General features: G+C 39.7%; 2 protein-coding genes and 1 long non-coding RNA gene across 7 annotated transcripts in view; 1 reads left to right on the top strand and 2 right to left on the bottom strand.

Annotated features, from left to right (window-relative positions):
* Nucleotides 1–26,549: 26,549 nt before the first annotated feature.
* Nucleotides 26,550–121,067, top strand: LOC124272998. 5 transcript variants are annotated; one of them, XM_046708231.1, is made up of 3 exons: nt 26,614–26,828; nt 72,611–72,820; nt 118,687–121,067. In XM_046708231.1, exon 3 carries the CDS (start codon nt 119,040–119,042, stop codon nt 120,291–120,293), a length of 1,254 nt encoding a protein of 417 aa, XP_046564187.1. In that variant the 5' UTR covers nt 26,614–26,828; nt 72,611–72,820; nt 118,687–119,039; the 3' UTR covers nt 120,294–121,067. The 5 variants fall into 5 exon arrangements, with proteins under 5 accessions (XP_046564188.1, XP_046564187.1, XP_046564189.1 ...); XM_046708232.1 differs by lacking the exon at nt 72,611–72,820 and having other exon boundaries at nt 26,550–26,828; XM_046708233.1 differs by lacking the exons at nt 26,614–26,828; nt 72,611–72,820 and adding an exon at nt 98,698–98,876.
* Nucleotides 31,258–72,347, bottom strand: LOC124272961 (extensin-3-like). The gene is made up of 3 exons (XM_046708203.1): nt 72,274–72,347; nt 63,417–64,478; nt 31,258–31,432 (listed from the first exon to the last, which is right to left on the bottom strand). The coding sequence occupies exons 1-3, from the start codon at nt 72,345–72,347 to the stop codon at nt 31,258–31,260; spliced, it is 1,311 nt and encodes a 436-aa protein (XP_046564159.1).
* Nucleotides 121,068–142,085: 21,018 nt separating the features above from the next.
* LOC124272971 overlaps nt 142,086–142,477 on the bottom strand; it is a 9,557-nt gene continuing 9,165 nt past the window's right edge. The window contains exon 3 of the long non-coding RNA XR_006897508.1: nt 142,086–142,096. This is a non-coding gene — a long non-coding RNA (uncharacterized LOC124272971). The remainder of the gene's footprint in view (nt 142,097–142,477) is intronic.

Here is a 142,477-nt window from a genome sequence, read left to right on the forward strand (position 1 = left end):
TGCTTCCAAAATCTAGATAATAATGAGATCGTGGACGCTTTGGTAGAGCAACATCCATCTTTGATAGAATGGTTTAGTTTCACTGGGAAAATATTCTAAAACATGTAACACTATTTCGATTTGCGTAGCGATCCTTTGTTTACATAGGTTGTACGGCTCCACGTGCTGTCATCGAAGCCGACGGAAAGCTAACGATGCAGCCACTTTGAGATCGAAATATGTACTGTAATAAACCTTACTGTCGTAGTTGTGGAAGAACATATATCTAACAATGTAAAACATTGTGAAGAGCGCGCCGAAAAGCTTGCGTAAAGCCAATCTCTTCTTATTATGAATATGCGCGTTTGTTTACAAACAAGAGAAACGTCCAGTGATGCAAATTACTGTGGCAGTGATGTAAATGATATCACTGCGCAAATTAGCCTGTGGCATTGTGCATCTGTAATGCTAAGTCATCGGACTGCGTCCAATATGATTTTAGACGTTTCGACAATACAATGGTGTCTAAGAAATGTAGCATCATGAACTGCTCATTTTGACGACGTCATTCGGACTTAACGTCACAATATGATTAATTTAATGACGTCATCTCACCTGATTAAGAATCCTCGCACAGGGCTAACTGGCGCGCTGTTCTATTGATGTCTACTGCCCCCTACGTTAAGACGAACTTTTACCAGAAAAAACCCAATAGATAACAGTTTGATGACGGTTTACGTTCGGATTATAATATCTTCTCTGAATTATTTTAACTACATCTGTCATTAACGTAAACCATATGGGGCAATATGAACGTTGCATTTCTACTACCAGCGTAAGTTTAGATCAGTACATCCAGAGGAAGTTGAGTAGTCAAGCGACATTCCACAATTGCATTGTGGGAATGTAAACATTACGAACGTTACCGTGTCGCTGAAAACTTGTGAGTCGAAATGACACATTTTAACCGTCGTAAAACATAAACGTAATGTTTCCACCAGTGATGTTAGCTGCGTGAAGCAACAGCAAACCAAGAAACTGGATGCAACGGTGTAGTTTACTGTAGGAGGCCGTACGAGGCGATGACAACTGACATGCATCGTGACGTCGCTTACATTGTGACGTAATGTAAAATGGTTCGATTACGAGGGGGCAGACTAGAATGGCGCAGTGACGGGAAAACGTCATTCAATTGTTACGTCATCAAAAAACTATACCTTTATTGTCTGATAATGTTTGTTTTTTTCGATTGTTCTAACCGCTAGGCATCTTAGAAGTATTAATACGCAGCGAATATCCGGGAATCGAATACCATTTGATCACGTTTTTCAACCAATCAGATTAAAGAACACAGTGACTTTTGGTTTACAATCGTAAATGACCCAAACCATGTCAAATGCAAATTCTTTTTGTAACTTGCACGCCATTTCCCGTGTTAATGAAGTTGAACAATTGACTTGCATTTGCGTGTGTTTGTGACTGGTGCCACCATTGGAACAGGATCCGCTCATCGTGTTATAATGTCATAACTCAGTGATTCATGAACATCCTTTGTGACATGTAGATGCTTTGCGTAGATATATCTTACGCTTATTGATATATACTACCCATCAAAAGTTTAGACTCACTTAAAGCACTCACTATATGTTATGTATATATATGTGGTTACATCAACGATGAATCACTCCACTAACTTGGTGGAACCAACTGCAAACCTTATGCAGATGAACTGCACGAGGATCATGCATCAAATTGCTGAAAAGCATGTGCAAATATCGGGCATGTGAACAGCTGTGTTTTGGTGTAAAGTTTTGTTAAGGATTCACCAGTTTTCACTCAGTTTCATCATTTATTGAGCTCATGACAACAATCTTTTTAACGTTACGAATTTGTTTCACAATACATCAGTTCATTTGTAAACAGTACCCTTAAACTGTACAGAATATTTTGCAAAATTTAGTTTAGATCAGTTGACTGAAGTAAGTGGCTACATTTACACTAGTGAGTCTAAACTTTTGATGGGGAGTATAGAATTGCAGCTTTATACATATCTAAGTATTTACATTGCGTAATAATCTAATCTACCTTCAACGACACTCTTAAAAACAGAAACACCATTTATAAGCCTTTTTAGAAGAATTTGTCGCGTTAGTTTAAGAGCAATTATTATAATTAATTTCAATAACAAAAAAGTGATAATTCACATGTCTATAGACAAAGAGTTCACCAACACGACAGCAGCCTTTATTCTTTCTGTTTATTTGAAGTCTCAAGATGGCGTCAAAGTCAATACTTTGTATGGCCACCATTGGCAGCAATTACTGCTCGGCGCCGTCTCGGCACAGACTGGATAAGTCGACGAAGTCACTGTTGCGGAATTCTTCCTCACTCTTCCTACAATGCGATGGCCAGTTGTGGAAGTGCCTGAGGCTTGTTTTGACGTTGACGTACACGTCGATCGAGTTCATCCCATAGGTATTCTATCGGGTTTAGATCTGGTGATCGGGTAGGCCATGGCAAGATATTGACGTTAGAATTGGCAAGGTAGTGGACTTTGACGCGTGCTGTATGTCAAGTAGCGCTGTCATCATGGAACAGCTTCCTCTGGCGGTCCATAATTGGAGGCATGTGACGTGCATGGACTTCGTTGATGTACCGATTGCTGTCCAGTCTAAGTAAACTTAGGCTCAGTATTATTCGTTACACTGCTATACTGAGTCTAACGAAACCTAGTAGGCCGCGTCAGCTAACCTTTGAGCGACCTATGATCGTCCAATCAAATGCGAGACGGCCGAACGGATTTAACCAATGAGACAACGGCTAGTGTTTAGGTTTCGGCGGGACTTACAAAATTCCCCGGTCACTGACACAGATCTCTTAACAAACAAAAATCTGCATAAAACACAGATATTTGACCTGAAGTATATACGCTTAGGGCTTTCTGATGACATGGTTACCATTAGCTAAGATTTCCGCAAGCTGACACCCTTGAATATTGACAAAAACGTTGTTTTCAGCGACTGTTTACTCACTGTTGTGGCGTGCTCCATGAACATCACTTGGAAGCGATCATGTGGGAAATAGCACTCGGAATCGTTCGGGTACTAAATTTTTCGAGGTAAAAGTTCAAAAGGTATGTGCGAATGTCAACTTTCGCGATTTCGTAAGCTGTGTTCTGATTGGTCAATTGTAAAGGTTAGCTGACGCGACCTTCTACTAGGTTTTGTTAGACTCAGTATAGCAGTGTAACGAATAATACTGAGCCGAAGTTTAGTTAAACTGGATTGCTGTCAAATTCCCCTGAACCACCACTAAATCAGATCTCTAAAATTGCCGCGTTTTGGCGCTGCAGCTGTTTACAATCACACAAAAATGATGTTTTGGAAAGAAAAAGCATATTTGTATTGTTTTTGTCGCAGCTACATGAATCCAATTCTTTTTGAAGAGTGTATATCTTTTGCAAAACAGCGAGGACCAGGATCATGTAATGGTTCCGGAACTTTGAGAAAGACTATGTCAATGTGTAAACTGTGACTTGATTAGCTGACTAAAAAAACACAGACTTTCGTTTCCTCATCATCATATCTTTTTCTTTTGTTTGGTGAAGAAATTCAGCGTCAAGATGTTTTCAGCTCTTCTTCATATTAAAATAAGCTCAAATATTTTTTATCAAATTGTAAAATAGCTGAAATATTTCTGTGTTTTGTAGATAAAGTTCATACATCAGTTACACAGTGACTGTAGAATGTGCCTGGCAGTCTGACTGTGTTCCGCCTTGGGGGTGACGTGGAATGCTTTGTAGAAGTCGAGACTTGACCCTGGGCCAGTGGCTGGACGTGTCAACGTGATGTGGCAGTGACCCCCAAACGATGCCAGGTTTAACACTATCGAACTAGCAAGCACGAGTGTGGTGCTGGCAACCCAATAGTAACATTGTGGACAAAATCTTGATTTCGATTGAACAAGGAAGATAATGGTACAAAAATCTTACACGTACGGGTGACCACGCCTTCGTGTGTTTACGTTGATCTCAGACCAGCGGCCTATCACCTGATCTAACGTACCTTGACTTTTAAGTCAATGCCAGCGCACAAATTACTATCCTTGACAAGCCAAATATAAAACACTGGGCAATGACTCACATCTGTAATAAAAGTTCCGTCTCATGTATCCACTGCAAAGTTATCAATATGACCACGCTCTAATCACGACACAATTTGAGATACCACTGACATTTAACAAAGGTAGATAACGCCCATTCTACTCCTTCACGTCTACATTTCTTATTAGTCATCAGAATTCTGCTCTTGAAGTACACAAGCGGTCTTGAAATCCCAAGGATATATGTCTTTTCCTTTAGTCCTGTGCAAAACTCAAATGACTCCTAGTAAACGATATTGTCGTTTACCTAATTAATTAACAAACCCATTAAATATATTTGGAGAGTTAAACACCGCTGTGTCGAACCTTCATATGTCTAATTCACGATTGCAAGTTCGAAGTAAAAGTTGGCCCTTATGTAGTCGTAATCTAATCATTATGTGGTTGTGTCAATCCTTGGATAACTCGAAGTATTTACGCGTGGTACTTCGGCTTCGATACAACGGTGGTTGACTGTATCTCTCCAGACAAAGTTTTGTGTCTGTTTTGTCAATGGACAAAATAACCAATATTACAGGGTATAACACAGACAGATACAGAATACAAAGCGGTGGAATAAGAGTGAGTGAGTATGGTTTTATGCCACTTTAAGCAATATTCCAGCTATATCACAGCACCAGAAACGGGCTTCACACGCTGTACCCATGGAGGGGAATCGAACCCGGGTTTTCGGCTTGACGAGCGAACGGTGTAACCACTGGGCTACCCCCTCGCCCCAGTTTAATAAGAATGACGCAACTTTTATACTGGTTATCGTTCAGTTCGTTCAGCTCCTATATATATATAGGTTATCACGCGAGTGTTCTTTGAAATGCTCATCATCCTGCATTAAGAATATGCATTGTATTTAGCGAACCTTAAATACATAGTGTTAAGTCCTAATGCAGGATATTAACCATCCCAAAACACACAAGTGTGATAACCTATGTATCATGCAATGCCATTTTCACTTTTATTTAAAAAAAATGCGATTTCAATTGCCACAAATCATGAAACTGAACTTCGTGGAATATCCACAGATATCTATGACGTCACAAATATGCGCGTAGTAATATGTTACGTCACAAGCTCGGTGACACAACTTTCTTCTTATCACTCTGTATAAGCTGAATACAAAAACTCTATCTATCTTGTGATCACTCAACTCACTGCGTTAGGTCATCTAGTTCCCAATAAGCATTTATGTTAAAGCACGTATTGTTGTCAACGAATCTTAGCTTACGTTTGAAAAATAACAACAAACTTGTGTGGAAGGTCAGAAACCTTCATTTACGTTTTGAACAACAAATACGCTTTAGACAGACAGATCTTATTCAATAAAGAGGCCTTAGGCCCATGATACATACTTTCTTGGTGATATCATATAATACCTGAGTGAGAATATAGCTGCTGAGCAGGCACAGGTATGAAACTTTGTAGTACAATATTATATAAACAACAAATTGCATTTATAAATTGTTGGTTTTAAATGATGAGCCTTATGTGTACCAGTGATAACTAAAGGGCTAAGTGATTTCGGTTGATAGTGTTGGGTCTCAATGTCCATACTTTATATAAATACAGACGTATACTATGCAGGATAGAGACATTACAGTGTACCAGCAATAACTGTAGGGCTAAGTGCTTTGGGTTGATAGTGTTGGGTCTCAATGTCCATACTTTATATGAATACAGACATGTACTATGCAGGATAGAGACATCACTGTGTACCGGCAATAACTGTAGGGCCAAAGTGCTTTCGTTGGGTTGATAGTGTTGGGTCTCAATGTCCATACTTTATATGAATACAGACATGTACTATGCAGGATAGAGACATCACTGTGTACCGGCAATAACTGTAGGGCTAAGTGCTTGTGTACCGGTTGATAGTGTTGGGTCTCAATGTCCATACTTTATATGAATACAGACATGTACTATGCAGGATAGAGACATCACTGTGTACCGGGCAATAACTGTAGGCTAAGTGCTTTGGGTTGATAGTGTTGGGTCTCAATGTCCATACTTTATATGAATACAGACATGTACTATGCAGGATAGAGACATCACTGTGTACCAGCAATAACTGTAGGGCTAAGTGCTTCGTGGGTTGATAGTGTTGGGTCTCAATGTCCATACTTTATATGAATACAGACATGTACTATGCAGGATAGAGACATCACAGTGTACCGGCAATAACTGTAGGGCTAAGTGCTTTGGGTTGGGTTGTCCATACTTTATATGAATAGTGTTGCAGGATAGAGACATCATTGTGTACCGGCAATAACTGTCCTTTGGGTTGATATCAATGTCCTACTTTATATAAATACAGACATGTACTCATGCAGGATAGAGACATCACTGTGTAGCAATAACTGTAGGGCTAAGTGCTTTGGGTTGATAGTGTTGGGTCCCAATGTCCATACTTTATATGAATACAGACATGTACCATGCAGGATAGAGACATCACTGTGTACCAGCAATAACTGTAGGGCTAAGTGCTTTGGGTTGATAGTGTTGGGTCTCAATGTCCATACTTTATATAAATACAGACATGTACTATGCAGGATAGAGACATCACTGTGTACCAGTAATAAGCAATAACTGTAGGGCTAAGTGCTTTGGGTTAGTAGTGTTGGGTCTCAATGTCCATACTTTATATAAATACAGACGTATACTATGCAGGATAGAGACATTACAGTGTACCAGCAATAACTGTAGGGCTAAGTGCTTTGGGTTGATAGTGTTGGGTCTCAATGCCCATACTTTATATGAATACAGACGTATACTATGCAGGATAGAGACATTACAGTGTACCAGCAATAACTGTAGGGCTAAGTGCTTTGGGTTGATAGTGTTGGGTCTCAATGCCCATACTTTATATGAATACAGACGTATACTATGCAGGATAGAGACATTACAGTGTACCAGTAATAACTGAAGGGCTAAGTGCTTTGGGTTAGTAGTGTTGGGTCTCAATGTCCATACTTTATATAAATACAGACGTATACTATGCAGGATAGAGACATTACAGTGTACCAGCAATAACTGTAGGGCTAAGTGCTTTGGGTTAGTAGTGTTGGGTCTCAATGTCCATACTTTATATAAATACAGACGTATACTATGCAGGATAGAGACATTACAGTGTACCAGCAATAACTGTAGGGCTAAGTGCTTTGGGTTGATAGTGTTGGGTCTCAATGTCCATACTTTATATAAATACAGACGTATACTATGCAGGATAGAGACATTACAGTGTACCAGCAATAACTGCAAGTCAAAGTGCTCGTTGGTTAGTAGTGTTAGGTCTTAATGGGTTAGATAGTGTTAGGTCTCAATGTCCATACTTTATATAAATACAGACGTATACTATGCAGGATAGAGACATTACAGTGTACCAGCAATAACTGTAGGGCTAAGTGCTTTGGGTTGATAGTGTTGGGTCTCAATGTCCATACTTTATATAAATACAGACGTATACTATGCAGGATAGAGACATCACTGTGTACCGGCAATAACTGTAGTTGGGTCTCAATGCTAAGTGCTTTGGGTTGATAGTGTTGGGTCTCAATGTCCATACTTTATATAAATACAGACGTATACTATGCAGGATAGAGACATTACAGTGTACCAGCAATAACTGTAGGGCTAAGTGCTTTGGGTTAGTAGTGTTGGGTCTCAATGTCCATACTTTATATAAATACAGACGTATACTATGCAGGATAGAGACATTACAGTGTACCAGTAATAACTGCAAGTCTAAGTGCTCGTGGGTTAGTAGTGTTGGGTCTCAATGTCCATACTTTATATAAATACAGACGTATACTATGCAGGATAGAGACATTACAGTGTACCAGTAATAACTGCAAATCTAAGTGCTCGTGGGTTAGTAGTATTGGCTCTCAATTTCCATACTTTATATTAATACTAAACGTATACTATGCAAGGTAGAGACATTGCGTGATGTCAGTAAATTCACCATATCTTGCGACACATAATGAGATTTAACTTAAGGTATAAGCGGGTATATATGTTTCTTTCTAAGAATATCATAGGTTTCACAGACAAACAGTATGTGTAGCTCATCTTCAATAAAATACTTTTTCTTAAATTTACAAAATAAGCAAACCCTATCCTTAAATTCTGTCTTATTGTATCTACCAGTTTCTATAGCAAGACCGTAATTTTGGCATCTAAATCTAGCCACTGAAGATCTTAAGTAGTAAGGAATATCACCTGACAAATATGATTCTACGTTTAACAATGATTTCAACTGTCTATAGTAGTTACACTTGGAGGAGGTGTTTAAGCTTGAAATCCATGACTGTTGCAAATTATCTGATAATCTTTGTCTGAATAAAGAGATGAAAGAATTTATGCAACCAACCTGCTGGGAAACCCAGACAAAACCAAACCAAAATCTAAATACGATATCTCGGATGTATGTGACCCAAGTAGTACGGCCTACATTATCAAGGGACATAAGCATCTGATAACACTGGTTTTGTAACCTGCTAGGAGGTAGAGTAATGAGTCGACACCAGTATTTAACTGCTCTGGTCAGGTATACCAGCTGTAGAGGCAAACACCCACATTCCCCCAATACCATATTATCTGATGTAGATATATCAACTCTAAGAATCTACTTACGGAATTTCAACTGTGCTCTTTCTACTTCGTTACTATAGTATATACCCCATAATTTTGAGTCATAACACACAATTGGCACGACCATACTATCAAATATATTTAGTAAATCCTTACATGGCATACCTCCAATCCTCTTAGAATACCCGTAAATTGATATCATAGCTTTGTTTGCCTGTGAGCGAAGACAAAATTGAGCCTTGCTCCAAGATAATTTTGGAGTGAATACAAGTCTTAAATATGTAGATGAGGAAACAACATATATTTGTTTTCTTTGGAAATACCATTTTTCATATGATCGAAGTGGACCACCATTGCGGAATACCATTATTTTAGTTTTATCCAAATGTTTGTGAATCGTTTGCAAGAACAACTGGTGACCTCATTAACTTTCTTGATGGATTTCAACTGTACAGCAGTGTGCGACCCAAACAAACATTTCGGACGCTATAGTGGTGGTGTCAGTGTTTTTAAAAAAAGAAATGGCCTGTTACCGCCGGTTTTGTTAAAAGAATTTATGGACAGTTCCAAAATACAGTTGTTATTTTGCTCGCAACATCGAAGGTGGCATACGATTTTGATATTATTATGATATTCACGTATCTGTCTCCGGAAACTTCGTCTATAAATACTGACTCTGATAACGATGGTATGATAGATCGTGAACAATATTGACTGTGATAAAGATGGTATGATAGATCGTGAACAATACTGACTCTGATAAAGATGGCATGATAGATCGTGAACAATATTGACTCTGATAACGATGGTATGATAGATCATGAACAATATTGATTCTGATAACGATGGTATGATAGATCGTGAACTATACTGACTCTGATAACGATGGTATGATAGATCGTGAACAATATTGACTCTGATAGCGATGGTATGATAGATCGTGAACAATATTGACTCTGATAACGATGGTATGATAGATCGTGAACAATATTGACTCTGATAACGATAGGTCATGATAGATCGATGAACAATATTGACTCTGATAACGATGGTATGATAGATGATAGATCGTCGTGAACAATACTGACTCTGATAACGATGGTATGATAGATCGTGAACAATATTGACTCTGATAACGATGGTATGATAGATCGTGAACAATATTGACTCTGAATCGTGAACAATATTGACTCTGATAACGATGGCATGATAGATCGTGAACAATATTTAACAACAAAACAGACTATCCGGATCAGAGAATATTTCTTTTGCCGGTGATCTCAATGCAAGAGTAATGGATTTCCAAGATTATATTCCCGCTGATAATATAAGCTTTATTAGTAGAGAAATTGAGGATTATCCTTCTGATTTGTTTAACCTGCCTCGAAATAGTAAAGATACTGTTTATGATAATTATGGTAAGCAGTTAGTTGATATTTGTCGTTCCCCTGGAATTCATTTATTAAATGGAAGGTTGCATAATATGAAACAGGGAGAATTCACATGTTTCACATATATTGGTCGAAGTGTCGTAGACTATATGATTGCATCTACTGATCTGTTTCCATATATCTCTGATTTTAGAGTTTCTATGAGGGATGAAACTAACCACTTTCCATTGTATTGCTCACTTAAATTGCCAGCATCAGGACCTATTCCTAATTCAACAAGGACTGCCAATAACCTTTACCCTACGTACCAGAGTGCTGAGGATACAAATTTGGCTATAAATGGGTTAAGTATAGGTGGAATAAAGAAAATAGTGAACTGTTTAAACAGAAATTTGTCTCGTGTCTATCACATACTCATGATGCACTTTTGTGCTATTATTGCCGATAATGTTGATGATGCAGTATGTAGTATAACGAACCTTTACCAGTCAGCTGCTGACCATGCTAAAGTAATCTATAGAACTCCAAGTTCTGTCTCAAAACAGTAACCACCCTGGTGGAATGATGAGCTGGAAAATCTTAAACGTCAAAAATATAAAGCATTGAGGGCTCACAGAGATCATAGAGTAGATATAGAAATTTTCAAAACTTTGAGATCGTCTTTTAAAATTAATTTTGCTAAAGAGAAACATATGTATCAAACAAATTGCAGAAACAAACTCTTGGAATCAACTACATGTATATGCTAAGTTATTTTGGAAAACACTTAAAATTGGACATGTCTTCAACTACATGTATATCCAATAGAATAAGAAATGAACACTGGGTAAATCATTTTTCGTGTCTTTTGAAAGTGGATGAGTTAAGTTCCTTAGCTGTAATATTTTTGATTTGAGCAACAACTCGGTTGATGTATGGCCCGTTTTGAATGTACCTATAACAGAGGTTGAACTCTCCTCCCATATTGATACGCTTGGTAAAAATAAATCACCAGGACCAGATGGTTTAGCCGCAGAGTTCTTACAAGCTAGCAAGAGTTCCATCTTACCAATATTGATACAGTTGTTTAATAAAATCTTTGATACTGGGGATTTTCCAGCAGAGTGGGGGAAAGTGTTATTTGTCCATTGCATAAATCGGGTGACAAAGATAACCCAAATAAATAATTACCGGGGTATATCCTTAATAGGTGCATTATGTAAAACGTTCTGTTCAGTTATGAATTCTAGACTTAAACAGTGGTGTGATGACCAAAACTGTATAAGTGAAGTGCAGGCAGGATTTAGGGAAAATTATTCAACCACTGATAACATTTTTGCTTTATAGTCAATATGTCAGAAATATTCATCAAGGAAAGGTGGTAGGTTTTATTGTCTTTTTGTTGATTTTTTCCAAAGCGTTTGATTCAATAAGACATTTTGTACTTCTTAACAGTCTTTTCGAAGTTGGTATTGGTGGCAAGTTTCTCCAAATAATTTTGTCAATGTATTCAAAACTTTGTGCATGTGTGAGAATGTAATATGGTATTTCAGTTGTAATATAGGCACCCGTCAAGGCTGTATTCTGAGTCCACAGATCTTCATAATCTTTATAAACAAACTAGAAAAAATAATTCTAGAATGCGGTGGTAGAGGTGTGTTTATTTCCCAAACATTTGATAACCTATGTCTTCTCATGTTTGCTGATGATGTGTCTTCCGTAGCCAGCTCTTGCCTAGAATTGCAACGTAAGATCTATACTTTGGAAAATACTGTGATCCAACAAATACACTCTAATGTTCGCATGACGTTCTGCACCTGGATTCCTGCGCCGTCAGCTCGCTAACACTGACAGTCGGTCGGAGAACTGTTGTTGGTATCTTCGTAAGCCTATAAATTTCTATCTTCGCTTCGTAATCCACTCTATCTGTCATAACCAGAGATGAATTTTCTTGGCTCAAAACATTGACAGTACCGTAACCACGACCGTCAGTCCGGACACGATCGCCGACACGTGACGCCATGTTTGTTTACCCTGTGAAAGTAGTCCCTAAAATTTGCATATGACCTCTCTTATTTGCATCGATATCCGTATATGATCCCAACGGACACCGAAAATATCCGTCGGCTTTATCCTGCCTGGAACGCTATCCATTGCATGATAAATTACATTATGTATCTATGATGGAATACGTGTACAGGCGGATGTTACGTCGAGGTGTTATAAAACATATGTATCTATCATGTCCCAGATGTTACCTCTGTGTTTCCTGTCTGTATTTATTACCATGATTACCATGTGGTCTTCCTGTGTTTTGTCACTGAAATCGACTATCAATGAGTCCTATCCTGCCTTGGGCAACGCACCTGTTCTGCTCAAGGGCACATGTATGCATGTTCACTGTTGTGTAAAAATGCATGACCATATTAGACCATAACGTTGTTTGTTGGCCTTTAAAGTCAAAGAAAAGAACTGGCGACGCTTTTAAAAATTGAAATTAAAAAATAAAGTTTTTTTAAAATAAACCCTTTGAAATTCCAATTGTTTCATTTTTTTGCCTAAACGACAACAAAAATATATTATTGAAATTGCATTATAATTCTACAGTAGGTTTCATGGCATGTTTGACGGGAATGGGTCATCACTAAAAGTTACTAGTATGACTTGAATATAGATTCCGAAAAGGGGAACGGGATTATATATCATGTTTGTACAAAAATCTGTACAGTGGTTTGAAAATATTTAAAGCGCGGGTAACCTGATCTTGAAACGCACTGCAATTCGCTGTGATCGTAAACTCCTGTGAATTAGGGTTCAAGAGTTGATTTTTCAGTTCAATACAGATGCTTGTGGAGGAACAACATGGAAATTTGAAAGACTGAAATACTAATATGCAAAGTTGCGTTTAGATCAGATCAGACAAGTTTGTTCAGGTTCGGTATTGTGAGATTCACAAATGTGGTTCAGATGAACTAGGCCTTTGTCATAAAGAAGGGATATACATTCCGTGTCTGATACAAATAGAAGTGTTCGTGCATTAACGTGAATAATTCTCGGTTCTATCGCTTCATGAAATGTGTTGATTTAATGTATATATTATGAACACAAGTTGAGAAAAGTTTAAATATCAAACTAAGTTTTAGATTCGAATATAAACACTTGTTTGATACTAAACCTCGCAGTCCTCTTCTAATGATCCTGCAGTTAAGCAAGTAATCCAATGCTAGTTGATTCGGAATGAAACCTAAGTATCAGTTTAACGTCATTTTGAAGACGGAATATAGCGCCGTGTGGATATTACACGTAGACGGGGGAATATGAAACATTCATGTAAACGCCAGCTGCATCACAGAGTACGACGGATAACTAGTATCGCATAACATCATCACAGTTTAAGGCCGCATTTAATTAATATTTGGTGTTTGTTTTTACAGCCGCAATCAGAAATATTTCCATCTCTATGGCGGCTGTTTGGAAATATTCGTGTCTGGATCAGACAATGTAGTGACTGGTACCACGAGCATCGACCTACGAAACTTTGATAATAAGCCCACTGGGATAAAAAGCCCTATGACAAAAAAAACCTAGGCTAAATACCCCGAGGACAAAAAGCCCTTGCAAATTTCAACCCATAGGATAAAACACCCTCGGTGTATATTTTGAGTTGACAGGTGATAACATGATGTTTTCTAAGCAATTCCTCCCACTGCTGATAGTTGTTACAGGCTCCTCGGTGACGATGTTGTTATTTTAACAATGGAATGAAGTCTGCTAAATGTTGTTTCAGAGAACTGGCTTAAATTGGTCACTTCCTCTTATGTTTGATTTCGTTGGGCAGGTACTCATTGTGGTATGTCATTCGCTTTTGACTGGTATAGGACACAATATTAGACTGGTAAGAACTGTAGTACAAGTATCAACTGCACAACTGCATTATGTGCTTGGTGATTTACATTTGTGAAGTATGTGCTATTACAGATGCTATTTTATGTTATATTATATTGTATTCATGTGGGAATGAAAAAAAGATTTGTTTGTATTCTATTACATCTCTTCATTGAGGACCTTTTGTCCTACCCATTGAGGGCTTTTTGTCATGGGGTCATTTAGCCTAGGGGTGTTTTGTCTGAGGGTGTTATGTCCTTGTGGGCCTATTGTCCTACCACCAATATTTCCATCTCTATGGCGGCTGTTTGTAAATATTCGTGTCTGGGATCAGACAATGTAGTGACTGGTACCACGAGCATCGATCTACGAAACTTTGATACGACTACATGGAATCCAGGACAAAATCCACCTGGACAAAATCCACCCGGACAAAATCCACCCCAAAATTGCAACCTAGGACATGTAATGACAACGATCGAGGTCCTCTACCTTATTACGTTGAGAAAAACTTTGATGAACATCAAACTGTGGATCTAAACACAACGTTTTACAATGTTCCAACATTGCTGAGTTACGGTCTGAACCAAATAAAATAAAAATGTTTACTCAAAGAGTCATCGATTGTGCGAATCCAAACTGGCATTCTGAATTATTAGAAAAAAAATATTTATGTTTTTAATTTATCCATTAAAACTGTATTTAATCAAGAGTTGTATGTTAATGCTGTGAAGAACCAAAAATACAGACGGTAATTACGTCTATTTAGAACAAATTTTAATCGTTTAAGTGTACAAAATGTTAGAAAAGTTTTGTAATGCTGAAAATGATGATGCTAAATGCCCCCTGTGTAATGTATTAGAAGATGGGAAACATATTTTATCAGTTTCCATTATATAATAGTCTCCCCATGGAATTATCTGTCTCTTTACAATGTAACATACGTCCGGATAACTTTAAACATTTATTGAATTCAAATGATACAAATAATTTGTTTATATTAGGTAAATACTTATATACTTATATAAATGGTCAGTCCACACAGTCGACCCAGCTGTGAATGGGAACCTCGTTAGGATGAGAAGGCCACAATAACTCGGTGCGCCTAGTGGCTTCAAGAGTTGTATGCTCCCCAGGGAGTTGAGATTGATAACACGATGTGCCGTTGAGACTGACATCCAGTGATCGAGGTAAAAAATACCAGCGCCTTGAGCAAGCACTAGCTGCCTGGATATGTGCGCTATATAAATATCATATAATCATAATATAATAATATAATATCTTTAAGATTCATCTACAACAAATGTAACGCGCATATGCAAGTCTTTCTGTATATACTTGTATGAATAATGGGTAATTTGGCCTTGACAACAATAAAGATAAAGATGAAATAAAATACTTGTTTGAGAGCTTATTTTCTGCCGGTATGAGAGGATAACGACTTTGGCAAAACACCACGAACACAGGAATGGTGCCTGCAAACCTGGAAGCATATGCTGGACAAATCCGGAACCAAAACAAATGGTAAGTTTCAATCGTGCCCTTGACAACTCAACACTGCCTACTGAACAAACCCACATTTCGTAGCATATGTCTGTATACATTTATGACTGAAGTACATAATATATATGGCCTTGCCTGTTATAACCCTAAACGCTGGCGATAGATCCGTTTAACTGTTTATGAAACCGATTCCATCTACAACTTGGTTCTCTGATATTGTCGACAGTATCAATAATGATACAGTTACCAGCGTTCATCAGATTATCGTCATTACTTTGCCTCATCAATATGTCTGAACGAAGAGGGGTCTTGGAATTCTATATTGCTTGCGATAAAAATGTATTTCAATATCTTAAAATATATATTGATTCGAAATGTGAGTTATCGTAATTTCTGACTGATGGCCTGTCTGACCTGTGACCTTTGTTATCTGGTCTCTGGATACACTCGGTAGTGGAGACGTCTATGTTTCAGACAGGTCTCTGATAGGTCACAGGGCTGTAGTATACAAACGTGAGCTGGATACTAAATTAAAATACAATATACTTCATGTCAAAAGTTTAGACTCACTAGTGTAAATATAGCCACTTATTTCAGGCAACTGTTCTAAACTAAATTTTGCAACATATTCCATACTGTTTAAAAGTGCTGCTTACACATGAACTGATGTTCTGTTAAACAAATTCGTAACGTTGAAAAGATCATTGTCAGGAGTTTAATAAATGATACAAATCAGTGAAAATATGCGAATTCTTAACACAACATTACACCAAAACGCAGCTGTTCACATGCACGATATTTGCACGTTTTTCAGCAATTTGATGCATGATCCTCGCGCAATTCATCTGCATAAGGTTTGCAGTTGGTTCCCCCCAAGTTAGTGGAGAAATCAATCTTCGATACACACACACGCACACACACGCACGCACACGCACACACACGCACGCATACGCACATACACGCACGCACACGCACACACACACAACATATAGTGTTTTAAGTGTATCTAAAGTTTTGAAAGGAAGTATATTATAACAACGTCTTGTGTAGTGACAGCTGGTGAGTTGCTAAAATATTTACTGACCAGGGCCTCCTTTCACAAAGCACTAAGGTGATCGTATGTCATTAAGGTAACCTTAGTGCAATGTTAAGGAATGGGAGTTAAGGTTAACCTTAGTAAAGGTTGCTTCGTGAAAGGAGCCCCAGCTGCATTAATGGTGAGTCGTCAGTGTTTTAGCAGCTGTTGAGTCGCTCGAGTATTGTATGAGTGAATGAGTGAGTTTTGTTTTACGCCGCTTTTAGCAATGTTCCAGCAATATCACGACGGGGGACACCAGAAATAGGCTTCACACATTGAACCCATGCGGGGAATCGAAAACGGGTCTTAGGCATGACTAGCGGACGCTTTAACCACTAGGCTACCCACCGCCCACATATTTGTTGAAATTTCGGTGATTGGCAACGAACGAACAAACGTCCGAACGGACGGACGGACGGACAGACAAGAAGTCTGTGTGATGTAAAGGTTTCTGATCAACGAACGAACGAACTAATGAACGAACGAATGATCGGACGAACGTAGATCGCAGCAGCGATTCTGATGGACGAACGAAGGAATTAATTAATGAACGGACGGACGGACGGACGGACAGACAAAAAGTCTGTGTACTGTAAAGGTTTCATTTCTCCTGTAGCTCGCAGCAGCGATTCTTCCATCCGCGCTACCAGGCAATATTTATGTTCCCTGTTATACAGCAGATGGCGTTTGCTGAGGTGGCGCTGATTAAACACCTTGTCGTAACCTACTTACAAGCTGAGCAAAGACAAAACAAAAACCCTCCCAAACCCCATAGATGACGTCAAGTGAGGGCCGCTTCTCAGCAGTTTTTCCAGCTATTTTTATGCCCACGAGTTCTCTAAATGAGTTGAGGCGGTAAACTTGCACTGGCGCGTTGTGCACGTGCAGCACGTCATGTTCCCGGCTATCAACTACCTGCTATCTGCTGTAAGTTTATCGGGGCATTGTACTCTACGAGGATAAAAAATATTATCTCACGTTCGACAAACATAATAGGCCGTACTATATCTTGACATGGCCTAAAACTGTGACACTCTGTGCTCCAAGTGATCGAGTCATGTTTGTTGACTAGTGTGTAGATAACAACAAAACTATCATAAATATAATAACAGTAATGATACTACTACTACTACTGCTGCTACTGCTACTACTACTACTACTACTGCTGCTACTACTACTACTGCTACTACTACTACTGGTACTACTACTACTATTACTACTACTGCTGCTACTACTACTACTGCTACTACTGCTGCTACTACTACTACTGCTACTGCTGCCGCACTACTGCTGCTACTACTGCTGCTGCTGCTACTACTACTACTACTACTGCTGCAGCAATACTGCTACTGCTGCTACTACTACTACTACTACTACTGCTGCTGCTACTACTATTACTACTGGTTCTACTACTACTGCAACTACTACTGCTGCTGCTACTAATACTACTACTACTGCTACTACTACTACTACTACTACTACTACTGCTGCTGCTGCTGCTGCTACTACTACTACTGCAACTACCACTACTACCACTGCTACTTCTACTACCTCTACTTCTACTACAGACTCGTGAAAGTCCGGGTTAGAGTTGGTGTTCAGCAACCCATGCTTGTCGTAAGAGGCGACTTACGGGATCGGGTGGTCAGGCTTGTTGACTTCGTAACATATAGCTTGAATATTGCTGAGTGCGGTGTTAAACAACAAACCAACCTACCTACTTCTACTGTAATGCGCCAGAATCCTTCACCAAGTGGAAAGCTCATGGATCCACAATATCATGTAAATCAAAATTCGTTCTCAGCTCCCTGGGGAGCCTGCAACCCGAGCTTCAGACTGAAATAAGCCTTGTCCGTATTATCCGGCGCTCGTTGCACCCAGCGTTTGTTTCTCTCGAGAAGTTTTGGACTTGTATATGAAGCAGACTATTTTCACGCATTTAATACAGAGCTGGGAGATTCGATGATGATGGTGATTTGGAGATTTCACGTGCGCTTTCCGATACTCTGGGATATTCTGAATCACAGCAATTTTGTGTAGACTTTGTACAAATCACGTGATGTGAATGTTGCTGCTGATTCGTTGTCATTAGCCAGCACTCAACATACACTTGTTGAGATTAAGTGAGTGAGTGAGTTTAATTTTACACCACTTTTAGCAATATTCCAGCAATATCACGGCGGGATACACCAGAAATAGGCATCACACATTGTACCCATGTGGGGATTCGAACTCGGGTCTTCGGGGTGACGATCGAACGCCTTATCCACTGGACTACCCCACCGTCCGTTATTAACTGTGAGTGATAGAGTGATTGTATTTCAGGCTGACAATTTACACTTCGTGGAAATATTTGTCATCAGTTGTAGTGCTGTTGTTGACAAACCCATGCTTTTAACTTTGATTAAATGTGTACTGAATATTCGTCGAATGTCGTCCCTGTCGACCGCCTCCATGGTGTAGTTGTTAGAGCGTCAACTTGGAGAACAGAAGATCGCAGGTTCGATCCCGGTCGCGTCATACCAAAAGACGTTAAAATATGGTACTTGTTGGTCCCTGCCTGGCGCTCGGCATTAATGGGTTCAACAAGGACTGTTCAGAATTTACCATCTCATTTAGGCTCCTTTACAATTTATGTGCCAGTTGCTCATGTTCGGACACTCCGTTAGTTAGTTTGTCGCACAGTTCCCGAACAGCATCATTTCCCCTTCCGCGCGCGCTCAACCCTTTCTGCAATGCTAAAGCCCCAAGTGAAGCAAGTCTGATTTCCCCAGGTTTCTAAACCTCCCATCTCACTTGGGATTCTTTTCAATTTAAAAGGAATTTTTTTTTTTTTTCAAAATTCTGATATGTATTTGGAGACTAAACTCTAGCCTTCGCGTAAGTCTAATTTGCAGCTGGACAATCTATTTCATCGAATGAAACTACAGATGATGATGATGATGATGATGATGATGATGATGATGATGATTTGGAGATTTAACGTTCGCTTTCCGACATAATGCGTATTTCGCACAGGGGCCATTAAATGTTGATCGAAAAAGGGGTGATTTGAGCGAAAGATATCGCAGCATGGAGGCGTAAATTTGGGTTGCATAAATAAACTTGGATTAAAATTTTGAATTTAGAATTTTGCCACAAGGGGTAGAGGGAGCTGAATGAAAATACATCCACGACCGAGGGTTATTAATTATGTGTTTCTTGTTTCTTGAAGCACTGGTCATTCTGACCCATCGTGTTGACAGGAGAACCTAAAGACCGCGTTAAAGGTCACTTGACCAGGAAGTCAACATATATTCTTATGCAGTAAAACAAACACCACCGACTTTGGCGTTGAACCTTTGAACCTTTGCCTCGCGTCAGTCTGGAGCCGGCCAGGGTTGGTCTGCGGTCAGTCATTATGTAACGGGCTTTCGGACACTTGTTTGACGGTTTATAGCCGGGGAAGCGACATTATAAGTTGTATGCTTCTCTCGAGGGTAATACGGTCTGATGTACGCCTCTTTGTAGCAGTGTCACCCGAGCTGGTAAACAAAATGGCATCTGCCTCTCGACTGGATTTTTAAATTCAGTGAAACATATTCTGATAAGCTTAAACTGCTATAAAAATGGTTTATTATGTTTCAGTTGCGTGTGAAAACGTATAAAATAGTTTAAATAAAGCAGTGAAAGTCGGTAAAATAAATGTGTACATGGTGAACTCAAAAACAGGTGATCGAACGGTTTTCGAACTCCGTGCACTGCATGCGTCATATTATAACGTCATACGATTGTTAGCGATACAGCTTCTCGGCGGAGAGTCTTACGGTTACCGTGGCAGCGGGTAATAGTTTTCCAGTTGTCACCCTCCCCGGTGACCAGTGAAATTAAGTGAATGAAAGTATTTTACATGGAGGTAGGATAATTCAAATTATATAGGCTGAATACAACAACAAATTCATTGGAAGTTAAAGCAGAGAGTATAATAATAATAATAATATATAGAAATTTATATAGCGCCAATATCCAGATGAGTCCTGCTCAAAGGCGCTTTCGTATGAGTCTGACAAGGAAAGAGTCACTCGGAACTGTAACATGATCTGAAAAAGAATGTTTTCAACATTCTCTTAAATGCACAGATTTTCTCTGCACTTTTAATGCCCAATGGGATGTTGTTCCAAAGCATAGGACCTGCTTTTGAGAAACATCTGTCTCCAAATGTCTTTGTCCTCGTACGTGGCACAACTAGTAACTGGGCACTACTAGAGCGTGGGGAACGGGAGGGTTGATGGCACTGGATCAGTTCGTTGATGTATGATGGGCCAATACCGTGAAAAGCTTTGTATACAAGCACAAGAATCTTAAATTCTATCCGTTTGACTACTGAGAGCCAATGCAGATGCATCAGAACTGGAGTTATGTGTTCATATTTGCCGGTTCGAGAGATAACTCTAGCAGCTAAATTTTGTACCCGCTGCAACTTTGCAATTCGTTGTTTTGGTAACCCAACCAAGAGAGCATTGCAATAATCCAGACGGGATAACACATATGCCTGGATGAGTGATGCAGCCACACGTGTGTTTATATACTTCCCTATTAGAGCAATGTTCCTGATATGGAAGTATGCTTGTTTGCAGATTTGGCTGATATGGTCTTCAATTGAAAAAAAAGAGTCCTCAATTACTCCCAGATTGCGAGCCTTTTTACTTGGTTCTATGATACTGTCACCAATTTTGAAAGCCGGCAGTGAGAGATGTCTTAAATTGGATTTTTGACTGAAAATGAGGAGCTCTGTCTTTTGTCATCATTAAGCTTCGAAAAGTTGATAGCCATCCATTCACGGATATCAGAAACACATTTAGATATGACAGCAAAGGAGAATTCAACTGATGGTTTACTTTGTGGTCTAAACGATGTACAACAGTATCGCCAACAGTTACACTACTATTCAATTTGACATATAACCATGATATATCCATTCTACTATTACTTAAATTAGTCTTATAACTTTTGTTTCGGACATTGAAGGGAGAAAATATTTTGTATTTTGTACAAGTTAATATTTGGTCTATTTTAGGACGTCATGTAGATTACACACACAAGTATTTATACGTTTAATTCCAGAAAGTGTGACAATAACAAGCAAGAATAGATTTTGTAAAAGAATTGTTTTGAAAAGAAGAAATATCGAAACAAACTTAAGTCTGAGTTTGAGAATTTGAGAAAACGCAGATAAATGCATTTCCCAGAATGAACTGAAATCGATATTAAACTCAAATTTAGTAGCCAATTTGAGTTTGGTGGATAAATTTCTTAAGTTGTTTGGGCTTTTTTATTGCAAAATGCAGTTGAGTTAAAAATTCAGCTGTTTCAAATTGTCAAACTCAGTTTGAAATTTGAGTAAAAACTTGTTTCGAGAAATCGAGACATGCACTCATCTTTTATTATATCTATATCTGAAAACCACTTGTAGATATATAAATAGGCTACCTACACATCCCGTATCATTAGGGTTCTCTCATCAATTTGAATAATCAAGGGAAGGTTGTTTTTGCGAATAGTATTTACTTGCAATTTTTGAATTCATGTAATTAATAATTGAATAATCAATTCTTGGAAAGGTGTTTTCAATGACTTGCGGTAACACAAACTTGTATTCCTTACACAGCCAGATCGGAGGTTCGAACCAGATTGGCCCTAGTTGTTATTATTAGTATGCTACCACAATACCAACGCTCGTGGGGGTCACAAAAAGACATCGTCTGATGTTTCATTTTTGCCTTCGTATGTCACTGAAGACGATACTCTCTAACTCAACCACACAATTCAATACTCTCTTGAATAGATACAATGCAACTTGAATACAAATCTTGTAATCTACGTTACCGTAACATTACCATACCATTTAGAAAAATTGCTGGTGAAGTAATGCTATTCTGTTATAAAGAGTTACATTAAAAGATACCAAAGAGATTAACTGTTTCTCTTTTCGTTCATTATTTAAAGTACAGACAGTACATAAGCACAGTGAAAATTCATCCACACTGTAATCACGTTACCAGTTTAGTTTGATGTAGAATATCAACAATGATAAGCCAGTTTAATGTAAATAATCATTTAATGTTTAGAAGAGTTCATGCCATAACTTTAGATCCATAAACTGTCTTGAGTAGCCCTGATAGTGTGTGATCAGTTCTACTGAGGTAAGACAGTCACTGGACAATCGTGCACATTTCAGTTATTAAACATAAATTAAAAACAATTAAACCACATGAAGATATGTTCTGGATATGGACGAAAGGGACAATATCTTATGTCGAAAATGTAATCTGTTTTGTTCACAGTAGATGGCTATTTACTTTGAAATATTCACGTGCACATTTTGGTGATTTTCACTAACTCTTTACCCTGAGTCACGCACACGAATAACAGATCATTAACAGTGTCTATGTATCGGATACCCACCGAGCCTGTCGCCTAATATAAACATCAGTAAAACAAGGTGTTTTTTTTAATGCGGCAAAAACATTTACAAATGGTGCACATGTCGTTGGTATAGGTGTAGCGTATGTGTGTGTTATTGATTGGACCATAGAATTAATTAGTTACATACTATGACTGATACGCTGCATTGTGTAATGGACCCGTGAAGGTCTTCAGCAACCCATGCATGTCGTAAGAGGCGACTGACGGGATCGGTTGGTCACGCTCGCTGACTTGGTTGACACATGTCATCGGTCCCCAAATGCGCAGATCGATGCTCATACTGTTGATCACTGGATTGTCTGGTCCATACTCAATTATTTACAGACCACCGCCATATAGCTGGAATATTGCTGAGTGCGCCGTAAAACTGAACTCACTCACTGTGTAATGCAGAATTTGCACCATACAGCAAGTAATACTTACTATAGCTAACACCCTGCACTATGTAAATTATAGTTGTAAGGTTCAGCGTATATATAACAAACTAGTTGAAATTACACATTACAACTGCCATGATGCAATCCCGTGTGGAGGTGACACACTGGGGTACAATTCAATACTCTCTAACTCAACCATCGTTGCACAATTCAATACCCTCTAACTCAACCATCATTGCACAATTCAATAATCTCTAACACAATCAAATCCCCGATTGAGTTGACACACTGGGGTACAATTCAATACTCTCTAACCCAAGCCATCGTTGCACAATTCAATACCCTTTAACCCAAGCATCGTTGCACAATTCAATACTCTCTAACTCAGCCATCGTTGCACAATTCAGTACTCTCTAACTCAACCATCGTTGCACAATTCAATACCCTGTAACTCAACCATCGTTGCACAATTCAATACCCTCTAACTCAGCCATCGTTGCACAATTCAATACCCTCTAACTCAGCCATCGTTGCACAATTCAATACCCTTTAACTCAACCATCGTTGCACAATTCAATACTCTCTAGCTCAGCCATCGTTGCACAAGTCAATACCCTTTAACTCAACCATCGTTGCACAATTCAATACTCTCTAACTCAACCATCGTTGCACAACGGTACTCAATGCTCTCTAACACAATCAAATCCTCCGTTCATCTGACAAACCTGCACACAATGCAATACTCTCTAACTCAACGCACTCACACTCACACTTCAATGCTTTCAAAAACCCAGCAACAAATCCAACCAGCCGCCTACTCATTAGCCCAGGTTTATTAAGTCGTCCATTTGTTATTCGGTTATCTCGCCTTTCAAGCATCCACTCGTATTTCATCAACGGATAAACCATAGCCCATGTATTCGTGAGTTTATTCATCCTTCATTCTCAATTGCGTTCATCATTGTCATGTAACATGAAATTTGATGTTTCCTCTAGTGTTCATTATACATTATTGTACACCTGATTAAGAACTATTTTGAAGGATTCCTATGCTGGGGCAATTCTCCCACATGATATATCTGTCTAGTCTATATTAGGAGAACACAAGGCTTAAGTTGTGATGGACGAAATAATTACAGTTGTTTGTTTTCAATGCCTGAAAATATGTCCGTTCAACCTCTGTTAAATGATCGTATGGTATACTGTGTAACTTGTCAATTATACGCCGAACCTTATGAATATAATTTACATAGTGCAGGGTATCAGTTATAGTAAGTATTACGTATTTGCTGTATGGTGCTATATATGCATTGCACCAGTGTTTGCCCATAACCCCGAATAAGAACCCAGAACAATAAAAAGTTGTGGGTCCTGATCAGAATGTGTAGGCCATATACTTCAGCTACAATATAAGTAATTCCCAGCAAACAAAATAAATAATAAATAAGTTAAATAATAATAATAATAGGGATATTTATAAAGCGCCAGTGTCCACCCACGAATGCATGTTCATGGCGCTTAATTTAACTCTAGAGACTGACTAGTCTTCATTTACAACAAAGTCAACATCCATGTCAAGATCCAAGTTTTCTTAAAAGTCTGAATCAGAATGTTCTCACAGGGATATGTCAGTTATTGGGGGAAAAAAAGCTGTCGGCCATAAAGACCGAAAGACAAAAGCTGTTGGTCCGAGTGGCTTTTAGTCTGCTTCGGGCCTAAGGACCGATGCATTACACAATACAGCGTGTCATAGTGTGTAGCTTAACAGTTACATGGTGTAACTTATGTATTACAATGTGCCGTACATCAGTGATACAGTGAGTGAGTGACTTGCTTGTTTGTTGTTTAACGCCGCACTCAGCAATATTCCAGCTATATGGCGGCGGTTTGTAAATAATCGAGTCTGGATCAGACAATCCAGTGATCAACAGCATGAGCATCGATCTACGCAATTGGGAACCAATGACACGTGTCAACCAAGTCAGCAAGCCTGACCACCAGATCCCGTCAGTCGCCTCTTACAAACATGGGTTGCTGAACACCAACTCTAACCCGGACTTTCACGGGTCTGTAGTAGAAGTAGAGGTAGCAGAAGTAGCAGTGGTAGTAGTAGTAGTTGCAGTAGTAGTAGTACTAGTAGTAGTACGCAATTGGGATGAGATTTCATATCTCAACCAAGTCAGCGAGCCTGAACACCTTAGTCGTCTCATACGACAAGCATGAGCAGCTGGAGACCAATTCTTCACGGGTCCAGTCATACAATTCGTTTCGTTGTCGTTTAGTTTAGCCACGCGAGTCTCAGCTGGGAAACAGCGAGATCACGTCACTTTGACGAGACAGATATCGGCGCCGTTGGGTGGGAGATCTAAACCCTTGGTTCCTAGACTGGATTTCCTTCTGTCATCTGCAAAACCCGGGAGTACACCTCGATCGAGTACATCCGAGATCAAGTGGACCCGATATTCATTATGTTACAATCTCACACCAGTCAACACATCTACCGAGTACATCCGAGATCAAGTGGACCCGATATTCATTATGTTACAATCTCACACCAGTCAAAACATCTACCGAGTACATACGAGATCAAGTGGACCCGATATTCATTATGTTACAATCTCACACCAGTCAAAACATCTACCGAGTACATCCGAATGCAAGTGGACCCGATAATCATTACGTTACAATCTTACACCAGTCAAAACATCCACCGAGTACATCCGAATGCAAGTGGACCCGATATTCATTATGTTACAATCTTACACCAGTCAAAACATCTACCGAGTACATCCAAATGCAAGTGGACCCGATATCCATTACGTTACAATCTAGGATCTCACACCAGTCAAAACATCTACCGAGTACATCCGAATGCAAGTGGACACAATATTCATTACGTTACAATCTCACACCAGTCAAAACATCTACCGAGTACATCCGAATGCAAGTGGACACAATATTCATTACGTTACAATCTCACACCACTCAAAACATCTACCGAGTACATCCGAATGCAAGTGGACACACTATTCATTACGTTACCATCTCACACCAGTCAAAGCATCTACCGAGTACATCCGAATGCAAGTGGACACAATATTCATTACGTTACAATCTTACACTAGTCAAAACATCTACCGAGTACATCCGAGATCAAGTGGACACGATATCCATTATGTTACAATCTTACACCATCGATATTAGTTATTATCACAAACAGTATCTCACATGAAGCGTGTATCGAGGCAATCGCCAGCTGCAGCCACGCGAGACCCAGCTGGGAAACAGCGAGATTACGTCACTTTGACGAGACAGACATCAGCGCCGTCGGGTGGGAGATCTAAGTCCTTGATTCCTAGACTGGATATCGTTCTGTCAACTGCACAACCCGGAGTATTTAGCTTCATGTGGACGGATTATTTTGAGGTAAGTTAACAAGCGGAAACAAATATGTATCATTGCTTCTGTAGCTACATATTTCGAGAAAGGGATGGATATTTGCGTTTTATCTGTATTTGCGAAATAATGCAATCTATACGGGATAAATAAAGGTATCCGAATATGTCGACTTGTGACATTTGACGATTGGGTCCTGATCTATTGTTTCGACGTAGTTATTTCATCCCCTTACTTGAAGGAACTTCTTTGCCGACAACGACGGACAAGCATGCAAATACACTCAAGCGTGACAATCCGTAGCATAGACGTGTAGGCCCACTGCTGTACTATCGGTGTGACAAGTATATATCGCCACACCCACACACATGAGGCGATATTTGCATGGAGCATATAGAAGCTGGTATGGTGAACAACGGGGAAGGTCTATGGAGATACACTAGAGATGTTGTATATATATGTTACAGGGAATGTGTGAAACCAGGGATTTCACGTAATCCCTGAAAGAGTCAGTGATTTCATGAAATCCCTGTGACCCCCAGGGATTTCATGTATTCCCTAAAATTTCCAGGGATTTCATGAAATTACTGAAATATTAGCTCAGGGATTTCATGAAATCCCTGTAATCCCTTATTGAAATAGAGAACACCAATGGGAGTACAGAGTATATCCTGATAAAATTTATTTGTTGGGACAAGATAGCCTGTTATCATACAAGCTATTACACTTCAGTAGCACATTAAAACATTTACAAGGTATCGATTTACAATGGTTAGGACAACGGTTACATTTCCGGAAACCCTGACCACCACAATTCGACTCGAAACTCACAGCTGTGTGGAGAAACAGTCCATTGTCACATTATTCGTAGAAAGAAGACGCTGAGGACATACATGAAATATGTGCTATGAAAAATACCTTTTCCTTCTAAAACCCATATCCCAAAGCTCTTCTTCAACAGCGGGATGATGTATATTCCAAGTTATTTCTATGAATGGCCTAGTCTGTTTAAACTTAAACGTCTATTTTCAATAAAGAAAACGAATGATGCTATATCACTGTAAAATGTTGAGCCATTCCGTACGGAATTATGAGAGACATTTGTGCACAATATACAGAGTACAATATATGAATATTAAAAATGCAATAATAAGGGTACAAGTTACATTAAGAAGCTATATACAAATTTGCAGTACGCTTTTTAAGAATATTAAGGCAGGTTTTGACAGATAAAAACGACACACCTGGACAAGCTAGAAGAAAACTAACTTTTTCAACATACCCAGATTTTTAAAAACATCTAAAAGACTTGTACATTTAGATAAAAGTTGCAATCGCTCATCAGCATACAAAGGACAATGCAATAAAACATCTCATCTTCAATAAAATCTTTACAGTTTCGATTCTAAGCTGCGCTACCGCACATCTAAACAAATCTAGTGCTTTTCTCATAGAGCGAGACATTACAATTAACATAAAAATCACTGCAAAAATCCACCTTTAAAGTACAGTACGTGTGTAACTTATTACCTCCCCTACCAGTTAAACTACCAACTTGTAAAAGGTGCTGTTTCCATTTATAAACGAAATCGCTAAAAAAACCTCTGTAACTTTTGAAACTACAAAAGGAATATTGATACACAACGTTGGTATCGTTATATCAACACCCAACGACAAATTATTAATCATAACAATTAGATGAGTCCAGATATTTCTCCATGTCAAAACTCCTTTATCTGAACAAGATCTGTTCTGTTTGTTATTTTCTTTTGATTACAAGATCTGTTCTTGTTTGTTATTTTACATACATGGCTTTTACATACATACATACATACATACATACATACATACATACATACATACATACATACATACATACATACATACATACATACATACATACATACATACATACATACATACATACATACATACATACATACATACATACATACACACATACATACATACATACATACATACATACATACATACATACATACATACATACATACATACATACATACATACATACATACATACATACATACATACATACATACATACATACATACATACATACATACATACATTTCAATTGTCCTACGTCAGCCACAGCCCACCTCAATTGTCCCACTGTTCAGCCACAGCCTACTTCAGTCCTCCCACCTTTGTCCTACTTCAGTCTCATCCCCTCAGCTTCAGCAACAGCCCACCTCCTACAGCCCACCTCACCTTTAACCTGTCCTACTTCAGCCACAGCCCACCTCAACTGTCCTACTTCAGTCACATCCCACCTCAACTGTCCTACTTCAGTCACAGCCCACCTCAATTGTCCTACTTCAGTCACATCCCACCTCAATTGTCCTACTTCAGTCACATCCCACCTCAATTGTCCTACTTCAGTCTCATCCCACCTCAATTGTCCTACTTCAGCCACAGCCCACCTCAATTGTCCTACTTCAGTCACATCCCACCTCAATTGTCCTACTTCAGTCACAGCCCACCTCAACTGTCCTACTTTCAGTCCCACAGCCCACCTCAATTGTCCTACTTCAGTCACATCCCACCACTGTCCCTCAATTGTCCCTACTGTCAGCTAGCCCACCTCAATTTCAGTCACAGCCCACAGCCCACCTCAATTGTCCCACTTCAGTCCTACTTCAGTCACATCCCACCTCAACTGTCCTACTTCAGTCACTTCAGCCCACCTCAACTGTCCTACTTCAGTCTCAACAGCCCACCTCAACTCAACTGTCCTACTTGTCCTACTTCAGTCACATCCCACCTCAACTGTCCTACTTCAGTCACATCCCACCTCAATTGTCCTACTTCAGTCACATCCCACCTCAACTGTCCTACTTCAGTCACAGCCCACCTCAATTGTCCTACTTCAGTCACAGCCCACCTCAATTGTCCTACTTCAGTCACAGCCCACCTGAACTGTCCTACGTCAGCCATAGTTACTTTAATTGTCCAATTGAAACTAACTGAACAATGGCTTACATTAATTATCCCACCTGCACCATAGTTTATCCTCATTATCTTACCTAACTCACAGCTCAATTTAATTACCATAAGTGATCCCTGTGCTTACCTTGATATTCCTGCCGATACCTTACTTCTCCTGCGTAAGTTGGTCTATCTGAACCTTAGCTTGCCTTAATTAACGTACATACGTGTACCCTACCTTGCCTTTATTATCATACTTATGCCCTGGGTTTCCATCATTCCTACCTGTACCTCTCCGTGGTGTCGTGGTTAGAGCGTCCGCCCGGAGAGCGGAAGGTCGCGGGTTCGATCCCCGACCGCGTCATACCAAAAGACGTTAAAATATGGTACTTGTTGGTCTCTGCCTGGCGCTCGGCATTAATGGGTACAACAAGGACTGGTCGGCTCGGAGTCAGTATAATGTGTCTGAGTTGGGTATTCATGCTTCACTGCGGCATGGTATCGCAGTCACACATACACACACGTGCACGTCGTCATATTTATCGAAATATTCTGAATTACGACCCCATTTCACCTCACCTCACCTCACCTCACCTCACCTCACCTCACCTCCTAACAGTGCCCCAGGTTACCTTCATTATCCCACCTGGGTCCCGATCCACAAAGCCTTCGTAACATTACGACCTATCGTAACTCTATACTTTATCATTGGCTTACGAATGGCATAGTGCTACTTCATTTATTAAGTTCTATGTCTTACCTGAATAGTAGCTTACCTTACTTAACGTTCATGAACCCGAACCAACCCAAGCTTACCTTGATTATCTTCCATGCCCACTAGCTTTCCTTGATTATGTTACCTGATCCACAGCTTACCTTGACTATCCTACCTGTTTCGAAAGTAGCATGAATTATTATGCCTGTACAGTAGCTCACCTTAAATATTCTGTCATACCTGAACTTACTTAATAATCATCGACCTTTACCCAAAGCTTACTAAAATTACATCTTTCCTGCTCTCTTCGCTGTTAGATGTATTACCCTACCTTTACATAAGTGTATCCATATACAGCTATCTGTATCCATGCTTACTTATCATTGTGCCCACGTACAACTTCCATCCTGTATGTTGACATATTTCTATCTTCCAGACATATTGAATTAGTCTGTCTGAATATCTTTTTGTGCATCGCTCAAATGTTTGAAGAAAATAGCAAGATTCTCCTTACACTTGCAAGATTTGGTTTCGTGGATATTGGCCTCTTTCCACGCTCTTTGTACCGATGTTTTAACAGTGGATCTAGTCGAAATATGCTGGCTCCATGCCAGAGCGGAGAATGTGAATGAGTAAGGTGAATTGTACATTCAGTAAAGTCAAGGGAGACGCACTCCCCCTTCATCGGCATGAGGTGAACTGGTGTCTGGGGGTGGTCTAGATGGCCGCATTCCCGGTGCAAGGGGAACGGGGATCAAAGACTAGTGTTGTGGTGGGGTAAAGGGTGGGGGTCTAGGGGGACCCACTCCCTCGGTTTAAAGGGGGTAGGGACACTTGTGTCTCGACTAGATTGGAAGACTGGAGGAAGTCTTGATGGACGAGCTCCCCTCGGTTCATGTGGATAGAGACTGGCGTCTGGGGGATTGTGTATGTGTGTGGTGGTGTTGATGGAGAGGGTGGGGGAGAGCTAGGGACATTGGAACTGGGCAGTAGGGAGACTATTTTGTGGGAAAGAGGAGACTGATATTCGGGGCCAGGGAGATTGGTATGTGGGGTAGGCAGACTGGTATGTGGGGTAGGGATACTGGTATGTGGGGTAGGGAGACTGGTATGTGGGGTAGGTAGACTGGTATGTTGGATGGGAGTCTGGTATGTGGGGTAGGGAGACTGGTATGTGGGGTAGGAGACTGGTATGTGGGTAGGGAGACTGGGGTGACTGGTATGTGGGTAGGGAGACTGGTATGTGGGGTAGGGGTGGTAATTGGTATGTGGGGTAGGGAGACTGGTATGTGGGGGTAGGAGACTGGTATGTGGGGAAGGAGACTGCATGTGGGGTAGGGAGACTGGTATGTGGGTAGGGAGACTGGTATGTGGGGTAGGAGACTGGTATGTGGGGTAGGGAGACTGGCATGTGGGGTAGGGAGACTGGTATGTGGGGTAGGAGTCTGGTATGTGGGGTAGGGAGACTGGTATGTGGGGAAGGGAGACTGGCATGTGGGGTAGGGAGACTGGTATGTGGGGTAGACAGACTGGTATGTGGGGTAGGGAGAGTGGTATGTGGAGTAGGCAGACTGGTATGTGGGGTAGGAGTCTGGTATGTGGGTAGGTAGACTGGTATGTGGGTAGGGAGACTGGTATGTGGGGAAGGGAGACTGGTATGTGGGGTAGGAGATTGGTATGTGGGGTAGGAGACTGTAATGTTGGGTAGGCAGACTGGTATGTGGGGTAGGGGACTGGTATGTGGGTTATAAGAGACTGGTATGTGGGGTGGGAGACTGTAATGTTGGGAAGGGAGACTGGTATGTGGGGTAGGGAGACTGGTATGTGGGTAAGGAGACTGGTATGTGGGGTAGGGAGACTGGTATGTGGGTAGGAGAGTGTGGTATGTTGCAGGGAGACTGGTATGTGGGGTAGGAGACTGGTATGTGGGTGGGGAGACTGGTATGTGGGGTAGGGAGACTGGTATGTGGGGTAGGAGACTGGGCATGTGGGGTGAGGGAGACTGGGGTGAGACAGACTGGTATGGTAGGGAGACTGGTATGTGGGGTAGGGAGACTGGTATGTGGGGTAGGGAGACTGGTATGTGGGGAGGGGAGACTGGTATGTGGGTAGGAGACTGGTATGTGGGGAAGGAGACTGGTATGTGGGGTAGGGAGACTGGTATGTGGGGTAGGCAGACTGGTATGTGGGGTAGGGAGACTGGTATGTGGGGTAGGAGACTGGTATGTGGGGTAGGGAGACTGGTATGTGGGTAGGAGACTGGTATGTGGGGTAGGCAGACTGGTATGTGGGGTAGGAGATTGGTATGTGGGGTAAGGGAGACTGGTATGTGGGGGTAGGGTGGAAGCAGCATGTGGGGGTAGGAGACTGGTATGTGGGGTAGGCAGACTGGTATGTGGGGTAGGGAGACTGGTATGTGGGGTAGGCAGACTGGTATGTGGGGTAGGGAGACTGGTATGTGGGCAGCCCTGGTATGTGGGGTAGGGAGTGGTATGTGGGGTAGGAGACTGGTATGTGGATGTAGGGAGACTGGTATGTGGGGTAGAGACTGGTATGTGGGAATGAGCAGACTGGTATGTAGGAGACTGGATGTGGGGTAGGCACTGGTATGTGGGGGAAGGAGACTGGTATGTGGGGAAGGGAGAGACTGCATGTGGGGTAGGAGACTGGTATGTGGGGTAGAGGCAGACTGGTATGTGGGGTAGTAGAGGAGACTGGTATGTGGGGTCTAGAGATTGGTATGTTGGGTAGGGAGACTGGTATATGTGGGTAGGAAACTGGTATGTGGGGTAGGCAGACTGGTATGTTGGGGTAGGATATTGGTATGTGGGGTATGGAGACTGGTATGTGGGGTAGGTAGACTGGTAAGTGGGGTAGGGAGACTGGTATGTGTTGTAGGCAGACTGGTATGTGGGGTAGGGAGACTGGTATGTGGGGTAGGAGACTGGTATGTGGGGTAGGGAGACTGGTATGTGGGGAAGGCAGACTGGTATGTGGGGGAGTCTAGGAGACTGGTATGTGGGGGTAAGGAGACTGGTATGTGGGGTAGGAGACTGGTATGTGGGTGAGGAGACTGGTATGTGGGGTATAGGAGACTGGTATGTGGGGTAGGAGACTGGTATGTGGGGTAGGAGACTGGTATGTGGGGTAGGAGTCTGGTATGTGGAGCTGGAGTGGTGTAGGGTAGAAGGAGACTAGTATGTGGGGTAGGAGACTGGTATGTGTGGAGTAGGGAGACTGAGTATGTGGGGTAGGAGACTGGTATGTGGGGTAGTATGTGGTATGTTAAAGGAGACTGGTATGTGGGGTATGCAGACTGGCATGTAAGGAGGGTAGGCAGACTGGTATGTGGGGTAGGGAGACTGGTATGTGGGCTAGGAGTCTAGGAGACTGGTATGTGGGGTAGGGAGAGACTGGTATGTGGGGTAGGGAGACTGGTATGTGGGGTAGGGAGAACTGGTATGTGGGAGTAGGAGACTGGTATGTGGAGCTAGGAGACTAGTATGTGGGGTAGGGAGACTAAGTATGGGGAGAGACTGGTATGTTGGGTAGGAGAGAGACTGGTATGTGGGGTAGGGAGACTGGTATGTGGGGTAGGAGACTGGTATGTGGGGTGGGAGACTGAGTATGGAGTCTGAGGAGACTGGTATGTGGGGTAGGGAGACTGGTATGTGGAGGTATGTAAGGGCAGGAGACTGGTATGTGGGGTAGGGAGACTGGTATGTGCTAGGAGTCTGAGAGACTGGTATGTGGGGTAGGGAGACTGGTATGTTGGGGTAGGGAGACTGGTATGTGGGGTAGGGAGACTGGCATGTGGGGTAGGGAGACTGGTATGTGGGCTAGGAGTCTGGTAGACTGGTATGTGGGGTAGGGAGACTGGTATGTGGGGTAGGGAGACTGGTATGTGGGGTAGGGAGACTGGTATGTGGGGAGTAGGAGTCTGGTAGACTGGTATGTATGTAGGAGACTGGTATGTGGTGGAGACTGGTATGTGGGGTAGGGAGACTGGTATGTGGGGTGGGAGACTGGTATGTGTGGGGAGTCTGGGTAGACTGGTATGTGGGGTAGGAGACTGGTATGTGGCTAGGAGTAGGAGACTGGATGTGGGGTAGGAGACTGGTATGTGGGGCTAGGGAGACTGGTATGTAGACTGGTACTGTGGTATGTGTAGGGAGACTGGTATGTGGGGTAGGGAGACTGGTATGTGGGGAGTAGGGAGACTGGTATGTGTGGGGTAGGGAGACTGGCATATGTGGAGACTAGGATGTGGGGTAGGCAGACTGGTATGTGGGGGTAGGGAGACTGGCATGTGGGAGACTGGTATGGAGAGGGAGGTATGTGGGGTAGGGAGACTGGGAGTCTGGTAGACTGGCATGTGGGGTAGGGAGACTGGCATGTGGGGTAGGGAGACTGGTATGTGGGCTAGGAGTCTGGTAGACTGGTATGTGGGGTAGGGAGACTGGTTTGTGGGTAATTAGTGTTGTATGTGGGGAGGGAGACTGGCATGTGGGGTAGGGAGACTGGCATGTGGGGTAGGGAGACTGGTATGTGGGCTAGGAGTCTGGTAGACTGGTATGTGGGGTAGGGAGACTGGTTTGTGGGTAATTAGTGTTGTATGTTGGGAGGGAGACTGGTATGTGGGGTAGGAGACTGGTATGTGAGTAGAAAGAGTGGTATGTGGGGTAGGAAGAGTGGTATTTGGGGTAAGAGACTGGTATGTCGGGTAGGAAATCTGGTAAATATGGTAGGGTGATCGATATGTGGGCTAAGAGACTGGTATGTGGGGTCGGAAGACTGTAATGTGGGGTAGGGAGACTGGTATGTCTATGGAGTAGGAGGTGGTATGTGGGGTAGGAAGATGTTATGTGGTATGTTGGGTAGGTTTGAGAGACTATGGTATGTTAGGGTGGGGAGACTGGTATGTGGGGTAGAGAGACTATAGTGTATGTTATGTAGGGAGACTGGTTTGTGGGGTCAGGGAGACTAGTTATGTTATGTAGGGAGAGATTGGTATGTGGGGTAGGTAGAGAGATAGGTATTATGGGGGGGAGATGGGTATGTAGGGTAGGAGACTAGTTATGTCTATGTAAGGGGGAGATGGGTATGTGGGGTTGAGAGACTATAGTTATGTTATGTGGGAGATGGGTATGTGGGGTTGAGAGACTATAGTTAGGTTATGTTGGGAGATTTGTATGTGGGGTTGAGAGAATAGTTATGTTATGTGGGGGATGGGTATGTGGGGTTGAGAGACTAGTTATGTTATGTGGGGAGATGGGTATGTGGGGTTTGAGAGACTATAGTTATGTTATGTGGGGAGATGGGTATGTGGGGTTGAGAGACTATAGTTATGTTATGTGGGGAGATGGGTATGTGGGGTTGAGAGACTATAGTTATGTTATGTGGGGAGATTGGTATGTGGGGTTGAGAGACTATAGTTTATGTTATGTGGGAGATTGGTATGTGGGGTTGAGAGACTATAGTTATATGTATGTATGTGGGGTTGAGAGAATAGTTGGTATGTGGGGAGATGGGGGGTTGAGAGACTATAGTTATGGTATGTTTTGAAATTGGTATGTGGGGTTGAGAGACTATAGTTATGGTATGTTTTGAAATTGGTATGTGGGGTTGAGAGACTATAGTTATGGTATGTTGGGAAATTGGTATGTGGGGTTGAGAGACTATAGTTATGTTATGTGGGAGATTGGTATGTGGGGTTGAGAGACTATAGTTATGGTATGCTTTGAAATTGGTATGTGGGGTTGAGAGACTATAGATATGTTATGTTGGGAAATTGGTATGTGGGGTTGAGAGACCGTAGTTATTTTATGTGGGGAGATAGGTATGGTATCGGTAATAACGAGACTGTGTCTGGACGAAGGTCTAGACAGGCACACTCCACTGGCTCACGATGATATTAACATTTGTGTCTGGAATAAAACTATCGTATCTAAAAATATGTATCAAGAAAAACAGAATCCATAAGGCTCCATAAACATCTCTCCTACAGCTGAGGTAATGTAAACCCGCTATGCTTGAGTTGGACTCCTTTCTAAGTAGGGCCTTTCTAATTCGGTGCATTCATTTCAAAGTTACACTCTGTCTTCCTCGCAATACAACCCTACACATATACATACCCTCACATCTTCCTCAAAGTACACCCTTACACATATATCTACCATGTCATCTTCCTCAAAGTACACCCCTACACATATGCTTAAGCTTACCATCTCATCTTCCTCAAAGTACACCCATACACATATATCTACCATCAAATCTTCCTCAAAGTACACCTTACACATATATCTACCCTCAAATCTTCCTCAAAGTACACCTTTACACATATATCTACCCTCTCATCTTCCTCAAAGTACACCTTACACATATATCTACCCATCTCATCTTCCTCAAAGTACACCCTACACATATATCTACCCTCACATCTTCCCTCAAAGTACACCCTACATATATCTACCCTCTCATCTTCCTCAAAGTACACCCCTACACATATATCTACCTTCTCATCTTCCTCAAAGTACACAGCTACACATATATCCTACACATACATCTTCCCTCAAAGTACACCATCACATATTCCTCCTCACATCTTCCTCAAAGTACACCATCTACACATAGATCTACCCTCTCATCTTCCTCAAAGTACACCTTACACATATATCTACCCTCACATCTTCCTCAAAGTACACCCTACACATATGTTTACCATCTCATCTTCCTCAAAGTACACCCTCCTACACATATGTTTACCTTCACATCTTCCTCAAAGTACACCTCACATTTCACACATATGTTTACCATCTCATCTTCCCTCAAAGTACACCTTACACACATATCCCTCAAAGTACATCCCATTACCATCATCTCTTCCCCTCAAAGTACACCTCTACACATATGTTTACCATCTCATCTTTCCTCAAAGTACACCTTACACACATATGTTTACTCATCTCATCTTCCCTCAAAGTACACATCCCCTACACATATATCTACCCTCTCATCTTCCTCAAAGTACACCCCTACACATACATCTACCCTCACATCTTCCTCAAAGTACACCCCTACACATATATCTACCCTCTCATCTCCTCAAAGTACACCCCTACACATATGTTTACCTTCTAATCTTCCTCAAAGTGCACCTTACACATATGTTTACCATCTCATCTTCGTCAAAGTACACATAACACATATGTTTACCATCTCATCTTCCTCAAAGTACACCCCTATACATATGTTTACAATTTCATCTTCCTCAAAGTACACCCCTATACATATGTTTACCATCTCATCTTCCTCAAAGTACACCTAACACATATGTTTCATCTCATCTTCCTCAAAGTACACCCTTACACATATGTTTACCATCTCATCTTCCTCAAAGTACACCCTACACATATGTTTACCATCTCATCTTCCTCAAAGTACACCCCTACACATATGTTTACCATCTCATCTTCCTCAAAGTACACCCCTACACATATGTTTACCATCTCATCTTCCTCAAAGTACACCTTACACATATATCTACCCTCACATCTTCCTCAAAGTACACCCTTACACATATGTTTACCATCTCATCTTCCTCAAAGTACACCTTACACATATATCTACCCTCACATCTTCCTCAAAGTACACCCTTACACATATGTTTACCATCTCATCTTCCTCAAAGTACACTTTACACATGTATCTACCCTCACATCTTCCTCAAAGTACACCCCTACACATATGTTTACCATCTCATCTTCCTCAAAGAACACCCTTACACATATGTTTACCATCTCATCTTCCTCAAAGTACACCCTTACACATATGTTTACCATCTCATCTTCCTCAAAGTACACCTTACACATATATCTGCCCTCACATCTTCCTCAAAGTACACCCTTACACATATGTTTACCATCTCATCTTCCTCAAAGTACACCTTACACATGTATCTACCCTCACATCTTCCTCAAAGTACACCCCTCTACACATATGTTTACCATCATCTCATCTTCCTCAAAGTACACCTTACACATATATCTACCCTCACATCTTCCCTCAAAGTACACCCCTACACATATATTTACACATCTCATCTTCCCCAAAGTACACCCCTACACATATATCTACCATCACATCTTTCCTCAAAGTACACCCCTATATATATGTTTACTCATCTCATCTTCCTCAAAGTACACTAACACATATATCTACCATCTCATCTTCCTCAAAGTACACCCCTACACATATGTTTACATCTCATCTTCCTCAAAAAGCCTACCCTCCAATCTTCCATATGTTTACCATCCCATCTCTCACCTCAAAGTACACCCCTACACATATGTTTATCTTCACATCTCATCTTCCTCAAAGTACACCCTACACATATGTCTACCTATATCTACACATCTCTTCCTCAAAGTACACCTTACACATATATCTACCCTCACATCTTCCCTCAAAGTACACCCTTACACATATATGTTTACTCATCTCATCTTCCTCAAAGTACACCTTACACATGTATCTACTCCCTCACATCTTCCTCAAAGTACACCCTTACACATATGTTTACCATCTCATCTTCCTCAAAGTACACCTTACACATGTATCTACCCTCACATCTTCCTCAAAGTACACCCCTATACATATGTTTACCATCTCATCTTCCTCAAAGTACACCTTACACATATATATTACCATCTCATCTTCCTCAAAGTACACACCCTTACACATATATTTACTCTCTCATCTTCCCTCAAAGTACACACCTACACATATATCTACCTCTCACATCTTCCCTCAAAGTACACCCTACACATATGTTTACCATCTCATCTTCCTCAAAGTACACTTTACACATGTATCTACCCTCACATCTTCCTCAAAGTACACCCTTACACATATGTTTACCATATCATCTTCCTCAAAGTACACCTTACACATATATCTACCCTCACATCTTCCTCAAAGTACACCTAACACATATGTTTACCATCTCATCTTCCTCAAAGTACACCCCTACACATATGTTTACCATCTCATCTTTCCCTCAAAGTACACCCCTACACATATGTTTACTCATCTCATCTTCCTCAAAGTAGTACAACTAACACACATATGTTTACCATCTCATCTTCCCTCAAAGTACACCCCCTACACATATATCAAGCTTACCATCTCATCTTCTACTCAATCCTCAATCTCCTCAAAGTACACATACACATATATCCACTCCTCATCTTTCCTCAAAGTACACCCTATACACATATATGTTTACCCTCATATCTTCCTCAAAGTACACCCCTACACATATGTTTACCATCTCATCTTTCCTCAAAGTACACCCTACACATATATCTACCCTCACATCTTCCCTCAAAGTACACAGCTACACATATGTTTTACCATCTCATCTTCCCTAAAAGTACACCTTACACATGTATCTACCCTCACATCTTCCCTCAAAGTACACACCTCACACACATATGTTTACTCATCTCATCTTCCCTCAAAGTACACCTCTACACATGTATCTACACCCTCACATCTTCCTCAAAGTACACACCTATACACATATTTCTACTCATCTCATCTTCCTCAAAGTACACCCTTACACATATGTTTACTCCATCACATCTTCCTCAAAGTACACCCTACACATATGTCTACTCATCTCATCTTCCTCAAAGTACACCTACACATATACATATATCTTCCCTACACATCTACACATCTCTCCTCAAAGTACACCTTACACATATGTTTACTACATCACATCTTCCTCAAAGTACACCTTTTACACATATATCTACACCTCACATCTTCCAAAGTAAAGTACACCCTACACATATGTCTACCATCTCATCTTTCCTCAAAGTACACCTTACACATATATATCTACACCCTCACATCTTCCTCAAAGTACACACCCTACACATATATCTACTTTCATCTCATCTTCCTCAAAGTACACCCTCACACATATATATGTTTACTCATCTCATCTTTCCCTCAAAGTACACCCTTACACATATATCTACTCATCTCTCATCTTCCTCAAAGTACACCTAACATATATATACTACCATCTCATCTTCTCTAAAAGTACACCCTTACACATATATCTGCCCCCTCACATCTTCCCTCAAAGTACACCCTACACATATATGTTTACCATCTCATCTTCTTCCCTCAAAGTACACCTTACACATATATCTACTTACCTCTCATCTTCCTCAAAGTACACCCCTACACATATATTTACTCATCTCATCTTCCCCTCAAAGTACACCTTACACATATATCTACCCTCACATCTTCCCTAAAAGTACACCCCTATACATATATCTACTCATCTCATCTTCCTCAAAGTACACCCTGTTTACACATATATTTACACATCACATCTTCCTCAAAGTACACCCTACACATATATCTACCATCTCATCTTCCCTCAAAGTACACCTTACACATATATCTACTCCTCACATCTCTCCCTCAAAAGTACACCCTTACACATATGTTTACCATCTCATCTTCCCCAAAGTACACCTTACACATATATCTACCCTCACATCTTTCCTCAAAGTACACCCTTACACATATATGTTTACTCTCATCTTCCCTCAAAGTACACCTTACACATATATCTACCCTCAGTATCTTCCTCCTCAAAGTACACCCTCCTACACATATATTTACTCATCTCACATCTTCCCTCAAAGTACACCTTACACATATATCTACTCTCACATCTTCCCTCAAAGTACACCTAACACATATGTTTACTACATCTCATCTTCCTCAAAGTACACCCCTACACATATATCTACCATCTCATCTTTCCTCAAAGTACACACATTACACATATATCTACTTATCTCATCTTCCTCTCAAAGTACACCCTATACATATATCTCTACACCTCACATCTTCCTCAAAGTACACCTTACACATATGTTCCACTACTCATCTCATCTTCCCTCAAAGTACACACCCTACACATATATCTACACTCCTCACATCTTCCCTCAAAGTACACCTTACACATATATATTTACCATCTCATCTTCCCTCAAAGTACACAGCTACACATATATTTACCCTCTCATCTTCCCTCAAAGTACACCTTACACATATATCTACCCTCTCATCTTCCTCAAAGTACACCCTACACATATATCTACATTACCCTCACATCTTCCCTCAAAGTACACCCTACATATATATCTACCATCACATCTTCCCTCAAAGTACACACCTTACACATATATCTACTACCATCTCATCTTCCCTCAAAGTACACCCCTACACATATATATCTACCCTCACATCTTTCCTCAAAGTACACCCATACACATATATCTACTCTCACATCTTCCCTCAAAGTACACCCCTTACACATATATATCTACTTCCTCACATCTTCCTCAAAGTACACTTCCCTTTACACATATATCTACCCTCACATCTTCCCTCAAAGTACACACCCTTACATATATATCTACATCTCACATCTTCCCTCAAAGTACACCCTACACATATATCTACCCTCTCACATCTTCCTAAAGTACACCCTCACACACATATATCTACTCCTCTCATCTTCCTCAAAGTACACCTACACATATATCTACCCTCACATCTTCCCTCAAAGTACACAGCTTACATATATCTACTACTCATATCATCTTCCCTCAAAGTACACCCTTACACATATATCTACACTCACATCTTCCCTCAAAGTACACCTACACACATATATCTACCTCCCTCATCTTCCTCAAAGTACACCCCTACACATATATCTACTACTCATCTCATCTTCCTCAAAGTACACCCTTACACATATATATCTACCCTCACATCTTTCCTCAAAGTACACCCTACACATATATCTACCATCTCATCTTCTCCTCAAAGTACACCCTTTTATACATATATCTACCCTCACATCTTCCCTCAAAGTACACCCTACACATATATCTACTCTCTCATCTCCCTCAAAGTACACACCCTTACACATATATCTACTCATCTCATCTTCCTCAAAGTACACCTTACACATATATCTACCACTCACATCTTCCTCTAAAGTACACCCTTACACATATATCTACCCTCATCTTCTCCCTCAAAGTACACCCTTACACATATATCTACCCTCACATCTTTCCTCAAAGTACACCCCTATACATATATCTACTCCTCTCATCTTCCCTCAAAGTACACCCCTACACACATATATCTACACTCTCATCTTCCCTCAAAGTACACCTTACACATATATATCTACCCTCACATCTTCCCTCAAAGTACACCCCTACACATATATATCTACCCTCACATCTTCCCTCAAAGTACACCCCTACACATATATCTACTCCATCTCATCTTCCCTCAAAGTACACCCCTACACATATATCTACACTCACATCTTCCTCAAAGTACACACCTTACACATATGTCTACCATCTCATCTTTCCTCAAAGTACACCCCTACACATATATCTACACTCACATCTTCCCTCAAAGTACACCCTATACATATATCTCTACCCTCTCATCATCTTCCCTCAAAGTACACCTTACACATATATCTACACTCTCACATCTCCCCTCAAAGTACACCTTTACACATATATCTACCATCTCATCTTCCCTCAAAGTACACAGCTACATATATATCTACTCCTCTCATCTTCCCTCAAAGTACACCTTACACATATATCTACATCTCATCATCTTCCTCAAAGTACACCCCTACATATATCTATACCCTCACATCTTCCTCAAAGTACACCTTACACATATATCTACACTCCTCATCTTCCTCAAAGTACACCCCTACACATATATCTACACCTCACATCTTCCTCAAAGTACACCCCTACACATATATCTACCCTCACATCTTCCCTCAAAGTACACCTACACACATATATCTACACTCTCATCTTTCCCTCAAAGTACACCTTACACATATATCTACACCTCACATCTTCCCTCAAAGTACACCCCCTTACACATATCTCTACCCTCACATCTTCCCCTCAAAGTACACCCCTACACATATATATCTACCCCTCACATCTTCCCTCAAAGTACACCCCTACACATATATTCTACTCTACCCTCTCATCTTCCCTCAAAGTACACCTTACACATATATCTACACTCACATCTTCCTCAAAGTACACCTTTACACATATATCTACTCTCACATCTCCCTCAAAGTACACCTTACACACATATATCTACCCTCACATCTTCCTCAAAGTACACCCTACACATATATCTACACTCACATCTTTCCTCAAAGTACACCCTACACATATATCTCTCTACCCTCATCTTCCTCAAAGTACACCCTACACATATATCTACTCATCATCATCTTCTTCCTCAAAGTACACCCCTACACATATATCTACTCTCACATCTTCCTCAAAGTACACCCCTCACACATATATCTACACATCTCATCTTCCTCAAAGTACACCCTTACACATATATCTACTCTCACATCTTCCCTAAAGTACACCTTACACATATATATCTACCCTCACATCTTCCCTCAAAGTACACACCCTTTACACATATATTCTACCTCCTCTCATCTTCCTCAAAGTACACCTTACATATATATCTACCCTCATATCTTCCTCAAAGTACACCTTACACATATATCTACCCTCACATCTTCCTCAAAGTACACACCTACACACATATATCTACCCTCACATCTTCCTCAAAGTACACCCCTACACATATATCTACTCCTCACATCTTCCCTCAAAGTACACCTTACACATATATCTACATCTCTCATCTTCCCTCAAAGTACACCCCTACACATATATCTACCATCTCATCTTTCCTCAAAGTACACCTTACACATATATCTACCCTCACATCTTCCTCAAAGTACACCCTCCCTACACATATATGTTTATATCTATCTCATCTTCCTCAAAGTACACCCTACACATATATCTACTCTCATATCTACTCCTCATCATCTTCCTCAAAGTACACCTCTACACATATTCTACCTACATATCATCTTCCCTCAAAGTACACCCTACACATATATATCTACCCTCACATCTTTCCTCAAAGTACACCCTACACATATATTTACCATCTCATCTTCCCTCAAAGTACACCCCTACACATATATCTACCATCTCATCTTCCTCAAAGTACACCCCTACACATATGTTCCCATCTCATCATCTTCCCTCAAAGTACACCCCTACACATATATCTACTCATCTCATCTTCCTCAAAGTACACCCCTACACATATATCTACTCACATCTTCTTCCTCAAAGTACACCCCTACACATATATTTACCATCTCATACATCTTCCCTCAAAGTACACCCCTACACATATATACCTACATCTTCTCCTCTCATCTTCCCTCAAAGTACACAAGTACACCTACACATATATTTACACTCTCATCTTCCTCAAAGTACACCTTACACATATATCTACCCTCACATCTTCCTCAAAGTACACCCCTACACATATATGTTTACCATCTCATCTTCCCTCAAAGTACACCTTACACATATATCTACCCTCACATCTTCCTCAAAGTACACCCTTACACATATGTTTACCATCTCATCTTCCCTCAAAGTACACCTTACACATATATCTACCCTCACATCTTCCCTCAAAGTACACCCCTACACATATATCTACCATCTCATCTTCCCTCAAAGTACACCCTTACACATATATCTTACCATCTCATCTTCCTCAAAGTACACCCTTACACATATATTTACCATCTCATCTTCCCTCAAAGTACACCTTACACATATATCTACTCCCTCACATCTTCCTCCTCAAAGTACACCCTACACATATATTTACACTCTCATCTTCCTCAAAGTACGCCTTACACATATATCTACTCCTCACATCTTCCTCAAAGTACACCACACACATATGTTTACCATATCATCTTCCTCAAAGTACACCTACCTACACATATATCTACCCTCACATCTTCCTCAAAGTACACCTAGCTACACATATATCTACTCTCTCATCTTCCTCAAAGTACACCCCTACACACATATGTTTACCATCTCACATCTTCCTCAAAGTACACTTTACACATATGTTTACCATCTCATCTTCCTCAAAGTACACCCCTACACATATGTTTACCATCTCATCTTCCTCAAAGTACACCCTTACACATATGTTTACCATCTCATCTTCCTCAAAGTACACCCCTACACATATGTTTACCATCTCATCTTCCTCAAAGTACACCCCTACACATATAAGTTTTATCTCATCTTCCTTCTCCCTCCTCAGTACACCCCTTACACAGTATATATGTTTACCATCTCATCTTCCTCAAAGTACACCCTTACACATATGTTTACCATCTCATCTTCCTCAAAGTACACCTTACACATATATCTGCCCTCACATCTTCCTCAAAGTACACCCTTACACATATGTTTACCATCTCATCTTCCTCAAAGTACACCTTACACATGTATCTACCCTCATATCTTCCTCAAAGTACACCCTTACACATATGTTTACCATCTCATCTTCCTCAAAGTACACCTTACACATGTATCTACCCTCACATCTTCCTCAAAGTACACCCCTATACATATGTTTACCATCTCATCTTCCTCAAAGAACACCCTTACACATATGTTTACCATCTCATCTTCCTCAAAGTACACCCTTACACATATGTTTACCATCTCATCTTCCTCAAAGTACACCTTACACATATATCTGCCCTCACATCTTCCTCAAAGTACACCCTTACACATATGTTTACCATCTCATCTTCCTCAAAGTACACCTTACACATGTATCTACCCTCACATCTTCCGCAAAGTACACCCTTACACATATGTTTACCATATCATCTTCCTCAAAGTACACCTTACACATGTATCTACCCTCACATCTTCCTCAAAGTACACCTAACACATATGTTTACCATCTCATCTTCCTCAAAGTACACCCCTACACATATGTTTACCATCTCATCTTCCTCAAAGTACACCTTACACATATGTTTACCATCTCATCTTCCTCAAAGTACACCCCTATACATATGTTTACCATCTCATCTTCCTCAAAGTACACCTTACACATATGTTTACCATCTCATCTTCCTCAAAGTACACCCCTATACATATGTTTACCATCTCATCTTCCTCAAAGTACACCTTACACATATGTTTACCATCTCATCTTCCTCAAAGTACACCTTACACATATGTTTACCATCTCATCTTCCTCAAAGTACACCTTACACATATATCTACCCTCTCATCTTCCTCAAAGTACACCCCTACACATATATCTACCCTCACATCTTCCTCAAAGTACACCCCTATACATATATCTACCATCTCATCTTCCTCAAAGTACACCTTACACATATATCTACCCTCTCATCTTCCTCAAAGTACACCCCTACACATATATCTACCCTCACATCTTCCTCAAAGTACACCCATACACATATATCTACTCTCAAATCCTCCTGAAAGTACACCTTACACAATATATCTACCCTGAAATCTTCCTCAAAGTACACCTTACACAATATATCTATCCTCAAATCTTCCTCAAAGTACACCTTACACACATATCTACCCTCAAATCTTCCTCAAAGGTACACTCCTACACGTATATCTACCCTCACATCTTTCTCAAAGTACACCCATACAAATATATCTACCCTCAAATCTTCCTCAAAGTACACCTTACATATATATCTACCATCTCATCTTCCTCAAATTACACCCCTATACATTTGTTTACCCTCACACCTCCCTAAAACACATAATTATGTATTAATCTACCCAAACATCTTTCTAAAAGTACATTCCACCATATGTATCTACCCACTTATCTTCTTAAAAGTAAAAAACAACGTGTGTGTGTGTGTGTGTGTGTGTGTGTGTGTGTGTATTCCCAAACATCTTTCTAAAACCACAGCATTCTACAAACAGCTACCCACTTATCTTCCTCAGTTCATCCCTGCATATTTATCTACTCTTACATGTTCCTTAAGCACATCCTGCACGCTGACCTACCCGCACATGACACTCTCTTCTGAACATAGAAAACTACCATAGCAACAACAATAAAAACGTATTTTTCTGTTTCATATCTGGTTGATTTTGATTGGATATATTACAGTGTGCCTTGTCATGAAATGTACAGCCCTAGCCTATATGCATATTTCAATCAAGTGCACTACATGGGCGTTAGGCGTTTGTTCAGAACGCCGATGAATGCAACAGTGTCATGGCGGCCCTTCTAATGCTATAAGTTGTTCATTGGTCACGAGGGGTACATCAACCCATGGGCCCCGAGGGACCAGTGAACAACGTATTTATCCGACCCGAACACCTCAATGTTAATTCTGAACTGTTTTAAGCACGGGTATCGGATAATAAGGACTACTAGATTTAGTCAATTAGCCAATACCAACAACGGCAGACAAGAAAAAACAAATTTAGAGATATCTCCCTGCCATCGATTTGCATTCGCATTACATCGGTAATTTCCGTACATCATACTTGAATCAGTTATTACTAACACGAAGTACCAAATGAATTCCCACAGTTCGGTATTCCCAGCGGATAACATAGAAAATGTTACTCGCTTGTAGGCGGGGAGGTTGAAAATAATAGAAGAGCGCTCAGCCAATCAGAAAACGACATCTATGTGTGAGATAAGATAAAATCAATTATCACATTCACCATCATCACAGCGTTATGTACTCTTCTGCTGCTCGATTAAAAAACAATCGGCGAGGTTTGTTTACAGCCACAATATAGCCAACTTAAAAGAGCACTTTAATCACCTATACTGTGTTTATTTTATTGACACATGAAATGAGTGGATGAAAACCTATCGATTAATTAAACCAACATCGTACAGACAAAAATCTATTGCCCTAATGGTTAGGTTTCTTACATACGATGATGAAATTAGAGTATAATGACCAGCATGTGGTAAAATTAGAATGTTCTGTTTGAGTAGCGGCTGGTAGGGAGACTCCCTGAACTAAGAGTGATTAAGTTGGACCTTGGGTCTTTGTTTTCAGAGCGAGGTCCATTCACATTGTAAAACTCCATGCAACAAAAATAAGAGACCAAGAAAACGCTGAGTGAAATCGATCTGTGTGTGAAAGAAAGTAGCATTGAGTTGACGGTATTAATTTATCAATGTGTAGGTGGGTGAATGAATGAGTGAGTGAGTTTAGTTTTACGCCGCACTCAGCAAGATTCAAGCTATATGGCGGCGGTCTGTAAATAGTCGAGTCTGGACCAGACAACAGCAGTGATCAACAACATGAACATCGATCTACACAACTGGGATACGATGACATGTGTCAACGAAGTCAGCGAGTCTGACCACCCGATCCCGTTAGTCGCCTCTTACGCCAAGCATGGGTTACTGAAGATCAGTTCTAACACGGGTCTTCACGGGTCAGGGGTGTGAATGTGGGTGTATATAGGGTTTATCCAAGACTGCGAAGGGAAACAATAGTTACATGTCGCTGTAGCTGACCAAGGCCCCGTTCCTCAAAGCGATCGTAGCGCTACGATAGTCGTAAGTCCATGTTAAAGTATGGGAGTTACGATCATCTTAGCGCTACGATCGCTTTGAGGAACGGGGCCCTGGCTAGCTATTCTCGAAACGTTCGTAGCCCTACGAACTTCTTAAGCCCATTCTTAACACATTGGCTACGATCAAAGTTACGAATTCTTAGGGCTACGAACGTTTCGAGAATAAGGGCGCTGGTTACTAAGTATCCGAAAATTTGCAATCAGAATCTACATTCAGTAATAATTACAAATGTTAGTTCATATGCTTAGAACCCTTAAAGATCCGGGTTAGAATGGGTCAACACGGAGGCCATTAACGGGATCATGCGGTCAGGCTTGCTGACTTGGTTGACACATGTCATCGTATCCCAATCATGTAGATCAATGCTCATGCCGTTGATCACTGGATTGTCTGGTCCAGACTGGTCCAGGACTATCCCACAACTCTACTATCCCCGGACTATCTGGTCCAGACTCGATTATTTACAGACCGCCGCCATATAGCTGGAATATTGCTGAGTGCGGAGTGACTCAACTTAGACGTTTAGTGTGTCTGCTGTGCTAATGTGAGACAACTTCCCTATAGCCAGTTGTTCGAACAGATGATGTTTATCCTGCAGACACTGAACATTATGGGGATACAACAAGGATTTGTCGATGAGAGTTATATCTCTGTCTGAGGGGACAGTGATTTTAAGGTTCCACTACACTAAATCAGTATCACATGCTCCCTGCGCGAGAACCGTATGTAAACAAGTGAAGATGTGAGGTGAAATTGGGTTTAACCTCGTGCTTGAGAATATTGCGCTCATATGACGACGTGCATGCGTGTGTATGTGCGACTGCTTGTACTAGCCCAGACTGAAGCTGGTTTTATAGTGCTAGCCCACTGAGATACCATGCCTCAGTGAAGCATGAATACCCCACTCAGACACATTATACTGACTCCGAGCCGACCAGTCCTTGTTGTACCCATTAATGCCGAGCGCCAGGCAGGGACCAACAAGTACCATATTTTAACGTCATTTGGTATGACGCGGTCGGGGATCGAACCCGCGACCTTCCGCTCTCCGGGCGGACGCTCTAACCACTACATCACGGAGGCGGTCAAACAAGTGAAGAGAGACAGAGACATGTGACAGCTGTGATTGGATGAAATAGTGTAAGATGTTTGTTTTTTAAAAGCACATCCAACCAGTAATTAAAACTGACCACAATTTTAAGTATTAATTGCTGTCATTTTTATCACCATCACTTATACTTATTGTGTGTACAGATATTTTCCAGTAGGTGACATTTGGTGCGGAACTGGGGTTGATGTGTTCCGCTTCCTGTGCTCGCAAAACGAGCCGGACAAGTTGGCCTGATATTTTGTTTTAAGGTAGTTTAAAGGCCAGAGTGTACCCATGTGTACATGGAATGGCTGTTGATAGCCTGGATATTTAAAAAAAAAATATAAGGTTACTATAGAAGTCTATGGGAAAACATTTGGTGGTGTGTAACCTTAAACTTCGGCACGGTATCTTAGAGGGCTAGCCCTATTAATCTGACATTCGTTCCGACCAGTATGTGCAGCCACAAGCGCACACAAAGACACGTATGCACGCACACACACATGCACGCACGCGCTGACGATTTGCAATACCGCTTCACCTCAACTCATTTAAATGGATCGTGAAGTTTGAGGGCATGCCATATGTTAGGTCATATCCTTAATAAAATTTATCTTTCATAATAGTATGTAGGTAGATATAGGTGACAATGACACGTATATTATAAATATACTCAGTGTGGAAAAATACTGACACAGAAAGGAAAGTACTTCCTCATTACATAATGTGAGTCAGTGTTGCGTAAGTTCCAACAAAACTTGTACGCCATTGAAGAGTTCAGCGTACATGCATTATGTATTGAAATACCCAACAATGCACTGCACATGAGTTGTAGGTAGTATGTTTTAATTACATTCGAGAAGATCCGATTTAGAACTGATCTTCAACCTTTGCATGTAAAAAGCCGCTAATGGGATCTGGTTATCAGACGTAGTCACTTGGTTGATGCATGTCATCGTGACCCAGTTGCGTAGATTTAAGCGGCCTGGGCCAACAAATAAACCCTGATCATTTGATGAATAGTGATGTTGGTTGTGAAAGAATTAAAGCAGCGTGTTCAACACATGTTTAGATATAAGCAGCTTGAGTTAGCTGTTATGCCAGTGTCCTGATTCAACGTATGATTGTGGTGGTTGGTTTGGATTTGTACTGGTGTTGCTATTCATGAAATGCTTTACAGATTGATGACGGGGTTAATACATATGGTGTTGCTGTAATCATCTTATGTTAAACAGTGGTGTGACTATCTAGAGGCGTCCACAAGATATGTTTGAGGTGAGGTGAGGTGAAATTGGGTTTAACGTCGTGCTTGAGAATATTTCGCTCATATGACGACGTGCATGCGTGTGTATGTGTATGTGCGGCTGTTTGTACTAGCCCAGACTGAAGCTGGTTTTATAGTGCTAGCCCACTGAGATACCATGCCGCTGTGAAGCATGAATACCCCACTCAGACACATTATACTGACTCCGAGCCGACCAGTCCTTGTTGTACCCATTAATGCCGAGCGCCAGGCAGGGACCAACAAGTACCATATTTTAACGTCTTTTGGTATGACGCGGCCGGGGATCAAACCCGCGACCTTCCGCTGTCCGGGCGGACGCTCTAACCACTACATCACGGAGGCGGTTGATGAACATTTAGAAGGCCTTGTAACATGGCATAGTACATGTAGTACTAGTTGTACATTCTCCTGATGATATAATAATAATAATAAGTGTTCTTGTATAGCGCACAAATCAAACTGCAAGGCAATTTCTCTAGGCGCTAAAAGATAGAGTGATCTGAAGAAAGGATTAAAGTTCATAAGCTTGTTTAAAAAGGAAAGTTTTCAGTTGGGACTGGAAAGATTCCACGGACGCGGCTTCCGGAATCTTATTATATGAACACCCGGGAGCTTGATGGTTATGAAGGAGAAAAGACTGACGATTTGAATAAAGAATAATCTATTGTCAAGGTGGTATTGTTGCAATGAAAGAAAATGAGTGTTATTGGAATTTAAACGAACCATAATTGAATAGGGTTTGTGGAATAAACTGTATTGTGCAAAATGTAGCATATACAGTTTGGATTCCGATACATGGTATTCAAACATGCGTTACTGCATCTATGTACGTTTGTGGTTTAAACATATTTTATTTGGAAACGAAAAGGATTGACAAATAAGCCTAAATGGCTTACATAATGACGTTCCATAATATATGTATCGGTTCGCATAATGGTGTAGTCAAGTTGTTTATTTGTATGAAGGGCATTGGCCCATATACACATAGTACGTTTACATCGAGCATTAATTACATACAATGTACAGTATACAAGGATGTTTTATTTATGTCACAGATTTCAAACATTTTGTTCTCTTAAGATTAAGCTTTGACAAACATATCGACATAAATTATTTAATACATCACTACACTTTGAATTCATTAGCTGTCTAAATTTGTGAATATTTACATTGTGGTGGTACATGTATGGTAGATAACGCTGTCTTAAATTCCATAAATTCCATAATAAGTATAACAAGCTATGAAAATAAGAACAAGTTATCTCTGAAAGATAGCAATCTTGGATATTAGCAAATTAACTTAGCTTTGATTCGTGGCCAGTCGATACAAATAAGAAAATAATAGAAATTACAAGACTTTTATGAATCAAAACGTTTTGATGTAATGATAAATTGCTGCACTGACTGTAGAATATCCATATTCGTCTGATATGATACTGAGTTATTACCATTTAGCACATCCCGCAGGGAGAACCTTTCACATAGAAATATGATTCAGTTAATGGACTGATCTTGTTAATTGTATCGCTAAAAAAGATTGCACCCATTTAAACTGTTTTAGAGGTTTTAAATATCGTCTCTCACGTAAAACCTTACAAACAATGTACAAACAATTTATTTTGCCTATTTTCGATTATTCTTGTCAAATATGGGACAATTGTACCAAACAGCCATCATTAACACTTGAAAAACGTTACCATGACGCACTTAGAACTATTTGCCGTGCTGTTCGCGGTATGTATCATAACAGAATTTATGATGAGACACATTTCCAAACACTATGCACCCGAAGATACATCCAAAAAGTAAAATTTTGCTTGTAAAATGAATAACCACTCAACTCCAAAATGTTTGAGTAATCTCCTCCCTCGTAAGGTATCTGATACTACAAACTACAGTTTCCGATACCGTTTGAAGCTTGAAACTATCGTTTGTAAATTATGCCAAATCATTTCTCCCAGATATAGTAAAATTCTGGAATTCTATGGCTACCGATCACAGAGAATCGACTACCTAGGGTAGTTTTAAGAACAAAGTTTATGTGTCAAATAATAATACTATTAGTCAAAACTACTTAAATTTAAATTCTGGATCAAGATTTTGTCAGATTATCCATTCATGCCTCAGGCTCGGTTGCAGCGGTCTAAACGCACACATATAGATATGAAAGAGTTATATCTTCAAATCCCTCTTTTTCTTGTGGCTATTGCTACGAAGATCCAATTCACTATTTCTTTTCGTGCGTTAATTACATTGACATAAGAAATGAAATGTACTTTTATGCTAAAGGATTAATTCATTACTATACGGCCACTTTACTGGATCTACTAAAGATAATCTTGAAATATTAGAATCTATCCATTATTTCATTGTATTGTCAGGTAGATTTGTGTTGTAAGTAGTTAAAACGAAATTGCACTAACTAATATTTTTTGACACTAATAGTTCTAATGTTATAAGCAGAAAGCTATTGCTTGTTTGTTAATAGCATGTTTTTCTCCTCACGATTGTTATATTTATATCCCGGAGCGGTATTCAGATAAGCAGCATCCCGCTTGTTTACCAGTCCGGTTCCACTTCTGGAAATAAATATTTTTAAACCATATCGAACTTTGTTATATCTAGGACACATGACGAAATAGTGGAATACATCCTTATAATCATGTGAGCAGGAACAAGAAGCATTGTCAGAAATAGAACGATTATATTTATCACTGTTTAAGTCACTCCATTTCAGTCTAAGGTAACAGTGTATTATTTGACGGAAACGACTACCAAAATCAACATTGTATTGGCATCAATTTGTGGTGTGATTAGGTTTTTAAACTGTCCAACAGAGGAAGCAATTGTCGCATTTGTGGGTAGGTTATTCATCAATTTCATCGTATCGGGCAAAAACGAATTGGCATAATTAGTAGATTTGTATCTTATAGTCTTATAAATTTCATTAATCCTGAGATTGTAATTACTGTTGTCAGACATATTCCCCGGAACAAGATCACAAAGATAGTCGGGAACCATATGGCTTACCATTTCATGAAAAAATGTTAATTTGGAATTTTTCTCATCGTTTCGCTAAGGAGGTCTGGATCGGCTCATTATATAGTTTCGCATGGCTCGTACCTCTGACTGCACCGCATATTGTGCGTAAGGCATCTAAGTGAAGTTGTTCGGGTGACAAAGGCTGTTCGTTTTTTACTATTGTCTCAGAAATGGCAGCAATAATCAAATTTAGGTAAAATGTAACGATTTATACATTGTTTCGAGAGTTTTTCGTGACAGTCTGTATTTAAAACTACGAAAGCAATTGATCATGGAACTAATTTTCCTTATCATTTCATTAATTTGGGAATACCAAAGGAGGTTTGCCTGAAAAGTAATACTTTAGTGCAATTCATTTATAGAGGTACCATTCATCGAGAGGGGAGGTTTCATAGAAGGTTGAGTTTTGCGTGAAAATTGGATAGTTTCAGTTTTATTTGGATTAAATTTTACTTGCCAGGATTCCGCCCATTTACATATTCTGTCTAAATCTGAGTCAAGAGTAAACGCACTCGTATAGAGATCGTCTATTACATAGAGTGGTGTGTCGTCTGCGAAAAGACGTATATTGCTTTCGATTCCATCAACTATGTCATTTATGTATATTAGAATAAAAGAGGCCCAAGGACTGATCCTTGGGGCACTCCGGCTATTGTCGGTCTTAATTCTGATTTGGGTATCTTCCCATAAGACAGACCTCCCACAAGACAGACCGCTTAAAACAACATATTTTATGGTTGGTTGCATAAGGCTTAAGTTAGCTGTACCCTTGATAATAATGGTATGTGCCCAGATAAAAAAGACAACATTAAGTATTAATTATAGTTTTATCAATTCAAGTAATGAATTATAATTTTTAAATTAAGACAAATTGCATCAACATATATGTACATCAACATATATTTGCCAGATCACATTTACTTGTGAATATTATCAAAAACAATGAATTATATACATATACCTATCAAACATATGACACCAAGCACCATATTAGTTTACATCACGTTTGTCAGTGCACAGATAACACTTATTAGAAAGTCACTTGAACATCATCATTTCCTCCTTTCTCCTTGCTTTTGGCATACAGGTAGCCATCTAGAAGGATGATCGGAAAAAAGTCATGGGAAAAAAGTCATCCAAAAAAAGTCATGGGAAAAATAACTATTACAAAACATCCTGTTCTCCAGTTATATACTTTGATGTGTTGGATGATGATGAGATAAAAAGATGATGATGATATACCTTGTACACTCAGTTTTGTAAATACTGCTTCACTTTCATCGTCAGTAATACATCCTGTTCTCCAGTTATTTGCAAACACTAACTCAACAACAGTTATAAAACAAAAAATAGAAATTTATGTAGTGCTATTGATGATAATATTGTTATGACTTTTTTAATAAGTACATTATCAATACTGATTTTTGTTCCTACAACCTGGTAGCGATGGGTCAGTAAAAGGATTAGTGATATGTTTTGAGAAGGTGAGTGAGTGAGTCTAGTTTTACGCCGCACTCAGCAATATTCCAGCTATATGGCTGCGGTCTGTAAATAATCGAGTCTGGACCAGACAATCCAGTGATCAACAGCATGAAAATCGGTCTGCGCAATTGGGATACGATGACATGTGTCAACCAAGTCAACAAACCTGATATACATTTTTTCAAAGACATTGGATAAACAAGATGTTAAGGCAACTAGTCTATAGTTAGATCAGTCGTTAATATTACCTTTCTTGTGGATTGATATGACACATGATTCTTTCCATATATCTGGGGAAAGTGATGTTTGAAGTGACTTGTTAAAATTTTTAGTTATTGTTAGCAACACGGAAGATGATATCAAACGTAAGAAACGGTTTCCAATACCATCTGGTACCGTCGCTTTGGTAACTTTTAATGATGATAACACATCTTCAGCATCCTGCTTTGTGAGATATAAATCACTCACATAATTACTATTATTGTTTAAGGCCATATTTGGAGCATCATTTTGGGGTCAGCTATTGCTGCCTGGTCAACAAAGTAATCATTTAAGACTTGCCATCGCGAATATTAAGGTATGAATTTGAATCTGATTGTGTTTTATGATATTGTTGGCAATTGTAACTTGCTATGAGTATAGCAGCTATTCAAATATACCCAATTCCACACAAAATCTGGTTTCTATACTCCACGGGGAGTTCAGAATTAATCCATTGTCAGAGCTAATAGTGTTAACGCTTTAAGTATAAACATTGAACATTCAATATATATACACACATTATTATGTTAAAATTAACAGTCACTTCTTCATATGTACTTTCAAATGTATATCACTTCTTGCCACTGAAGGAAGAAGACATCAAATGCCATTATCTACGACGACCCCAAAGACATTGCAAATGTTTTAAATGATTTCTTTGTAAGTCAGTCTACAATAGAAAATCCAGATTTACGACCTCCCCAATGTCATTTTGAACTTACTACAGACTCACTAAATGTTGTCAATCTTACACGTGATGAAGTTCAAGTTATTCTCCTCTCTCTCGATCCATCAAAAGCTACAGGACCAGATGGAATAGGAAATATATTTCTGAAAGTCATGGCGAAAAGTTTAGCTCCTCTATCAACAACATTATTTAACTTGTCTCTTCAGAAATTCACGTTTCCAGCCGTCTGGAAGGAAGCGTCAGTCATGCATCTCCATAAAAAAATAGTGTAAATGAACGTTCCAATTACAGACCGGTCGCACTTACGAGCTGTCTGTCTAAAGTTTTAGAAAAATGTGTTTTTAAACATGCATTTAATCACTTTAGGGACAATGCTATTTTAACCAATTTACAATCGGGTTTTATGCCAGGCGACTCTGTCGATAATCAATTAACTTATTTGTATGATTTTATAGCGAAAGGAGTTGATGAAGGTAAAGAGGTCAGAGCTGTTTTTTTGTGACTTTAGTAAGGCATTTGATAAGGCATGGCACAAGGGCATCATTTCTAAACTTAAAAACTATGGCATTGGTGGATCACTTTTGAATTGGTTTGAAAGTTATTTACAAAACAGATCACAAAAAGTCGTCATTAATGGATACAGTTCCGATTATAAACCTGTACTTGCTGGCGTCCCACAATGTTCCGTATTGGGACCCTTACTTTTTATTGTATGCATAAATGATTCAATAGATGGTATAAAAAGCCATATACGTTTATTTGCTGACGACACCTCACTTTACGTAATAGTAGATGATCACGATACTGCCGCATCCTGTCTGAACGATGATTTAAACCGTATATCTAGCTGGGCAGACAAGTGGCAAGTTACCTTCAACCAGGGATACTCTACAACTTAGTCTCCCTGCTTCAACCCTGATAAAACCGAAACAATCAATTTTCTCGTAAACATAAAAATGATACCATTCCGACTTTGAACATGAACCAAACCCTGATACGAGAAGTGGAAAGTCATAAACAGCTAGGTATAACTTAACAGATTGAGTGTGGATGGAAAAGTCATATTGAAGATATTGTTCAGAAAGTTAGCCCCATGATAAACTGTCTCCGAAGTTTTAAATATCGCCTGTCCAGAAAAAACGCTAGAAACCATGTACAAATCGTTTGTGATGCCGATATTTGACTATTGTTGTCATATCTGGGATAATTGTACAAATAATCAGTCCCTTATTCTTGAACGGTTACATATAGATGCACTTCGTACAAAATGCGGCGCAGTTCGTGGCACTAGTCATCATAGGTTCTATATCGAAACAAAGTCTAAACCATTAAAAGAAAGAAGGCGTGACATTAAACTAATAAAGGTTTACAAGATGAATAACGATCTCGCACCTAACTACCTCTGTGTCCTTGTCCCTAAATTTGTCCCTGGAAACAGTCAAAATAATCTCCGTAATAAAGCTAAGTTACAAACAATAAATTGTAAGACTAAAATATATGAAAAGTCGTTCCTACCTGACACAATTAAAATTTGGAATTCATTACCTGATAGTTTAGTATTATATAGTGAACAATGTTGTTTATTTAGTATTTGAGTTACACATGAATAATGTTGTTCGTATAGTGTTTGAGTGACACATGAACATTGTTGTTTATTTAGTATTTGAGTGACACATGAACACCGTTGTTTATTTAGTGTTTGAGTGACACATGAACACTGTTGTTTATTTAGTATTTGAGTTACACATGAACACTGTTGTTCATATAGTGTTTGAGTGACACATGAACAATGTTGTTCATATAGTGTTTGAGTTGCACATGAACATTGTTGTTTATTTAGTATTTGAGTTACACATGAATAATGTTGTTCATATAGTGTTTGAGTTGCACATGAACACTGTTGTTTATATAGTGTTTGGGTGACACATGAACACCGTTGTTTATTTAGTGTTTGAGTTACACATAAACGATATTGTTTATATAGTGTTTGAGTGACACATGAACACCGTTGTGTATTTAGTGTTTGAGTGACATATGAACACTGTTGTTCATATAGTGTTTGAGTGACACATGAACAATGTTGTTCATATAGTGTTTGAGTGACACATGAACATTGTTGTTTATTTAGTATTTGAGTTACACGTGAATAATGTTGTTCATATAGTGTTTGAGTTGCACATGGACACTTTTGTTTATATGTGTTTGAGTTGCACATGATCACCGTTGTTCATATAGTGTTTGAGTTACACATGAACAATGTTGTTCATATAGTGTTTGAGTTACACATGAACATTGTTGTTCATATAGTGTTTGTGTTACACATGCATATGAACACTGTTGTTCATATAGTGTTTGAGTTACACATGAACATTTTTGTTCACATAGTGTTTGAGTTACACATGTTCATTGTTGTTTATTTAGTATTTTTTGAGTGACACATGAACACTGTTGTTTATTTAGTATTTTTTTAGTTGCACATGAACATTGTTGTTTATATAGTGTTTGCGTTACACGCGAACACCGTTGTTTATATAGCGTCTGAGTTATACATGAACATTTTTGTTTATTTAATTACAAATATCGGGGCTCTCCGGGACGTGTCACTTAAAAACGTTTTTTTCCCAGTTGAGCAGCGTGACTCCATTATGTGTATGCCTCGTGTTCAGCACACCAGACAACTGGTGTAACAACCTTTCTTCAAAAAACAACAAGAGCTATTAACTAACTTGGCATTAATCAACACAATCACGTGACAGCATTTATATACTCTCGTGTTTAAAGTAAGTAGTAAGAAATGGGTCAGTGTGACGTACGACGCTCTGCTCTCATCCGCCGTTGGGTTGATGCCACGTTGAGATATTCAGCGATAGGTACAGACGAGGCGGCAGAGCGTTCCCATGCCGGCAGTGGAGACGACGATTTCCCTGGAGTTGTACTCGTTGTACATCCCACTTCCAAAATCCCTGCACGCGCTGACCTACTTACAGACACCTGCATACCTCTTTTGTCGACGCCGTAAAATAATCCATAATTGATGTACCATTGAATGCTGGAAGCATGTGCCTTATAACGAGGGTCGGAGACCACCTCGCAATAACGCCACACACGCAAGACAACCCGTCAGGCTGCGCTAAGAACTCCTGGCAGCTGTTATGGTGAGCCTGTGAAATGGCGCTACCGACGGCCCAGTAAACGCGATGGAGTTTAGGGGTCACCAGCCGTACACTGACCGCCAGCCGCCTCGCGCAACCTATGACGTCACCGCGCGCGCCGGTCATCGCCCTAACGGTATTGACATTATTGGAGTAGTGACCTTTATGCTAGAAGATGGAGTAATGGTTTAGGAGGAGGGCTGGTCGGCGCTGTAGTTTGTCTCATTTTGTTGGGATTGGGTGGGATATTCCGCCTTATCTGTTGAACAGGTGAGCGGTGTACGGGTTCGTTACTTCGAGACTTGCTGACTTGACAGTTTAGCTTAGAGCATGAGGTTAGGAGCACGCGGTATATATAGGTAAGTAAAACGGCCTCTTACTTCGTTCGCTGTATTTCGCGGCTAGCGTTTTATAACGCGGTCATGTCGTTACCGGTTTCATGGGTCGTTGTTCGTTTTAACACTTAATCTACACATTCGTATAGAACCCGTGTGATATATTGATAATGTTCTAATATATAGTTCTAAAGTAACATAAGTAGTATTGTATGAAATAAATATTATAATGTGTGAGAATATATGGCCATAGACGTATAGAGTCATTTGGTGTTAAACACTTTACAGAATATAATAGAATTTTAAGATATATGACATGTAAATGAAACTAACACGTTCTCCCAAGTCTCAGTTTTCACGCTGTAGTTACATATGATAGCTATATGAGTGAAATCCCAAACAATTTAGATATGCAACATATCAATGATCAAATCACACCTTCTGTTATCCAAACTTTATAAGTATCTTTCTTCACCCAATTTGTTTATTTTTAGTGTCAAAATATCAGAATGCAATTTGACACATTTCCCCGTATATTCGAGAGTAATACTTGTACATTATTAGTACTTATATATTATTCTGTGGATGCTTGAATTCAGGAATTTGAATATTTTTCTCATAACGCTCTTTCGATGTAAAATAAATGCATGTCACGTCTATTCCGGAATTTAAGTTTAAAAGCGTTCGTTTGAAAAATGAAAGCATTTGCATAGCACTGTTTAATGAGCGTTCATTCGATAACTGCTTTATGTCGCTTGATGATGATGCGAATATAATGGCCCGGGTCCTTTTTAAGATGAAACTAAAGATGTAAAGCTTGATAAATATTCGACTCAAGTAATGTTCTAAAAAAATCTTTTGTTTGTCTTTTTATTCAATATTAGAGACATATTCCGCTAAATTCGTATCATTTTCTGTTCATATATATACTGAACAAGAATATTTACGTCAACAGATCCAGGTTGAGGTATATATGTTTAAATAAGCGGTACAGTCTACATGGATGATATGTTAGATATCCTATTACCCATATTTTAACATGCATGTCGTCTCATATCACAGTGACACACAGCAGTGCAACTGCACTGTGTGTCCCGCTGCCTCACTATAGCGCTCACGGAGACTCTGAAATACGATTACCCAACAGTCTCTGAAATCCTTCGATTACGTACACATACCAGTGATTTTTCCATATCCCAGTCGTCCTGAATGAGCTTCGTCGATATTGACCGAGTCGAGTTACATTCACAGTTGTTTTCGACCAAAATTTGATCATTTTCCATATCCCAGTCGTCCTGAATGAGCTTCGGTATATATCGATATTGACCGAGAGAGAGTTAACATTGAAAATTCACACCAAAAGTTTTCGACCTAGTGGTAAAATTCGATCACCGAAGACCAGGTTCGATTCCACATGGGCACACTAGTGTGAAGCCTTTTCTGGTGTCCCCGCCGTGATATTGCTATTATTGCTAAAAGCGGCGTAAAACATTAAACTCAGTCAGTTCAACCAAAATTTGATCACTTTGCACATCCCACTACCCAACTAACGCACAACGTTTTCGCAACGTTGGGAATGATGAAGATAGGTAACGTCATTGCCACAACGTTAGTATAACGTTATTTTATAACGTTATGTCACAACGTAACACGCATTGCAAATTTACGTTGATGAAACGTTATGCTTTGGGCTCCTGACAACGTCATAACAACGTCTCATATAACGTGGTGTCAGGGAGTTCTCGGTAAAACTTTCCATGCAAATTGACGAATAAACATTGTGAGTTTCATCTTTGTTTCTCGTGTACTGTTCACTACTGGGAAAACTATTAAACTATCAACGTCAAATAGAACGTCAAGACAACGTGAAATACGTTAGTATCAAATAACGTATCCTTGAGGCGTAGTAAAAATGATGTATCACAACGTTGTGACAACGTAAATGGGAGTCCACAGAATAACGTAGTAACGAAAGCATGGCGTTGCGACAACGTTGTGACAACGTAAATGGGAGTCCGCAGAATAACGTTGTAACAACGAAAGCATAGCGTTGTGACAACGTTGTGACAACGTGAAATTGTTAGCTGGGTAGTCAGAAATGAGCTTCGTATATATCGATATCACCAGTGGTGTCTTCCTGTAGAGATTGCTCTTTTCATGTCAAACATGTGCGAAAGTAGAGTGACCTGTCAAAATGATATATCCTGTGGTCTTGTGATCCAGTGCTGATGTAACGTGTGAAATATAGATGTCCGATTCGCCTATTTTTGTCACGAAGTGGAATTAAATTAAATGCAGATATCTAGCATTTTTAGTGCATGGGACAACATTGCAGTCATGCCGCGAGGTTGTATGTGGAATATTTACACCAATCACCGGATGCAGCTCACGGACAGCATGTCGTATATCCGTCCATTCCCAGAAATGCAGCCCCTGATTCAAGTGCCGGACCTTAATAACCACGCAGCTGTCACGTAGATAGATATGATTGGCTCGACATGTTCTCAGTCAGATGCTCGTTGACAGCAATGTACACGTTCTACATAAGTATTTCTGTAACTACGCAATGTAAGTGAGTGAGTTTAGTTTTGCGCCGCTTTTAGCAATATTCCAGCAGTATCACGGCGGGAGACACCATAAATGGGCTTCACCCATTATACCCATGTGGGGAATCGAACCCGGGTCTTCGGTGTGACGAGCGAACGCTTTAACCACTAGGCTACCCCACCGCCCCTACTACGCAATGTACCTCCACTTGGTATGACGTACTTCTCTGCATAGTACTGCCCCAATGGCGTATACTACTTCTCTCATGGTGTACAATACTTCTCTGTTGGAGTCAAGTACTTTCCCAATGACATGAATTACTTACTTGATGGCGTATAGTACTTACGTAAAGGTGTATAGTACTTATCTAAAGGTGTATAGTACTTCCCACATGGGATATGTCACTTACCTACAGGTATATGGCACTGCCCTGACGGTTTGGCGGTATTTCTCCGTTGGAATATGATCCTTCCGTGATGGATTATAGTACTTCTGTGATGGAGTATGGTGCTTATGGAATAAAGAATGGTACGTCTGTAATGAACTATGGTACTTCTGTATTGAACTATGGTACTTCTGTAATGAACTATGGTACTTCTGTAATGGACTGTGGTACTTCTGTAATGGACTGTGATACTTCTGTAATGGACTGTGATACTTCTGTAATGGACTATGGTACTTCTGTAATGGACTATGGTACTTCTGTAATGAACTATGGTACTTCTGTAATGGACTGTGATACTTCTGTAATGAACTATGGTACTTCTGTAATGAACTATGGTACTTCTGTAATGGACTGTGGTACTTCTGTAATGGACTATGGTACTTCTGTAATGGACTGTGATACTTCTGTAATGGACTGTGATACTTCTGTAATGAACTATGGTACTTCTGTAATGGACAGTGGTACTTCTGTAGTGGAATCAGGTACTTCTGTAATGGACTGTGATACTTCTGTAATGGACTGTGATACTTCTGTAATGGACTGTGATACTTCTGTAATGAACTATGGTACTTCTGTAATGGACAGTGGTACTTCTGTAGTGGAATCAGGTACTTCTGTAATGGACTGTGGTACTTCTGTAATGGACTGTGATACTTCTGTAATGGACTGTGATACTTCTGTAATGGACTGTGGTACTTCTGTAATGGACTATGGTACTTCTGTAATGGACTGTGATACTTCTGTAATGGACTGTGATACTTCTGTAATGAACTATGGTACTTCTGTAATGGACAGTGGTACTTCTGTAATGGACTGTGGTACTTCTGTAATGGAGGTACTTCTGTAATGGACTGTGGTACTTCTGTAATGGACTGTGATACTTCTGTAATGGACTGTGGACAGTGGTACTTCTGTAATGGACTGTGGTACTTCTGTAATGGACTGTGATACTTCTGTGGTACTTCTGTAATGGACTGTGGTACTTCTGTAATGGAACTATGGTACTTCTGTAATGGACTGGTACTTCTGTAATGAACTATGGTACTTCTGTAATGGATGTACTTCTATGATACTTCTGTAATGATACTTCTGTAATGGATGGTACTTCTGTAAATGGACTGGTAATGGACTATGGTACTTCTGTAATGGACTGTGGTACTTCTGTAATGAACTATGGTACTTCTGTAATGGACTGTGGTACTTCTGTAATGAACTATGGTACTTCTGTAATGGACAGTGGTACTTCTGTAATGGACTGTGGTACTTTCTGTATCTGTAATGAACTATGGTACTTCTGTAATGGACTATGGTACTTCTGTAATAGACTGTGGTACCTCTGTAATGAACTATGGTACTTCTGTAATGGACTGTGGTACTTCTGTAATGGACTATGGTACCTCTGTAATGGACTATGGAATTGCTTGTACTACTTCCTTACTGGCATACAGTATTTCCCTAAAGGTGTACGGTACTTTTCAAATGGTGAGTGGTAGTTCCCTGTATTTTGTGGTTCTAAGTGCTGTAACGTCTTGGCTTACATACTTCCCTGTTTCTGAATAGCATTTCCATTATGACGTGTGGTGCTTCTCTAATGGCGTATGGTATTCCCCTTATGGTGTATAGTACTTCCTAATCTTACAGAGTACTTCCCTGAAGGCATACAGTACTTCCTTAATGTTACAGAGTATTTCCCTAAAGGCATATAGTACTTTCATACTGTCACAGTCCATTTCCCTAAAGGCATATAGTACTTCTATAATGTTACAGAGTATTTCCCTAAAGGCATATAGTACTTTCGTAATGTTACAGAGTATTTCCCTAAAGGCATATAGTACTTCCATAATGTTAGAGGGTACTTCCCTAAAGGCATATAGTACTTTCCTAATGTTACAGAGTTCTTCCCTAAAGGCGTGTAGTACTTCCCTAATGTTACAGAGTACTTACCTAAAGGCGTGTAGTACTTCCCTAATGTTACAGAGTACTTACCTAAAGGCGTGTAGTACTTTCCTAATGTTACAGGGTACTTCCCTCAAGGCGTGTAGTACTTCCCTAATGTTACAGAGTTCTTCCCAAAAGGCGTGTAGTACTTCCCTAATGTTACAGAGTTCTTCCCTAAAGGCGTGTAGTACTTCCCTAATGTTACAGAGTTCTTCCATAAAGGCGTGTAGTACTTCCCTAATGTTACAGAGTTCTTCCCTAAAGGCGTGTAGTACTTCCCTAATGTTACAGAGTTCTTCCCTAAAGGCGTGTAGTACTTCCCTAATGTTACAGAGTTCTTCCCTAAAGGCGTGTAGTACTTCCCTAATGTTACAGAGTTCTTCCCTAAAGGCGTGTAGTACTTCCCTAATGTTACAGAGTCCAAAGGCGTGTAGTACTTCACTAATGTTACAGAGCTCTTCCCTCAAGGCGTGTAGTACTTCCCTAATGTTACAGAGTTCTTCCCTAAAGGCGTGTAGTACTTCCCTAATGCTACAGAGTTCTTCCATAAAGGCGTGTAGTACTTCCCTAACGTTACAGAATTCTTCCCTAAAGGCGTGTAGTGCTTCCCTAATGTTACAGGGTACTTGCCGAAAGGCATATTGTGCTTTCCTTATGTTACAGAGTACTAGTACTTCCCAAAAGACGTGTAGTACTTGCCTAACAGTAAATAGTAATGATAAATAGTACTTCTCTGCTAGAATATAGTATTTCACTATAGGCGTGTAGTACTTCCCTAACAGTAAATAGTAATGATAAATAGTACTTCTCTGCTAGAATATAGTATTTCACTATAGGCGTGTAGTACTTCCCTAACAGTAAATAGTAATGATAAATAGTACTTCTCTGCTAGAATATAGTATTTCACTATAGGCGTGTAGTACTTCCCTAACAGTAAATAGTAATGATAAATGAGTACTTCTCTGCTAGAATATAGTATTTCACTATAGGCGTGTAGTACTTCCCTAACAGTAAATAGTAATGATAAATAGTACTTCTCTGCTAGAATATAGTATTTCACTATAGGCGTGTAGTACTTCCCTAACAGTAAATAGTAATGATAAATAGTACTTCTCTGCTAGAATAAAGTATTTCACTATAGGCGTGTAGTACTTCCCTAACAGTAAATAGTAATGATAAATAGTACTTCTCTGCTAGAATATAGTATTTCACTATAGGCGTGTAGTACTTCCCTAACAGTAAATAGTAATGATAAAAGTACTTCTCTGCTAGAATATAGTATTTAACTATAGGCGTGTAGTACTTCCCTAACAGTAAATAGTAATGATAAATAGTACTTCTCTGCTAGAATATAGTATTTCACTATAGGCGTGTAGTACTTCCCTAACAGTAAATAGTAATGATAAATAGTACTTCTCTGCTAGAATATAGTATTTCACTAAAGGCGTGTAGTACTTCCCTAACAGTAAATAGTAATGATAAATAGTACTTCTCTGCTAGAATATAGTATTTCACTATAGGCGTGTAGTACTTCCTAACAGTAAATAGTAATGATAAATAGTACTTCTCTGCTAGAATATAGTATTTCACTATAGGCGTGTAGTACTTCCTAACAGTAAATAGTAATGATAAATGGTACTTCTCTGCTAGAATATAGTATTTCACTATAGGCGTGTAGTACTTCCCTAACAGTGAAATGGTAATGATAAATAGTACTTCTCTGCTAGAATATAGTATTTCACTATAGGCGTGTAGTACTTCCCTAACAGTAAATAGTAATGATAAATAGTACTTCTCTGCTAGAATAAAGTATTTCACTATAGGCGTGTAGTACTTCCCTAACAGTAAATAGTAATGATAAATAGTACTTCTCTGCTAGAATATAGTATTTCACTATAGGCGTGTAGTAATTCCCTAACAGTAAATAGTAATGATAAATAGTACTTCTCTGCTAGAATATAGTATTTAACTATAGGCGTGTAGTACTACCCTAACAGTAAATAGTAATGATAAATAGTACTTCTCTGCTAGAATATAGTGTATTTCACTATAGGCGTGTAGTACTTCCCTAACAGTAAATAGTAATGATAAATAGTGCTTCTCTGCTAGAATATAGTATTTCACTAAAGGCGTGTAGTACTTCCCCAACAGTAAATAGTAATGATAAATAGTACTTCTCTGCTAGAATATAGTATTTCACTATAGGCGTGTAGTACTTCCCTAACAGTAAATAGTAATGATAAATAGTACTTCTCTGCTAGAATATAGTATTTCACTATAGGCGTGTAGTACTTCCCTAACAGTAAATAGTAATGATAAATAGTACTTCTCTGCTAGAATATAGTGTTCACTATAGGCGTGTAGTACTTCCCTAACAGTAAATAGTAATGATAAATAGTACTTCTCTGCTAGAATATAGTATTTCACTATAGGCGTGTAGTACTTCCCTAACAGTAAATAGTAATGATAAATAGTACTTCTCTGCTAGAATATAGTATTTCACTATAGGCGCATTTACACCTTGAAGTGACATATTGTATATTCGGCTCCTGGTGCACCTTCTCGGTAAAATGGCTTCATCTATTTCCGCGTGTATCAACAGTATTAACATTATATCTGTGCCGTTAGTCTAGGTAATACCACACCAGTCGGCTCATATGGGCTGTGTAGAGGGACATAAAATGAAGGAGTAATAGACTGGTCTGATTTCTAGGTGCAGCGTTACTGCCACAAGATCTTTCAAACACAATCACATAAATGTTAAATATATATAGTGGCATAAAGTTTTTCAACCATAGACATCAACATTTTATAGACAGGAAATTCATAGAAGTTCAGCCATGTTTATTTCGAAATCTCCGATTACGGCACACGACGCTCAGTTTAAAGGGACACTCATCCAGAGCGATTTCACGCTCATAATCCGTTCACTCCCAAAAGACAGACTTCCCAAAAGACAGACCACCCATAAGACAGACTCATTGAGTACACTAATTAGCTGAGCCATGCTGTCCATCCACCCCTATTTAATTAACGAGCTGACCTAGGGCCACTACAGAGTATAGTGACAACACACTCCTATCTCCTGTGCCCTTCTCAAAACATATTACTAATCCTTTTACTGAACAGAACAGAATAGAGCCGAAATTTTATTCTAAAAAATCACATATAGTGACGCAGAGAACATACAGCATATTGATACATATTAAAACATTGAACAAAGTCCAGTTTTGATAATTTTGGCAACTTTAGAGTTAAGTGGTGAATAATCACATTTCATTAGATAAACAATGTTTTCAATAGTAGGATATTTACAGAAATATTGGGGAAGAAATTGATTTCTGAGGACTTTCTTATAAGTGTTATCTGTGCACTGACAATTATGTGATGTAAAATAATATAGTGTTTGGTCTCAAATGTTTGATAGGTACGTATATAACATTTAAGTTATTGTTTTTGATAATATTCACAAGTAAATGTGATCTGGTAAATATATGTTGATGTACATATATGTTGATGTCTTAATTTAAAAATCACAATTCATTACAAGAATTGATTAAACAATAGTTAATACCTAATGTTGTCTTTTTTATCTGGGCACATACCATTATTATCATGGGTACAGCTTATTTAAGCCTTGTGCAGCCAACCATAAAATATGTTGTTTTAAGCGGTCTGTCTTTTGGGAGGTCTGTCTTATGGGAAGATATCCAAGCTGCAAGCTGGTCAGTCTCTGCTCCAGCGACCGTGGCGGACACGGGGACTGGGATACATTAGGAAGGGTGGATTGGATACCCATCAGATGCCGTTATTTGAAAATATCCCCGATAGTTCTTGTCTGATTGCAGTATCCCAGCAGTGTAGGCTTTTTTTCGGATTTTCTAATGCGTGGATGGTATAATGACTGATCCAATTTGAACCCATTTCTGTGTTTTTAACCTCGATATTTAATCACGTCATGTAAAAAAATGATGTATATTACCTATGAGATTAAAAACAGACATTTGATTTCTCAGAATCCATAAACTAAATAACCTTTCTTTGCCATTGCTTTAAAAAAATCTGAAAATGTACTTGGGTAAATAAGTGTTACAGCGATTACTACTCCCTTGCTGTAACCCGTGTTTGGTAGTATAAACCTGCACCTGTTTATTTGCCATTCACTTGATAGTCAATTATTGAATTTAAAACAGGTATAATTAGTAGTAAGGCCACTCAGATTACCCGACAAAGGTTCCCATTTAGCATTTATCGTGTCTTGAGTAAATACTCAACATGATAAATTAAGGTCTAATGTGTCACATGTATGACATGTTATGTAATATGCGCTTGGAAGTGCAACAAGAAGAATTATCACCTGAGTTAAAAAAAGCAAACATCGATCAAAGGATTATTAACCGATAGCGCGCTTATTGATTAATTACTTTTATCTTGCACAGCAGATTTGTCAAAAAGTAGTTTTTATGAATGTAGATTTACTAACGTACATTGAATATACCCACATTCTGTCGTAAAGTGCCTGTGTAAAAATTACGTCCTTCATGCAAAGGATTAGCCGCCATTACGGTGACTGCTCATTTGTTGGCTAACTAAATTACATTTTTAAAGAATGGTGGACATCATGCAAGTAGTTGTCAGGTGGATATTTTGGGTGCCCAATGAGACTATACACCGATGTGAAAAACATGAAACAGTCACGTGACCAGTTGAGAAACTAGTTATGACGTTATGTCAACTTTTCGCTTATAAGACCGTTAAAAGACATATGTAATGGAACATGATTCTTTGTCAGCTGCAGATGAAAGGTATATCGTTCCTTTAGAGAGACAGAGAGAGAGACTTTATTCAGTATTGGAGGCCGTACAGATACAAAGTTGTTGTAAAGGGGTGGGGGTGGGGGTGGGTTTGAAGCCCAAATCCGCCATTTTGCTTTTATGACTTAACATAGGTGTGATTACCCGACAAAGGGTTCCCATTTAGCATTTATCGTGTCTTGAGTAAATACTCAGATAAATTGAGGTCCTAATGTGTCACATGTATGACATGTTATGAAAGTAATTCATACATGTTCGCAAATATGGATACAAATGTACATTTAGTGTTGGAGGTCGCCTACAAACATACATGTTTCTTTTCAAGTAAATGGCTAAACCTTTGTGAAAGACATGAGTTGAACAAACTTTTGCTGTGTTGGATAATGACGAAAAACATTTGGTATGAGTTTTGTTCGATTTTCTTTATAGAAAAGACAAACTAGAACCAAATGGAACTCATCTTCAATAGCTCCTAAATTACAGCGCTCACATAATAAATCAGAATGAGCAGTATATTTATTAAAACGCACTTTTTGAATTTTCAGACTATGTGACAGACATCTAAACTTTGCAAGTGCTTTAGTCAAATCTCTATCAATATCAGTACTTAAATACTTTTCTTGTTCAAAACCATTTTTTTAAGAAGAATACGTTTTGAAGAATGAAGATGACTCAACTTTCCCATACCAAGATTGAATAAGACATGTCTGTTTAAACAAAGTGGATCCTTTATGTGGATATTGATGGATACATTCCCCGAACAAGGTAATAGCCTGATATTGTTGCTATAACTTTAGTCTGTTTTAATTGGGTCGCTCTTAGGCGTGTGTGTGTCATATATAATTCACGTTGGCAATCTATAAAATGTCTAGACATTACAGTCATGTTATAAATTCACTATAAACAGATAGGGTACTTTTTATTAAGTTTCAAAATGCATGCATATATAATAATAAACTAAATAGGATTATAAGACAAAATGTAAAAACGTACATTGAGATGGTTATTTTATAACATTTATACCACTGGCGGATGAAGTCAGACTTCAAAATGTTTTCATTTGTTATCATAATAATGAAGATGGAAATATTAATGAGTAAAAACGTTTTCATCTTAGTTGATCAATGTATACTTATACTGACGTTCTTGAGAGGCATACTTATACTAACAATTGCGCTTGCGGGTGGCGCAGAAGAGATCGCAAACCAGTCAAGAATTTCTACGTACTCACGGGACACGGGAGAAAAACAATAACAAAAGCAACAACCAGTCCACGGAAATTGCTCTTAATCAGTGTCCCTTTAACAGCTGCGGGTTCAGGGAAACAGATGACTGTCGACATGGCTGCTTTCTTCCGAAAAGAATAATATACTTCAAAAGAAAATTTTGTTTGTGCGCCACATATAAAATATTAAATATTATTGGCAGTCAATATAAAAGGGACCCGTGAAGATCCGAGTTAGAATGGAACCTATGCTTGTTGTAAGGGGTGACTAACGGGTTCGGGTGGTCATTTTCTGATATTGGTGGGTGTGGCGTTAAACAAACCAATCAGTCAAACCAATCTCGTTGTGACAGAGATTTTGGTTCGGCAATTATTTTCTCATAGTTTTCCTATCACTACAAATATATCATGAATTAAAAGTCTATTTAAAGTATGACCCCTAGGGAGTTGAGAGTGATATTACGATGTGCTGTTGAGATTGACATATAGTGAGCGAGGAAAAAAAACAGCACCTTGAGCATGTACTAGCTGCGTGGATATGTGCGCTATATAAATATCCTATAATAAATGGTGATGATGATGATAATAATAATAAAGTTTTCCTTCAGTTTGATAATATTTTATGCATCTTTCTATTTTGAAAAATTAGAATAACAATTCTAAAACTGATCTAAATCTCCACACTAAAATATAAAGTCACGAAATTTTAGACATGGAAGTCTCAAAAAGGAGACAACTTTGTGACTAAGAGCCAAGAATAGTTCTGAAGTTGAGACAGTGATGATAATCCGTTTCTTCGAGATCAGCATTTCGTCACCGATCCTCCCCCAGCCTCACACCCTACCGAGAGTCGCCAACAGCGTGCAGCTGCACACGGAGGCAGTAGCTCTGCGCCAACTGTGCATTGAGGTTGTGCATTACTGGTGGCGGGAGGTGCAGACTCAGTACAACGAGCAGACGTACGGGTCAAATTACTCCGTGTCGACGTTATTATGCTCGGCTTTACACCGAATCAACTGATAATGCTTAGCAGGACTGTAATAAGCCCAGAAGTTCACAGTTACACGCGCTGAGGTCACGTGACCATAGTGCGAGCACTATAGGGCCGAAGTCATGGCAACCAGTTTTGACGATTAATTTTTGCATCTTTCAGACGATGTGCTAATGTTGTCTATTTTTAGGGTATAGCTCGTCTGCGAACAGCCAGCTCGAGTAGCAAGCAGCTCGCGCAGTCCTCGTGCTCGAGCAGACGATAGATAGGTCGGTCGGAGTGGTAGACGGTAGGCCACGGACTGTGTTGTCGAAGGAATGCGACAGACGGTCAGCAGTCGAGCTGGACACACGGACGTACGAGTCGAGAGTCTGTGGGCAGGCGAGACGGACGGTTATAGGTGAGTACGGGTCGAACCGACGCGGTGATCAAGTGTACAGATTGTTGAGGAAGTTTTCAAGTGTTCGCGTGTATCGGATGCCCCTAAACTTGTACGACATAGAGTGGATATAACTTTGGCTGTTTAGTGGGTTGGCAAACCTCAATGACGTCACGCAGTGTGTCTGGAAGGGGTGTTTTGGAGGGGGGATGGGGTGGGGTGGACGGAGAGGAGAGTTTAAAAAGTCCAAAGTTTGACACTTTTGAAGTCGTCCTACGTCACCGTTCATTGGATAATGCGATCTCGTTCGAGGTTATTGCTACCGGTATGAGACGAAAAAAATACGACGGTTCCTATAAAAAACAATACGCAGTTATTTTGAGATTTCACTGAATTAGAACAAGTACAACCTCATTTGAAGTTTTCTTTATCTGCGGTTAACAGCTCGACTTTTAAATATTTTAATTTATGTATGGCTTGACTGGAGGCGCGAGTTACCTTGGGGCAACAGATTAAAAATAAGTCAAGCATGGTCTTCTATGCCTTATGTCATTCCAAATATGACATCATAACTGGTTCAAACTTATTTGTCAAATAAATATGTACATTATTTTCCGTCAATATAATTTATAAAAATAAAAAAATTAAAATCATATTACACCATGACACTAAAAGTAATGAATTAAAAATAATCACTGAGTCCCTAATGTATCCTAAACGAGAGTTATCACTGTCAGACAAAATGTAAATTATTTAAAAAATAAATAAATAAATAGATATCCACGTGATGCTGAATAGGAGCTGTAATCTTGTGAGAATTTATATTTTTCCTGAATAGTACCAGCATATACATATTATATGTCGCTGATGTGAAATATGTAGCTGAAGCGTCTAGCTTGATGTCAGCATGGTGTCAGACTTTGATGCATGGCCCCAATAAAACCAGTGACCGCATGTATCACAGTGGGATATTGGATTTTATGGCGTTTTAAGCTGAGGTATTAGTTTCATTATGCACACATATGTTTAATAGCAACCTACATATTTATATAAAGGTAAATGTTCAAAAGAAGCAACAAATTTGGCTGCTATATAGTAAAACAGTATACCTATATTGTAAGACGCCACATTTCCTATGCTGTTAGACACAATACCTATGTTGTAAGACATTATACCCATATTGTAAGACACTATACCTATATTGTAAGACACTATACCCATATTGTAAGACACTATACCTATATTGTAAGGCACTATACCTATATTGTAAGACAATACCTATACTGTAAAACAGTATACCTATATTGTAAGACGCCACATAACCTATGTTGTTAGACACAATACCTATGTTGTAAGACATCATACCCATATTGTAAGACACTATACCTATATTGTAAGACACTATACCCATATTGTAAGGCACTATACCTATATTGTAAGGCACTATACCTATATTGTGAGACGCTATACCCTTATTGTAAGGCACTATACTAATATTGTAAGGCACTCTGCCCATATTGTAAGGCACTATACCCATATTGTAAGGCGCTATACCTATATTGTAAGACGCTATACCCTTATTGTAAGACACTATACCTATATTGTAAGGCACTATACCTATGTTGTAAGACACTATACCTATATTGTAAGGCACTATACCTATGATGTAAGACACTATACCAATGTTGTAAGACATCATACCTATATTGTAAGACACTATACCTATATTGTAAGGCACTCTACCCTTATTGTAAGACGCTATACCTATATTGTAAGGCACTCTACCCTTATTGTAAGACACTCTACCCTTATTGTAAGACACTGTAACCTTATTGTAAGGAAAAGCAATTTCCCCAACAGATCAATACTAGTTGATCCCACTTACTCCTGATATCCTAGGGCATGAGTTCAGAGGCCATGTACCCTCATGAAACTACCAAAACTAGAAAGGTAACAGACAGTCCTATCTAAGATTCTTCTATCTAATCTGAAAGGAAAACAGCATCATGCACAGTTGTGTTTCCCCTTATCGCTAAATGTGATCGACTGTCAAGTGTATTCATGTAAGCGAAAGTGTAATCCGTTAGTTAAAATACGTTGATTTATACGTCAGTATGAGGACGCGAGAGACAGCAGAGCTACACTCTAAATTTATTTGGTGAATAAGTAAATAAATAATTAAGTTGAGGTATACGTCAGTAGGAGGAAGCGAGAGACAACAGAGCAACACTCTAATTACTTAGAGGAGGGTAATAAATAAATAAATAAATAAATAAATAAATAAATAAAAAATAAATAAATAAATAAATAAATAAATAAATAAATAAATCAGTTGATGTATACGTCAGTAGGAGGAGCGAGAGACACCAGAGCTACACTCTAATCACTTAGAGGAGGGTATGTCATAAGTAAATAAATAAATAAATAAATAAATAAAAATCTGTTTATTTGTACGTCAGTCAGTCTAATCACTTAGAGGAGAGTATTTAATAAATAAATGAATAGATGAATAAATAAATAAATATCCCGCAGTCCTGGTTATACATTGGCTTCGTGGAAAGCTGCACAAGGCTGTAATATTCACGGTTTTTGAATGTTTTTTTTATGTTGTGACCCTGATATGAATTGATTCCAGTAAAGGTGCTAAATATACACAACATTAGTACCTGTGACCGATAACCCACAACTTAATAAGTGTGTCCGAAAGACCAGAACTTAGTACGGGTAGCACTTGGCCATGGTGTATGTTGATATAAGTGTTTATGATTATTGTTACTATGTCTTGACGCCTGTTCGTGCAGACCTGCCACGTATGAGTGTTACGAGTGAACATAGAGGTTGGTCGAACCACTCGAAACAATGTCTTATATTTCTCGTGGGGTTTGAATGTAAACTGCATTGAATGGCCTATGCCTCCGAAAGGAGAAAAGAAACTTCAGCTTGAAATTGTATCTTCCTCGCTAGTTTTAGAAGGACGAGGTGACATAATCTGTTGATAGTTACGGCAGTACATTTGTAGTCCGAATTTAAGTCAGTCCCATGATTAAAATTATCATGTTTAAAAATAGATATATAAAAATTGAAATCTAAACGAAGTGGATCACAGTGCGGGGGCTAGACTTGCAAAATCATGCCGGATTTGAGAAGGGTTCATGTTTAGGTTATCTTCCAGTGTCTGGGTGTATATTTCCGATCTTAAATAGTTTCAGGCTGGTCTGAATCCGCATGGGCCCACTGGTCACTTATCTACATAACTGTTTTAAGTGTGGATGTGAAAGCCTCTATGGTGTATATGCTGATCCATGACCTACTGACTGGGGTCAAGTACTGTAGACCGATACTTTTAAAGTGTGTACGCCATTTCTTTTTCTAGTCTACTGACCCGGGGCGGTATGTTGTCTTAAAGATGTCTTCCAGCAACTGTTTCTGTCCGATAATGACCTTTAGTCATGGCAACCCAATACAGAACTCTTAAAGTCTAGGAGAATGGTTATTTGAGGGTCAACGTCTCTGCCATGTTGGTAGGTCAATATATGTAATGGTGATCTGAACGGCGTTAAGACACAGTTCAAATGGGCTACATATATGTACACAAGTTCTGAGTGGCCCCTGTCCACATACATGTAGTCCTTCTGTAAGTCAGTACTATGTACAGACACACACTCACTCACAGTCACCCTTTACACACAGTGACCTACTGTACAGACACACCAGCACTCCCCTGTACACACACAGACCCACTGTACACACCCTTCTCACACACACCCTACACACACACCCCTGTACACACAGACCTGTACACACACACACACCCTCACACCCCCTGTACACACATATCACATCCTGTACACACACACCTCACTGTTCACCCGTACATACAGACCCACTGTACACACACACACACTTCTCACACCCTGTACACACACACCTCACACCCCTGTACACACTCAGACCCCCCTGTACACACACACACCTCACACCCTCACTGTACACACACTCAGTCTCACTGTACACACACACCCTCACACCCTGTACACACACACACATCACACCTCTGTTCACTCAGACCTCCACTGTACACACACACTCACACCTCTGTTCACACACCTCACACCCTGTACACACACACTTCCTCACACCTCTGTTCACACACACCTCACACCCCTGTACACACCTCACACCCCTGTACACACACCCCTCTTACTCCTGTACACACACACCCTCTTACTCCTGTACACACACCCACCTCACTCCGTCCCCTGTACACACACCCCCTCTTACTCCTGTACACACATCCACCTCACTCCTGTACACACACACACCTCACACCCCCTGTACACACACACCTTTCACCTCTGTATACACACACACCTCACACCCTGTACACCACTGTACATACACACACACACCCCTTTCAACCTTGTACACACACCCCTGTACACACTCCCACCTCACACCCCTGTACATACACCTCATACCCCTGTACACATACCTCATACCCCTGTACACATACACCTGTACACACACACCCTCACACCCCTGTATACACACCCCTGTACACATACCTCATACCCCTGTACACGTCCCTCATACCCCTGTACACACTCCCACCTGACACCCCTGTACACACACACCCTCACACCCCTGTATACACACCTCATACCCTGTACACACATCCTCACACCCTGTACACACACTCACACACGCCTGTACACACACAATCTCATCCCTGTACACAGACACCCTCACATCCCTGTACACACACACCCTCACAGCCCTGTACACCCCCTACCCTATACACACACACCCTCACAGCTCTGTACACACACACCCTCAGATCCCTGTGCACACCGACCCACTGTACACACACACCCTCACATCCCTGTACACACACAGACTCACTGTACACCTACACCCTCTCACCCCTGCGCGCGCGCACGCACGCACGCACACACACACACACACTTCATCCTGTACACCCACTTCTCACACCTGTACACACACCGCTCTCACCCCTATACACACATCTCACCCATGTACACACGCATCTCACCCCTACACACAGAGAGAGACAGACACACACACACACACACACACACACACACACACCTCACCCCTGTACTCACAGACACCTCTCACCCCTGTACACACACTCATCTCACACCTGTACAAACACACACCTGACAAATGTACACTCACAGCTCCTATCACACAGCCTCTTTCGCTTCCAAGCAACGGATGACACTGATAATTCCTAGAAATCGTGACATATTGACGCGCTTTATTTGAGAATGCTGTTCACCGGCTGCGAGACTTTACGGGCGCTTCTCACGTGCGCCGTGGTTAGTGAGTTTATTTCTGGAATATGCCATGGATAGAGAGTTTAGTTCTGGAATATGCCATGGTTAGAGGGTTTAGTTCTTCTAGAATGTACCGTGTTTGGAGAGGTTAGTTCCGGAATGCCCGATGTTAGTGAGTTTAGTTCTGGAATGTACCATGTTTTGAGAGTTTAGTTCTGGAATGTGTGGTTAGTGAGTTTAACTTGACACCTTGTTCATCAGCATTGGATACATAATACCGAGTGGGCCCAAAACGATGCGTTTCATACCAGGTACCCATTGATAGCGTGACTAGTGAACGTGTTTGCTGTACGACTTCCCCTACGAGCCCGTGCGTGAGGTTCTACTCCGATTTCTGATTTTGCTGAATTAAGTTTGGGCTTGACATGGTTTCCTAGAGGATGAAGAACGAGATTGAGGAGATCTGAACCTGGTTTTCTGCGTAACAAGCCAACACGTATCCACCTGACTACCCAACTAAAGGCATCTTGAAACTAATGCCTCGATTCATACTTTGTAGTTTAGTTACATGCAACTCTAACGATGCTGCTGAAAAAACCCTTAATGTAATTAAAAAGAAATGTATTTGAAATTCAACCGTTTTACGAAGGATCCAGAAAAAGTGATTTCAGCGTGGTATAGTTACATTATATATATTTTAGTTTTGTTCCAGTGGTACGATACATGCATTAAACAAAAATACTCAGATGCATAAACGTAAACATGATATCTACAATTTGAGACGTTCACGTTGAGACGTTCGGTTCAAGGCATCAGCGACATAACGATTTATGTTCTTTTTAAGTTTCGCTTTTTAATATCTCATATTATGCCGCCGCCATGTTAGTCGGAATGTCGTGGGTGCATGGAACAGCGGTCGACGAAGGAGAAGTGGTGCAGAGCAACAGCGTGACCTTGAAACCAACACGTAATGATACCTATTTTCAGTGGTTTATACATTTCTTCACGGCTTTTTCAAACTCTGTTATATTATTAAACTTGAAATATGCTCTCTGGCAATAACGATTTGGCAGGTGTTCAAGCAACTTTTATTTGAAAAATCTCGACATGGCTAGCTGTGCCTGTTCACTAGTATTCTTGTTCAACATTGTTTCACAAGTGCATATCTTTGGCATGCCCCTGTTTGTGGTGGGTGTTTGCATGTGCTTTTAAAATGAATTTGACAATGGCGCCTGTCACACATCCATTCTGCTGTTCAGTAAAGTAGTTATCTGATTCGCTACACCATCCGACCAAACGGTTCAAGCAGTGGTACTCACGTTATCAACCACTTGTTTACTCACATGATGACAGGTAAGATTCAGTCTTCTTTACGATAGAACGCAGTTCGCTGTTCAGAGTTGCCTCCCTTGCGTATAGGGACGTGACCGAAGCGGTCGTTGTTTCAATCCGAGGTTCCAGAACTAGACCCAAGGATTTTTCAGTGGCATACTATTGGTCTTGTTAACTATGTAAGACATTACTCACTTACTGCTTAAATATAGTTTCGTTGAGCATTTCTAATACATCAATGTTTACACCATATCAAGGGTTATGTAGAATATGCCGACTTGCTTTCAAGGGAAACAACTCTCTGCTCATATTTCTAAAGTATGGCCAGAGTTGTCTCCCTTCGTAAACAATATGGCCGACGGCAAATTCACAATGGAAACTTAGAAATGGCAGCTTTGGAAAAAGATTATGACTGATACAATCATATCGGAAAATAATCATTTTCCAGCATCCTAAGTACAGTCAAAGTTGAGGTGTGGAAGTGGTTGTCCGTGCTGACTGCCTCGGCATTACGTGCAACCGCAGGTTACACGACTAGTGCAGTGTACACTGATATTCTGCATAGAGATGTGCCACGTGTTGTATGATGACAGATGGACATTCCATCAATACAATGATCCAAAAGAATGAGCCAAGCATTCTCCGGAATGGTTAAAGGAGCAAACTGTTACATTACTGGGTTCCGTTTCCCAAAGCTATCGTAACGTTACGATTATCGTAACTGGTATGCTTTAACGTCGACTTACGGCATTCGTTGCGTTACGATCTCTTAGTTGAACGGGGCCTGAAATGACCCGGCTAAAAGCCGGACATGAACCCAATTGCAACATTTTAGGGAATCCTGAAAGACAATATCAATATTAAAATCTAAAAAATATATTTACGATGAATGCAGAGACGCTGAGATATTTCGACAGTAGGATTTTCAACAGTTTTGTCGCTTTAGGTAAACGGTGTTTGGCAAACTTATCTCTTGGTCTTTAACAAAATAAATCTTCAGTTTACAATGTTCTCATTCTCAAGCTATTCGACTTACATGTAATGGTGTAACTGTTATGTTGTTCAAAGTGGTGTTAAACCAACCCACCCTGCCTGGGCCCCGTTCCTCAAAGCGATCTTAAAGCTACGACTGTCGAAAGTCTATGTTAAAGTATGGGAGTTACGATCATCTTTGCGCTACGATAACTATGAGGAAAGAGCCCTGGTCGAGATCCTCGACTACCACCAAGGCTGTTACGATGTGACCTAAGTTACTCGCTGAAATTTAAATGAACAGGTACCCCAGAGGCTTGTGTTCTTGATTAGGAGGATTCCCTAGTTTGATTCCCCAATTGACCCATTCTGATCCTATTAGTAATATGTTTTATCCAAAGTTATTTTCAGTAATACCTTAACATATATGTAGATCGTGTTCGATGAAATATGTGAATTACAATGAAAGGCAATGGAGATTAATTAAAGAGAGTAAGCTTCTTTAAAAGGATGCGTTTTAAGAGTGTACAGATATTTCCTTATAGTCACATTTTATGGCGTGACACAAGTCATAGTTGAAAAAAACTGAATTAATTTAAATTAAATTTAAATTCAAATTTAATTCAGGCTCAGTGACTTGATTGATTTCCAGCCATCGTCTCCAGACGCCGGGAATCGGTACTTACAACATCGATCACTGGATTGTCTGGTTCAGACTTGACTATGCTCGGAATTTTGGAAAATCGCACGTTTATAAGAAAACAAAACCGTGATACGACTATGAATATATCTGGTGGATTCAGGGGTGGAAATAACCCATTGCCCGACGCCCCAGTCCAGTGTTTTTTTCTGTCGGGCAAGCAAATTTATGTATTACACTGTACCGGTGTCCAGTTGACTTTCCAATGTTAATTATGTTGTTTATTTAAAAAATCAACAAGAAAATCAACCAGTATAGTGGAAAAATTATCAGGGCAAGTGATTTTACATGTGCCACTGTACCAGAGTACACTAGCAATTTTAAAGTTATTTCCACCCCTGGGATTAGGGAACCAAACTACTGCTTGAATTTCCCTATTATTCTGAATATGGATTCAATGTAAGTGAATTTGTGCTGGGATGAAGACAAGATATAGCGTCTGCAATGGTCTGCAACGTTGAATACCTGACACAATTCATGTTTCGGGAGAGGAGAAACAGACAAAGTTCATTCCAGTTTTTGTATGTACTTTGCTTGCATCGTTTGCATCTGAATGACCTATGAAATACCTGTATGACAATGACGCAGTTGGTGTAGTATGATCTCCTTTAAGAGGCTACATTTAATTTACATTTCAAAAGGTTGAAAATTTGAATATATTGAAATTTATCTACAAAAAGTGGTTAACACTTCATAAGGACGAAAGCATGTACCGCGATGGCAAAATAGACAGAAAAAGAAGAGTATATGCCGTATATCTGTAATTCGTTCGTATTTCACAAGATGACCTCGTGGTGCTGACCTGTGAAGATCCGGGTAAGAATTGGTCTTCAGTACCCCCATGCTTGTCGTAAGAGGCGACTAACGGGATCGGGTGGTCAGTCTCGCTGACTTGGTTGACACATGTCATCGTATCCCAGTTGTGTAGACTGATGCTGATGCTGTTGATCACTGGATTGTCTGGTCCAGACTCGATTATTTACAGTCCGCCGCCATATAGTTGGAATATTGCAGAGTGTGGCGTAAAACTAAACTCACTCACATATTCCCTGTTTCGCTGTATACAAGATTTCAGGTCAAACACACCGACAGGATAAGCTACTGGCCCCACCCACTGTAACAGGTTGTTTAGCATCCTTCAAAATCTTGCCCATATCAAGGCTAGACAAACTAATAAACAAATACAGAATAAGGAATGTGAAAAACAGATCCATCATTCGCATAAATCAAAACAGTTTTACTTCAAAATTCCTTTTGATTAAAATTTGCGCGTTGCACTTAAGGAGGACTGTAAAACATGTTTCTTGAAGATGGACGGCTGATGCTGATAGCAATCTAGTCTGGACTTAAATGATATTTAGAAGAGCAAGAAAGTTGATACCTGTTTACGGTACATTTTTCACCATACACTTAGCGAGTTTTAATGCTTTTGTTTATTAGAAGCAACATCCATTTACTTTCTTTCGCTTTGTACAGCGTTATGCAAAACGTATGACATATATGCATCAGACACATGACTGTGCTAAAATTAGAGAGTTGAAGGACGATAAGAAATACCTAGACAGTTTAGAGTGACCTGCTAACTGAAGCAGACCGTTACGAGCGTGCATAAGCCTGTTGTTGCCGGATCCACTATTGGTTGAGTGTTATCGTGGTCAAGGTTAGGCATTCCCTGCAGGTGTGAGAATCCGGCACCCTTTGATCAACTGGACTGCAAGAACAGGTGTTGGTTTCAGCAGGACACCTTCTTAAGTGAAAGTTAACGTTGCCCTCAATGTCTTGAAACCCTAACTTTTTAACATCTTTTATTAAGATAGTAGGTCCGTATGATCGTTTTCCATAAGTCCTTGGCCTATGGTATCGCTAGAAATTGTATTTCTATTTCACACTGACGAATTTGTTTTTTATCGTTCCAATTGTATTACTATCTGTGTACTAGAGATTGTATAGATGAACCTCCAATGTAGAACAAACTCTTTTCAATCGCTTATGAAAACACGATATTTAACCTGTTGAGAATTGATCCTTGACATGGGAGCTTTGCGTGTTTTTGTAAGTGGAGTTTTGACGTCCATTGCTTAGACCTTTACTAGTGAAGCTACCCCTTTCTATGACCCCATTGCTGGTTAGATACGACTAACAATTCCGGGTAGCATAGGACACCATTGCTGTTCGATCCGATAAACAATTCCGGGTAGAATAGGACCCCATTGCTGGTTAGATCCGACTAACAATTCCGGGTGGAATAGGACCCCATTGCTGGTTAGATCTGACTAACAATTCCGGGTGGAATAAGACCCATTGCTGGTTAGATCTGACTAACAATTAAAGTAGAATAGGACCCCATTGCTGGTTAGATCCGACTAACAATTCCGGGTGGAATAGGGTCCCATTACTGGTTAGATCCGACCAACAATTCCGGGTGGAATAGGACCCCATTACTGGTTAGATCCGACTAACAATTCCGGGTAGAATAGGACCCCATTACTGGTTAGATCCGACCAACAATTCCGGGTGGAATAGGACCCCATTACTGGTTAGATCCGACTAACAATTCCGGGTGGAATAGGACCCCATTACTGGTTAGATCCGACTAACAATTCCGGGTAGAATAGGACCCCATTACTGGTTAGATCCGACTAACAATTCCGGGTAGAATAGGACCCCATCCTTTTTTGTTAGCTACACCCTCCCCATAGGCCTAACGGCTCTCATCCAATGAATATACCACATTATCCATTCATTTATATATACTATATTTCTATTCCCTATATTCTATTACACGATTGTTTTAGGAACTCAATCCACAGCCAATCAGGATAGTAAGAGTGAGGAAATCTAGACTTGCTTTATTTAGGGCTTTAGCACTGCAGAGAGGGCTTGGCAGTAGGGAAAATAATGTGGTTCAGGGACTGTGAGACAGACTAGTAAGAGTGCAGTCGCACAGTTTACAGTCTTTCGTCATTACACTTTAATTGTTATTTTGTCATTTCAGATGCTTTGAAGTACCTCCATAAGATTTCTCAAGGTTCTTTTTAAATCAAAATTTAAGAGTTTAAAATTTTTTAATTTCTTCGTGATGTATATTTTCTTACACGGCTGACACAAACTCTCCTATTGTTACAGGTATGTGCAGGTAGTTTTAAAGTAACAAAACTACTCGTCGCCCTTAAACGCTTTCAGTTGTAGAACGCCACAATCAGGTATAGTCTTCACGAGTAGTTTGCTCTGTACACGGTTACCGATTTATCAATAAGTACCGTCACATCGTCAATCTGCATGGTTGCTGTATACGTTTTCCCGTATCAATACGTCTGGCTCATCACGGTGATGCTGTGCTATAGTATCCAGAGGCTATGCACGCACCTCAAACCGATCACTGTGTACTTTACATTATTGATTTAAGCCGCCCGTAAACCCTGCTAGCCCATGAAGCACTTGGATCCCCTGCACTGGCTGGCCTGGCAACTCCACACAAACGCCTATAGAATCTCGGTCAGCTCAATACTTCACCTTTCAGTCTAGTCTTAAACAGGCCAGAAAACTCGGGTAATTGTTATCGGAAAGTAACAGTTAAATGTAAACCATTATTTCATATTCTTACATACAAATAGTTAAATGTGTGTTTCATATATAATGTTGACATAACCACGACATTTTCAGATATTTTTACGATTGTTATGTATTCTTCGACGGATTTTTCTCTCTTATTATTAACAGTTGTGAAATAATTTTATTGACATAGTGTGACCATTTTTTCAGAGTCTTAGATCATGAGTCAACACAAATCCCTTGTTAACCTTATTTCAAATAATTATTTTATGTACTATTGCCTCTCATTATCGATAGAAATGAATATTTAACATCCTACACCATTACGATCTAGAGTCCATTAGTTCATATTTAATCTAAAATGATCCTTTTAATAGGTTAATACCACATGGTTGAAGTTCACGACAGTACAGTTTTAGGTGAGCTGCGTGACAGACACGCGCATCGATTTGAATGCAGCCACGTATCACAGGTCACGCTGACATGACCTGGGTCACAGTGACTCTGCAGTGACACCGACATCCAATACATGTCCATGAATATTTGAAACGCACGCGTCTGTGTAGGGCATTTAGAAAGGGTGTATAGCAAGTAGGACAAACCCGAGTGCCGACATACATTGTATACAAATAGTTATTGTCCCTTGAAAACAGGCGAGGGGGGAAACTGGGCGGCCCTCTTCGGGTTATGTTCTAACCGCTAGTAAACAAACTCGTCTCATGTAGGAAGTACATGGCTGTTGTCCTCCTGACCACTGCTGTTAATAAAGTCATTTAAAACAATAATACACACTGGATTAAACATTCAGTTTTATTAGTATCTGATTCATAATTAGCTAATTATAATTAATGAGAGGCTAGTTTAACTTTAAAGATTTTGAGGACGAGTGTCCTTTGTTTGTCCTTTGTTGAGCATTCTACTCCGGATAAATATGCTTTTTATCATATCAGTTTACCCAAATCATATGACTGTCTCCAGGTATGGGACCTATATATGATTACAATCATGTCCTGTAATCATCAACGATCGTCTCTCATTGTTCTGAGCCGTATATTATTCTACCTATACAGGTATGTACAAATGTAGAATCCATGTTGTCTATGTCATTATCTCATCCTGTCGTGCTGTAATTTATTCATTGTGGTGTGGTTGCAAATCAGATCAATCAGTTCGTATGTCTACATGTGCACACGTTATTATATTAACCTGCGATCCTTACATGTACACGTGTCTCCCGTAAGCCTTATTAACCAGATTTGTGCCCATTTTACCTTTGCTTCTGTCATGCCATTATATATGCAGAATGAAGAATGTGACACATTACTAGAATACTAAACAAGCTATATAATATAAAGATGCCAAACCAATACTCTGTGAGGATAATCAGCGACACCCACACGGCTAAATAAACTACCTCTACCCCCACCTCGTCGAGCAAGAACAAACAACTAACAAACAAACCGAAAACGTTGGTTAACAAGAAGACAAAGTCATCAATATCCCCCACAACGGCAAAATACTCTTTATGAATATGTCTACTAATTATGATTATGTCAATGTTTTGGAGTGTATACAGCAAAGTGGAAGGAGAGTATTGAAAGGTTTTAAGATCTGCTCCAGAAAGGAGCACTACCACCAAATTCAATTGAAGCCTAACTTGTTGCAATGGAAAATGCAACAAGATGACATCCTCATAGTCACAGCCAAAGTCATGTTTCCATGGAAACCACAAAAAATAAAATTCATATCTGGATCTAAACCCCCAAGAGGCACATCTAGGGATCATGATTGATATGTGTACCAAGTTTGATGAAGCTTGTATGTATAATTTAGGAGATCTGCTCCGGACAAGATGACATCCTCATAGTCACAGCGTAAGTCATGTTTCCATGGGATAATGGTTGACATGTGTACCAAGTTTGGTTAAGATATCACCAATAGTTTAGAAGATATGCTTCGGACAAAGTGTGACGGACGCACGGACGGACGGACAACTTCGTTGTTGCGGGGGATAATTAACCTTAGTAGTTCTGAGAAAGTTATATATTCACCACTTACTGTATATAGTAAGAAAGTGCGTGTGAGTGAGTGAGCGTGCGTGCATGCGTGCGTGCGTGTTTGTTGTGGTGGTGGAAGTTGACAATGGTTTACTGCGACAACAGTCAGAAGACTTTCTATCCAGTAGCAGAACGACCCGCCAAGGTCTAACGATTGCTGGAGATGACAACACGCGAATGTCCTGGGCGTTTAGGCGTGACGCGCGTGCCGAATCGAAGACGACCGACCTACGGGCGTACAGTGACGTGCACGACGCCACTGAAAACTCTGGTCCTAGAATAACACTTTGTCTCTTATAGAAATTTTGATAGAAACAAACAACTCATTGGAATGGGAGATTCAGTACCTGAGTAAATTGAGACTTCTTCATTTAGAAGCATTAGGGCCTGGCAGTAGGGGTTCAGGTACTGTGAGGCAGACTACATTGCAAGGAGGGCTTGGCAGTAGGGAAAATAATGTGGTTCAGGTACTGTGAGGACAGACTACTCTGCACATTGGGAAGCTAGGCAGTAGACTTCTTCATGGTTAGGGCTGTAGACAGACTACATTGCAGGGAGGGCTAGGCAGTAGGGAAATAATGTGGTTCAGGGACTGTGAGACAGACTACATTGCAGGGAGGGCCTGGCAGTAGGGAAAATAATGTGGTTCAGGGACTGTGAGACAGACTACATTGCTGGGAGGGCTAGGCAGTAGGGAAAATAATGTGGTTCAGGGACTGTGAGACAGACTACATTGCAGGGAGGGCTAGGCAGTAGGGAAATGATGTGGTTCAGGGACTGTGAGACAGACTACATTGCAGGGAGGGCTAGGCAGTAGGGAAATAATGTGGTTCAGGGACTGTGAGACAGACTACATTGCAGGGATCTGAGGAAGGCAGTAGGGGAAATAATGTGGTTCAGGGACTGTGAGACAGACTACATTGCAGGGAGGGCTAGGCAGTAGGGAAAATAATGTGGTTCAGGGACTGTGAGACAGACTACATTGCAGGGAGGGCCTGGCAGTAGGGAAAATAATGTGGTTCAGGGACTGTGAGACAGACTACATTGCAGGGAGGGCTAGGCAGTAGGGAAATAATGTGGTTCAGGGACTGTGAGACTACTCTGGACCATACAGAGCTGGGATTATACGACCCGGTAAATGGTGTCCAATCCCACTCGATACTACATTAAACAAGTATGACACAGATATTGTGTGACAAAGTACATATAAATGTCAACGAACCCGTAAGTCAGAGTGACCTTGTTTAATTGTGGTGCATATTATGCAGCTGGTCGGCACAGTCACATGATGCTGCATATATTATCGATGCATACACTAAACATACGTCGATATGCATATACTTGACAGGCGTATACGTGGACGTTATGCAGTGTTTGTTCAGACTTGAAGTCATGCAGATACGCTTGCATTAGTTATTTTCTTTGTAGAGTAGAAGTAGGTAGGCTGGATGGTTGTTTAACGCCACACTCAGCAATAGTCCAGATACATAGCGGTGGTCTGTAAATAATCGAGTCTGGACCAGACAATCCAGTGAGCAACAGCATGAGCATCGATCTACGCATTTGGGAACCGATGACATGTGTCAACCAGGTCTGCGAGCCTGACCACCCGATCCCGTTACTCGCCTCTTACGACAAACATGGGTTTTCTGATGACCAATTCTAACCCGGATCTTTACGGGTATCTTGCATTCGTTTGTTCTATTATCCAACACTCTTAATAATGACCATTTTTGTTCTTTTTTCTTTCACCACTAGCTAAAGTTAAAACAAAGCACAACATGTTATTCGCTTCGCAGCATAGGCTGTCTATTACACATCCTGACTACGGCCACCCACTGTTATGAGAAACTTTATGCTTATTCCTTTCTTAGGGTTACTGAAGACCAATTCTAACCCGGATCTTTCTTGGTAACAGCGGAGGCATACATATCCTTATTTTAAGAAACATCGGATCAAGTGGTGCTACGTGTCTCGACTCACGGTATAGTTTATATATATAGGCCTCAATGACCCGGGCCACTGACTGCTTCATACACCCAGTTCACCCTTCCTATCCCAGATAAACCTTCATATGTGTCTTTATGGGCCACAGTTCTCCAGAAGGTAGTATTCTGTTCTGGTTGTGGCGGTTGTGATTGGGTCGATTCATTGGAATATATGTTCCAGTGGATGATAAAAACGTTATCAAATTATGCCCCGAATAGTTTAAATTAAAGGTCCTTCTTATAGAGAAGGAAAATATTTTAGGCCATTTATTTACATGTTTTTTGCCGTAAACTGAAAACCCATCTACCTCATGACAAAACAGTGGTTGGTGGACTCGTTGGAATAAATATGTTCCTATGTACCAAAAATCATTGTCATGAGATTTTGCCCCAAATAGTTTAAATCAAAAAGTCCTTTCGGTCCTTCTTTTAAAGGAGGAAAATATTTTACACTCCTTAAATTAGATTTTATTTTTATCATAAACTGAAAACCCACCTACTTGATTCCCAAATACATGGTTTGAACCGAATGGGACTTTAGGTCCATACGTATTCACATTACTCGAATATTCGGGAGTCGACTTGTTGTAATTCTTTTTTGTTAATGGAATTAAACATCATTTTAATTTTTAACACACATTGAGACTGTCTGCCAAGTATCTACACGGAAGTAATAGTCAGCGTTGAAGCGTGACTCATCGCGCCAGTTCGTTTACTATCACATGTGTGTTACTATTTCGTATTGATCCGAGCCAACATTAAACGTGTCATTCATCTCACATTTACAATGTGTCCTCGTAACACATATAGATAAACATCGATTCGATGGAAACTGTGAAAATGCCTTCATGAGATCATTATCTTAGTAGTGGAACTTAGGAGGTGGATGAAATAGTGCCAGCTGAATTATCCGAAAAGCGAATTATTGATTGACTGTGACAATGGCTGTATGTTTTAATATATTTGTATGCATGGCATGAAACTATGACTTTCTATATACATTACGCCCTTTCGACATAACGGTAACACACACCTCATCACATTTTATACATTTTAAACTTAAAATACGGGGTATATACTATGTACATATGAAATCCGTAGGAAGCGAAATGTGAAATTAGTCAGTAACTGCAACGTGCAATATTCAGGGAATATTACACCACGGGCATGTGACGAGATTACCAGCTGGAAATTGGATATTAAGATTGGAAGGAGGAATTATGGCAGTGAAGGGAGGGGTTTTAGTGAAAACAAATAATGTATCCCGATATTACAAAAAGAAGCTGTTGCTAGTTGTTTTAAATTTTGTGTGTGATTGTTTAGCCTTTTCAGAAAATCAAATGTGTGTCTCTAATATATTATATTATGTTTTATGACACAAATATGACTTTAGAAATTAGAAACAATGAACACATGTTATCAGACCTCTGTACTCGGTCTGATACCATTGTCCATACGACTTGAGAAATAGGAAGATTGGCACCTATAAGGTTCCATGTGTGATCAAAATCCGTCTTTTTGTCATTACACAGACATGTTCCAGTTAAAGAACACGTGTATATATATTAATCTATGAATACCATTGTTACCTGATATCGGTAGCTTTCTTGTATTCAAAGTCGCTTCAACTTTCAATATGTCCTTGACACAAAATATAATGCATCCATGTTGTGGTTTTTATGGCAGTTTTATGGCCGCTTGTTCTCGTAAAGACACCAACCAGGTGGTGTCACGGGGAAATTTTGATTTTCTGAAGAAAATGTTGTCGAATAAACTAAAACACCCTATCCAATTCGGGGATATGGCACGTTTTAAGGAAGGGACCGAGAAATGTGGTGTGTACAACAATAAATCTCACGAACCTACTGATCTGTACGCCCAATAATCTTACAAAGCCTACCCCGAACACAGGCTCTCCTACAGCCCCAGTTACCCACAACCCCGGTTCCCTCACTTAAAACCCACACTCCAACCCACCCCCGTGACACGCCCATACTGCGCCCATAGAGCACCCCCATATTCACTCCACAAAACGACAACCCCAACACAGTTTCACCCCTTCAGAATATTCATTTGCTTCCTTAATGTCAAGGCTGTTAACGATATCTGCAGATGTTTATGAAGTGAATCCCTTAATTTGTATCGTAAGTGATCAAACCCCGAGTTTTCAGCTACCTAAACCCGTCATGTTGTCTTCCCCCACACTCCATGAAATGCGACCCCAATACTGGAATGTACGGAGGCAGGTACCCGCAACAAGAACAGACCAGATGGCGTTCAACATATAAATACTTTACATTTAAAATGGCTTACTGGATGATTACGACTGCAAATTATTAAATATTTACACTTTTAGGGTTTAAGTTTCAGTTTGTTCGAACGGCTATTAGACATACATGTTCGAATAGGTTTTCCACTTGGCAAGGTACTCGTCCTATGAAACGGAACTTTTATGAAATGTGAAAATGATTTTGACGGCTAATCCTCATCTATGATGCACTTGTAAATGTCATGGACGATAAATTTACAAATGAAAAATGCAACAGAAACAATTATACATATATTAGGGGTAAAGAAACCTTGTTTCTATCACAATTCATTCTCAGCTTTTTCGGGCAAGAGGATTATGGAAGATAACTACATTTGGAGAAAGTCTCTATTCCGTTATATTTGTCACGAGTCTCGGACTTATGGACAAGTTGCAGACAAGTCATAAACTGATATATACACTGAACAAAAAGGGATCCAAACTTTTTTAGGGATGTTCTTTTTTTACAATGTGTGTGATCATGCAAAAGGAAATCCCTAATGCTTTTGTGTTGTTCGGTATATGAATAATTATGTAGAAGTACATTGAAATCGACCCACCATCAGTCAACATTTGCTTAACGGAAGACAAGCTGATCCTGTGCCTATTTTCGACGCTTAAAACCACGTCAGAGATAGTGACATGTTCGTAATCTTGAGTCAAGAGCCGAATGTTCAGGATATTTACGTTCATGATTACAATGCATGGCGGTTTTGTCAAGTGTTTCGCCTGCTGCCTACACTGTGAGGCAGACACAGCATTAAAGCAGCACAGCGTAAAACACATGGCTTGAAATTACTTTCCATTTGAATACGTAATTCTACAACCAGTGACACTGTCCTGTAATAGGGAAGAAAAATATTAGTTTCCATAACATCAAGAATTTCACTGTCTGAGGAAAATGTCTTGGACTGGGGAAAATTATTGAAACATGATTTATTTATCCTCTTGAGCTTTACTATGTAACTGACTTGAATAGGTTATCAGAAAATTATCAATAAGTAATTATTACATTTATTTTTTATGAAATTTCCTTATGGGTCTGCTGAACGAAAATACACTCACGGCAGAAAGAAACTGTACACACGTGTTGGATAGCCGCTAAAAATAACATACACAAACTGGTTATTCGATGGTGGTGGATTTGACTCGTCTATTCAGTGTTTGCCCTTAACCCGGAAGAGCTATAGGCCCTTAGGACCCAGAACCATAAAACGTTGTTGGTCCTGATCAGAATGTGTAAGCCCTATATTTGAGCTACAATAGAAGTAATTCCAAGCAAACAAGGCCACAAGGACCTGTGCTGTGGGTTCGAGTGGTTTTCAGTCTGCTTCGGGCCCAAGGACCGACGTTACTGTTGTACGCTGCGTCTACTAGACATGTTTTGGACTGAATGGTTGCAGTGTTTGGGACACTGTTTACAGTCTGGTGACGTAACCATATCGATTGTAATTTTCCCTCAAAACCAATTTGGGCGGTGGGGTAGCCCAGTGGTTAAAGCGTTGGCTCGTCACGCCGAAGACCTGGGTTCCATTCCCCACATGGGTACAATGTGTGAAGCTCATTTCTGGTGTTCCCCCGCCGTGATATTGCTGGAATATTGCTAAAAGCCGCGTAAAACCCAACTCACTCACTCACTCAAAACCGAAAATTTGCTTCACCTACCCACTTTTGAACGGTTTTAATAAATTCATACATTACTGCACCTACATAGCATCAGTTCGTCAATTACCAAGTGAACTGGAAAAGGACAGTTTTTTATTTTTTAAAAAGGACATATTTCCACGTCATCACCAAATTTACTTTTTAATGTTCATTGCATTTGTCGTTAAAAGGCACCGATCTAGAAAACAGTTATCTCGTAAAATAATAATTTACTTATGTCCTCCATTAAGTGCGATCATGTTGAATTTCCAAACACGAATGTATCAAAATGCACATTGTTGAGGCCTGAAAATGCATAGATATTGGGTTTTAATAAGATCTTAGCCTTTTTAATGTGATTATGAAAGTGTAAATAAAACATGAAAACCTTTGTTCCGTTTAGGAATCAAACGCTTTAAAAAATTCTGGAGCTAGACATATCTGACATGAGTCTGATAACTCGGTGTGCCTAGTGTCGGCAAGAATTGTATGATCCCCAGGGAGTTGAGATTGATAATACGATGTGCCGTTGAGGTTGACATCCAGTGACCTAGGGAAAAAATACCAGCGCCTTGAGCATTTACTAGTTGCGTGGATGTGGACTTTATACATATCCTGTAATATATAGCTACTCGTGTTATATACTCAGTTGTTTAAATGCATTGGCCGCCCGAAGGCCTGAATCATTTATCAGATTCAACCGAAACGGATTCCATCGCAGAATGTGTGTGGTCACCAGATTTTCTGGTGTGGGGTCAATGTCCCCTGTACACAGACACGACTGCAGTAGCGCTGCAACGCACGCAACAATGCTCGTGATTACATCAAGGGAAAATCAATAAGCAGTAAAGGTGATATGCATGTCACAGCCATTGTCAGTAGACACGGCGCCGGTTACCTGTAATCAAGGCCGTCTGTGTCGGAATCGGAACACGGCAAATGAAACTGAAAACAAAACCCTTCCTTAAGAAATATCTGTTATATGCAGAGCTGATGGTACCATTCCCACACGAGTATGTGTTTGTGTATGACTATGACTATGAAACAGTGGGTGTTTGGGCAGGTTAAGCGGATCCTGCTTGCATTACTGCACACGTTATAAACACAAACAAAGGCAAAACGGTAAAATCAAAACAGGGAACTCCAACTTCGTGTTTTACTAATAACTATGAAACGGTGTGTGATCGGACAGGTTGAGCGGATCCTGCTTGTATTACTGTACACGCTATAGACACGCGCAAAGGCAAAACGGTGAAATTAAAACAGGGAACTGCACCATACATTGATTTTGTTACTACTGCGTCAGATTTGGAAATGACCTTCTCATGTCTATAGTCCGTTTGGCTCAAAAGCGGACCGATGAATTGCATTCTAACTCGAAAACTAATAAACATATAATACTCAATGAAAAGCTGATCATAATCAAAACATCAGACCAACTCTGTGATTTGTTTACAGAATTTATGTGCTAAACTTAAAAAAGTTGATTAACAAACTATCCTTAAAATTTTGACACTGTTCACTATGTGTTACGAGGGAGGAGTGCAGTGAAAGGGACAGCCAGGTGTTCGAGATGCACGTACACAAGTGCCCACAAAGTTATTGATTCATTAACCTGTGCTGTGCCGTCTCCATCCTTTCTCGCACACCTGGCTGTCCCTTTCTCTGCACTCCTCCCTCGTAACAAATAGTAAACTGTGTCAATATTTTAAGGATAGTTTGTTAATCAACTTTTTAGTAAGGGGCGACTAACGGGATCGCGTGGTCAGGCTCGCTGACTTGGTTGACATATGTCATCGTATCCCAAATGCGTAGATCGATGCTCATGCTGTTTATCACTGTATTGTCTGGCCCAGACTGTATTGTCTGGTACAGACCGCCGTGATGTATCTGGAATATTGCTATCTGCGGCGTAAAACTCACTCACTCGTTAATCCGGATTCCACTGGATTGTTGCCGATTTCAGCAATGATGTGTTTAGGATTTCAAGATTATCCTAATCCAGTGTGGTAGGATTTAATAACTACAATGGCTGGTAACGTCATCGTATGCTCATACCACGTCAACCATTTATATCCAAACCTAAATCAATAGCCAGTTTTAAATGAATAAAAATATTCCTTTGAACTTGCAAGTTATGTATGTATATACAGTCTGATGTGTTGCTTTTGTATATTTCCTTTATGTGATGTTTTTGATAATAAAAGCCTTCTACCGCTGAAAACTATTATATTGAAAACTTATGACTTACTTACTTTTATGAAATACGTATTCTGTATTGATTGTAGAACCACATATGTTAGCCTAGCCTGTATCCGAACTAAGGTTCGATAGACACATTTATCATTTTTAAAGGATTTTGAAAGAGGTGAAATCAGTTATTAGAAATGTGAGTAATGTAGTTTGTGATTTGTCGGGTCAATGGTTGAAATCACGCCAGCTGTCACAGTGGTAGTTTTTGTAATGGAAATTTCTTGAAAGTGATGCTTTACCCAGCTGTACAACGCGCATCTGGTCCTTATGTATTCACTGAACACAATAGTTCCACAAGAATTCAGTATGACTCTTGCATTCAAATCTAACTTATTCATATTTCTAGGTATGGCCTTTTAAATGATTTGTTGCATAGCTGTATAGCTGAATTTAGTTTTACGCCGCTTTTAGCAATATTCCAGCAATATCACGGCAAGGGACACGACACCAGACCTTGGCACACTGAAACACTGATTTTCATTTCTGTACAAGTATGGCCCTAGAATGTTTAATGTTAAATTTATTGGTGAATATGAACATTCAAAATGTCATTTTGGGTGCCTTACACAATTCAAGATCATTACCGAGTGTAACCTCCATATGACTGTATGACAACCAGCACTCTCCTCCTCATACCCCTGTCAGCCTCCTGATCCTCTGAAGGGGCAGTCTATGCCATTCCTCGTGTAAAACAGCTTCCAATTGGGCCAGGTTCTGTACAGGAGGATCCCTTTGTTGCACACGACGACCAATCATGTCCCAGATATGCTCCAAAGGGTTTTGATAGGGGCTTAATCAGTCGTGAATTATGTAAGGGGGTGCCTAACTAATTTCATTGTGTATATTAAGTTAACCACACGCTACTATTTTATTAATTTTATTAATTCCAAATTGCATACTTTATACCTTACCTGTTCATAGGCTGATCCAGGGGGGATGCAGGGGTGCCCCTCCCCCCCTTTTGTCCTGTTAGTTTCATAAATTATCATTGAAACTTGAAACTCCCTTGAAAACGGGTGAAAATGAACTGTGCAGCCCCAACCCCCATCCCTTTCTCATAAAAGAAATGTAGAATGAAGTATGCTGCGCCCGATAAAACCCTTCGCGAGGCTGAGGGAAGGATTTGGGTTCCACGCCGCAGTTATAGTATTCCAGTAAAATCAAGACTATTCAACCTGATGTAAGAGTGAACCCGGACGAGATACAGGTCACAGACTTGTAACATACCCCATCCCCTGCCCCCAACCTCTGCCCCCATCCTCTGGATCCGCCTAAGCAACCCGGATTCGAATGTATAGAAACGAGTTTCGGAAGGAAATGCTCAAGGGGCGCTCCTTAGCATGGCGAATTGCAGCACCAGGGGTGACTGGGCTACCCGTCCCGCCCCCTCCATGCCCCCACCTCCACTCCCCTTCCCACCCATGCCACCACCTCCCAAAGCACTGACCTTCTGAATATTGCATGACGCTGTTGCATCAGGCATATGCATTCTACATTACATACTACTGCCGACGTGGTAGTCACTGTCTCAGCCACAGTCGGGCACGCTGTCACTGTGTCTAACGTACTATAATCATCCTCTGTGGTCGTTAAATGACATGATCATATTGAGAGTAAACCCCACCGACTTACATAAACGACAGAAAAAGCCAGCCGGAGATCGATAGGGCCTCACATCCACTTTAATTTTATCTGGGCACTCCGACCTAGTCTGTCGGGGTCATTGAACCATCGGGCGCTCACTGCGCACGCGTTTCCAGGGAATGATGAATATTCAAGGATGTCTTCGATTCTATATATAGACATGATGCGATACCAGAAGGCGGCCAGTTCGACTTGGGGGGATCAATACACAAGGCATCGTAACGCTCAAAGACATGGCGAGTCTGGGCTGGAAGCGGGCTATTTACAGACAGACATACGGCCGTGATCCACGGAGGTTTCGTGTCTTGATGTTTGAAGCAGTCAGATGTTTCGGGTTGGCCGTCTGCGCGGTTGTTAATGTTTATGACGTCATCCCTCTGCCTGTAGGAAATAGATAAGTCGCTCTCTGTGGAGAAAAAAAATTAATCAACTCATTGGTGGTAAAACAAATGTTAAAAAAGGTACCGGTTTTGAATTAAGCGGTGGGTGAAACGTCACTGCCAGTGTTCCCTGTCCTGTTTTTTGTTTGTTTGTTTTGTTTTTTGTTTTGTTTGGTGGGTTTTGGGGGTGGTTTTGGGGGGTGGGGTTGGTGGTTTTGCATATATGCGAATATTCTCAAGCAGAACATCAAAGTCTCGCGACTCCATAACAATGACATCGCAGGCAAAATGTATCTTCAACTATTTCCATTGCCATCGAGCTAGATACAATATTGCCCATACGTATATTGTGATGTAACAGCCGGCTTGTGGCGGAGGGAATGCAAAAGGGCATTAGCGATTAAATAATATAGAAATCATGACCTACCAACAAGAGCGGAGCGACCGATAAGATTAAATCTATGAAAATATACAGACGAAAGTCAAGTTGGCGGGATCGGATAGATGCGGGTAGATGGCGGGATCGAATAGGTGATATCTGACGCTATGACGACTTCACATGAGTAGGAAAGGGAAATGTGAGACGATGAAACACAGCGATGCCATAACCAGATACGACAGAAAACCTACATGTGATACAGAATTGTATACATATGTATGTAATGTTTCATGTGACGATAGGTAAATAAAAACAACACGGCTATGTTCATGCATAATGTATATCAGAATTATTTTAATGCCACGATGACCCGTAAATAACAAAGCAATGGCGTCATATAATATATCAACTCGAATATGTCATAGATGTCATGTTCAATTACAAAAAACACAAGTTAATCATTGTCTTCATGTCGCGGTGACACACATACAACAATGCATTGAATTCGTACAATATATCCCTCCAAATACTGTATATGTCATGATGACCCAGAAACCCATTTCTGGTGTCCCCCGCCGTGATATTGCTGGAATATTGCTAACAGCGGCGTAAAACCACACGCACTCACTCATGATGACCTCAAACGACAACACTGTAGATTCATACAATATAGCCATTTTAATTGCTTTATGTCACGATGACCCACAATTAACAAAGCAATGAATTCTTACAATATATCGCTCCGAATTATATGAATGTCATGATGACCTACAGCCAACCAAATAAGGTTCTACCAATATAAACGTTACAATGCACCAATGCAAATGCTGCAACATCAAAGGTATTAACTACCCATATGTAATTCATCGATGAAGTTAAACACTGCATTGGATACAGATGCATTAAAACATCGATTCTAACTTGACAAATTTTAGAGAGAAGTCAGGGCGAAAATGTAGAAATCTCCAGTTGCAAAAACCGTCGGGTGCATTGATTAACAGTTACTTGTGTCATCGGCCATCCAAACACACCCATGCGTTGAACTCATTCTCGGGCTGGAGCTTGCGTAGACATGATGTGCATACAGGTACACGATTAGTGACAGTTTCGCAAATCTAGAAACTTGTGTTTTTAATATTATGAATGTATGCCGCCGAGCTTCACGTTCTGTCGTTTTTTAAAGGGTTCTTTTGCATTTTTTTCTGTGCAACTGCCGGGGTAATTAATTCAAGGACAGACCTCTCCTAAAGTTTGGTAGCGACGTTTTAATAGTGCAGTGACAGTACTTGATAGGTATGTGAGCGTGAATGTGAAATCAATAATTCAACTTGACATTACCTGTTGGTAGCAAGGTACGATGGTATACAGGCATGCCTCGATTGCGTTCAGACAGACACACGCTGCACACGCGCTGTGACAACACCGAGCCGCAGTCGGGCAGTATTGTCACATCAGGAGGATCCGCGCTACCCAGGGGAATGCTGCAGTACCCCCGGGATCAAACTTGGAGGAGACGGGAGGGGTTAAGGTGGATCAGAGAGCCCTATGGTGGATTTGGGAGGCAGAGGGTATGATGGATTTATTTTAGATTTACTTTATAGGAAACGATCGTATTTGCTTAACTGAAATAGGTAAATATTTGTGGGGATCATTTGCGGGATTTTATCGCATGGAGGTATTTTTGGAGAGGAGGACTTAGGTAAATATTATTTTAGGATACTTTGTCGTATAGTGTTATTAACTTGATTTTGTTTGAGTGTTTGCGAAATGTTGATGTTGAATTATTACCTCAACTTAATAGTTTGGGTATTTGTATTTCAGCATGTAGAAACTATTTTCTTTTGTGAAAAATTGCATAATGTTTACTCGTAGTTTATTAGATATTTCATTAGTGTTTTAATTTATGTACACTGCAAGTTGTAAACGATCTTAACAGCCGGACAAAATTACTTATCACCTATGTTTGATGGCGCCTAAAATGAAATGAACAAGAAATGGTTATTCGTTATCTTCGGGCATATATTTGGACCTTAAATATGCAGTTCGCCGAATGTTGTCAGTCAAATAAGTCTTTCTTGTGGTTTATCATTTTTCTCAAAACCAATTTCCAAGGGAATACGAAACGACAGTAAGTAAATAGTTTCGGTAATAATTTCAGCTGTAGTACAATCGTATTAAATTGCCACATATGGTTGATATTTTTGTATCAAATATTTCAAAATGTCCTGCAATGCACATTAGCTTGCAACTATAATTTTTGTCTTCGGTTCCTGCAACTCTTTGAAAAATCCTCGTTGAATCGACACTGCTTTTGTCTCCGCATGAACCGAATTTAACGCCAGTAGAATATGTCCGAACCATATAAGCGACTGCGTTGCAAGTACTCTCTCAGTGCAGGTCATCGCTTGGCATATTGCACAGTTTCAAAGCCCTATAAACTAATGTATTTATGCCATATTCCTCAGACAAGGAAGTATGCGTGTGTTGTTATACGGGCAGCTGTTACTGCATAGCTCCCTGCAGTCGATAGTTTTATTCATCGTTATGCGTGTTCTCGCGTGATTTGTTTTACTCGATGACTGAGGTCGCTGTGACCTGTGTCGGCAACAATACCTTACATTGCCGATATTAGACGGCCAATCTAGTCCCCCGACTAGTGTTTCGGCGCATGATAGGCTGTGTCACGAGTGGTTGCCGAAGGATCATTCACTGTATGTAGCGAAATTGAGGTTATTTTTGCTTTTTAGTCTTCTTGGTAATGTGAACGTATGTATGGCTGGACATGTTCGACTCAGCGGGTAGGGTTGGGCGTGTCTGCATGTGATTCTCTGTTGTAATTCTGTGTGTATTTACGTGTGTACAGGTCGACTCCCTCCGTCTTCGTATATTTAGTATTCAGTATCGCGTTTTATGTGTGTGGGTAGATATTCTACTCATCTGTCTAGTATTTCTGTATGTGTATCTATGTGTGGGTAGATTCTCTACTCATCTATCTAGTATTCCTGTATGTGTTATGTGTGTAGGTAGATTCTCTATAAATCCATCTGGTAGTTTTGTATGAGTCAATGTGTGTAGGTAGATTCTCTGTAAATCCATCTGGTAGTTCTGTATGTGTTAATGTGTGTAGCTAGATTCTCTGTAAATCCATCTGGTAGTTTTGTATGTGTTAATGTGTGTAGGTAGATTTCTGTAAATAAATCCATCTGGTAGTTTTGTATGTGTTAATGTGTGTAGGTAGATTCTCTGTAAATCCATCTGATAGTTTTGTATGTGTTAATGTGTGTAGGTAGATTCTCTGTAAATCCATCTGGTAGTTTTGTATGTGTTAATGTGTGTAGGTAGATTCTCTGTAAATCCATCTGGTAGTTTTGTATGTGTTAATGTGTGTAGGTAGATTCTCTGTAAATCCATCTGGTAGTTTTGTATGTGTTAATGTAGGTAGATTCTCTGTAAATCCATCTGGTAGTTTTCTATGTATGTGTTAATGTGTGTAGGTAGATCTCTGTAAATCCATCTGGTAGTTTTGTATGTTAATGTGTGTCCATCTGGTAGTTGTATGTGTTAATGTGTGTAGGTAGATTCTCTGTAAATCCATCTGGTAGTTTGTATGTGTTAATGTGTGTAGGTGATTCTCTGTAAACCCAATGCATGTGTTAATGTGTGTAGGTAGATTCTCTGTAAATCCATCTGGTAGTTTTGTATGTGTTAATGTGTGTAGGTAGATTCTCTGTAAATCCATCTGGTAGTTTTGTATGTGTTAATGTGTGTAGGTAGATTCTCTGTAAATCCATCTGGTAGTTTTGTATGTGTTAATGTGTGTAGGTAGATTCTCTATAAATCCATCTGGTAGTTTTGTATGTGTTAATGTGTGTAGGTAGAACCTGTATAAATCCATATGGTAGTTCTGTATGTGTTAATGTGTGTAAAAGTAAATGCTTTATATGTCCACCTTCTCGCCATGTGTGTAATATATTTGGAATCTCTACATGTCCGTTTAGTAGTTCTTTATTGTGCTATATTTGTATACGTAGAATCTCTGCTGCATATCCATCAAGAAGGTCTGCATCAACTTTGTGTGTGGTAGATTCAAGATTCAAGATTCAAGATATTTATTTGTAGAAAGGCCATATGAACCAAAGTACAAATGTACAATATAACATAAGATCCTACAGAGTTACTTTCTTTTGTTTTATACATTCAAATACATGTTTCAAAAATAAATTTAGCTGTAGTAGATTCTCTGCAAATGTATGTCGTAGGATGTGTATTTGTGTGTGGTGTAGTGGTTGTCCGACTAATTGAAATAATCGAAGATTGGTCGCAGTGACTAAACGACCAAGCAATCGATCATGTTTTCTCATAATCGAACATAAACAATTCTGGAATACTTGTTTTCATTAACAGTATTTTTACAAGGTTGGTAATGTCTGTTACATTTCATAAGCACTACAAGCTCATTCCAAGTCATGATTGAATTTATCTTAAAGACTCCAAGAAATATATGTTCCTAACATACTAGTCATCCTTTAAAGATGGGAAGTTTTGCCGCCCCCAAAACCCCAAAGAACAACATGTTTTTCCTTATTTGTTTGTGTATTAACAAATTTCATAAATGACGCTAACAAATTATTTTCGATGATTGATCGGTTGTAATGAACCAATCATCAATTATGAGATTTTAACCAATTGCCAACACTAGTGTGGCGTGTGTGTGTGTGTGTGTGTGTGTGTGTGTGTGTGTGTGTGTGTGTGTGTGTGTGTTTGTGTGTGTGTGTGTCTGTTGATTCTCTGCATACCTGTTTGGACACTCATGTGTATATTGCAAATCTTCGTGTATTTATATAAGTGTTGATAGACCTAATCTAATTGCACGTTCCAAGAAACGTTCTCTGTGATTTGACACGTCCAGCTAACCTTAATGTCATCTACCTTGTAGACAACCAGAATTTATCGGACAAAACCTCACATTTATCCACACTACCTGTGACGATGCGGGTTAGAATTGGTCTTCATCAACCCATGCTTGTCGTAAGACGACTAACGGGGTCGGGTGGTCAGACTTGGTTGACACAGATCATCGTATACCAATTGCGTAGTTTGATGTTCATGCTGTTGATCCCTGGATTGTCTTGTCCTGATTGTCCTGCATACCGCCACCATATAGCTAGAATAATTCGGAATGCGGCGTAAAATACCAAATAATCAAAACCTTGCTTGTGGCCCTATAGTTTGGTAACAGCTATGTATGTGTCCTCGCGATACCGAGGCGGTGGGGTAGCCCAGTAGTTAAGGCTTTCGCTCGTCACTCCGAAGACCCGGGTTCGATTCCCCACATAGGTACAATGCATGAAGCCCATTTTTGGTATCCCCGCCGTGATATTGCTGGGAAGATTGTTAAAAGCGGCGTAAAACCCTACCTACTCACGGTACCGTGATGGCACAGGCTCAGGGAGTGATATCTGTTTAGATGTGTAATGGAAATGGCCCCCTGTGTAATCCCTTTTACAGGTTTATGTCCTCACGATGAAGCTGTAACTCTAGTTATACTAGTATATACCAAATATGCCCAATACAGCACATGCTGTTCTCGAATATGTGGCAAGTTTAGATGACCACATTTTCAGAAAAAAGTCTCCGGGCTCTTTTTTAATATAATTTTTATTTATAATTTGGTAAAATATGTTCATTTCAGAGACTAGATGTTGGTCTACTTTAAATTGTTTCGTGTCCGCTTCCCAGTCAGAGCGAAGTGTAAAAATTACAGTGGTGAGCACCAGGCATTTAAAACTTGGATACTAAGACTGTAGGCCTAACTATCCTTGTAACCAAGCATCTAAAACTTACAGATACTGAGATTGTGAATCTAACCAACCGTGTCAACACCTTAGCTTGAACTTTGATTGATCAGCACTCTATATTGCAGTGGACAGAGCCAAAGTCATGTCGTGTATTATTTTCTGTGTCCGAAATTACTGTGAACGTGCTTAACCAAAGATACGTTGAGTATATTGTCTGAAATAAGACTATAAATGTCGGTAGAGCAATGAACGTAACAGCTTGATAAATTTTAAATGAATGCAATAATATACTGTTAGTTACTGCATCATCCTAAATAAGTAAAATAAAATAATCATTTAAGACATTTTGAAGCAACACATTTTATTAAAAAATTCATCGTATACATTAACTACTCTTTCAACCCAGTTGATATTTACCAGTTTATAGAAAATTACTGACAGTATGTATAGATGAAATATCTCAAGATGTAATTGTAGTTGCAAATATAGAGTATTATTGGCACACATTAATTGACCGTGTAATGTTGATATTATCTGAAGGAATATCTATTTCTATAAAATGAAAGAAGGAAGATAGATGCGATGTTCTGACACAATCACTGAAATGCGATACGTCCCAAGAAACACGGGGAAGTATATTGATCGTCCAGAAATGGATAAGAAACTTATCCATGTAGTTTATGCAAAGCGAAAATCGGGTTTTTACGGGTGTACTTCCGTAAGGGGAAAGCAATGCTTTATCATAGTCCTATTTATTCAAGCATTTGTGCAAAAATGTAATACGGAATCAGTGACCCCGTTCAGGGCATCAGTGCAACACAAGCCCCGCCCACTACTATTTTCAACTAATCGGGAAGCAGTAGCATGTTCGTGGGTGTGGCATACTTATAATGATAATAAATTGTGTTGATCGAAACATCCACGCAAACAAATTGCCCGACATGAGACAACTTGCGAGAAATTTATTTCAAATGATCATGTAGCATAGTAAATATATTAACTTGTGTCTCTAAAGGAGCAAAGTGTCCCTTCCTTTGCTACTACCAGTGCAGCTAAACGTGTTCAGAAACACACACACACACACACACAGAGAGAGAGAGAGAGAGAGGCATGCTCCTATACAAGCACACACATGTATTTTCATAAGGTTTCAAAATATAGTTACATTTTATAATTACATTTACTTGTGTGACTAAAAGAGCACAGTGTCCCTTTGCTACTACCAGTGTGCAGCTGAACGCGAATCAGAACACAGACAGAGACCACGAGAGATAGAGAGAGACGCATCATCGTAGAGAGAGAGAGAGAGAGAGAGAGAGAGAGAGCTAGAGAGAGAGAGAGAGAGAGGCTCACACGCAGGCATAGATGCTCGCACGCACGCCATCGTACAAGCACACACACTCATATATTTGTTACTACTCTGCAGCTCAAACTATCAGTCTCTCTCTCTCTCTCTCTCTCTCTCTCTCTGTATTATGATTCACGTTTAGCGGAGCTGGCAGAAGCAAAGGGACACTGTGCTCCTTTAGACACACAAGTTATTGTAATTATAAAATGTAACTATATTTTGAAATCTTATGATAATTTAAGGATTCTGTTTGTATCAATGTAAGAGGCTAAATCGTGTGGAGTTATTTTTGAACAGGGTCACTAGATAACGCTGTGGCAGCAGCGTTCACGACATGGCTGCAGTAGGTGTTGATTACCAAGGATATCCAGCATATGTCGTTCTATAAAACGCTAGGAATTTAATGTTGTATTTGGAAGATATCCATCCCGATAATATACCACAGTGATGTTATAACTAGTTTCATTGTATTAGGGTGTTGGTAATTACAGGTATATTTGCTCTACTTTGATCTTATGACGGATGACAAGTTCACCATCCCACATAAACATCAATACTAGTCAATGAACATTACGTAACGCTCTGAAATTTGAGCCTTTTTCATCTTAATACCGAATGCTGTGAACAATAATTTGTTCAACGCTGGATGTACCTTCTCATGAGGAAATGAAATGGTCTGTCCAATACTATGGAAATGGTTTTATGTAAACTAAATTTCCAGAATCAGTCGTTGTTACCATTGCGTGGAATTCTTGATCTTAGGTCGGTCTAATATTATAGAAATGGTTTTATGTAAACTAAATTTCCAGAATCAGTCGTTGTTATCATTTCGTGGAATTCTTGATCTTAGGTCGGTCTAATATTATAGAAATGGTTTTATATAAACTAAATTTCCAGAATCAGTCGTTGTTATCATTTCGTGGAATTCTTGATCTTAGGTCGGTCTAATATTATAGAAATGGTTTTATATATAAACTAAATTTCCAGAATCAGTCGTTGTTATCATTTCGTGGAATTCTTGATCTTAGGTCGGTCTAATATTATAGAAATGGTTTTATATAAACTAAATTTCCAGAATCAGTCGTTGTTATCATTTCGTGGAATTCTTGATCTTAGGTCGGTCTAATATTATAGAAATGGTTTTATATAAACTAAATTTCCAGAATCAGTCGTTGTTATCATTGCGTGGAATTCTTGATCTTAGGTCGGTCTAATATTATAGAAATGGTTTTATATAAACTAAATTTCCAGAATCAGTCGTTGTTATCATTTCGTGGAATTCTTTGATCTTAGGTCGGTCTAATATTATAGAAATGGTTTTATATAAACTAAATTTCCAGAATCAGTCGTTGTTATCATTTCGTGGAATTCTTGATCTTAGGTCGGTCTAATATTATAGAAATGGTTTTATATAAACTAAATTTCCAGAATCAGTCGTTGTTATCATTTCGTGGAATTCTTGATCTTAGGTCGGTCTAATATTATAGAAATGGTTTTATATAAACTAAATTTCCAGAATCAGTCGTTGTTATCATTGCGTGGAATTCTTGATCTTAGGTCGGTCTAATATTATAGAAATGGTTTTATATAAACTAAATTTCCAGAATCAGTCGTTGTTATCATTTCGTGGAATTCTTGATCTTAGGTCGGTCTAATATTATAGAAATGGTTTTATATAAACTAAATTTCCAGAATCAGTCGTTGTTATCATTTCGTGGAATTCTTGATCTTAGGTCGGTCTAATATTATAGAAATGGTTTTATATAAACTAAATTTCCAGAATCAGTCGTTGTTATCATTGCGTGGAATTCTTGATCTTAGGTCGGTCTAATATTATAGAAATGGTTTTATATAAACTAAATTTCCAGAATCAGTCGTTGTTACCATTGCGTGGAATTCTTGATCTTAGGTCGGTCTAACATTATGGAAATGGTTTTATGTAAACTAAATTTCCAGAATCAGTCGTTGTTACCATTGCGTGGAATTCTTGATCTTAGGTCGGTCTAATATTATAGAAATGGTTTTATATAAACTAAATTTCCAGAATCAGTCGTTGTTATCATTTCGTGGAATTCTTGATCTTAGGTCGGTCTAATATTATAGAAATGGTTTTATATAAACTAAATTTCCAGAATCAGTCGTTGTTATCATTTCGTGGAATTCTTGATCTTAGGTCGGTCTAATATTATAGAAATGGTTTTATATATACTAAATTTCCAGAATCAGTCGTTGTTATCATTTCGTGGAATTCTTGATCTTAGGTCGGTCTAATATTATAGAAATGGTTTTATATAAACTAAATTTCCAGAATCAGTCGTTGTTATCATTTTGCAGAATTCTTGATCTTAGGTCGATCTAATATTATGGAAATGGTTTTATATCAACGTAAATCTCCAGAATCAGTCGTTGTTATCATTTCGTAGAATTCTTGATCTTAGGTCGGTCTAATATTATAGAAATGGTTTTATGTAAACTAAATTTCCAGAATCAGTCGTTGTTATCATTTCGTGGAAATCTTGATCTTAGGTCGGTCTAATATTATGGAAATGGTTTTATATATACTAAATTTCCAGAATCTGCCGTTGTCATCATTTCGTAGAATTCTGGATCTTAGGTCGGTCTAATATTATGGAAATGGTTTTATGTAAACTAAATTTCCAGAATCTGTCGTTGTCATCATTTCGTAGAATTCTTGATCTTAGGTCGGTCTAATATTATAGAAATGGTTTTATATAAACGTAAATCTCCAGAATCAGTCGTTGTTACCATTGTATGGAATTATTGATCTTAGGCCGGTCCAATATTTTGGAAATGGTTTTATATAAACTAAATTTCCAGAATCTGTCGTTGTCATCATTTCGTAGAATTCTTGATCTTAGGTCGGTCTAATATTATGGAAATGGTTTAATATATACTAAATTTCCAGAATCAGTCGTTGTCATCATTTCGTAGAATTCTGGATCTTAGGTCGGTCTAATATTATGGAAATGGTTTTATATAAACTAAATTTCCAGAATCAGTCGTTGTTATCATTTCGTGGAATTCTTGATCTTAGGTCGATCTAATATTATAGAAATGGTTTTATATAAACGTAAATCTCCAGAATCCGTCGTTGTTATCATTTCGTGGAATTCTTGATCTTAGGTCGGTCTAATATTATAGAAATGGTTTTATGTAAACTAAATTTCCAGAATCAGTCGTTGTTATCATTTCGTGGAATTCTTGATCTTAGGTCGGTCTAATATTATGGAGTGAGTGAGTGAGTGAGTTAATATTTAAAGTCACATCGGCAATATTTCAGCCATATCGTGACGAGAACAATTAATTGTATGCATAATAAGCAATGGCAAACTATAAAAACCTGTCAACGAAGGACAGTAAAATAACTAGATTATCACAGATTCGAATTTTAAACTAGCAATCAAATCTAAAACAGTCTAACTATAGGACAATACAAGGTAAAAACCTAATATTATGGAAATGGTTTTATATATACTAAATTTCCAGAATCTGTCGTTGTCATCATTTCGTAGAATTCTTGATCTTAGGTCGGTCTAATATTATGGAAATGGTTTTATATATACTAAATTTCCAGAATCAGTCGTTGTTATCATTTCGTGGAATTCTTGATCTTAGGTCGGTCTAATATTATGGAAATGGTTTTATGTAAACTAAATTTCCAGAATCTGCCGTTGTCATCATTTCGTAGAATTCTTGATGTTAGGTCGGTCTAATATTATAGAAATGGTTTTATATAAACGTAAATCTCCAGAATCAGTCGTTGTTACCATTGCGTGGAATTCTTGATCTTAGGTCGGTCTAATATTATAGAAATGGTTTTATATAAACTACATTTCCAGAATCAGTCGTTGTTACCATTGCGTGGAATTCTTGATTATGGTCGGTCCAATATTTTGGAAATGGTTTTATATAAACTAAATTTCCAGAATCTGTCGTTGTCATCATTTCGTGGAATTCTTGATCTTAGGTCGGTCTAATATTATGGAAATGGTTTTATGTAAACTAAATTTCCAGAATCTGCCGTTGTCATCATTTCGTAGAATTCTGGATCTTAGGTCGGTCCACTATTATGGAAATGGTTTTATATAAACTAAATTTCCAGAATCTGTCGTTGTTATCATTTCGTGGAATTCTTGATATTAGCTCGGTCTAACATTATGGAAATGGTTTTATATAAACTAAATTTCCAGAATCAGTCGTTGTTACCATTGCGTGGAATTCTTGATCTTAGGTAGGTCTAATATTATAGAAATGGTTTTATATAAACTAAATTTCCAGAATCAGTCGTTGTTACCATTGCGTGGAATTCTTGATCTTAGGTCGGTCTAATATTATAGAAATGGTTTTATATAAACTAAATTTCCAGAATCAGTCGTTGTTACCATTGCGTGGAATTATTGATCTTAGGTCGGTCTAATATTATGGAAATGGTTTTATATAAACTAAATTTCCAGAATCAGTCGTTGTTATCATTTCGTGGAATTCTTGATCTTAGGTCGATCTAATATTATGTAAATGGTTTTATATAAACGTAAATCTCCAGAATCAGTCGTTGTTATCATTTCGTGGAATTCTTGATCTTAGGTCGGTCTAATATTATAGAAATGGTTTTATGTAAACTAAATTTCCAGAATCAGTCGTTGTTATCATTTCGTGGAATTCTTGATCTTAGGTCGGTCTAACATTATGGAAATGGTTTTATGTAAACTAAATTTCCAGAATCAGTCGTTGTTATCATTTCGTGGAATTCTTGATCTTAGGTCGGTCTAACATTATGGAAATGGTTTTATGTAAACTAAATTTCCAGAATCAGTCGTTGTTATCATTTCGTGGAATTCTTGATCTTAGGTCGGTCTAATATTATAGAAATGGTTTTATATAAACTAAATTTCCAGAATCAGTCGTTGTTACCATTGCGTGGAATTCTTGATCTTAGGTCGGTCTAACATTATGGAAATGGTTTTATGTAAACTAAATTTCCAGAATCAGTCGTTGTTACCATTGCGTGGAATTCTTGATCTTAGGTCGGTCTAATATTATAGAAATGGTTTTATATAAACGTAAATTTCCAGAATCTGCCGTTTTTATCATTGAGTGGAATTCTTGATCTTCTATAACGTGTACGATGTTTATTTGTCGTCACCGTCATTGTCTTCATATGAGTTGTACTGTGTTTTATTGGGCTTGTTGTGTTGCAGGATGTGCAGTAATGAGAACATGTAAGTTTTATGTGATACACGAGAAAAAAAAGAAAGTAATTACTTTCTCATTATGTATGTTCAAATAGACCCTTTATTGCATTGTGGTTGCATGACCTTAGATATCAGTGTTGCATAATTGATTTCGACATTTTCCAATTTCAGCGCGATTTTATCAACATTTAACCTACGCAATACGTACTGTGTTCGTAGTAGAGCTGCACCTTTCTTGCACTTGATCATTTTTCAGGATGCCTACTGTCCATGCTCAGTGTTTGTTGGTGAAATAGCATCATTTGGATGCAGCAGTTAAGCCGAGGCATCATTCAGTGGAATACCCATGTCATCAGTTGGTTTTTGATGAAACATGAGTTAATGTTGATGGGCATTTTTACCGTGAGCGTATGTACGAACATGAATATACGTACAACCTTGGCATCTTATAAACCATATTAACTCTGGAACTACCCCTACCTGCCTACCTACCTACCCGCCCTACCTACCGATCATGAAAAGCGTCATTAACTGAATGGCCTATCAGGTAGCCAAGTGGAAACGTTTAACGTTTGCTTCTCATGTCAAAGGTCCGGGTTCGATACCCAACACAGACACACGCGTGAAGCCGATTTCTGAATCGACCTCGAGTATTACTGTAATATATCTGAAAACGTCGTAAAACCAAACCCAGGCTTTAAATCTAAGCATAGTCTCGCTTTTTAGTCATGCTATCTGTTCTCCTCTCTTGTCTGAACTCTGTCGTATACGAGTATACACATCCAGCTGTTGAGGACTACGACGTAGTCTTACATCCTGTCATGTGTATAAATCAATCTCTCTCCGAACCACCAGACATCATTTAAGAGGTTTAAGTATTTCCACACTGCTCTTGGCCCGTTCTCTGAGCCGCGGCAGTTCCAAATCATTTTCAAGCATATTTTCTGCATGTAGATTGAGAAACTATCGAGGGAAATGTCAAACTTCACATTAATGTTTGACGTGCAGGCTGACACACTGCATGTCGCTGTGTATGGCCTATCAGACTTGTGAGTCTCGTGTACTGGATATGCCTGCAGCATACAAACTGTTTCTGTGTAAACACTGCACCAACAAATATAATTACATATATGCAACTGATTTGCTGCATGACTTGCTGACGGTGCGGTGCAGCCGACAATAGCGTAAACCGGTCAGTGAGGAAACCTGGACATATTCTCCACTGAAAACACACAGAAAACTATGCTTGTCTATCTTTGGAAAACGTTTGAGTTTATCTCTCAGAGAACTCTTGCGCGGCCTCTTATGAAGGGCAATTTGACCCAATGTAGCTCCTGAAAATGGTACAAAAAAAGGATGAGTTATACCCTGTATCTCGTCTGAATACATAGCAAGGCCGCATTGTTGTATCTCGAGACGTTTCCCATCGCTCAGAAAGGTCATTGTACCTGCTCGTTAGACTCCACCCTTGTCTTGTCGGCCAGCTTGACATGGTAATAACTCGGTTGGTAATAGCATCTGTCCATAGCTCAGTTGGTAATACCATTTGTCCATTATTCAGTTGGTGAGACCATTTGTCAATAGCTTAGTTGGTAAGACCATTTGTCCATAGCACAGTTGGTGAAACCATTTGTCCATTATTCAGTTGGTGAGACCATTTGTCCATAGCTTAGTTGGTAAGAGCATTTGTCCATTACTCAGTTGGTAATAGCATTTGTCCATTGTCCAGTTGCTGAAACCATTTGTCCATAGCTCAGTTGGTAAGACCATTTGTCCATAGCACAGTTGGTGAGACCATATGTCCATAGCTTAGTTGGTAAAAGCATTTGTCCATTGCTCATTTGGTGAAGCCATTTGTCCATAGCTCAGTTGGTAACAGCATTTGTCCATAGCACAGTTGGTATGTCCATTGCTTTTACGAATCAGCACCGATTAACTACTATATTTGTGACACCCGCACATTTGTCATCGTATTACTTTTGTTGTTCTCACATGTACATATAAATGTTCCTCATAATTAAGAAGTTGACATCCATGCATTTTCAACCTAAATGCATACTAAAAGCAGGATTACCTGTGTATGTGACTACTAAGTTCAGTACTAAATGCTAGCAATTATAAGTATAGTGACACGACGAGTGTTTTCGCACCTTTGTATCGCAGCATTCCACAGCAAGTTAACACGATGCAGGGCAAACTATCAAATGGTTAAGTTTGTAAATATCAATAACATCAATAGACTCAGACACCACACCCAGACCACGAAACTTTGTCACGTTTGAAGTGTTAATTTGACATGCACGATTGCGTTGCCTTCGCTTAGAAACTAGTTAGACAGCTGGCCACACTGGAAAGACCGGGTGAAGTTATCTGGCAGTTTAAAAATGTTCACGCTTTGTGAATTATTGCAAATATATTATCGTGTTGAATATGCTTTATCCATACTTATTCGTACGTCTGGGAAACATGGGAGGGGAAAGAGGGAGGAGTAAAGCCATTAATGCGAATTTGTGACTATTTTATTGAAGTGTTTTTGTTTATATTCATGTTTTTAATGCTAATAAGTTTCACGAAGTGTGTTTGTTTTGTTTTGTTTATATTTTATTATATTTTTAGTACTTATAAATTTCACGAAGTGTTTTTGTTTTGTTTATATTTTATTATGTTTTTAGTACTAATAAGTTTCATCAAGCATGCAGCCAATTTAATGAATATTTCGTGTAGTTTAGTCAAACCAGTTCGATTACCCATTTAGAAATAAATGCTTTGTCTTGAGGCTCAATTTGTGCAGCTAAGGTGACGATTTCTGGCAGAGATCCTTTTCATTTAATACAATTTGCAAAATAGGGACAGTTTATTCGGATTGTGTTAAATTAGTTGTGCGTTGATTTTTTTCAAAAATATATTCTTCTCATTACACAGCCAAATATAACGATAAAGACATAAATCAAGGTGTGCATTACCAGAGGTATTCCCATTTCTGTCTGAAGTCGTCTAAGAAACCCCATTGCATGTAGGAGAAATGACCTGAAACGACCTGTCTCAAGTTAAAAGTGCTTTAGGACTGTCCAAGATCGGTAACAGGACCTGCCACTGGCGTTTAGACCAGATATTCAATCTAAATAAAACTAGGCTTCGTTTTGCAGTTCTGAACTACACTATTGTTGTTAGCGAAGAATTTCCTGAGTGTCATGGTGGCGTTTGCCCTGGCCACGTGTGTGGAACCCTGGATTGGGGTTGAGGTTGGGGTTGGGGGGGCCCCCAGACATAACACACGTGCATCACCAGTGGAGAAAGGGATATTACGCTTCACACTATGCTTGAGTTACACTATGATTAGATAAAGGTGAACAACTATGGACAGCACAGACCTGCAGTGTTTTAGAGGACAAGGACAGTAAGCAATATCCTCGATGGACATCGTGCAGACATACAACACTTCAGCTATTGTCACATGTATATAGATGGATGAACGGATGGGTGGATGGGTGGGGGAATGGTTGGACAGATGGATTGATGGGTGACCGGATGGATGGGAGGGGGAGACGGTTGGACGGATTGATGGATGTTTGGACGGATGGATTTGAGAGGATAGACGGTTGGAGGGGTGGGGGGATGGATTGATAGACGGATGGAGGGGTGAGGGGGTGGATGGATGAAGGATGGGTTGGGTGATGAGCGGATGGATGGTAGGACGGATGGTTTGGTGTATGGACGGATTGGTGGATGGACGGATGATGGGTGAGGGGATGGACGGATAGATGGGTGAGGGGATTGAGGATGGTTGGATGGGTGGGGGATGGATGGGGGAGGGGATAGATGGTAGGACGGATAGATTGGTTGATGGACGGATTATTGGATGGACGGTTGGATGGGTGAGGGGATGGATTGGTGGATGGAGTTTTTTCGCACCTTTTTGTATCACAGCATTCCACAGCAAGTTAACACGACGGATGGATGGATGGGTTGGTGGGTGGGCGGATGGGTGAATAGATGAATGATGCACCTGTTGACTGATAGATGATAGAAAGAGAGTGAACTCTGTATATAGAAAAGGGCTCTGCCATGCTAGGTACAGTTGCATGTTCGTATCGAGAGCCACCTGTTCGTTTTAGGCGAACACGAAGCATCAGTATTCGATATTGATTTTTTAACATGCCCATAATGTCTTTGGGTGACTATTGACAGTCTTTTGTCGCATTTATTTGAATGACCAACCCTAATCAATATTTTCGTACGGGTTTATATTTCATAGGCCTCCCTCCACCCAGACTCAACCACCAGCACACAACTGTATCTATCCTAGGGGCAATTCCTTAGACATTCTGAAGCGTAGATACATGGGAGAACTGTAGCCTTTACGGACGTGTTTACCCTTTTCGCGAAAACCGATGCCATCACCTACATTCACCGATCAGTTCAAATGATTTTCAGCATCATTTGTCTTAGACTTTCCCGGGAATCTGTGACGACAGATAATTACAAATATTTTCTGGAATTATATATGATTAATGCGTGTTCATACAAGCCTCCATCACATTCTCTGCAGGTTTGTTCGTGTGAAAAAGCATTAGAGCAACGTAAGAGAGCCTCACAGCAACTGACATTATTTCTTCTGTCTGACATGTCTGTGAACTTGCCCGGGATAGTGTACACCAATAGTTATCTATTAATCTGGGGTAGAGGTTACACCGTGTCACGATGACCTAGGGAGGCGTAATGCAGTCAGGGTCTTCTGCACAGGTTCTCCAGGTATGCCAATGCACATTGTCTAGTCTGTATGTCGTGTAAATGCATATTCAGATCTTCGGGTATTCATCCGATTATCATGTTTATGTGTGTACAAAAATACCTTTGTCATGATTACTTAAGTGTGTTTGAGGCCCAAGTAATACACGTATAAACTTGCAATGAGTGACATAGTGCGTTCCTCAAGAGTCCATATTTCACGATTACCATACAACATATCTGATTAAATCTACTTTAAATATCCAGGACGTTGGAATATTTTTCTCGACATAATAAAAATAATTTAATTTAATTTCAGTGAGAGTTTTCATTAACATATAGCTCGAACGGAAGACTAATCGTTTGAGTATTGCCATAGCTCGTTGTCAAATGAAACATTAATGTGAAATATATTATTACTGAGTGAATGGATGATGAATCAAGAATTTGATGAACCCCTTTCATTGCTTCATTTGTTTCGGCTGGGATTGTTTACATCTATATGTTTAATACATTAGTCTTAACTGCAATATTTAGGTTTTATAATGTTTATTTTTACTATTCATTGGCGGATCCAGTGTGTGGTGGAAGGGTTGGGGATCCACCCCTTTTTAAAATGACTTAAGACCACATCTGAACAACCCCCAACCCCTTCCCCTTTCAAAGTTCCTGGATTCGCCCATGCTGTTGTTATAGTGCAAATATTTCATTAATATTTCACACACACAAATATAATAGCTATGATATTTGAAATTTATATGAATTCACAAAGATACCTATATTGTGATTTTCCCTACACAAATGAGAGTAACTAATTTAGGTTGTAAAACATGCCGCCAGACATAGACATACTGTAGACAATAGATGACTTTTACGCTGCAGTAACCGGCTGCCTGTCACTTACAGATTGACACTCTGACCAGTTATGATGCTAATCCCATAAACAAGTCGGCGGTCAGTTTGAGTGAGTGAGTGAATCCAGTTTATGGCGCACTCAGCAATATTCCAGCTACATAGCTGTGGTCTGTTGGTAATCGAGTCTGGACCAGACAATCCAGTGATCAACATCATAAGCATCAATCTGCGCAATTGGGAACCGATGACATGTGTCGACCAAGTCAGCGAGCCTGACCACCCGATCCCATTAGTCGCCTCTTACGACAAGCATGGGTTACTCAAGAATCATTTTTCACGGACCTTCACGGGTTGCGGTCAATCTGAAATGCTTCTGGCTAAATGAAACGATAGCCTTGTTAATTCATATATATTTCAAATATCAAAGTTACTATATTTTTGTGTGTGAAATATTAGTGAAATATTTGGACTATAACACTATGTTATCAATACATATTCTGTGTGCTACTCATTTCGGCACGTGTTTTGTGTGTACGTATTCGTATTTAAAGGGGTTTCTTTATTCATCTGATGTTAAACGTCAAATGCCAAGTGAACGAGACTGGAAAAGCCTAAACTGTCATGACAAGATGTTGGATACACACGTGACTTGAAATCTATGTAATTAGTGTCTGACTTTGTATCAGTTGGCAGATAATGCAGCTAAATATTAACCAAATGTATTTGTTGATCAGAAATTGATCAGCTGATCCGACCCCCAGGGAAGATGATTCCGAAAATCTCCTCTCGACTCAATCAGTGACTCTCGATCAGTTTAACGGCCGATTTAATGTATTAGAAATGTATTTTTCAAACAGGAAAACGGGAAATATACAGAGACATGGATGTGACTGGGTGCGCTTCTACTTTAAGTTCTGATAAAGCTGTCAGTTATTTGCAATCAACCTTTCAACAGTGATATGCAAATGTAACATTTGTTTGGCAAACCTTTTGTAAAATCAGATGTGTAACAAATAGTCGTGAATTTACGCCATTTTGTACTTTTAAAGAATAAAAAAAATATTTTAAATCATCAAAATTATGTAACCATTGAAATTTAAGTAACTAAATCATTAATAATTAATGTAAACGACATGCATTATATACGTTGATGACGTAGATGTGCAATAGTAGAGCATGTAATCGCACAAACATGCAGATTGTCTTAGAAGGTCGGATGGATGGTGTTCGATAACACACAAAACAATTATTTTGTTTATATTTAATGTGAAAAAACATATTTCACAACCTTCATTAATAATCCGTTACTCTTCAAACTGCACGGATTTGTCTGTGTATGAGTGTCTCTTGTAGAGGTGTATCTTGTGACGTCAGATGTACTTATATGGTAGTAACAGGAATTATCAGTGTTTTCTACAAAAGAATATTAATTCATTATGCACTGATGATGTTGAATATCCAAATGAATATATTAGCTACAATTTGCGTGTTTTTAAATTTTGAACTTTTGTCGTTTGTTTGTACGTTTTGTCTCCAGCCAGCTTCATACCAGGCTTTCCGCGCTGGAAAGTGATGATGATGATGATGATGATGATGAATACCGCCACAGTGGCCCCTGAACAGTTCATTCATAATCATTGTTTAATCTGTCATCTAAGACAACATGACCTATCGGTTTTAGCCAGTGAAACTCTGTGACTGTTAGCTGGTCTTACCGGGATAATATTCTAAGCCGCCATGTAGCTGGACTATTGCTGAGTGCGGCGTTACTAAAACAACACACAAAATCCAAAGCGTTGCACTAAAATAACCGATAACGAATCATAGAAACGGGTTACTGAAAATCCAAAGACTGTCAAAGATGCCGTTGGACATAAATTTACATCAGGCATGCTATGCACACACACATGATTATCATAAGGTTTCCAAAATATAGCTGTCTAAAAAGCAGTGTCCCTTTGATGAACACAGAGAGAGAGAGAGAGAGAGAGAGAGAGAGAGAGAGAGAGAGAGAGAGAGAGAGAGAGAGAGAGAGAGAGAGAGAGAGAGAGAGAGAGAGAGAGATGCTCAGGCATAGATGCTCGCACGTACGCCATCGTACAAGCACACACTCATATATATTTGTTACTACTTTTCAAGAGGTTTTCAATCAAATTTAGAGCTATTATAAGTTCGTTAATACCTCTGATTTTCCAACCCACAATGTTTATCTCCTAACTGATCGTCGTACGGCTTCTACCGGTGCTTGCCAAACCCACACAAACATGTGTTAAGATAGATGACTATCGATACCTGGATCGAATTACAATCAGTGGTCGCAACTGTCCATGTCATAGGTTACGATTGTCGGTGTTAGTATTCGTCTTCTTGATAACAAAGATAATAACATAGTTGTAACTGTTGGTCAGTGACCATGTTTGTGTCCATCACTACAATGGTCAGTGGTTATGATTGTATCTTTATCTGCTCATATCAGCGACAGTGGTATATGTCGTGTGTCTTACTAAATGTAAGATTATGTGTCTACAGTGGTCACAGTGTTCACTGATTATAACATGTCTTTGATTATAATTACCAATGCTATGTATTCTGGTATCCAATTTCGTGTTATACCAATAAAATACATACCCCATGTGTTAGTCTGCTGAAACGGAATGCCTGTCGAGTTCCTGTATCTCAGGAGAGAGAAGGAAGAAAAACGTGGCACATTGAAATCGGCTCTCCGACACGTCAGTTGCCAAACATGAATAGCAATGTCTGCTTCATATATCTCTCAGAATTCGGAAAAAAATAAAACGTACCATTTGCTTGCAAATAAAATGACATGTAATCAGGGATGGAAATAACCCATTGCCCCACGTCCGAGTCAAGTGATTTTTCTGTCGGGCAAGCAAATTCGTATATCACACTGTACCGGCGTCCAGTTGACTTTCCACGGTTAATTATGTTGTTTATTTAAAATATCCAACAAGAAAACGGTCGGTATAGTGGAAAGATTATCAGGGCAAGTGATTTCACATGTGCCACTGTACCGGAGTACATTAGCAATTTTAAAGTCATTTCCACCCCTGCATGTAGGAGTTGAAGTTAAGGGACCGTGCCCCAAGCCTCGTGCATAGATGGGGCGGTGGGGTAGCCTAGTGGATAAAGCGTTCGCTCGTCATGCCAAAGAGTTGAGATGAGTAGAGTTGGGCTTTACGTCACATCGGCTTTATTCAGCCATATAGTGACGAGATCAAGTCACAATTATAGACATTTCATGCCAAAGACCAGGGTTCGATTCCCCACACGGGTACAATGTGTGAAGCCTATATCTGATGTCCATCGTCGTGATATTGCTGGGATGTTTGTAAAAGTGTCGTAAATCATACTCACTCACTCGTGCATAGATAACATTTCAATCATGTTCTGAAACTCTGATTTGTTTCTTCTCCAGGTGGTGCCGGGGTACTGGGGTTTGAGAGAGGAAGAGTCGCCTCCCTGGAAGAGTCGCCATCTGGCCACTGAACCTCAGATGCAGACGTTTGAGCTTGAGATGGAAGAAGACCAGCCGCTCGATCTGAGCATGAAGCCACGCGAGCTCGTGGAGTCCCCCTTCCCCGGGCAGGTGCCTTCTGGGGAGAAACATCATGGACAGGACTCTCCACTGTGCCTCATCAAAGACTGTGGATGTAACAACCATGGTACCCGACAGCGATCGGGTGGCGGGAACTCGGTGTATAATGGCGGGAAGTATGGGCCCCTCCATCAAATGGAGATCGTCCTTTGTTCCCCGATTCCCATAGTGAAATGACTTTAAAGTCGAGATTTATTGATAGAAACGGTGCGTACGAGAGCCAACACATGTGCTATGACCGTGTTGCTGTGCCAAAGCATGACATGTGTAGGCAGAGTGAAGTGGAGGGGGCCTTCCACTATAATCGGGCCACTAACGACGAAGAACGGATGGATACTAACGCAGAACACGTCCCGTTTGAAGCTATTTGTCCAGCTGCTCAAAGCAAATTCAAACCAGTGTTTCAGACTTGTGCCAGAACCCATATCGATCACCCCAGTGTCAACTACAGTCTTTCGTCAAAGTATTATGAAAGTCGCGAGCACTGTGCTCAGTCGTTCCTTGATCTCAGCAACTTTGGAACAACGCGGGGTAGCTTGTGGAAGCCTTGCGGAAACATCGAAGAAGGGTGCAGACCTATACGACGACCTTGGCACGGCGACATGAACGCATCTGCTCCTTGGGGACGACCCTGTAGAGAATGGAACAACAGGGACTTGGCAGAGGGACCCAGGATGCATTGGAGACCCTTCGTGGACACACCGACCTCCCACGGCCATCCTTCGTCTCCAACCACAGCGCACCAGCCTTCCGTTGACACACTAAAATCCACAGGTATTGGGAGTGCGGTTCCGAAATCAACCACAGCAGGTTCGCTCTCGGGGACCAGCAAATCCACCCAGCCTAATTCAGGAAGAACGGCGCAGATATCCACTGGCGCCTCTTGTTTACAAACAACAAGGACTGTAGGGCACTCCTTCGCCTCAACTGTTCCACTCATCTCTAAGTCTGCAGTCCCACCCAGATCGAACTCTCACTCTTCTTCACTGTCGGCTATCTCAAGGAGCCCTGGTTCGCCGATTTTGGTCCCTAGAGCCCCGTACACGTCCATTCGAGTGACGCGGAGTCCCAAAACATTCCACAACGAATCGGTTCGGACAATACAAGATCCTGATCTGAGAGAAGCTTCGCTCAGGCGGTCGCACGATGGCAGCAAACGACATTTGTCCGGGAAACTGGAAGCGCAGGAAAAGGAAAACATCGATTTGACGGACAGTGGAACGGCTACTTCCGGTGTGGCTACATCCGGGGGCTTGAAGATGCCCGCCCTGGACTATTTGATCTCAAAGGTTCTGGTGGAGCGGATTGATATTCCTTTTAAGCCGTGTAACACGGAGATCAAGAAGATCTATAATGGAGAGAGTAAAGGAAGACTACGCCTTGTTGATCTCATAGAGCTGCAAGTTGAAGAGAGTCTTAAAGCGTAATGACGTTGTTGTTTAGGGATTGTGTTATTTGTTTTCTTTTCGTCTTTTGACCAATGGAGCAGGTTTATGAGCAGTATTGATGATTAACTCGGTGATGGCTGATGCGACTCAACCAGGGTATACTTGTGTATGTGTATGACTGTACATTCGTGATGTGACCGACTTGTATAATGGCAATTGACGTAACACTTCTAACAAGGAATTGTTGCCTGTGATAGCGACATGTTTCACTGCCCGAAAGGTTCAAATCCTTCCACTTGGGATCATATCTCATGGTTATTTGCGCTCGCGCCGTTCACCTTTGAAGGGAGTTTAGGATTTCTCAGTTTTTGATATATGTATCTTGCCATTGAGTGCTTCTTATTAAGGTGACTGTTATACACAGAGAAATATGTCGTATTTATTAATGTAACTTATTATTTTGTTTCAGTTTAGATTGAACGACAGATGTGTGTGTCGTCTGGTTGCTATAAGAACTACTTCTGTGACGTCACTTTGACGTCACAGCGATAGACTCGGTGGCGATTGGTTAGTCTCCCGTGTCTTTCATCCATGTACCCAGATCTATTAACAAGATTGAACATGTGATCTGCGAGTCTACCACTCAGTGAGGTTTAGGTCGTCAGCAGTGCAATGAAGCTGGAGTGCAATATTTTCATCAAATCTCACTTTTCTATCAAGGTAACTACCGGAGTATTTTAAGGAAACCAATCTGTTTGGTGTTCATGTTTTCAATGGCTATGCTATTAAATGAAAATAAAAGTATTACGTACACAAAGTGTCCACTTATTTTTATCACTTCAAGTAACTGAGTCCAACGAGATCAGCCATTCAGTTTGCCATGTGTAACATTATTGGTTGATTACTTGCTTTGACTTAATGTGATGTACGAAAGTTCCCTTGTGATTCTTTTCTTTGTTAATAACGCCACAGTCAGCAATATCCCAGCTATATGGCGGCGGTCTGTAAATACTAGAGTCTGGACCAAACAATCTTGTGATAAAAAACGTGAGCATTGATCTAAGCAAATGGGATACGATGACACCAGTGTTTACCCTTTACCCTGAAAAGCTGCAGGCCCTATGGACCCAAAACCATTAAAAGTTGTGGGTCCTGATCAGAATGTGTAGGCCCTATATTTTAATATGGAAATAATACAACAACGTATGGTATGGATTTACAACTTATGGAAATAATACTCTTAGTTACTGGGGATGAAAACACTGTTGGCCATAAAGACCTGCAGAAAAGAAAAGCTGTAGGCCCGAGTGGTTTTCAGTTGGATTCGGGCCTAAGGACCGACGTTAATTTCGAACTTTGGATAACACGTGTCAGCCATATTGGCCAGGGTGCCGTTGTACAAAACAACTTTAGCGCTAAGGCTACTTTAAGTCTATGTTAAAGTATGGGAGTTACGGTCACCTTAGCGCCAAGATCGCTTTGTACAACGGCACCCAGGACAACAATTGTGATCTGTAACAACAATGGGTACTTCCGGTTACTCACAGATATCGTCAGTATTACATAGCAACCTTTTCTTTCTTTATTTGCTGAAAAGATTACTCTCTGCTGCTCACTAGTTCAGGATCTCGTAGCAGTGATTGTATTTGTTGCCAAATATAATACCGTCATATTTGCGAGGTGTTTCTAAAAGAAGTGGCATTACTGGATATTAACTGTTCGTTTTGTTGGTGCAATTTATCATCAGTGTGGAAAATATTGACATTGATACATGTGATAACTCACGAGACACTTCATTTTTTCATAGCAAGGACTTTTGTCGTAGCTCACAAAATAACGTGATAATTGCACTGCCGGGATCCTTTATAGAATCTCACAAAACTGCAATAATTAATTACAAGGATGCTATTGTGTAACTAGGAAAAACACCGTTATTTCATAGCAAGGATTTATAAGTCCATTCCATCTACATGCATGCTTAAAGCGCTTTGTTTTTCCCTCGATCTCTTGAAGTTAAACTCAAACGGCACATCGTATTTTCAATATCAAATCAGTGGGGAGCATACACTAGACACCAAGTAAATGTGATATCCCATACATACGAGGTACTCATTCACAGCTGGGTGGACTGGGACACATAGTCACAGTACTTTGTCCAAGTTTTACTGCACGTTGCTGTACCCGCAACTAGGTGTTTGCACGTATTCATGTGGCCACCATCTGGTCATTTACCAACGGATTCGTGGGTACTTTAGGTGCACTGGGTTGTGTACTGTACACTCGGGGTTGTGACAACACTGAAAGCTGGATCACTAGCCTGGCGCCTTAGACAGCTCGCCCGCCACGTCCACAAAGGATCCTTTATAGTTGTAGTATTGTCAATGAGTTGTACAGCCTATATTGTCTCCGTGATTACTTTATGTGTATCACGTGACTTGTGTACTACGTCAGAATAAAGCGGGTGAGTGGAACTACTCGCATGTCGTGTTGTCCCTTGTATGTGTTGACGAAGAGAGCCCATGAAGATACTACAATGGCGACGAGGATTGAATCTGTCGTATTGCTTCAAGGGAAGGTGGTATACACCAGGGGCGTAGCTGCCATATAGGCAAAAAGGCAATTGCCTACACATAATTTTGTAAAAAAAATATTAAAAAAAAGAAAATGATAAATTTGAACGAAAAATGTTACAGGTGAATTTATTTCAACATGCTGAAAGCATGGATATGTACGTATAATAATTGCATTCAAAACTTTTTGCCTACACATAATAATTGGCTCAGATACGCCCCTGTACACACGCAACATGAACTATGTTAGTGATACGAACTCTCACTAATTGGTGGAACTTTCAAACAGAACTTTGAGTGAGAACTTTTGCACTCGTGAAGACGCCATTTATTCTCGTGCATCACATGTATCTCACCTGTCAGTGTCACGGTATGTCGCAAGTCTGGTTTACAGTCTACACCATGTCTACAGTATGTTTTCAGCATGAACATTTCTCATCATGAACTGGATATTGAGAACATTTTCCATATTTTGCTTAGTCGTACTTGCCTTGACATTCACAAACTTTGACTTTTTCAAATTGTGTCAACAGTGTATAGCCAATATGGTTGACCCTGAACCTGTCGCAGCACCTGTGAACTTTAATCTGCATTTACGTCCTCCACCAGCTCTAAATATGAATCCCACTGATCTGAGTAATGAATTTACGGTCTGGATGGAAACCTTCTCTATTTATGAGGTTGCTAGTGGTCTAGAGACGCAAGGGGACAAGGTTCGAAGGGCTACTTTGATGCATTGTCTAGGCACTTCATGTCAAAGAATTTTTCTTACATTGCCTGGTCAGAAAGATACTTATAATAGCGCTATTTAAAGCTGTTTTGAGTGCATACTTCAATCCAAAAAGAAACGTTGTGGCAGAACATTATAGATTTCGTTCTCGAGCACAAGGGTCAGATGAGAGTATTGATAATTTGTTACTGATTTGAGAGAACTTGCCAAGACTTGTAATTTTGGTGCTTTGCATGATGAGATGATTAGAGATCAGATTGTTGAGAAATGTGCATCGAAACATTTGAGAGAGAAACTTCTGCTGAAAGATGATTTAACTTTAGATTCTGCTCTTAAGGTTGCGAGGCTTTATGAGATGGCCATGGAGAATTCTAAGGCTATTGCAGGAATTTCTGTTAATAAAGTTGATTTTAACTTTACTCAGTCTGGTAATCAGCCTTATAACCGGTGTTACACATGTGGTTTTTCAGATCACAAGGCTTCTGATTGTGGTGCTATCAACGCTAACTGTCTGTTCTGTAAAAAGAAGGGTCATCTGGCTAGGGTATGTAAAGCTAGACAGTCAGGTGGTAGTTCAACCTCATGTAGTAGGTCTAGTTCTACATCAAGGTTTCAGTTAGGTAAGTCAGTTACTGATAAGCAAGGTCATTCAAAGCAGAAGGCTGGTAGAAAGAAGAAAAAGGTTGGTAAGGTTAAATTTCAGCAACAGAATGATAAGCAGAAATTGAATGCAGTGTTGATTGATGAGACATGTTCTGAGTCAGATTCTTTTTCAGAAGATGCAGAGTTTGTTTATTATCTTGATTCAGATTTGTTTACTTCTGTGAATGTCAATGGTAGAGATTTGGAGATGTTCTTAGATTCAGGTTCATATAGGAACATTATTTCAGAGGTGACTTATGATAGATATTTCAAACATTTTCCACTTTCTTCTACAGCTAAACATTTCAAAGCTTATGGTCAGAAGCAGCCAATGGAATGTCTTGGTTATTTTGATGTTCTTTTGAAAGTTGTTGACAATCAAGCTGAAGATAGGATTTATGTCATGTCTGGTGATGAGGTATCTTTGCTTGGAAGGAAGTCTAGTCTTGAGTTGTCTTTGCTTCAGATCAACATCAATAAGGTCAGTTCTCCAACTAACCTAGATCATCTGTTTGATGAATTTTCAGATGTTTTTGATGGCTTGGGTCAAATTAAAGATTTTACTCATACTATCATGGTTAATGAGTCAGTCTCACCGGTTACACAACCACTCCGTACGTTATCCTATTCTATGGTGGAAGCGGTCAATTCTGAGTTAGACAGGATGATTGATGATGATATCATTGATGAAGTACATCGTGCTACACCTTGGGTTTCAAATATACATTGTGTTCCGAAACCAAATACTTCTGAGATTAGAGTTTGTTGTGATTTACGTGAGGTCAACAAGGCTGTTGTTCGTGAGAGGTTTCCTATTCCTACTGTAGATGATACACTCTATGCTATGAAGTCAGCACGTTACTTTGCCAAGCTTGATTGTAAACGGGGATTCTGGCAGATTTTATTGGCAGAGGATTCTAGAGATTTACACACAGAGGTATATTTAGATTCAAAAGACTTCCTTTTGGTTTGAATTCAGCTTCTGAAGCATATCAAAAGGCTATGAACTATGTTTTCAATGATATTTCAGGTTTGGAGAAATATATTGATGACTTGATTTGCTATGCAAATTCTCTAGAACTTGAAATTTTGCTCAGAAAAGTTTTCAAAAGATGTAGAGAGTGCAATTTAAAGCTCCACAAGGACAAGTATAAATTTGGCATGACAGAGATAGAGGTTCTGGGACATGTAGTTTCTTCTGAAGGTGTTAGACCTAATCCTAAGAAGGTATCAGCTGTTGAACTAGCTAATCCTCCAGGAAATGTTTCAGAGTTACGTTCATTCTTAGGACTGTGCAATTACTTGATGAAGTTTATTCCTGGTTTTGAAGATCTTTGTGAGCCATTATGTCTTCTCACTAGAACTGGAGTGAAATGGAAATGGAATGATGTTTGTCAGTCAGCATTTGTATCACATGTTTTGCTTTCTATGATGTTGAGGCTCCAACTATTGTGGTTAGTGATGCTAGTCCGGTTGATTTGGGTTCAGTTTTACTTAAAGAGCAAGACGATGGCAGTTTTCAACCTATTGCGTTTGCTAGTCGTTCCTTGACAGAAACTGAGCGTAGGTATTCACAAATAGAACGAGAAGCTTTAGGATGTATCTGGTCTGTGGAACATTTCCACAAGTATCTTTGGGGAAGGAAGTTTGTATTACAAACTGATCACCATCCGTTAATTCACATGGTTCACTCAAGAGAAAACAGTTCAGTTACCCCTTAGAATTCAAAGATTCGCTTGGAAGTTACAGGGATACGATTTCCAAATTAGACACATAGCTGGCAAATCTAATATTGCAGACTTTTTCTCAAGACAATCTTTATCATCCAAGAAAAGTGACAATGTGGCTGATTATTATATCAGATTTGTGGTTGACACATGTGTACTAGATATTGATTCAATTACAAAGGATGAAATCAGAAACTGTTCATCAAGAGATGGAGAAATTGTGAAAGTATTAAGTGCTATAGAAACAGATGACTGGAGTGATGTGTCAGTGCAGTATCTGAAGTTCAAGAACGAACTCTCAACGTATGATTCTATTCTTTTGAGAGGAGAGAGAATAGTGATTCCTCGATCACTAAGGTCGAAAGTTTTGAGTATTGCTCATGAGACACATCAAGGCATAATACGCACTAAACAATTCCTTCGGACTAGATTCTAGAAATATGGATTTTGACGTGGAACAACTTGTTAACAAGTGTACAACCTGTGTTCTGAATCAACCTTTAAGAAATGACACTCCATTACAACCTGTAGATCCAGCTCCGAGACCTTGGTCGAAAGTCGGTATAGACATCGTTGGACCTATTGACTCAGCCTATGTGTTAACGTTGATAGATTACTTTTCTTCATATCCATTTGATGTTGTGATTAAAGACATTACATCAAGTGCTATCATTGAAGTTTTGGAAAGAATATTACCTGAACATGGTTTCCCAGAAGGCATAGTTTCAGATAATGGTCGTCAATTTGTGAGTGCACATTTTTTGAAATTTTTGAGAATGGCAGGGATTGAACATATTCGTTCTTCGCCATATTGTCCAAAGAGCAATGGAAAGATCGATCGTTTCCATAGATTTCTGAAGAAAGCATTCCGTTCTGCATCAACTGATGGGAATGACTGGAAACGACAGTTACCGAGAATTCTACAAATGTATAGAGCTACTCCATCATCGAGCTACTGGTGAAAATCCAGCAATGTTATTGCTTCATAGGAACAATAAAACCGAATATCCAGTACTGTGTTCATCGAAACCTGATCCATTATTATCAAGAAAACTCTGTTATGCAGACAAGATGAAGACATATGCAGATGTGAAGAACAGTGTAAAACATCATACGTTTAGTGTTGGTGATATAGTGTACATTGCCAATTTTGTGCGGGGTAAGTTAACTCCAACGTACAACCTGTAAAACATGTGATCATCAACAAGAAACAACGTGATACATTCCAGATCGTGAACTGTGATACAGGTGTTATCAGTGTAAGAAATGCTAAATTTCTTAGACATGCTCCATGTGAGGATCCAGTGAACTTTGATAATGTTGAGATTCCTGAAGATATGATTCCGAGAAATTTGGTATTAGACAGAACTGAGTCACAAGTACAAGCAACTTCAGTACCTACAGAGAACTCTACTGTTCAACAGGATAACTTGTGTGCTGATTTAGCTGTAGATCCCAGTACTAATGTGACTGAAACTGAAGAAGAAAATGAACTGAGTGGATCTGCTACACAATCAGCAGATACTGCTTGTTTAAGAAGATCTCGAAGATCACGTCGTGCTCCTGCATATTTGAAGGACTATGTAAAGAAATGAACGTTTAAATATTCTATATTAAGTCATTATGATTTATCATTATGGTGACTTGTGTAATTATGAAAGTGGGATATGTTTGATGGTATATTCATTTGTTGAATCATATTATTTATTACATGTTTGAGTGTTTGACTGGTGGTAGATCTTAATATTTTCAAATTTAATATTTGAAAATAATTGATGTTTTCAGTACTAACTGTTGGAGAACTGTAGTATTCTCAATGAGTTGTACAGCCTATATTGTCTCCGTGATTACTTTATGTGTATCACGTGACTTGTGTACTACGTCAGAATAAAGCGGGTGATTGGAACTACTCGCATGTCGTGTTGTCCCTTGTATGTGTTGACGAAGAGAGCCCATGAAGATACTACAATAGTGACTGACAACAATGCCTCATTCGATCATAACAAGGATCCGCCATGGTTAAGCTTCATTCTATGATTATAGGAAAAAAAATCATCTGTTAAAAAGTACCGGTAAAACAGTCCTTGGTAAAAAAAAGTCCTTTTGCAGTAAAAACTGATCTACTTATTTATTTGACAAGATTGACATCAAAGATAAAAGAACACATGAAGAAATCACTTGATATGACAGATTAAATTTTAAAATTGATGTTTGATCTTTTAAACGACTTAAAAAAAAAACATAATGTGCTCATATCTTAAACTGACCTTTTATCTGTAGTTAAACAGTTGTTCCTCAGTGTGTGTACTGATCATCAAAATCTAACTAAAAAAACTTGTTTTTCTATACATTTCTTTTTAGAAAATGAAAAGGGGACTTTTTTCCGGAGGACTTTTTTTTACCGGTACTTTTTTTTACCGAACACCCATTCTATCACCTACTAAATAATATTGACAGTGACAGCTAAAATTCTTTCTATTACCCATGTTTATTTAGGCCATGTGGGGAGGCCACACATTGTGAAAAAGTGCCTCAACATACTTGTAGAAGGAATTGACTTTATCATAAATGCTCAGTATCTAAAAAAAACAATGTTCTACCAAAGTAACCTGTTCATTTAGTTAATTAGATGTGAGAATTTGTTTTTGTATCGTTGCATTAATCACTATGGCAACAGAACAAACTGAGCAATGGGAATGCAGGAGCAGCATTTGGTCCGGACCTTCAATATGGCCGCCTTCCGGCTTGCTTATTTGGTTATCTCAGGTTACATTTGGATCACAACCAACCTCCATCTCCTTCTAAAATTCTAACTTTTATGTCCCAAATGAGTGCATTAGCAGCAATTGTAGAAGGTCGGTTCGTTTTAACGCAGTGAGTGAGTGAGTGAGTGAGTTTAGTTTTACACCACACTCAGCAATATTCCAGCTATATGGCGGCGGTCTGTAAATAATCGAATCTGGACCAGACAATCCAGTGATCAACAGAACAGCCTGCACTTGCTATCGGTGCCGTAATTCGTCAGCCTGGCCGTTTCACCACAGGCGTCCGCCTGGCATTTGAGCGCAACTGTTCGCGTCAGTTTCCAGCGAATCGATAATGGATCGCTCGCCGTCCGGAGAAGAGTGAAGAACAACAATAGTGCCTCCCACAATCAGTCATGGCAGCCAATACGCCAGCGGGGACAAAAACCCGGGTGGTGCCCGCCTGGTTATAGTCCGATTCCTTTCTGCTCTTCCGTATACGCCCTTTCTGCCGCCCAATCCTGGAATGAGGCGCGTTGCCAGCACCGGTATGGGTGCCAGCCGATGAGAAGTCCCGGCGGCCCGCGATCGTCCGCCCCACCGCCAGCAACTACGCTGGCATGCGCGAATAAAGAATCCAGCGCATTCCCTGGCCCAGTTTCGCTGTCCCGCATTGTGGGTTAGTTACGGCATAACCGTCATCCCAGCTTGTCGATCCGCCTCCGCAGTTCGCAAAGCCGAAAAAGTTCAAATGCATATTATTTTTAACGCTGAAATGAATGGTTATTCTAACATAACAGTATTATTGCATACAATATAACACATCCAAATATTTGGGTAGTTATTACAAATTCAAATATATATTATTTTTATAGCTGAAATTAATGGTTATTACACTTGTTGAAGCCCTGGTCAGTACCCAACACTGTCCAATCCTGCAGCTGCTCTCACTGCTCAAATTTCCTCCTTATTTTCACATCTTCCATTTTCAAAAATGTTTTGCTCACACCGCTTAAATTGATTCTATTATTTTGTCATAGCATAGTATCCTTGGCAAATAACTGAGGTGTTTCTTTTCACCAAACTGTCAAATATTGCTTTTTGCTCCATGGTCAGAATGACAAATATAAAGCAAAATAAACAGACCAAGCAAAGTCCACAGCGCAACAATACAATCAATCAGCATGTGTATGTCATCATCCAATCCCAAGGAATGAACAATTATTATTCCCTAATTTATATATATATTTTTCACACACACACACACACACACACGCATGCACACACACACATGCATGCATACATACATACATATATATATAATAAAACTTGGCTTTTAATTAGTCCAATAAAAGAGAAATGTTTGGTAACGTAACTGACTGAAATAACTTGTTCGGAATATCTTAAGCCACATGTGCAATATCATTAAATATTATATAAAAAAACCCAAGTGCCTTTAAAACCTTGTTCTGATCAAGTTTCCCGAGCTTACAAGAAGCTCCCACTTGTTGATAATACTAAACTAAGATATCTATAACTACTTAAGAGCTGAACCATCATAAAAATCACTTTTCAGTCTTTTCCTGTCTACCGCCTTTACAAAACATAGCACAGTAGTCTTTTCCGTATTTACAGTCAAACCCCACTTTTACAATAAACACATATCTAAACCGTCTTGCAATCCTTTCAAATTGTTACTAAAAGCACCATGTCAAAACTGAACATGCCGAAAGTTGTTCCATCTGGCCTGTATAATGTTCTTGCCTGGCGACAGATGCCCTGACATATGATGTTTACCATGAGAGAGTTAACACAAATGAACAACTGAATAAAGCTCCCCTTCACTGCACACTGTCTGAACAATCTTGTCACTCAGGAATATAAATAGATCCAAAAACATTTTTTCAATTGCAATGCACAAGGTGACTAGTTTTACCATGCCTCAGCAATTATTAAGAGCATTTGGACTATGTGTGTACATGACATGAAACACATTAAGAATTTTGTGGTATCTCTTTTGAAGTGAGAAGCTTTGTCGTAGCACAATTAGCGGTTATCTCAGTAAAATTCTTCTCCTCTAGTTTCCAAATGTTTATTTTGTAAACACGATATATCAGGTAGTTGTATATTATTTACCATGTAGAATTCGACCTAATTGTTACACTGTTCGAAATTAACGTCGACCCTTATGCTCGAATTCGACTGAAAACCACTCGGACCCACAGCTTTGGTTTTCTGCAGGTCCTTATGGCCGACTGATTTTTCATCCCCAATAACAACATGTAAGAGTATCATTTCCATATTAAAATGTACACATTCTGATCAGGCTTTTTATGGTACAGGGTCCTTAGGGCCTGCAGCTTTTCAGGGTTAAGGGCAAACACTGATTTGTTATACATATATTCATGAAACAAGTAATATCAAAGGTTTTGATATTGTACATACAGCAAGTAAAATAGTCACTTTCGATAATCTTTCACTTCTAACGTCTGAAAATTTTATTAATGACACAACTCATTTTTTTTTAAATCTTGAGTATAAGCTTTTACTTTACTTTCAAAGTATTGCAATTTTAGACAAATGTTGAATGTCCAGTTATCACCTTATTCATTTAATTATTTTTAAGCACATATTTATCTCTTTTATGTTTTAGTAATTTCATATTTTATGATGTTAGTTATTTGTATTTTGTCAAGCCCTTTGATCCAAAGAATTCTATTAAGGTATTAAAGTATTGTCCATGTCTATGTCCATGTGTCTATATATATGAAGGCTTTGGAATACCTCTCTCCTACAGTGTTTAACAGTGCAAATTAACACATGAGAAGGTCTGAAGCAAATGCCCCGTGAATACTTGGATCGGAGTAGGTAAACAGCGACCTATGCTTTCGGGTCCCTCATATCGCCTACACCTCATTTCGCCTACACCCTCATATTCGCCTCCCACCTACATATGAATTATAATGGCCAGTTCTTCTACCCATCCTTCTATCATAATATTGGGTATTACCCAACTGGCTGTTAACATTAAAACAAACAGATCTTGTACACGTTTTGATTGTATAAACATCACATCAGCATGATAGCTAGAATGAATGAAATTGTCAAGACTGAGGGCGGTGGTGTAGCCTTCCAGCGGATTAAAGCGTTGAACTCGTCACGCCGAAGACCCGGGTTCGAATCCCCACATGGGTACAATGCGTGAAGCCCATTTCTGGTGTTCCCCGCCGTGATGTAGCTGGAATTTTGCTAACAGCGACGTAAAACCCAACTCAGTCAGTCAGTCAGTCAGTCAGTCAAGACTGATGATCTCTCCTGTGCAGCAGATCTACAATGCTCAATCTTGACGAAAATACATCAGCCACCATACCATCCTTTGCCAGTGTACAAGCCGCCTTGTACAGACATAGAGTCGATTCCGCCAGTTCCTGATCCCAGAGCCAACGTAAACCTGGGAGATCCGTGGACCAAGACTGAGGATGAAGTGAGACTTTCTCTGTAGAGATGGCAGCGTAGATGACAGACTACTGCGTGTTTGCAAACCACTGGAGATGTTGGAAATACTCGAGTGAAGCTGACATCATGTTTATGGATGGTACTTTCTTTGTTTTGCCCTGGCTGGTGGTTGCGCAGGTGTACATTGTTCCTCATTCCTCTGGTGGATGGCGGATGAATCCTGTGGCATTATCACCTCAGGGTTAAGGGCAAACACTGATTTGTTATACATATATTCATGAAACAAGTAATATCAAAGGTTTTGATATTGTACATACAGCAAGTAAAATAGTCACTTTCGATAATCTTTCACTTCTAACGTCTGAAAATTTTATTAATGACACAACTCATTTTTTTTTAAATCTTGAGTATAAGCTTTTACTTTACTTTCAAAGTATTGCAATTTTAGACAAATGTTGAATGTCCAGTTATCACCTTATTCATTTAATTATTTTTAAGCACATATTTATCTCTTTTTATATTTTTAGTAATTTCATATTTTATGATGTTATTTATGTGTATTTTTGTCAAGCCCTTTGATCCAAAGAATTCCTATTAAGGTAACAAAGTATTGTCCATGTCAATGCCCATGTCTATATATATGAAGGCTTTGGAATACTTCTCCTACAGTGTTTAACAGTGCAAATTAACACATAAGAAGGTGTCTGAAGCAATGCCCCCGTGAATACTTGGATTGGAGTAGGTATTCAGCGACCTATGCTTTTCGGGGTCCTCATATCGCCTACACCTCATTTCGCCTACACCTCATATTCGCCTCACCTACAATAATTATAATGGCCAGTTCTACCACCCCTATCATAATATTGGGTATTACCCAACTGGCTGTTAACATTAAACAAACAGATCTTGTACATGTTTTGATTGTATAAACATCACATCAGAATGATAGCTAGAATGAAGGAAATTGTCAAGATTGAGGGGCGTTGGGGTAGCCTAGTGGTTAAAGCGCCGAAGACCCGGGTTCGAATCCCCACATGGGTACAATGTGTGAAGCCCATTTCTGGTGTTCCCCCGCCGTGATGTAGCTGGAATATTGCTAAAAGCGGAGTAAAACCTAACTCAGTCAGTCAGTCAGTTAAGACTGACAACACTCCTCCGAGAGGCTTTTGTACTAACTGGCTGTTGTCCAGGGCCCCGTTTCACAAAGCTCTCGTAATCCTAAGATCTCGTAACTTTTCTCGTAGCGTTCGTATTTCCTACACTGTAACATTGACTTACGATAGTCGTAGCCCTACGAGAGCTTTGTGAAATGGGGCTTTTGACCTAGACTCTCTTGTCGTATGAGTGACGGGGGATTGGGAGGACAGATTTGCTGACTTGGTTGGTACATGTGATTGTATCTCAACTGTGTGTAACAATTCTCATTATGCCAACAACGGAATGTCTGTCTAGATTCCATAATATACAGACTGCCGTCGTATAGCTCGAATATTGTCGAGTTTGGTGTTAAACTCACGCAACAGCAACCAGCTCCATGACTCACAACATCCGTGAAGATCCGGGTTAGAATTGATCTTCAGCAACCCATGCTTGTCGTAAAAGACGACTAACAGAATCGGGTGGTCAGACTCGTTGAGCTGGTTGACACATGTCATCGTATCCCAGTTGCCTATTGTCTGGTCCAGATTGGATTATTTACACGCGGCAGTAATATAGCTTGAACATTGCTGAGTGCGGCGATAACAACAAAGAAAGAAACGACCAAACAAACAATCATTTATACAAGTGACTTCAGTTGATCCCAAACAACACCTCAGTAGGAGACATTGGTTTTTTTAATATCGTGTTTATTGCCAACCATAAATACAACGCATACGTACTACATGACAACTAGCAGACACACACGTGTATCTAGGCCCAAGAACGCCTAGAAGGGAACTTCTACTGTTAAGAATACCTATCTTTATCACAGACCCTTATACTGAACAGAGACATGTATCCTCGGCAAATAGGGCAAGAATAATTGACATTGTGCTAAATAGTTACAAGTCTTTTTCTATAAAGCAGCTAATCCGTGAAGGTCCGGCTTAGAATGTACCTTCAGTAACCATGCTTGTCGTACGAGGCGACTAACGGGATCGGGCGGTCAGGCTTGTTGGCTTGGTTGACACATGTCATCGGTTCCCAATTGCGCAGATCGATGCTCATGCTATTGATCACTGGATTGTCAGGTCCAGACTCGATTATTTACAGGCCGCCGCCATATAGCTTGGATATTGCTGAGTACGGCGTAAAACTAAAATCACTCACTATAAAGCAGCTGTTGAATATAGAACGTCAGTGAAAAAGACTACCCAGGCTTGACTCTTCTCAGAAACAAATGATGTTTGATGTAACGGGCTAGCTGTAATTGGTTGTGAAAACTATGTTAATGGTTGTTTGAAAATTCACTAGCCAGTCACGCCAGTGACTGTGGAGATTTACTGGAACGACTGAATTTTTACTAGCCACGGGCTAGCGGGCCAGTGGCTATTTCGCACACTTTGTGCTCGGGGAATCTTTCTTAAAATAATATAAAAGAAGATCGTAAAAGTTCTTGTTGATACTAAACTTCGTCACTTACTTCTGTGTTTAATCTGTATTGAGGGGGAAACCATGCTTTAAATATATAATGCTCATTACTTACATGTGACACGGAAGGAAGTTAATCCTTGACGTCATTGTCAGCTGATCGGAGCCCATATCTGACGTCATGCTGTTGGGTAATGAACATATATTATAGTAGAACAATGATGTTTTACAGCAAGGATACACTAGAGATTATTTTCATAAATAGTGCATGATCACTATCATGTTGACATTTTGAGAGCCTTACATTTATGGGTTCACGGCCCATTGGCCAGTTGACGGTAATATATAACAAACATTCTTTATCTATATTACGACAAATAACGATGTCATTCAAATTTCATAGCATTGTTTATTTCTTCTAATTCAACGATTATCCTCATCAATTGACAGGAAGGATATTTCCGAATCGTATATATTTGCCATAAAATGAAACAGTAGACCACTTTGATATGAGCCAAGTCTGTTTGATGCTTCCAGATATTGCGGGGCGGTGGGATAGCCTGGTGGTTAAAGCGTTCGCTCGACACGCCGACGACTCGGGTTCGATTCCCCACATGGGCACAATCTATGAAGCCCATTTCTGGTGTCCCCCGCCGTGATTTTGCTGGAATATTGCTAAAAGCGGCGTAAAACCAAACTCACTCACACACTTCAAGATACCCAAAGGTGATTCGAAATCTGCACCTGAAATCTTGGTGTAAAGGAGTGAGTAAGTGAGTATTATTTTACGCCGTTTATAGCAATATTCCAGCAATATCACGGCGGGGGACACCAGAAATGGGCTTCACACATTGTACCCATGTGGGGATTCGAACCCGGGTCTTCGGCGTGACGAGCGAACGCTTTAACCACTGGGCTACTCAACCACCCCCTGGTGTAAAGGGTAGCTCTTAAGCCCCGGTTTAGTCTCTGATGTTGTCAGTACGTTTAAGAAGACAAATTGAAGGTCATGTGTCAAGGATGAACTATTCAATCCGTTCATACTTTAGGTTCATACAAATCATGCCTTTCACGATTCAACAACACCATCAGGATCTCAAGTCAGTATTCTCTGTAAACAGTATCTAAACGGTACAACCGATAGCAAAATAGGAGATTCTTTCACGACGGATATCAAGCACACACCACCATTGTGATGTCTTATCCAATAAAAAAATTCCAAGCGCTAGCGTCAGGTTACAAAAGTTAAATTTAGCAACATCGACTGTACTGATAACTTATCTCTTTACTGAGAAGTGGTTGCTTCGTATCCACACTGCTGAACATCAATGCTTTCAACCCACGGCAGTTCGTCATAGACTCATGTCAATGACGTCTTTGAAAAAAGATGTTTATTTGTTGTTTACCGTCCCACTCAGATCTATTCCAGCTATATGGCGGCGGTCTGTAAGTAATCGAGTCTGGACCAGGCAATCCAGTGATCAACAGCATGAGCATCGATCTACGTAATTGGGATACGATAACATTTGTCAACCAAGCAAACGAGCCTGACCACCCGATCCCATTAGTCGCCTCTTGCGACAAGCACAGGTTGCTGAAGATCAATTCTAACCCAGATCTTCATTTGTGAGCATCATAACGTCATTTTGCGTGTCTCACACGACTCAAGGTCAATACCGAGTGTAACCTCCATGTGACTGTATGACAGCCAGCACTCTCCTCCTCATACCCCCTGTCAGCCTCCTGATCTTCTGAAGGGCCAGTCTAAGCCATTCCTCGTGTAAAACAGCTTCCAATTGGACCAGATTCAATACAGGAGGGTCCCTTTGTTGGACACGACGACCAGTCATGTCCCAGATATGCTCCAAAGGGTTATGGTCGGGCTCTTTCAATCGTGAGATACCTCACGGGGTGCTTAACTAAGTTCTTTGTGTATAAATATAGGAATGTGTGAACAAACTGCAGAGCTGCGCACACTATAAGTTTCAAAGTATCTGTGGAAATACAATTTAAGGAAAACCTGTTATAGCAGTCGACAAACATAATGTATTTTACAGGTTTGGGAAAGCAGAGACCTTGGAGTTTTGGCCTTGTCCTAAATCGACGTCGGATAGGTTTTCACAGTGCAAAAACTCGACATTGTTTGATTAGACTTGTAGAGGTAGCTACAGTACCTACTTCATGTTAGATTGCCGAGGGGCTCTTTCTATATTCGTCATGTCTGCATGTTGGGTATCTGAGAACTATGCTCAGGGGCTAATGTTGTTTCGTATTTACGATCGACAGCCAACACTATACATTCGACCGGTGTTATGGTGTCTTCCCATTCTGCCTACAGTCCCATTCTGTCTACAGCCTACAGTCCCTTTCTGCCTACAGTCCCTTTCTGCCTACAATCCTACAATGTCATTCTGCTTACAACCCTATTCTGCCTACAGTCCTATTCTGCCTACAGTCCTATTCTGCCTACAGCCCTATTCTGCCTACAGTTCTATTCTGCCTAGCGTCCTATTCTGCCTACAGTTCTATTCTGCCTACAGTCCTTTTCTGCCTACAACCCTATTCTGCCTACAGTTCTATTCTGCCTACAGTCCTATTCTGCCTACAGTCCCATTCTGCCTACAGTCCTATTCTGCCTACAGTCCCATTTTGCCTACAGTCCCATTCTGCATACAGTCCTATTCTGCCTGCAGTCCCATTTTGCCTACAGTCCCATTTTGCCTACAGTCCCATTCTGCCTACACGTTAAAACAACAGTGATCTGGCAGTAAGGTTAATGTGCTGACGTATTCTCTCTTTTTTTCTTTTCTTTTTTACACATAAATACAACATTCACTCACACATTCATACTACAAATAAAATAACCAGAAATAAACTAATTCACATTGATAATATTATCTCCTGAAAAAGATGTTCATATTGTTTCCATTTGTTATGGTATTACTGAAACTTTGCTTTGCGATAAAATCTATTTTTTTCTATCTTGCTGTAATATTTCAATTCTTTTTTAAATACGGGTAAATGTGGTATTCGATTTGTAAGTTTACATTTATAGATATGCTGACATATTCTACCTTTACTAAAATGAACTTGACCAAAAGTTAATTTCAGGCAATACTGTAAAAATGACAAAAACTAGTGTTTCTACCAAAAAATAGGTATATGGTATCTTTATTCTTTCTGAATGCATTTTATTCATTGGAATTGACAAAATGTCATGGAATATAAGTTTTGAACTTAAGATGCCACCCCTCAAGATGGTTATTCGTCCTGGGCCCAATATTGCCGAACAGTGTCCAGATTCCTATAGGAAAGCATGCCTCATAGCCCACCTATGTAGGCAGAATGGGCTGTAGCTGATGTTATCCAAACACCGATGAATTTGCACTTCACTTCGTCATGCCAGGCTGGAGATACACATACAGTGATTTCATTGTAAAGCCGGGTTACCTATACTATAACTGGCTGTAAGTTAATCCCTCCTTATATTTACTTTTCAACGTGATGAATATGAGGGCATATTAACCAGTAATTTGTAATATCTGTAGTCAGTTCAAGCTACGCGTTGAGTTTCAGATTCAAAATGGTTTGGTTTTGCCTACATGTACCCTTGCTCCACACGAAAATCGAGGCGGTGGGGGTAGCCTAGTGGTTAAAGCGTTTCCCGTCACGCCGAAGACCCGGGTTCGATTCCCCACATGGGTACAATGTGTGGAGCTCGTTTCTGGTGTACCCACGCAGTGATATTGCTGGAATATTGCTGAAACCATACTGACTCACTCACTCATACACTACGAGAAATTCATAGTACATATGTTATATTTCGGATTGCACTTTATCAGTAAAGTACAGATTCAATTACATTTGGGTTGAGTCCCATCTGTTCATAGTACATCGTATTTTTGTCCTAATTAGTAACTTATATATGACTCGATTATCCGGAATTTCGTTAACCCGGTGGATTATAATGTGCGATTCTACGGGCCGTGATATTACTGGAATAGTGCTGAAAACGGCGTAAACTCACTCAAACTCACTGAAAGAGTCTGAAAAGTGTGCTCAAAAGCACACAACGTTATCAACAAATAACGCAAAGTGTGCTTGTAACCACTTGTAGAATTTACAAATGTATCGGTTTATGATGCATTCCACTTGTGGAAATTCCCGGTCAGGTTATGTCAGAAGCACTTGATAATTGCCGTGTTGCCGGTGTCCCCACCCTCTGACGTGGACGTGGCGGTGTGCATGTCGTCGCGCCCAGATGGTACTGACTGTTCATTAGTCACTGGTTGGCTGGTGCAGACTCTTTAGTTAAAGTAACATCAACGCCTAATACAGACTGAGTGAATGAGTGAGTGAGTGTGGTTTTTCGCCGCTTTTAGCAATATTCCAGCTACATCACGGCGGGGGACACCAGAAAGGGGCTTCACACATTGTACCCAGAAATACAAAAAAAAAGATGAAGAAGATGCTATTTGTTGCCGCAAGGGGTAAAAGGATTTTGTATTTCGTATCTGAGTGGGGTGCTCAAGATATACTATGGCAAGGTATTTCGGAAGGTATGTGCTAAAAAATTGGACAAATTATAACACATACCTCAACACACGCACGCACGCACGCGCACACACACACACACACACACACACACACACACACACACACACACACACCATCACGCACACAATCAGACAGGGAGAGAGAGGAAGAGAAAGACAGAGAGAAATATAATTGCAAGCAACGATGAGGGCTCCTTGGCTTTAGTTCTATCTATTGCATCTGAGGGCTAGAAATCATTGTCCAAAACGGAGCCAGAACACGTTTTTAAGAAGTTCCGGAGAAGAAATAGTTCCCTCTTTAAAAAACCGGTATCTCAGTTGTTCTTGGGTCTACGGTCAAAACAATTAGTGTTCTGGAATCACCAAGCCTTCATCTACCATACTACCATTTGTACAGAATTTGCACATTTTTGGAGCAAACTATTCAGAAAACTGCTGAAAAACATGACCAAAAACTGAAAACAAAAATAACTGCCAAACGGTACGTTTTAGCGACTTGACCCGTCCAGGCAAAATTGTTGGGAATTTGATTGTGCATCTGTACAAGAGATTTGGAAGTGTTGGAACATTAGTTCTTGAGATATTTGCTGTCAAACTTTGAAATTTCGGAATTAATTGTCTAGAGGCAAGGATCCCTAATAAGATATAAACAACAGCAAGGGCCTCACACACACACACACAAACATACAAACATACAAACACACACAAAAATACAAACACACAACGTGCATGCTGTCTCGCTGTCCCCTAATGTGTCTTTTATAGCTGACAAAACCTGCCATTTTATTCTTTCCAAGCGTAAGTCTTAATGTATGCATAAGCGTATGTATATAATACCTAATTCAGCTTTATATCTTAATTACTTGTATTTATTTATTATAGCATTTATCGTTTTATACAATAATATTCGATCTTTGTGTACATTTTACAGAACTTAGTCTCAAATACTGCTTATAAGAGTGGCTTAACTTTTAATGTGTTTTTTGACTGTATCTGTATATTTTATATTGAAGTGAGACTTTAATCAACAGTCCGTCTGTCTGTCTGTCGTCTGTATGTCTGTTTGTCTGTCTGTCGTCTGTATGTCTGTTTGTCTGTCTGTCGTTTGTCTGTATGTCTGTATAAGGGTGCCAAATTGAACACGCTTAATAACCCATTTCAACATGCCCATGATAGCATGATACGAGTCAGGGTTATAATTATCATACTCATATTTGTCACGCCCTGTGCAATTACAGAGAACTGTTGTTGTTGTCCTTGAAATTTAATTATATGATTTCATTAAAAACAGTACATATTTTGACATGAAATCAATTTATCTGCACCAGGAGATACCGAGAGTCACACATAAACATTGCTTTTTAAAAACGTTATGGATCGCCATCTGCAGCAATAAACTAAACAATGCGTTTCAACATGACACAACCGTCGGTTATTTCAGTGGAGAAAAATATTTGTTTTCAAGCAAAATGATTCACAACATTCACTGATTTTTCTATTTTACTGCACACTTCGGTGCATACATAGATTTGCTTAAGCTATTGCCAGTGCATTCTCTTCCCACAGAGGTTACTCAAGTTATATCTCCCCACGTACTTGGGGAAGAGAATGTAGCCAGTGAGATCTTGAAATAACTTGCAGTCTGCAAAATCTTTGGCGTTCATACTGAACTTAAAAGCATGTGACTGTAATTTGAAACCTCTGATTCACACCCAGTATTTTCAACAGCAGTTTGACGTATTGACCATTCCTTTAACTGAAGAGGAATCCTACTGAAATGTATCGTTTCACTTTCTTATGTCAGGATTAATACTCAAAACACTGTTTCAATAATTAAACTTGGAACTGCATATTAGAGTTGATAAAACAGATCGAATGAGACGAAGTTAAAATCAACTTGTGAAAAGGTTTATTGATTTTTTCTGTCGGGCAAGCAAATTTGTATATCACACTGTACCGGTGTCCGGTTGACTTTCCAATGTTAATTATGTTGTTTATTTAAAGAATCAGCAAGAAATCGATCGGTATAGAGTAAACATAACACTATCAATGGGCAAGTGTTTTACATGTGCCAGTTAATGGGGGAGTCTGGTCCAGACAATCAAGGGATCCAAACGTCGAAGTCAGATTCGTTCCAACTTGATGGCGGCTGCCTGTTAATGATTGAATTTGAACCAGACAGTCCTGTGACCGATTCAGCACTGATACACACCTGAGAGACACGATGACAAGCAATCAAGGGCGAGTTTGGGCCAGACAATCCAGTGATCAATCCAGCAATCATTAACACCTTTCGAGCAATCAACCACAGGATCCATGGTATCTTCCTTTACCACAGGTAACTGTACAGGCGGTTCTGAAAAAAAGGCTTTTTCAAGGTCATCTTAAAGTTTGGCGCCGAGAATGACTTGGACTTCTCGACACTCAAAAGGGAGCCAATGAAGGGCGTCTGAATTTAGAATGAAAAAACAACAACACTGTATCATGACTGCGAATCGTTCACGTCAAGATTTTGGCAGAACATATGAGTAAGTGAGTGATGTCAAGGGACGTATCTATACCGAATCGCGCACGCTTGCACATGTTCAGATAAACCTAATAGGACTAAGATACGCAACTCTGCAAAGTCCATTGCGCAACTAAACCTATGTTGAGGGCGCGTTGAGCGAGCTATCTAAGGCGCCAGGCTAGTGATCCAGGGAGCTTGGAGGTGCCGGGATCGAACCCACGTTTTACCGGGTGTAAAAACCTTGGAGTCAGATTCTTTCAAGTGTTGTCACAAACCCTAGTGTACAGTACACACTTAAACGAACCCACGCATCCGTTGGTAAATGACTACTGATGTACTACTATTAGATGAGCCACGACCTGACAAATGACCCCAATTTGCATATATGGAAGGCCCTCCAGAACATTCCATTTGAAAAATGAGGGAAACAGGTTGTCGTCTAAAACTTGAAAAGTTCAATTTCCTCGTGCGAACCGTGTTTTGATTGTTATACCATACTAAGTATGTGTACAGCTAAGATCCTGAGAAACTGAACCAAGACAAATATAACTTAATTTACAAAACACCCCACACAAGTGCTAGAGAAAAGAATATTTGTTATGTTTACAAACGGATGTATAATCGGCATGTATTCTGGTGCACCCTCTCCACACAGGGGTCAAATACCGAATAGATCCATTATGGAATGTACTGATTTAGGCGTACTTCGGGCCTTAGT

The sequence above is a fragment of the Haliotis rubra genome, unplaced genomic scaffold (genome assembly GCF_003918875.1).
Source record: "Haliotis rubra isolate DU_JTF1 unplaced genomic scaffold, ASM391887v1 Scf175, whole genome shotgun sequence".
Classification (NCBI taxonomy): Eukaryota; Metazoa; Mollusca; class Gastropoda; order Lepetellida; family Haliotidae; genus Haliotis; species Haliotis rubra.

Bases quoted from the DNA above. Each gene is read 5' to 3' on its own strand.
- LOC124272961 (XM_046708203.1), bottom strand. From the start codon at position 72,347: ATGCACAACCTCAATGCACAGTTGGCGCAGAGCTACTGCCTCCGTGTG. The intron at 64,479-72,273 runs GTAGGGTGTGAG...AGTTCATTACAG, and splicing joins CACGCTGTTGGCGACTCTCG to AAGTACCAGTCCATTACAGA. The intron at 31,433-63,416 runs GTAAGTGACATA...CAATGTCCCTAG, and splicing joins GCAGTGCCATATACCTGTAG to CTCTCCCCCACCCTCTCCAT.
- LOC124272998 (XM_046708232.1), top strand. From the start codon at position 119,040: ATGACTTTAAAGTCGAGATTTATTGATAGAAACGGTGCGTACGAGAGC.